The sequence below is a fragment of the Spinacia oleracea genome, chromosome 4, assembly GCF_020520425.1.
Source record: "Spinacia oleracea cultivar Varoflay chromosome 4, BTI_SOV_V1, whole genome shotgun sequence".
In the NCBI taxonomy this organism is placed as follows: domain Eukaryota; kingdom Viridiplantae; phylum Streptophyta; class Magnoliopsida; order Caryophyllales; family Amaranthaceae; genus Spinacia; species Spinacia oleracea.
Window position 1 is genome coordinate 177,498,443 of NC_079490.1, and position 125,455 is coordinate 177,623,897.

General features: G+C 35.4%; 7 protein-coding genes and 3 long non-coding RNA genes across 14 annotated transcripts in view; 4 read left to right on the forward strand and 6 right to left on the reverse strand.

Annotated features, from left to right (window-relative positions):
* Positions 1 to 1,178, reverse strand: part of LOC110788162 (pre-mRNA-splicing factor SLU7-A-like) — a 1,283-nt gene extending 105 nt beyond the window's left edge. Inside the window, exons 1-3 of the mRNA XM_021992799.2 lie at positions 792 to 1,178; positions 268 to 431; positions 1 to 161 (exon numbers count right to left, since the gene is read on the reverse strand). The exon at positions 1 to 161 is cut by the window's left edge and continues 105 nt beyond it. Coding sequence (XP_021848491.1) covers positions 1 to 161; positions 268 to 431; positions 792 to 807 — 341 coding nt within the window. The 5' untranslated portion in view covers positions 808 to 1,178. The remainder of the gene's footprint in view (positions 162 to 267; positions 432 to 791) is intronic.
* A 7,150-nt stretch (positions 1,179 to 8,328) lies between these two features.
* Positions 8,329 to 13,179, reverse strand: LOC110788206 (protein HIGH CHLOROPHYLL FLUORESCENCE PHENOTYPE 244, chloroplastic). The gene is made up of 8 exons (XM_021992840.2): positions 12,868 to 13,179; positions 11,458 to 11,693; positions 10,923 to 11,021; positions 10,175 to 10,369; positions 9,755 to 9,847; positions 9,552 to 9,647; positions 9,027 to 9,167; positions 8,329 to 8,693 (listed from the first exon to the last, which is right to left on the reverse strand). The coding sequence occupies exons 1-8, from the start codon at positions 13,022 to 13,024 to the stop codon at positions 8,517 to 8,519; spliced, it is 1,194 nt and encodes a 397-aa protein (XP_021848532.1). The 5' UTR covers positions 13,025 to 13,179; the 3' UTR covers positions 8,329 to 8,516.
* Positions 13,180 to 15,195: 2,016 nt separating this feature from the next.
* LOC110788207 (O-fucosyltransferase 16) lies at positions 15,196 to 20,665 on the reverse strand. Of its 2 annotated transcripts, XM_021992842.2 has the most exons (11): positions 20,130 to 20,665; positions 20,021 to 20,050; positions 19,813 to 19,903; positions 19,527 to 19,603; positions 18,419 to 18,507; positions 18,114 to 18,297; positions 17,318 to 17,499; positions 16,769 to 16,871; positions 16,353 to 16,684; positions 16,089 to 16,233; positions 15,196 to 15,645 (listed from the first exon to the last, which is right to left on the reverse strand). In XM_021992842.2, the coding sequence occupies exons 1-11, from the start codon at positions 20,454 to 20,456 to the stop codon at positions 15,586 to 15,588; spliced, it is 1,620 nt and encodes a 539-aa protein (XP_021848534.1). In that variant the 5' UTR covers positions 20,457 to 20,665; the 3' UTR covers positions 15,196 to 15,585. The 2 variants fall into 2 exon arrangements, with proteins under 2 accessions (XP_021848534.1, XP_021848533.1); XM_021992841.2 differs by having other exon boundaries at positions 15,196 to 16,233.
* An 8,848-nt stretch (positions 20,666 to 29,513) lies between these two features.
* LOC110788163 (uncharacterized) lies at positions 29,514 to 31,092 on the reverse strand. The gene is made up of 2 exons (XM_056843052.1): positions 30,699 to 31,092; positions 29,514 to 30,028 (listed from the first exon to the last, which is right to left on the reverse strand). The coding sequence occupies exons 1-2, from the start codon at positions 31,036 to 31,038 to the stop codon at positions 29,937 to 29,939; spliced, it is 432 nt and encodes a 143-aa protein (XP_056699030.1). The 5' UTR covers positions 31,039 to 31,092; the 3' UTR covers positions 29,514 to 29,936.
* A 7,889-nt stretch (positions 31,093 to 38,981) lies between these two features.
* On the forward strand, positions 38,982 to 47,992 carry LOC110788208 (glycerol-3-phosphate acyltransferase 9-like). Of its 2 annotated transcripts, none has more exons than XM_021992844.2 (13): positions 38,982 to 39,890; positions 40,446 to 40,633; positions 40,760 to 40,817; positions 42,916 to 43,034; positions 43,753 to 43,852; positions 44,824 to 44,919; positions 45,015 to 45,111; positions 45,525 to 45,612; positions 45,685 to 45,781; positions 45,932 to 46,017; positions 46,597 to 46,716; positions 46,813 to 46,911; positions 47,619 to 47,992. In XM_021992844.2, exons 2-13 carry the CDS (start codon positions 40,503 to 40,505, stop codon positions 47,665 to 47,667), a joined length of 1,140 nt encoding a protein of 379 aa, XP_021848536.1. In that variant the 5' UTR covers positions 38,982 to 39,890; positions 40,446 to 40,502; the 3' UTR covers positions 47,668 to 47,992. The 2 variants fall into 2 exon arrangements, with proteins under 2 accessions (XP_021848536.1, XP_021848538.1); XM_021992846.2 differs by having other exon boundaries at positions 39,023 to 39,890; positions 40,451 to 40,633.
* A 2,754-nt stretch (positions 47,993 to 50,746) lies between these two features.
* Positions 50,747 to 56,556, forward strand: LOC110788209 (lysM domain-containing GPI-anchored protein 2). The gene is made up of 4 exons (XM_021992847.2): positions 50,747 to 51,525; positions 55,640 to 55,760; positions 55,847 to 56,037; positions 56,263 to 56,556. The coding sequence occupies exons 1-4, from the start codon at positions 50,853 to 50,855 to the stop codon at positions 56,373 to 56,375; spliced, it is 1,098 nt and encodes a 365-aa protein (XP_021848539.1). The 5' UTR covers positions 50,747 to 50,852; the 3' UTR covers positions 56,376 to 56,556.
* A 4,826-nt stretch (positions 56,557 to 61,382) lies between these two features.
* LOC110788210 (protein DETOXIFICATION 45, chloroplastic) lies at positions 61,383 to 84,207 on the forward strand. Of its 3 annotated transcripts, none has more exons than XR_008932469.1 (16): positions 61,383 to 61,562; positions 62,399 to 62,812; positions 63,418 to 63,560; positions 63,657 to 63,785; positions 63,880 to 64,019; positions 64,205 to 64,340; positions 64,502 to 64,598; positions 64,680 to 64,780; positions 64,986 to 65,149; positions 65,678 to 65,749; positions 65,882 to 65,998; positions 66,095 to 66,190; positions 66,263 to 66,384; positions 66,689 to 66,746; positions 66,963 to 67,049; positions 84,091 to 84,207. XR_008932469.1 is itself a non-coding variant. In XM_021992848.2 (15 exons), exons 2-15 carry the CDS (start codon positions 62,445 to 62,447, stop codon positions 66,987 to 66,989), a joined length of 1,770 nt encoding a protein of 589 aa, XP_021848540.1. In that variant the 5' UTR covers positions 61,384 to 61,562; positions 62,399 to 62,444; the 3' UTR covers positions 66,990 to 67,268. The 3 variants fall into 3 exon arrangements, 1 of the variants encoding a protein (XP_021848540.1); XR_002533270.2 differs by lacking the exon at positions 84,091 to 84,207 and adding an exon at positions 72,641 to 74,804; XM_021992848.2 differs by lacking the exon at positions 84,091 to 84,207 and having other exon boundaries at positions 61,384 to 61,562; positions 66,963 to 67,268.
* A 197-nt stretch (positions 84,208 to 84,404) lies between these two features.
* Positions 84,405 to 86,932, reverse strand: LOC130472355 (uncharacterized). Its single transcript, XR_008932470.1, has 4 exons — positions 85,308 to 86,932; positions 85,130 to 85,190; positions 84,902 to 84,971; positions 84,405 to 84,677 (listed from the first exon to the last, which is right to left on the reverse strand). It is a non-coding gene; the product is annotated as an uncharacterized lncRNA (long non-coding RNA).
* A 3,116-nt stretch (positions 86,933 to 90,048) lies between these two features.
* Positions 90,049 to 97,191, forward strand: LOC130472357 (uncharacterized). The gene is made up of 5 exons (XR_008932471.1): positions 90,049 to 90,568; positions 91,864 to 92,235; positions 92,516 to 92,609; positions 92,698 to 92,757; positions 96,943 to 97,191. It is a non-coding gene; the product is annotated as an uncharacterized lncRNA (long non-coding RNA).
* A 1,184-nt stretch (positions 97,192 to 98,375) lies between these two features.
* LOC130472358 (uncharacterized) lies at positions 98,376 to 105,570 on the reverse strand. The gene is made up of 5 exons (XR_008932472.1): positions 104,999 to 105,570; positions 103,332 to 103,703; positions 102,958 to 103,051; positions 102,810 to 102,869; positions 98,376 to 98,624 (listed from the first exon to the last, which is right to left on the reverse strand). It is a non-coding gene; the product is annotated as an uncharacterized lncRNA (long non-coding RNA).
* Positions 105,571 to 125,455: the final 19,885 nt, after the last annotated feature.

A 125,455-nucleotide genomic window follows, 5' to 3' on the forward strand; every position in this document is an offset into this window, starting at 1 on the left:
ACCGGTCTATTTTCTTTCCACCAATAAAAGACACTTAGAACTCGGTTGTGCATAGTCTGGAACATCAATCTCTTTGATGCCTGAAAACCTTTTTCACCTCTGTTATACCACGATTTGGTGTAATTCGGATCCGATTTCCACTTCCTTTGATGCTTCAAACTCTGAAGATCCACCAAAATTTTGGATGGTCAGTTCTTAATGTTCTATCAACACCACCAAAATCAAAGAACATAAAGAAACTTGATTATAAAAGTATCGGAAACTCACCGGCTTATTCGAATTGAGATACCAAGGAGCAGAAGACATATACTGCGGAATGTGAGGATTAATCTCTTTTCCATCTTCATCAACCTCAGCTGGCGCAAGCCCAGCTTTACGAGCTTCCTCTAATTCAAACTGCTTCCTATGGTCTTCCCTAGACTTAAACGCCACTGCAAATTTTCCCATAATCAATTTAGAAACATCTCCAATAGCGCAATAATCGTTCAGTGTTTCGAAAACCTCTAATTACACGAACAATTCATATACAGCTCCAGTTTAACAAGATATTTTTTTACCGGCGAAACAAAAAATCAAATTTCGAGTAAAATTAACAAGATATCTAAACTCAACAATCTTGAATTAGGGATTACACGCAATTGAATATACGAAAAATTCAAATTAAATCAAGAAATTCATCCCATTTACACGAACAATTCGAATTAAATCAAGCAATTCATCCAATCAAATCTAAAAGCTATATACCAAAACCCTAAAAAGTGTCGAATTGCAAATTCCAGTTGAAATCATACCTGATGCAATCGCCATTATTGATTAATAGTTTAAGCTTTCGATTGGTGATTGGAGGACAAAGAAAGAGAGGGCGGTGAGGGTGGCGGAGGCCCTTCTACTCCTCCCTTCTTCTTCTCAACCGGATCTTTCTCGGCGCAGCGGCCTTCTTCTCCTCCACGGGCTTCTTAATTTTGTTTAGATTCTAGAAGATTGGAGGTTTCATTAATTCTGCAGGAGAGAGAAAGTTAGTGAATGTGAAGGTCGGAAAATGCGGTGGAAGACGCTCGTCAACTTGGCAATCCCAAGCTGCATTTCAGTTTGCCTGGAATGGTGGTGGTATGAAATCATGATTTTATTATGTGGGTTGTTGACAAACCCTCAAGCTACAGTTGCATCAATGATGCCATTGTTGCTGATGAGAGAGAAAGTGAGAGAGTTTTGGGAGGAGTTTGTTCTGTTAAAAGTAGAAGAAAGACTTGGAATAAGGGTAAAACAGTAAATTTATGTTAACGGAGACTTAACGTCCGTTAAGTGTAAGGGTAGTTTGGGAGTTATGTTAAAGGTGGAGGGCATTTGGTGAATTTCTGAAAGTCGAGGGGCATTTGGTGAATTTCGTGAAAATTGAGGGGTATTTCATGAAAAATCCGTAAAAAAAAATATATGTTGGTCATGGAAGTGTGACGTAGAAGTTTGGTGTAAAAAAGCAGATATTCTCTAAAATCTTCGATTTGGTGTAGGTAAAGTCTAAGCTGGTGGTCACCTGAGGCTGAGGTGAATCTTAGACTTTACCTTGTAATCTCTGCAATCAAATTCTCTGGTCCCCCTTGACCCTTGTCATTTAATTTACTGCCTTCCTCTTTATATTTCTCATAATTTAATACTCCGTAAATTTATACATATAAATGAAAAAGATTGCATAAAATAGAAAGCCCTATAATTTGTCTTGTTTATCTTTTTTCATATTTAAAAGAATAGGTAAGTGACAAAAGCTTATTCCATGCTCACTTTTGTACCACTTTAGTTTCTATTTTGGGGGTGAGATTTGGAGAAGTGAAGGTTTCATCTTTTGGTTGTGAGATTTGAATTATTGAATTAACTTTCTTTTTTTGTAAACCTCTTTTCTTTTTGTAGAAAACAAACAATATGCAACTTGAATTCAATTGCATGTGTAGCAATACAATTAGGAGTTATTACACTTGGAAACTTTGACATATGCTTTTGAGTTTTCGATCCTTTCTAGTTGTTCACAATTGATAATCAATTGTGAAATTTAAACTAGCTAGTAATCCGTATATTCCGTACATGTTTCCGGTTGACATTTGAGATGTAACGATGAAATCCATCTAACTGTATAAAGACTAGTGCTAAGTACGTATTTGACCATGTGTCAAAGACTTTGTTCTCCATTATATGATTTATGTAACAAAAAAGAATAAGCGAAAAATGAGAAAGTCACACACGGTAGAACACCAAACATTTCCTTTATCTATACTTCACATATTGAGGTACGTGAATACTTCTTGTTTGAGAAAGTGGAAGGGAAGATTTGGTGGACACAAACACGTACATGCCCCCGGCCGGCTGTTTCGGCCTCGGGTCTTGGGGAATGCGATTCGTGGGTGGGTTGTGGGCTAACTGTTGGAAATGATTAATCTTAATGGTACTTTAACTCATAACGTTTTTGTCCCTTGTTATTCCAAAGCTTGATTGATTAATCAATTTTTCCGTTTAACCAAATAAAATAACGAAATTCAAACACAACGCTTCCTACGTATAGTTAATGCATGTTTTGTAATTACGTAGTCGTAGCTAGCAACGAATTTCACACAATCATAGAGGTCAGGGAAGAGATTCCAGTCGCTAATGCCTAATGAGTGTGGTTAGGTTTCTGAATGCCAACTAATAGTCAGATCATCACTTTTAATTACACATAGTATTTCCAAATCCTATCCCAATGTTATGCCAAATGTTAAATTTTATAGAAATATGAAATGGGTATTGGGAATCCAATAAGAAGAGAGTTTGATACGCTTATAAGCTCAATGGAAGTTCCACACTAAAACCAATTGATAATAGTGGGAGTAACTCCTCAAATTTATAAGGGGACGTTTAGTTCGCAAACAGGTATGGAATTGGAATCAGTAATGATATCAAGGTTGTATGGGTTTGGAAATTGATTCTTCATACCATGTGTTTGGTCCGATATGGGGATGGGTTTTTTCCTTTTGTTTGATACCCGAAGTAAAGGTATGAACCATACTCTCCCCCCTTAGGTTTTTAAACCCCGTACCTTGGGGGTTTGAGGTATGAGTTTAAATCTCTTAAACATTTCAACCAAACACATGATATGGGTTTATACCATTCTAAACACATACCTCATACCTTGAATCCGCGAACCAAACACCCTCTAAGATGGTATTTTCTCTCCTCTTTCTCCAATGTGGGACAACTTACATATGAATAACATAGGGTTTCAACACTCCCCCTCACATGTGAGTGACCTTAGAATTTAGAGCACACCAGAAGGTATTTTAGCCCTCATTAGGATTTAGGAATGAACATCCAATACACGTCTCTTAACCAGTGGCTTAGAAATGCTCAGGTATGAAAGACCCAACATACTTAGGCTCTGATACCATGTTAAATTTCAGAAAAATATGTACTACTACTACTATTATTATTATTATACTCCGTATTATTATTTATTATCATTATTATTTATTAATGTTATTATTATTATACTCCGTATTATTTCAGTAATATTTATTATTATTAGTACTTATTATTATTTATTATTATTGTTTTTATTGTTAATTTTAATAATAATAAGTTCCAATAAGTTTAGATAAGTTCAATAAGTTCATATAAGTACACGTCAAATAAGTTGAATAGAATGCCCCCAAAACCAATTGGCAATAGTGGGAGTAACTCCTCAACCTTATAAAATGGTATTTTCTCTTTTCTTTCTCCAATGTGGGATAACTCTCACGTGGACAACATAGGGTTTCAACATGTCAAGCATTGAAACATGGCTAGAAGTTCACATCACTTGTATATAGGCCTTGTTTACAAAAATTGTATGCATAACTCTATTATTCTCATTTAACATCGATCTTCTATAAATCTTGCATATTTTAATCTGCACACTAATGACTTGCTTTAGAATTCTCTTTAATAATTTGTCACCCTTTTAACCCGCATCGACTTTAACTTAACCCGTTCATTAACCAAGTCTAATGGTGAGATTACAGAGATTCATGCACGGATTAAGAATATTCTTATATTCATGAAGCTATACTAAGTAAAAGGGGCTATCCTTTTTTCTTTTCCCACTACTTGGTTTGCAAGAAACAATACAATCATAGTGATCTTAAGAATATGGTGAATTCCTTTATTTTTGTATAGGAATAATATGATAAAAAGAAAAAACAGTGAATTCCATTAATATATAAATTCGTAATTATATTAAAATCATAATTAAATGAGATCGGAGAGAGGACTTAAGATGAGGTAATACTGAAATGGGTATGGGCACACTTAAAGATTAGATGGGTCACCACTTTGTAGAGGCCATAAATTGGACAAAATGGGACCCATCTAACCAAACAGAAAAGCACAGCCCATGATGTAAACAGTGCTTGTCAAATTAAAGGACAATTTAGTTTATTGGAATTTACTATTGTCATTTCTTTACTTTAATTATTGGTTGATACATATCTCAAGGTCATTAAAAGCATCCCCTCCCCTCTTTGCATGTTACATCCCGTACATTTCCATGTGAATGCTAATCCAAGCTACTCCTATCAAATTAGCCACGTTTTTCTGCGTTTTTTACCCTTTAAAGATTTAAGTTTTAAGATTAATAAGTTCAAATACGTTTGGATAAGTTACTATCATATCTTATTCGATAAATGAGTTTTATTTAGATCATATACGAAGTATATAGGTTTCAATCAGGTGAAATTTACTAAGAGTATTTTATAAGCAGGTATCATACTTCGTATTAGTTCAGTTCAGTAAATTCATAAAAGTCCAAATTGCATCTGGCTAATAAAACACATCCTTACTAGATCAAATTAACTTATCATAATGAGGGTATCCTAATACTTCTATTTTCCCTTAAAGCTAGTTCGAAATGTTAGTAGTACTTCGTATGTACTTATACGGATGGAACGTATAATTAAGTACTAGCTAGCTAGGAAGCACGGACACGTCATTGGACTGCCGTGTCCCGTGTCCGACACGTAGTGGACACCGATACGCCTTGGACACGCGAAAATATGTGTCCGACACGCGAAATCACGTGTCCGGTTCTTTTTGAAAAATTAGTACACGAGACACACGATCGGATACACGATGGACACATTTTGGACACATCTTGAACACATATTTCAATTACTTCTTTCTTTTTCACAATTCTTTCGAATGTCTCCTAATCAACAACCTTCATAAACATATGACCATATTCACAAGCCACCATGACATTAATTAAGGTCTCATTTGTGGGTTACTCCATCATCACATGAATATGATCTTACGTTTATGAAGGATTGGTGTTCATTCACAACAATCTCCGTCTACTTTCTAGAATGAGTGAAAGTTATTACAAAGGAAGAACAAAAATGTGGGGTATAGAAGGAGATGGTTATCGTGTCATTATCGTGTAGAATAGTTCTATTTTCTTATTTGAATGCCGTTAATAAATTTAATTACTTTTTGCATATTATTTTATAAATGATTGTAATTTTATCTTTTTTTATATTATATTTCATTATTTTAATATTATTATTTCCCGTGTCCCCGTGTCCGTCATTTTTAAAATGGTATATCCCCGTACCCGTATTGTGTCCGTATCCGTATTCATTTTGGTGCAACCTAGCTAGCTAGGCGTGCATCATGCAAATCAAGTCGAGACGATCACGTTATTGAGTTTATATGAAATGAAGAAGAGGAAAGGACAACATGTGAAGATGAGCAAGAAACGCATAATGCTTAGGTGACAACATTTGTACTCTTTCGAAATGTCTCATATAGGCATATGTCAATATGTCAATATGCCATAATTGCTCCATAATAGTCCTTAACGATGATACAATCAAACAAATGAACAATATATATATATATATATATATATATATATATATATATATATATATATATATATATATATATATATATATATATATATATATATATATATATATATTTAAATACGTAATAGAATTACTAGTCTTGATCCATCAGTTGGACTTGTTTTATTGTTGTATATAAAATCAAATTGCAGGAAATCATTTTTGAGATATCTGGTAGCTATGCAACATTTTTGTAAAGTTGTATGGCATTGTCGATGGTCTAATCTAAGATGCGACCGAACAATATTGTTTTCTTCTTATTATTCCTAGGAGAGGGAAAACCAGGTCATGAAAATCATATGCAAGTGAGAGTTTGCATGAAGACTCTATTCCTTGCGATCAATCAAACATTTCTATTGTTACACTACATATCCTAGGAAGTGATAGTCGTGGAAATTGCTAATTCCTAAAAAATACGGAGTACTTCATTTAACTTCTTACGTCTAAATAAACAATGATATATATCTTACTAAACCGTATAAATTATAATTTTCTTTTTATTCGGGTCCCACATTTCTGTTTTTTGATTTTTTAGAATAACGTTTACAATTTAGTTTAATAGTAGTAGTAAACTCTAAGCTAGCATGTTTTATTTGCCTTTCAAGCTTTATTTTTGTTGGCAATTAATTTCATTTTATCAAAGCATTTTTTCCTTGTAAAAATCCACTAATACTCCAATGTACTCCCTCCGTATTTATTTAAAAGATACACTTGGCTAGACACGGGTATTAAGAAGAAGAATTGAATGAAATAAAGTAATAAAATAAGTGGGGTTGGGTAGATATTTTAATAAGTAAAACAAGTGGGGACCATATTATTTTAGGAGGTAGGGGGTGAGGTGTAGTTATGAAATTATTTGCTTAATATGGTGGAGGGACATAGGATATATTAGATAGATTATTTAATTAGATTGTGGGGTTGATAAGTTACTAAAAATGAAAAGTGTATCTCTTAAATAAATAAGGCCGAAAAAGACAAGTGTATCTTTTAAATAAATACGGAGGGAGTAATTAAAAACTTACTAGTCGTACTCCAATGGGCATTAACAGCGCACAAATGTCAGTCATGCATTGGAGCAACCTAAATGGATTGGCCCTAAAGCATGTCAGACATGATCAAACTGTTATACCGATTCACCCAAAAAACCGTGTAAAATACATGGTGGGACTTCATTTCTACGAGTATAATTGTACGGACATTTGTTTTTCCTAATTAAAATAAAAACTCTTCAAAATAATCTTTAAAACAATTGAAGTTAATGTCAGCACAATAATATTATTATAAATAAATTATTGGAATTATAAACATAACACTTCGTCCTTTAATCTCAATTTTAAACCATGCATCTTTCTCTATTCTCTGTATAATAGTAATGTTTTTACGCCTATGGTGAAGTTTAGATTTTCCTTATGGTATACTCAGTATTTTTTTTATAAGGTAAGACGAATTGCTCTACTGAGTAGGAACTCCGTACAAGTTAACCCGACCAGCTTAGCGGGCTAGACAATTGATAGAGGGGAGAATGGTAAGGGAAAACCTCCCTCAAAATTCTCAAATGACATCTAGTAAGGATTGAACCCCCAAGCTTTGATTGGAATGTGAAATAATTTCTACAAACCAAGGCATTGCTTTTGGACTTTTGGTATAAGAGTCACTCAAATGAAAAATGATGTAGACGAAATTTGACATCATGTCTTGTGTACCACCTCCAAAACTAAAACGAATTTAGCCAATTCATCTTTTTTAGAGATTTATCTAGATCAATTATTGAAGGGGAAAAATAATCACTCTCCATCAACACCATAGTGATTGATCTTTTCTACCTGAGAAAATGAAGTAACATAATAATTATTACACTCATTCAAAATATTAATCATTCACATTCATGAATGATGATCCATCTACGAGTAATTTATGGTTTGTTGATGAGAATATTAGTACAAGTACTGATTACTAATCTTCAAACCTTGGGCCCAATCCAGTACTCTTTTTTTTTAACAGACCCATTGGCACATTTATTATTGTCGGTTTAGGCCTGGCCCACCATTTTTCTTCCCTAACAAACTTTATACGAATACCGACTTGTTTTCTTCAAAACCCGACATGCATCGTTGCTTGGTCATATTAGTCCTATCTTCCATCATTTACATGTACCACTCTCCGTACGGCTCAAGCTTAGGGGTTGTATGAGGTTCTAAAAGTCTAGCTTAGGGTTAGCTTGCATGATAATCTCTATGAGTTATGGTATATCACAATTCACACTACTCTCGTTTCATAAACATACTAGAACACTAGATATACCATAATTCCAACACACGGCTCCTATATTTTGAGAATTCATACATCCCTTATATCCACTATATCGAATGTATTGGTGCGAGCAAGTTATGCAGCAGTCAATGGATGCCGAAGGCAACAAACACGGTTCAGGAGAAACTTATGCTATGTATTGTAAATTGTAATTACAATTAGAACTGTTTGTATAGGTACAAAATGTATGAAAAAAGAGGGGTGAAATTCAAAGAATTTAGATTCCATTAATTAAGAATGGGATGTCTCTGCTGTACAACAAAACGAGTAGCGAAGATTGAGTCCGGCCATATTATGAATGCTTCAGAAAAAGATATCAGATTGCTTCGATTGTGCTTTGAGGACTTTCAATTTCTTCAAAATGTTGGAGAAGTAATCTTGCAAATATTTTTCCAGAGTAACCATGTCTTTCTGTTCAACACCAAGAAGTTGATAGGTCTCCTGCATTGGAGCTGAGAACACCATATCGCTCGACAGTACCTGACAAAGTTTCCATATTGCTTCAGTGTTTTCATATACAGTATACAGTATACAGATCCAACAGCATTCTGAAAATGCTAATTTAGAATATCTGACAGTTTTTATCCTCTTCTTTCCACTGAATTATAAATATGTTACAACTTCCACATATTGGTGAATGCTGATCATTCTCATTTAACAATTCTATAAAGAAATAACAATAACAAATTAAAAGGTAAAGCAAAGCGAATCTTCTACAAGTTCCCATGCATTTGATTCCAGCAGATTGAATGAATGGGAGCATGATAGTGTTGACAAACAATAAAAAAATCATCTCCAGAAAAATGTTTTTACCTCTGAAAAGGCCAATCTATCGGCAACGTCACTTGTCCACTGAAAAAACCGAGTCAGCTGGCGAGTTGTTTTCAAGACGGATACAGGAACTGTTGTCACATTGGCATCTTGTCCTGCTAGCCTCTCGCATAGTGTTATCACCTAGTAACGCAAGTTCATATCAGTGAATTTTTTAAAGGAAACTCACTAACCATGTATCATTGAGTTCAGCCCATTATGATATTCAAGTAATACTTTTAATCAATCAAGAATTTTCATCATACAGATTTTTAGGGATGATGTATCATGTATAAAAGTATTCAAGCGAAACATGAAAAGAGAAAGGGGAAAGCCAAGAATCCCTTTTTTCCCATGCTCAGAATGTTGTCCATGGTTAAAAGGAAAGCATTTCTACCACAAGCAAAGACAAGAGTGCATATAAAGAGTCACCATTAACAAAGAAACTTGTTAATGAAGAATCACTAACTAGGATTAACAATGAAAAAACTCAACAGATGCCTTAACAGAAATGATAAATGTCAGTACCTCTTGTGTTGTCCATGCACGAGGTCCAGCAAACGTGAGAAGCTTCCCTTTAAGATTCTCGTTCCGCAAGGCTATGAAAGTTAGTCTAGCTATATCCTGGAAAATAAGGTTATTCATTCAGATACAAAGACTAAAAGAACCCTGTCTAATATAATAGTCTTCAAGAGATGAGAGAATCAAGTAATCCACTTTTGTGCAAAGACCTGAGTGTCCATATAAGCTATCCTTGTCGGGGCATCTGTTCCCCAGACAGACTTCTCTTCCAATATTGGCACAGCATACTGCCCAATAAGACCCTGGTATTGGAAACAACAGTGGAAAAATTAATACTGATGGCTACACAACAGCAACCCAGTGCCAAAGGCAGGGTTTAAAAAATTGTATTAAACATCCTTATACTAGACTGTTAAAGAATAATGAAGATAATGTTACTATCACAAACACATGTTCAAGTTTTAAAGAAAAGGAAGCTTGGCGTGTCAATAGTACATATCAAACTAGATTGCACATAAACAATTACTTGAAAAACAAAGCAATCCAGTTGATTTTTAATCTTGCATTGATGAATTCAGAAGAGATAAAAGTAAATTAACTTCTTAAGCTGTAATTTTTCCTGACTTTACCTGCATGAAACCACATAATCTTATTGTAATATGGTTCAATCCGGAATCTTGAAGAAATTTCTCGGTGCAATACTTGATCTCCATCAATGGTACTTCTGGATGCTTGTCACAGTTGTGAATAGAAAAGAACACAAACTTTTGGATTCCCATTGCTTTTGCACATTGTATGAGTGCAACTTTGCCTTCCCAATCTACCTAAATTGACCAGAAAAGTCAGGTAAGGTTGAATATCCATAAAGGCAGGCAGGGCACGTAAAAGAACACCCTCCAAAAGTTGCAGAGCATGCCATTATTCAAACTTCACGACATAATAGTTCATGATGATCAGACATCAAACGATAAAAGACTCTACTACCAATTACCTATGTGATATATTATATGTCCATTTCTTCGAAGCAAGCAAAGTAGTTGAACAAGATTCTTGATCTAAGTGCTTTCTAGGTCAGAAGAAGAAGTACAAAACTATGTAGGTAGCAGAAAGATGGTAGAACTTATAAGCAAAGTATTCATATACTTGATCTAAGTGGTCTCTAATCAAAAGGCTGAGCTCATCAGCAGGAGCCAGCAGGTTTAGATAGAAAAAACCCTTTTTTTGAGATTTTGAGAAGAGTTGCTCTTTTGGGAAATAGTTTATTTATATTACTAACCCCAAAGCAGAGCAAATATATAGGTTATTTTAGGTACCTAGTAGTAGTCTAGTACTCCTATTAATCAAAATACAAGTAAAAAACCCTTTGCAGATACATACTGTTTTTATTGGCTCTTCAGGGCGTCCAGTGGCACAATCGATAATCGTGTGAACCCCGACCAGTGTTGCTGGTATTGTCTCTGGTTTGCTCAGGTCTGCCTGTGCAAACATCAATCTGTAATCAGGGTACAAAGAATAGTTGGGCAAGTTCAAAATAAGATTGTGCTAACTAAACTTCATAGGTTAAAAGGGAAGAACTCCAAAATCAGTTCGGGCACCAAAGTAGATTTTTTTGGGCAGGGGGGAGGGGAGACCATCCTACGGAGTACTCTTTGATTCTTTTGATATGCTACATAAATCATCAAATTGATTAGGAGGAAAATCTGGTCCTCCACGGGAAGAAAGTGGCCCATTCCGAAGAGGAAGATAAGTCATATCTTCTATAAAAAAAATACAAAAAAGACTTACAATCTGAGGTTAAGTTGAATTTGAGCAAGAATCTCAAGACTATGGAGGAAGGTGGATGGTGGGGTTCGTGTCAATGTAACTGTTTTGCCTTAAAAGGTAAGGAAGAAAAAAGAAGAGCAAAACTCACATTAACAACAATGGCACCCCAGTCACGAAGGAAATCAGCAGGAGCTGGTCGAGGTCTCACAAGGCAGCGTACATCATAGCCTTCATCCAGTGCCCGCCTTACAATCTGCCTTCCTAGAGTCCCAGTAGCACCAACAACCAATATACTTGTTGGCCTGACGGGTGTACCTGGAGCAAAATTAGTCGATGCAGCTGTCTGGGTGGTGCACTTTATTAAGGGCGGCGCATAAGATCTTCCTGAAATAAATGTCAATTGTATTGAGCCTAATAGTCAATAATGTACTACTCTCCTGTACTCTAAATTGAAGGTTGAAGTAAATCCAACAATAGCAATGCTAATTTATCTTGTTCATCGCTGTAAGCTAACAACGATGATGAATGTCAATAACAACTTCAATTCACATTCTTCGTCCACACCAATTAAAAAACATACCTAGACTGAATTTCAGTAGCTGACAGGTATAGCACTCAAGAGCACATCATAAAATTACCAAGATCCTATGAGAGTTAATGTCAGTAGTTCAACTAGACATGATCATGTGACACGACAAAATCATGAGTAACGTAATGATCTAACACTTATTATCTACACACCTCACGTGTGACACGACAAAATGTGTGCACGATCAACAAAAGAGTTACAGTATACAAAAACCATTTATACTCTACAGACATATCAAAACAAGATGAAGGCTTTAATAAGAATATAAGAAAGCCTAGGAACCACCAGTTAATCAAGCAACTCCAAGTTTACTCACTTCAAGAACAGTACAAAATTGGTTTCTAAAACAAGACTTGGTTATCAGTTATCACCACCAGAACCCTTGATAACCGAGCTAAATACACAATCTTATATGAGTACATAACTAATCAACAAATAGTACTAGCAACTTGTTTAGTACAAGGCCGTGATAGTAATGAATTTATATGTACTTCCTTCGGCCTTAACTACTCTAATAAACAGACCAGAGACCCAGTGCCTCAGTGGTATTAGGAGGAAGTATTTTTGCCGTGGTATTAGAGGCCATTATAACACAATCCAGTTAGAATACCATACTTATCCTACACTGATAAAATTAAGACAATGGCAAACTAATTTAGGGATGGCCTAATTGCCTAAATAGAAAATCTAGCCTACTGTAAAGTATTTAGGGACGGATGGAGTAATTCACAACTAATGTTACAAAATCCATGACTCCGTGGCAAATTGGTAATGCACTAATGCATCAACCCTATCCCAATTATCTAAAATTCGAACTCTTAATCTCGAAACATAAATATTTTCATTAGGAAATAATATGAGATCATCAGACTAGTACTCCGCAATTTAAAGAGTTCTAACAAATTCAGAATGAATACCATCCAATTAATCAAAGAAAAATAGCAAGACAATGTAAAAAAGAACAAGTACCGGAAAGAGAGGAGAGAGAAGAAGAGGAAGAAATGCGGAAATTCTGTAGAGTTAGACTGGTTTTCCAAGACAACAAACTAGGGCACCCTGTTTGACAGCGGTGGTGGTGAAGGAGTTCCGGTGGTGTGGCTACTTGTGCTGGAAGCCTTCCCGCCATTCTTTCTCTCTCTTTCTTTCAATCTATCTGCAGAGATGACTTATTTTGAGTACTCTTCACAGTTGGAAACTTGGAATGGAAAGAGAAGAAGGAAGAAAGGGTGTGGACGAAAAGTGAACTCACATACTCTGATCTTAGTCTTGCCACGTCCCTCTCCTTTCTTCCCAATTGGATTACGTTTTTCTCTCTCTTTCGAGGTCAGAGTCTCAGAGGTCACACTATGACAAAATTGATGCCCAGCCCGTACCCGATTATCATTATCCTATCCGATTTTTCGGGTTTAAATCTAAAATACTTGTCCGAGAGCATGTATATTGAGCCTCTTGGAGTGACTCCTGTAAGAGTAGTTCTATTCAACTTATTTGACATTAATTTATCTGATCTGAACTTATTGAAAACTATCTGAGCCCATCTAAACTTATTGGAACTTATTATTGATTAGTAATTCTTAATTATTACTACCTCCGTTTTATTAGATCTTTGCAGTTACTATTTGCATAAATATTAATACAAAAGTAGAAAAGTTGGTTGAATATAATGAAATATGGATAAACTATGATATATGTGGAAAAATGAGCGTGTGTGTAAGAAAAAAAATGAATAAAGTAAGAAAAAGTGAATAGAAAATTGTAAATATTGTGGGGTAAGAAGGATAAGGCAGTAAATTTTCATGTGCAAAAATGGAATAAAGCAAAGTGTAAAGAACATTATGAAACGGATTAAAACGGAAAGTGTAAAGATCATTTTGAAACGGATTAAAACGGAAAGTGTAAAGATCATTTTGAAACGGAGGTAGTATTAATTAATAATAATAATACGGAGTAATAAAATAATGTAATAAAAATAATAATAAAATAATAATAATAATAACTAATAATATAATATATTAATAAATTACAATAATAATAATAAATAATAAAAATAAATGATAAATGATAAATAATAATTACTCCGTATAATTATAATTATCAAACACAGAGTAATTATTATTGTTATTACTGAAACTTACTAGAACTTATCTTAACTTATTGGAACTTATATGAACTTATTGGAATTTATCTGAACTTATTGGACCTAAAACTTATTTTTTTAAGGTGAACAGAACGCACTCTAAGTAGCTCTCCAGGTAGTTCTCCAATAAGAATTATCTATTGGCCAATATTGGGGCTCTTCAAGACACCTCCAATAATTGATTCTAGTTGAAAAGTGAAAAATAACTTTGGTTGTGAAAATTGATTATGAACATGTGGACCACCAAATAGTAAAAAAGAGACTGAAGAACTATTTTGAAGAATCAATCAATGTTGGGTATTTTTCAGAAGGAGTTCGTGAGAGTGTCTTGTAGAGAGATGGTGGTAGAAAAGATTGGAGAGCCACTCCAAGAGCCCTTTTGAAAACCAACCAATGTAAAATGCTCCCAGGACATAACTCGACCTGAAATTATTATTTTACTTTGCAATCCGAGAAGATAAAAATTCTGACATTTTTAGTTGTTTTTTTATTTTTGAAAAGTAAGAAAAAAAATACATTAGGAAACACTATTAAGAATCGAGAGGACACCTAACTCCTAAATAATTGTTGAAGATAACATAATTGTATACTTAGTATGATATTCAATCCTCTAAGATATTCCTGTAACTATTTTATCCTCAGCAATAGTTATTATCAAGAATCGAAGGGAGTTGAGGCTATTACAAGGAATGATATAATTTTTTACATGGCGTTAACTTAATTGTCCAACATTATTTATTCAGTCTGCCGCTAGATTTTAATTCCCAGAATATATTCCGATCTTTTTGAATAATCAAGGAACAATTGGAGTTTTACCATGGTAGGCTGTAGTCCTGTAGATCTGTAGCTGTGTTACCTGTGTAGCATGGTAAAGAAGCCCAAAAGGGCCATATTCTTGTTGGGCCAACATTTGACCAACACACTGATTTTCTTTTTATACAAAGTGCCATTTTATTTTTAACTAGTGCCAATGGTAATAATCCGATCCAATCTCTTACCTGTTTGACTGTTTCATTCTTCACCAGCTTCTCATCCATGGAACTTTTAGCCACTTAGATTACGGTAGAATTTTTACTTTTTTTTTTGAAAGGAAATTTTTTACTTAGATGGCACGTGAATCGATAAACGGACATCTATTTACTATTTGTGGCACATACAAATTCTCCAAAATGTCAACATTAATTAATTAGTTAATTACAGTAGCAATTTCCACACCAAATCTACATCTGTATACTTGCACAAAACATTTACATGTATCTTTCCAAAAAAAATTATAAGAAAATAGCAAAACCGTATAAATCTTATGGAGTATGATCTTCCTTTCCTTGTTTATCATGTAATGCTACCTTGAGTATAACCTTGTCCCTTCAGGGACATCGGAGTCCTCTACTAGATGAAGAAGAAACTAAAACCAAAATTTTGGCCAAAAAAGAAATCTATATCCTAAGAATTTTCTTCACTCCATATATTCAGCTGCCTCTAATGTACAAACTTAATCTTGAGGCTCCAACACTGTCACCTACGGAAACCGGGAACTCGAAACTGGACTCTTACTTCTGTGCTAGCCAGAAGAAGGCCATTCTGTACAAGTTGTGTTCACGCGCTGCTGCCTGCCATTCAAATCAATGCAAGACGTACAAAGTACAGCTTATTAGTCGCACCAGGCAATTCCAAATGCACGAAATCAATAAATAGAGTCGGGTGAGGAACCGAGAAGCTGCAACTAAGATATAATGTATTTTTCCTAAGATATTTAATCCGAAAGGAGCTCCTCCAATTCTGGATGATCGGATGCTAACATAATACCGGGATCCTTATCAATACCACGAGGTAATTCTCTTTCTCGGAGGTTATTTTCACTATCAATATCTTCCTGATCAGCCAATTCTTGTTCATCCTCAAAGTTCTGATAATCATTTATTTCACCCAAATCAGAACCTATTGTGTTATATTGTTTCCCTTTTTGATAAATAGGTGAGTTATCCTGAATGTCAGAGGTTTCACAAATGCAAGATAAAGGATTTTCATGGAACTCTCCTCTTCCTAGCTTTACCTCATTTGGCTCACCCATGAAGCCAACCTGGTGAGTTCTTATTCCTGAGGCAAATCCTTCCCATGTCATATTGTTTTGGTTCAAGAACAGACGGGAAATCTTTTTAGCATTTGGCCGGATAGTAGGCTTATGCCCGTAGTATCTCCTGCACCAGATTGAGAAGTACATGTTTAGCTACATGCTTTTCAACAACTTATTTATCGCTTAGTGACTAACATGATCAGACTTTTGTTAGCCAAGTTAGTTGGAGGTAGAATATAATACCTTCTTCCTGCTAGAATTCTGGCCATGTTACCGTTGTTATTGGTTACAAAAACATCACTCTTGTCAGAAACGATGAAATCCAAAGCAGCCATCCGAGCAGAATATGGTGTGAATGGAGCCAGCTCCTCCAGACTGGCTAGAGTGTCTTTAGAATGGAAATTAGGGAAAAGCTCCCTAAGAGGTGCCAATGTCTCTTCTCCGCCATAAACCTCTCCAGATGCCACGTAAATATGAACATTACTGTTGTAGCCAAGCGCTCTCAGCATGAGACCAACTTCCTCTGGAGTGAGTGGACATTTTCCCTGTCTTCTCTGCTTCGCAGGGTTGCTTTTCTGTCCACATTTTCAAACAGTTTTCTTAGAATTGTTCTAATTAATTCCTGCATGTTCAAACTATTACTCTTAGTATTAACTCACATGTAAAGTTTTCCACCGTCTCCTTATAGCACCAAGTTCCCTTCTTTCTTTCTCTCCTCCCCCATAATCACAACCCGAGAATGCAAGCATGTCAGGCTCAAACCTGTGGCATAACATTCATATACATCATTACATATCTACTGAGGTTCTGAAGTCGTTTATTAAAGGACCACTAACTTCTGTTCAGGCTTAGAAAACAGTGTGTCATAGTTATGCAATAGATCAGAATGCAAACAATATAAAGAAAGTATCAAATTGTATCCTATATATGATTTATAGACTTATAGTATACAAATATGAAATTAGAAGGTGATAGCTTCACTACAAAAGGAAAATAAATAAAATAACCCGAATATGGGAATGTGCACTATGGTTGACACTTAGTGACAATTATGACTTTAGGAGAAGTATCCCTTTCATAATAAAACTAAAGCTTTATGTACTCTATAACTCTACATTTCGAAGGTCGCATTCAACATAAACACGAGCTTCAGAATGGCAACAGCTACAACATAATAATAAAGAGTTGCTACACTCTTATGGTCTTACCTCAGGTGCAGGGCAATAAAATGTTCACTTCTCAGTCTCATTCTCTCAACTAGCTTTCTTCCCATTTCAGCAATGGGATCAGTGAACCTTAAAGCGTGGTAATTCACCCTACATCTCAGCTTTTGTAAATCTGTTTCCAAGTTATTCGATAGCCTATAATCAAATTTTGTCAGCTGCACAGCCTGCACCACAAAGAAGTCATTCATCAGAACCCAATAATTCAACAGCACTGAGGAAAGAAGGACATATGTCCTAAACAGATTTTCAACAAAAACTCAGGAAAGTTCACAAAGTGTTGCACGAGCCTTCACAAACTAGTTCACTCAGAACATCCATTTACAATAGAGTTAAATGAGTCATTATTAGGAATGTTTTCAGTGTTGAACGCCAATATATGTGAAAATCATATGTCTCATCAAATTTTTATTTATTTCATGGTAGTACATATTATGAAGTAGGACAAGTCTACTGCTTCAATCAAGGTACTTACACAAACAGCATAGAAGAAGTAGGTGGGTATAAGTTTGATCCTCCTACACTACCTAACTGAGGCATCATAGAAGAAGTAATTGGCTCAATTATGTTAATTAAGGTAAAAACACGGTTGCTGTTTGCATCAAATTGTATAAGATTTGAGCCTGCATCCTGAAGGGTCTATTACTAGCACTACTAGAGTAATCAATTCCGTTTGTTGTCAAATCCCACAATTGAAATATATAGAGGGTACTTTATCTTAGAGAAGTTGACATATATCTTCCTCTAAAGCGAAATAAACTTTGCGGAATATAATACTCACATGCTTCTTTTTGATAAGGGGTAAGATCCGATTTAGGTAGTACTTAGGACTGGCCTTCCTAGGAACTCGAGTACGAACTGGAGTAACAACTTTTCCTCCTACCATTGGAAGCTGCTTTAGAATTTTCACATCATTTGATAGAAATGATGTAAACCAATCAACGTCAAAAATGTCACCAAAGTCACTGCATGCACAATGATTGAGATAGATCACGATATAAGAGATTGAGTGCAGAATTTTGTTTTCCATTCTAGACCAATGAACTAATCAAGACTTTGAAAATGCTTGGAAAATCTAAGACAAACCTTGCATCTTTCCAGTAAGATTTCTGGTCCAGATTGGGAACGATAAGTGTTGCATTTAAAATATAGGCCGCGACAACAGCATCTGTAATCTGTTCCATTATGAGCATGAAATAGTCTTAATATTTGTTAGTGAAACTGAAGTGATCAGGTGCTAAAGTATATAGAAAGCATGATTTCTGAAAAGAGCACAATGACTTTAAGGGAAAAAAGATTCAGATGGAAATTCTTTACTTAACGTTGGAGCAAATTGAGTAATTAGTGTCACATTAAGCTACATATCATGAGAGTGTTACTTCATTGAGAAGTATAAGCCTCAAGTGAGGTTGTTACTACTGGGGTAGGTGGGCATTATGAATAATGAGATTAACTACAGGTTTATTTCTAGGAAATTTAAGTTAGCTTATCTGATGAGAAGACTTGCTAAAAGTTGATCCTTTCCTCCAATGTGACAATTACTTTCTGAATTGCCAATAGCCCGAAAATAGCATGCCCTACCCATGTTTCCTAGAAAATCAAAGCATTGAAGAAGTATCCAAAATGGGATGGTCCACACATTTCTAATAGACTCATATTGAAGTATTGCTTAAACTTAGTCTTTGATGGCTTAAGCTTCGTAAACAAACAACAAAATGAACGAATCTAGAATAAGACAAACTCAAATAGACAAGAAACTTTTTGAGCCATCAAAATCAAAACTACAGTCCTAAACCTCCTGCTATGAGAATGAAATACCAAATGTACTTTCATTCACCCTTTCTTAAAAAAGCAAGTAGAATAACCACTTCCTTAAGCAAAATGAAAGCTCTTCGCACACTTTCGTGTTACACCAACCAAATGCCATATGGAGTATTAATACGGAGCATAGGAGTACTAATTTAAGACAAGGGTTGCATATGGAAAACCTTATTGTTATTGCATACATGCAATTTTTTGGAATTAGTTGACTTAGAACCACTAATTAAACAGCACTCGTCTCACTCTCACACCAGCCTAATTACATATAGTAATTAATGAGTAATTACTGATAAGATAGCTTAACAAAATGTTCATTTTTACATACAAGAACATAAATCAATTTAGAACCACAAAAGGAAAATAGAACACTCACCCCTGTTCTTTGTTGGTTTAATCCTCCACTTGTTGAAATTAACAAGTATCTTTCAGGTATAGTTTTCTCATTCGCCGCTATAATTACAAAAAAAAAAAAAAAAAAAAAATTAAAATCAATAAACAATGAAATTTTTTCAGTTTAAATAATTTTTTCAATTTTTAAATTATTAAATGATTACTAATTAGGAAATTAATTAGGTATAACTAGAACCGATGATTTTCTACCAAATTGATCAACTCTTTATTTTCGTAATAAAAAGAGGAGAGAGAAAGTGAAAATTTACAGAGAAATCTATTGCTTGCATTGCTGCAACCGTAGTAATATCCCGACGAACTCGTGCTCCAAAGATCACGCCGTAAACTTACACTTCCGCTCTGAAATTCATTTCTCCACAATAAAATTTCAAAAAAATAATTCTGACATTAAATTTTAACAGTAATAATAATGATAAATAAATAAAAGCAAATTCAAACGTGCTGTTATAATCTTACCTTGTTATGAACGTCAACAAAATCATCAGCCTAAAACCAAAAAAAATAAAATTAATAATCGATGATTGAATAAAAATATTAGGAAACTAATAGGAGAGGGAGGGAGTACCTGGATGTTATGGTGGCGGTCGGAAATAGGAAGAGAGAGAAAAGAGAAGAAGAAGAAGACAACAACAACGAGAAGACCAAACAATAGAGGTAAAAAAAGGCGGCGGTGACTATGCTGATGATAACGGTAACGATAGCTATTACGACGGATTACAAAAACACCACCAGCAGCAGCAGCGGCGGCGGCGGCTGAAGAGGAGATGCCATTCTTCTTCGGCGACTTCTCATTAGAAGAAGATAGAGAAATAGAATGACGGATTAGAGATATAAAACAGAGCAATGGTGGCTGTTTCCTATTGTTACCAACAATATTCCTCTGTAAAACCATTATATCTAGCTACAACACTTTCAAATTTTCCGACGGAAAATGGACGCCGGAGATGAATTGTTGCGGTCTTGGGTTTTGGATTTTTAATTTAATTTTTAATTAAAATTTAGGAGGTGGGATTCTCTGTCGTCGTGATGAGTGAATTTTTGTGGGTTTGGGTATTTATATATAGTGTGGAGTTAGTATGTCTTTCCGTGCTACGGGGGGTTTTGCAGAAATGAGAGTGAGTCTCATCATAAAATGACAAATTTAGATTAACATTATCCTTTTTCTTTTTTAATCTGACTTCTCCGTTACACTGTGTTGGTTGTCGTGGGATAATATTTGTTTGTTGAGGATTCTTTGCTCATCTGTGCTGGCTTCGGCTGCTACTACTAGTACTAACGTCGTTTTTTATTTAACGCCTAATCACCTGCCTCATCTTGTTTAAGGACAGCTTAGTTTTGACTAATCACAATTATAACTCATACTAGTGGTTATCAGCCTATCAGGAGAACTATTGTTAATCAAAAGTGCACGGAATTCTTATATCGAATCATCTAATAGTCAAATATGAAAACGTCATCCAAATTTTTTTAACAAAAAGTAGTCGCCATCACAATAGTACTAATTAAGGTTAACAAAATGTTAAATCTCTATGGAAATACTTTATATGGAGTATGTGTTTGTTTAATGGTTCATTCACACTCCAAGTATATATAATTTTAAGACTACTCCCAGAAAAAGGTTATAAGTGCTCGATTATCTTATTGGTTCCTCTCGAATATTTTTCTAAAATCAAATACTTTGTATGTCACTACTAATGATTTGTTCAATCTACTATCATAAACAGATCGAATTAAAAACAGATTTTTTTTATAGGATTTCACTCTAAAATCAATAACGTATGAAGTCCTTTGAAAACTATAAGATCACAAGGAAGTAACCGATTTATCATTTGTAATTATTGTTACAAGAATCATAATTGATAATGATCAACGTGATATAACTATCTATACTAATATATTAAAAAGGCGTTTAGGAAAACGTATATGTGTCACGTATACCCCTCCTTATACGCCACGTCACCACTAATAAGCATCACGGAATGTTATTGACAACCAAAAAAGCATGTAGTAAGGATCGAACATCAAACCTCATGGATTAAAGTTTCATTTCCTACCATCTCAACTAGCTACAATATTTGCTATATTTTCCAATATAAATGTAAAATACAGTCTTTTAACAATGAGCACTTTTTTACAAAAAGTAAAACCCGGAGCAAAGCCCGGGCCACACACTAGTTTTCATATATATCAATACCTAAGATTTAAAAAACATAACCATTATCATTTCAATGACACATAAGCAACACCATCTTAAAGACACGTGTCCAAACCTAATTAATCTTTCTATTTACTTTTTTGTTATAAAAAAATAATGGTCATTCATTGTTCCACTTTATTGCCATTAGTTTTCACGTAGTATACTACTAATCTCCGTCTCTTTAATTTATTATAATTGTACTCCCTTCGTCCTATGTTTATAGCCCCGTTGACTAAAAACACGGGTTTTAAGAAAAATAGAATAGTACACGGAAAATTGGAATATAGTACATTGATAATTGATTTGTATGAGAAAGTGGAATATAGTACATCGAAAAGGGAATATAATACATGAAGAATCTATACCTAGTCTATAAAAAGGAACACCATAAATTATTAGAAGTTTCTATGATTTACAACTTCTAATGCCTCTTCCACTTTATTTTTCTTATTCAACATCAAGTTATTAATAGTCTAATATACTATTAGTCTCTTCCATTCCACCCCTTTAACATCCAATATTTATTCAACATATAATTTTTATATTTTTCCAACCTTCAAATTACACATCTATTTAATTCATATATTACCAAAAACCACAAGTACTCACTAATTAAAACTTCAAAAAACATCTGAACAACTACTATACAACCGCCCGTTCTATGAACGGGCTCAAAAGCTAGTTCTACCTAAAAGGTTAACAAAGAATAAAGCAAGATAAATATCGTAATCAATTACCCGTGGATAAAATTAGTTCCTCCATTTACGTAATACTCTGTAGAAAATATATATTGGAATCGTTTAAAAAGTAAGGTTAAATTAATAAAAGTAAAGATCAAGTATAGATTTACACCCTTAACTATTCATTGTTTAAAATCACTATTTAATTGTACGTAGCTTAATAATCTTCTAAGAAGATGATCGCGTAGAAAAATTACATCTAATATAATCATGAGTTCTTTAATGTTAAGATAATGAAAAACTTTAAGTTGTTATATATTGTTATTATTACTCAATTGAATGGAATGAAATGTTGATTGAAATTCTCAAATGGTATGTTGCATGTTGTAGTACTACGTATGTTGTAAGGTGTAACGTTTTTGGTCTCTTTATGGGCTGAGGTGAGGACTGAGGTGGGGTCTAAAAAGCATTTGGTAATGTTGGCGTTTTGATTGTTTCTAATTACAACCCCCGTAACTTTTTCAACAGATTTTTTTGTTGTTTAATTTTCCCGGCAATCCAGCAGGATCTTTGTAAGCTTGTAACTGTCCTTAGCTCCCCCACGTCACGTGCATGAAACGTGCCCTCAAGCTCTCACGAGTTTTACCCTTTAAAATACTTTTTCCCACGATTACTTGCAAGTTGTTGCAAACTTGCGATGTTAGAAGGGATATTCCACATCATCCCCAACTCAAAGACCATAATACCTCTTTTTATTGCTAACAGACTCACAGAACATACACATATGATGTACCTCTATTATTACGTTAGCATAATTTCTGAGCAATTTTGTGTCTACATAAAATAACAGAAATATCTTTATAATTTTACATGAAGTTCTAATGTGTATTATTACATTTGATTTGAAAATGCATGTATTATTCCCCGTCAAAAAAAAAAAAAAAAAAAAAAAAAATGCATGTATTAAATGTATATACGCAATGAGGTTCAATTATATCACACTAGTTGAACGTTAAGGACAATAAATTAATAAATAATAATCGTTTTACTGCCATTTCTATTAGTGCAAAATGGAAATGCGAAAGTAATGCGGATGGTACCGAAAGATCTAGTTTTAGTGTACATTTTACGGGTAATGTTATATAGGTATGTTTAGTGGATAATTTACACACAAATGACTGAATAAGCCATATATATAAGAGAAATGGGTAAAATCTATATTATATTCGAGTTGGATTACACTCACTCTTTTAATTATAGGGATCAACTATATATCAATGTTTTCAATGTCAAATGGATAAACTCCTAGCTAGTAGATATATACAACATAAATGACTTTATTTTTGAGTCAATACCAATATATGAAAATATCCGTTAATTTTAGCAATGGATAAGAATGTGTTAATACAGTTTTTACAATGATACTATTTTTTTAAGGGCTCAAGATAGTATAAAGTTGGAATTTCATAATTTCATTTTCAAAATTTAGGTGTACTTTACACATACATAATCCCAAACATTAGGTTTAGCGTACTCCTCAATTCAATGGTACAATATATTACTAAACTAGTAAGCGTATAATAGGTTGTATTAAATTAAGTGTCATTCAGAATTTATTTCACATTTCACCTTTTATTTGTTCATTGCCTACCCTTTGTAGTCTACACCTCCCAAAGAAAGGTTCAGACTTATTCTATTTTGCCTTAAACTAACATCTTTGTGGGAAATTGTTTAGTTTAACTAAAATGTCTTGTGTGAAATTATCTAAACTCTTTTTTTCTTTCTAAATAAGATAAAATAAGTTACAATAAGTTACGTTAAATCGAACATGTGCTAATAATATGTGAAGGTTAATTACTTAATTCATCGTTATTCATAAAATTAAGAGGCAAAGAAAAATGTGGTGAGGAAAGTATTAGGTGGTGGGACAAAAGGAATGTTTAAACGTTAAACCTCGCACTTAGATTGGAAAAGTGATGGGAGGTGGTAGTTGAGTAAAATGAAAGGCTTGATCAGAATCTGATAAAACAGAAAAATGTGGTTCCCACTTTTGTCACTTGATTCCATGCATGAAGTCTGATTAGCAGGCCACGCCGGCAGGTAAGTTTTAGCTAAATTTAGTTGACAACGACGAATTCATCTATCCACTCCTTAATTAGTCATCCGTATTTGGGAACTTAACAAGTTGACCACACATTATGTTTCTTGTTAGTAGACTTTTATAGTTTTATAGTACTAATCTATTACAGAGTAACCCGAAATTCTAAAAAATAGGCAAGGGGGCCATTAGTAGTTTATTACGGCCTGACCCGGTTCAACATGTGGATGATTATATATAAATTTTATTTATGGAATAGAGGTACGAGTCCGACTGAACATGATTTTTTTTTGGCCCGCTTCAGGCACATATAATTAGGGTACGAGACATGCGAGCATGACACATGGGCTACGCAGTCCATCACTCTGACGCATGCCCAACTCTATCTTAAAGATTGTGTGATTGTTAGTGAATTGGAATTGGAAATCTCATATTCTTTATATTCGTCTACTACATATGAACGAATTCTATGAAGGGTTGTGTGAAGATTCTCTAGGGTAAGACTTATGTTATTATTTTTAATTTTTTTTGAAGGTAAGATATGAAGAGGACCTACCTGAGGGGAGAGATAAGGAAATCCCTTATTCTTACTGCTGCTTACACTAAAGAAGAAGTGAAGAATGCTTTGTTTTCTATTTCAGGTACTAAAGCTCCTGGTCCAGATGGCTTTGGTTCTTTTTTCTACAAGGATGCTTGGCACATTGTTGGTGATGAGGTAATTAATGCTGTCCTTGATGTTCTGAATAGTGGTAAACTATTAAAGGAGATTAATCACACAGTAATTACCTTAATTCCAAAAACAAAGTGTCCAAAAAATGTGAGTGAGTTTAGGCCTATTTCATGTTGTAATACTCTGTATAAGTGTGTTACTAAGGTGCTGTGTGGGAGGTTAAGACAAGTGTTACCAGATTTGATTTTTGAGAATCAAGGAGGGTTTGTGCATGGAAGGTACATTGTCCACAATATCATGGTAATTCAGGATCTGGTTAGGCATTATGGAAGGAAGTCAGTTAAGCCAAGCTGCTTGTTAAAAGTTGATCTACAGAAGGCTTATGATACAATTGATTGGTGTTTTCTTCAAGAGATGTTGGAGATTTTAGGTTTTCCTGATAAATTTCTGAAGCTGGTGATGACTTGTGTCACAACTCTCATGTTTTCTCTTATGATTAATGGATCCATGTATGGTTTCTTTAAATCAAAGAGAGGTTTGAGATAAGGTGACCCTATGTCACCACTGTTGTTTGTTATATGCATGGAATATCTATCCAGAATTCTGCATAAATTGACTGAGTTGCCTCAATTTCAATACCATCCCAGGTGTAAAGATCTTAAGCTCACTCATCTTTGTTTTGCTGATGACCTCATCTTGTGCTGTAAAGGAGATTACCCCTCCATTTACTCTCTTCTTCAAGCTTTTGCCCTGTTTTCAAAGTCATCTGGTCTGGTGGCTAATAAAAGTAAATCTGCTGTTTATTGCCATGGCAAGGCTGATACTGATGTAACAAGAGTGGTGGAAGCTTCTGGATTTGTTAGGAGTGCTCTACCTTTCAAGTATCTAGGGGTACCTATTTGTTCTAAAAAGATCTCTGCAGGCCAATGTGATATTTTAGTGGATAAAATGACAGCAAGGATTAAAATGTGGAGCACTAGGAATCTGTCCTACACTGCAAGAATGCAGTTGATTAATTCAGTTTTGTTGAGCGTGCATATGTATTGGGCTCAGGTTTACATTCTTCCTAAGAGTGTACTCCATGATATCACAAGAATATGTAGGGCATTTTTATGGAGTGGACAAGCATACAGTAGCAGGCCAAGTAACATAGCTTGGGAAAAGGTATGCTCTCCTAAACAGGAGGGTGGTTTGGGGTTTAGAGATGTGCTTACTTGGAACATAGCTAGCATGGGGAAGTATGTGTGGGCTATTACCAATAAGCAGGATAACATATGGATTAAGTGGATTAATTCAGTGTATATCAAAGATGGGGATTGGTGGGAGTACCAACCTAATGCATCTGCAAGTTGGTATTGGAGAAGAATTTGTGCAACAAGGGATCAGTTGAAGCAAGTGTATTCTCAGAATGATTTTAAAAACATGACATATTATTCTGTGAAGCAGGTTTATGGTAAGCTAATTGGTGATAAACCCCATATTCAGTGGGATAAGGTGGTTTGGAATAGGCTGAATGTGCCAAAACACAGGTTTATCTGTTGGTTGGCTATGCATGGTAGACTGCAGACTACATCTACTCTAGCCAAATTGGGGATTAGTACTTCTGCAGGATGTTTAATTTGCAAGCAAGGTGATGAAGTTCATGAGCATCTGTTTTTCAATTGTCCCCATAGTCTATTATGTCTGCAAGGGCTTACTGATTGGCTTGGCATTCAGATTACTGGTACAAACTTGCAGAATGTAATCTGTGGTATTAAAAGGAAGAGACTTTCTAAATTCAGAACTCAAGTATGCTATGCAGGGGTGGCAGCCTTGGTTTACCTGATCTGGAAAAGCAGAAATCAAAGCTTCTGGGAGCATTCTGTGCCAATAGTGTATTCTGTAATGGGGAGTTTGAAGCAAATTGTGAGAGCTAGGATTACAGTAGTCATGAGTCAGAAAGTGAGCAGGAGTGACAGTATTTGGTTGCTCAGTTTGTAATCTGAAGTGTAGGTGTGTGTGTGTAGCTGTGTGTAGCTTGTTTGCTTGCTACTAGGTGTGTGTTGGCTGCTGTGGCAGTTAGTAGTGTTGCCTGCTCAGTTTGAGTAGGTTAGGTTGTATTGACCTTTGTTTGGTATTAATTATATTGCTTGCTTACCAAAAAAAAAAGAAAAAGGAAATCCCTTAAATGAATCTCATGAGATTTGATTCCTAGACCAAAGAAATATGACTTGAAAAGTGATACCGCTACTCCACCACCTCAATCTCGGTAAAACTTAAGATATTCGAGCTCATTTCCTATTCCTTATTTCCCATTTAATTTTGCATAGAATCGTTGCCTCCGATTTCTAAATAGACAATCGACCCAAAAAACTTGCGTTGAGAGTCCGACTCATACAATAGTTTGTTATTACTGAATTAGGTTTGCTAAGCTAAAAAGATAACTTGATTCATACTTCTTGATTGTCCTATTTGGATATTCCTGTTTCACCTGATCACAAATGGCCATGGGTTCACATCTCTCGTTATAAAAATCAATTGGAAGTAGCCAAAATTAACACTTTATTCAAAAATACAATAAAATAAAATAAAATAAAATAAAATTCTCTTGGGCCTTGGGCCTTGGGGGGATGAATTTTTTAAGAGGGGTTAGCTAACCCAATCGCTAACCGCTGTACCTGGGTACAGCCAGCTCTGGCTGTACCCCCAAAAACGACGCGCTCATATTGTTTGTTCATTCTTGTCGGCTGTTTGTTCTTTTTTATTGTACTGTTTGTTCATTCTTATTTTACTGTTTGTTATTTCTTGTTGTACTGTTTGTTCTTTCATGTTGTTTTTTAAATTCATCATCAAATTTTCATAATTGTTGTATTTTGTGTTCTTTCTTCTGGAATTTTATGTTCTTTTTTATATTGTTTGTTCTTTCTTGTTTATTTATTTGTTTATAATAATCATATGGTTAATGTTCATAATTAAACTTTTCATTAATCTTTTATTCTTTCTTTTTGTATTGTTTGTTCTTTCTTGTTGTACTGTTTGTTCTTTCTTGTTGTTTTTTAAATTCATTCATCAAACTTATTGTTGTATTGTTTGTTTTTTTTTCTGGAATTATATGTTCTTTTTTATATTGTTTGTTAATTTTTGTTGAATTATTTGTTCTTTCTTGTTTATTTGTTTGTTCATAATAATTATCTGCTTTATTATTTGTTCTTTCTTGTTGTATTGTTTGTTCTTTCATGTTGGCTTTAAAATTCATCATAAAATTGTTCATAATTGTTGTGTTGTTTGTTCTTTTTTCTGGAATTTTATGTTCTTTTTTATATTGTTTGTTCTTTTTTGTTGAATTATTTGTTCTTTCTTGTTTATTTGTTTATTCACAATATATATGGTTAGTGTTCATAATGAAATTGTTCACTTCATTGGTCTTTTATGTTTTTACAAGCGCCTATATTGTTTATTTCCAAATAAATAAATAAATGTTCATTTCCAAAATAGTAAATGTTCATTCCAAATAAATAAATATATGTTCATTTCCGAAATAGTAAATGTTCATTTCCGAAATAGTAAATATGTTCATTTCCAAAATAGGAAATGTTCATTCCAAATAAATAAATAAATAAATGTTCATTTCCGAAATAGTAAATGTTCATTTTTGTACCAGTATTTGTTCTTTCTTGTTGTATTGTTTGTTCTTTCATGTTGGCTTTAAAATTTATCATAAAATTGTTCATAATTGTTGTATTGGTTGTTCTTTTTTCTGGAATTTTATGTTCTTTTTTATATTGTTTGTTCTTTTTTGTTGAATTATTTGTTCTTTCTTTGTTTGTTCACAATAAATATATGGTTAATGTTCATAATGAAATTGTTCACTTCATTGGTCTTTTATGTTTTTACAAGCGCCTATATTGTTTATTTCCAAATAAATAAATAAATGTTCATTTCCAAAATAGTAAATGTTCATTCCAAATAAATAAATAAATGTTCATTTTCGAAATAGTAAATGTTCATTTTTGTAGTTTATTTCCAAACAAATAAATAAATGTTCATTTCCAAAATAGTAAATGTTCATTCCAAATAAATAAATAAATGTTCATTTCCGAAATAGTAAATGTTCATTTTTGTACCAGTATATTAATGTTCATTTTAAACAACACAAAACGACATCGTTTTGGATAGGGGTACAGCCAGCTTTGACTGTACCCGAGTATAGCCAAAAATTTGCGAGCTACGAGCGTATCCATACAAATGAGCAAACACGTATTTGGGCTAATTCGTTTTTATCAAATTAACTCAATTCGAATCAAGTACTCCGTATGTTTTTGACGGATATGGTTGCAACTTGCAAGTAGCTTTATAAGACCGAATTTTAGGAAAAGTAGGCATCATTCACAGTCATACTCAGTATATCTCTATTAATTGTTTGTTGGTTTGGTGGTGATTGAGGCTGAATTTGGTAGGAAGAACTCGAGTTCGATCCCCCGCAACAACAATTGAGAGGTGACTGGAACCTATCCACCAAAAACTCGCCCTGAATCCGAATTAGCTCTAAGGGTGAATCGGGTGCTAACACCGATTCGATAGGGAGAACGCTTGATGTTTGATCTTTCACAATTTTCAAACCCTTCCTTGCATATATAACGGTAAAAAAGTTTACAAGTCTATATGATTACTTTCAAAACACAAAGTTTACAAGTCTATATGATTACTTTCAAAACACCAATTGATCCCTCATTAAGGCATTATCATCGTCAAAACAAAAAGTGAAACATGAATAATCCAATAACAAATACAATCTTGATGGCACCATTATACCGGCTTCCACCATCAGATTTGCTCACCCCTTCAAGGAAAAGACCGAAAGAACAATATATAATATCCTCAAACGACATACTCTACGTGTCAGTACTTGAAAAATAAAATTAAATGTGGAAAAAATATACTTCGTATATTATATACTTCAATTCTAGAATTCCTCTGATGAATATTTTAGGAAAATATATATATAGTTAACAAATTAATAGATGATATATTTATCAATATAGTTTGTAATTAAATTGATTGGCTATCGTGTTGTAATAATTAACCGCGCGTTTGTAGTATTGTTTTAACCTTGAAAAAAACATTACATTTTTCGGACAACTTGTTAGCGTTAGTACGTGTTGTTTGTACGATGCTTAACAATCAGACACTATTTAACTAGGTATTAAGATGTTCACGTTGAAAACCTTTTATGTTTTGAAATATTTAGGTAAAGAAGAATTGTTGTATACTCCGTAGCTAATTTACACGACCTTTTCATTTTAGCTAAAAACAAGTTCTCAAGTTATTATTCCGTCCCTTGCTGTACTTGGGACAACTAGTCTGGGCGTCCGGCGGTCTCTAACTTACATATATATATATATATATATATATAGATATATAATATTTAATTTTTAAAAATCAACGGAGACAAGCACATTTTGATAATAGATATAGTTAAAAGGAAAGTAAAGTAAAATATGGAAGCATACCCTCGCAAATATCGTCAAAAGTAGAGTTGATTTTACATCGACGAAGAAAGTGTTTAGCCGACCATTTGTAATCATCGGCCGATTTATTGGTAGTCTGCTTAAAATGATCGTTACTGATACTACAGAAACACGTTGTATTAGCTACTGCTGGTCTGATCACCTTACAGCATCCGCCGAAATACCCTAGTAAACCCATCTTGAAGGCGCATTCATGCATCTTTTGCCAGCAGATTGGTAATCCCTCCCAAGAATCATTTTTAGCTGATGAGGGCATTATTGTCATTGACAACCATACCATTCCTACCAATATTATCACCCTCATTTCAATCTTCATTTTCATTTTGTCGTTTTATTTCTCTTTAAAAACAAAGCTTCAATTAAGAGATGGAAACAAAACTATTTATAGAACTATAGTTATCCCAAATTGTATTAATCAATTGAATAAATTTTGTTTAGAATGTTTTTATTTATATTGAACCATTCGTGTATTTATAGATGCATGTAATAAGTCATCATTTGAAATGTATGATACTACTTTCTTATTTAGTTTAACATATCAAAAATAATTCCACTAGGCCACCATTTGTATATAAAACATGCAATGATTACGTATTTGATGTTTGTTGATTGGATTATGAATCAAAAACTTGTTTGTACCTCAGAATTTTTCCACTTAATTATACCTGATTGATGTATTCATTCTAGTTCTACTATACTTTGAACTAGCCAAAACAAGTTTTCTAGTGTTACATTCGGTGAGAAGAAATAGTCAAAACAAGTACTTTTAAAATTGTCTAAAAATTTGTAATCTTTATAAATCAACGCAAGCATCCAAGCATATAAGGGCTAGTAATTGTTTAATTGTAGACTTTCATTGTGTCTTCCAAGTCTGTCTCTATAATACCCTTACAATACCAGCTAAGTAAGTTCTAAGTTGGTGTATGTGGGTTTGGTATTTTGGTGTTTTATAAACTACTAACCTATATAGTATTAGGTGTAGGAACAATGACTAGTAATGAACGAATAAACTTATTTCAACCAAGTCGTGGTGTGTATGAACAATGAGCTAATTAAAGTTGAATTTGCCCCGTTACATACACACGATCTCTTGACAATCAACCTCCAGGGTTACACGACATCTATCTCGTTGGTGTAGTACAAAAAGATAGATTGAAAACGAGATTGAACGTTGCCCAAAAACGAACCAGAGAATTTGTGTTTGAGGGAAAAATTCCGAGAGCAATTATTTTTTTGTGTGTTTTTTGTGAAGAAGAAAGCCACAATAAATAACGAAAAGGCTGAAGGAATTATTTCGGAAGGAAATAAATTCGGCAATCAATTAGAATCAAACAATGACTCAATTTACGGAATAAAATCTGTAACCATTATAGAAAATATTCGGTTACCAAAATATGACAAACTAGCCGTTATGCGAGACTAAGAGGCAGCAAAAAGGGCCCCACCCACACCCGCGAACGCGTCGCGCCACTCGCCCGAGACCGGCCCGGCCCTCGCTCACGCGCGTGTGCGGTGGCCTAGAGCCTCCTCTCAAGTCTTCTAACAAACATAGTAGTAGAGTGTGGATATATAAAGTGGGTAAAACTCTTGTTTTTTGTCAATGTGGGACAGACACTCTTTTATTCTTTTGAAGAAAAATAAACTCATGGATGGATACTTCCAACAATCCTCCACATGATTCAAAAGAACAGGAAAAACTGGGAAGGAACGTTTTGGGCAACGAAGACTTTTGTTTTTGAAAGTGTCAATGTCTTTTGGACTTGAATTAACACCCAACGCATACAAAAATATCTTACAGTCGTTTTAGTTAGATTTCTCTTTGAACCTATTGAAGGAAATGTGTCCTTCACCCAAGGTGCATTAAGTCTAATACCAAGATTCAGATTAATTACGAACAATTAATTCAGTGAGATCAAGTGATCGGAACAGCTAGCTGGAGCAATGCTTCCGATCAGTGAGTTCTAATCTATATTAGGCTCACAACTTACTCTTGACTGAACCTATAAAGTCACACCAATGACATGTAACAGATCACCGGAGTAAATGAATCGGAAATTCATTTAATAGCTTTTCGGGAATTAGTTCGGAAAAACATAATATACGATACGACCTTGCATCGGAATCGTATATCGTATCGCGAATATTCGTAAGCTGGGCAAAAAGAATAATCGTATCGTACGACGGTGATTCGTCGTGTACGATACGATAAATAATAGTCGTAAGGCGTTCGTCGAGAATACGAGCCGCAACGGAGCTGTCGGCCCGTCGAGCCAAGCGCGCATGCGCGCAAGCAAGACGGCCCGCGACACAAGTTTGCGCGCACAATGGGACAGCAGCAAGTAGCGAGCAAGCAAGCGAGGCCCGCGGCCCATCGCTGTTGCTCGTGCGCTATGGGCTTCGGCCTGCAGTGCGTTGCGCATGTGTGTGGCTTGCGGTGTGTGTGTGTGTGGCCGGTCAAGGCCTTGTGTCTTGGCCGGTTACACTAATATAACTTTAGGGTTATATTCCACACACTAATTAGTTTTTCCATAACCCTAAACCTAATTCTGAAATTAAGTTGTTTTCAGTTTTGCTCTCTACTCAAAACTGTTCTTCCCGAAAAAGCAAACACTCTTGAATATTGTCTAAGCTATGATTATCAAGACGGATCTGAACGTGTCAGTGAACCAAATAGAGGAACGACAATTGGAGTTCTTTGTTCGTGTTCGTTGATACTAAACTCGGGAAAACACGCTTCAAATGTAAGTATGCTTAATCTGTGCTTTATACATGTTTCCTGACTTTGGGGATGTTCCGCACATGTTATATGTTTAACTGTATTCCCTTACAGTGGTATCATGAGCCTTATGTATTCAAAGAATTTATTAGCATGATTTTTTTTTTGTATCCTGTCGATTTTTTTTGGATTTTTGTTGAATTTTTCGAATTATTATGGATTATTTGATGAATCGTATAATAAGTTCCGAATTCAAAAGTTTCGAAATTTCGATTTTTCTGACCCAAACCTGATTGAAAACGATTTTCTAAGATCAACGCATGAGAACAGAATTGCAAAAACAAGCCTCGAAGTATGAGTTTTTGGGCGTTTTTGTTAATTAACGAATTAAAATTAACAAATTCGGAAAGTTTTTCAATTAATTGGTCAACCTAAACTACTCGGAATTGATTGAAATTTTTACTAATGCTGTTGGGTATATTTTAAAATTATGGTAAAATTTTAGGCCATAAATGTTAAGTATAAACCCTAATTTCACTTTCCCCAAATTCGTAAGTTTTAGATCGCTCATTGATTTTTAAAATAATTTAGATCTGGAAATTTGGTTAATTGGGAAAGGGAATATAATTTCATATAAAGTGGCAGTCTTTAAAAATTATTGGATTAAAATTTGATTAGATTCGTTAATTTTAATCAACACTTAAACCAAATTGGTAAAAATCTGAAATTTAAATGTTTAGAACGATTTAAGGTTTTAGATTCCATTATCAAAACGTTCAAATTTTTTGTTGACATTGTTCGATCGTTAAAATTTGAATATAGTTAGCCTAGATTTAATAAATTTTGCCAAATCGGATTGTTGTAAAAATTAATTAAATCGTAAAGTTGTTATTTTTCGAAAATAAAAATTGTTAATTTTGTGAAAAATAACTAAATGCAAATATGTTCGTGAAATTGATTTTTTTTTTTATAATTAGTTGGTTCGTAAGCACGAACCAAAGGCACGAACAAAAGGGGTGTGCGGTGTGTGTGGCTCGTCGTAGCCATGCGGGCTGCCTCCCCGGAGCCAAGGCACAGCAACGCGGGCAACAGCAAGCGAGTTGCGTGCCGCGCGCGCTGGCCGAGTGAGCGAGCAAGGCAGGCAAGCCTTGGCTTGCGAGCTGCGAGCAAGCAAGGGGCAAGGATGCCTTGCCTTGCGGGCAGCGTCGAGAATCACAACAACTAGCACAGCATGCCACGAAGCAGCGATGGGCTGCGACAGTGTGTGTGATGGCTTGCGGGGAATGGGCGACGAGCTCATGGGCCTCGTAGGCCACACAGCACATGGCAATGCTGAGCTGGGCGCAAGCCTAGCACGCATTGCACAATTTTGGCATTTTCCATTTCGTTGGGCTGTAAATTTGATATTTGCATTAAAATGGCTAACGGGATAATTAATTAATTATTTTATTTACTTGGGCCGGGCCGTGAGTTTAATTTAATATTTAAATATTTAATTATCCGGAATAAATATTGGTTTGAGTGGGAGCCGCTTAATGAAATTAAAATGAAATAATTATTTTCGTAGGTCGCTTTATTTTAATTAAATTAAATTTTAATTAGAATAAATTCTAAGGATAAATAATTTGAAGATTTTCAAAGATTTTGAAGATTTGGAGGTCAAATTCGACCATGAAAACTCTAGATCTATAATTTTTATGGTCGAATTTCACCATCTAAAGCCTTGATATAGAGTTTATTTTCAGAGGGTGATGGTGGAGGCAGCGAAGGCGGCGGAGGTGTGATGGTGGTGGTGGTTGCGGCAGAGATCTAGAGAAATGAAGAACATTGTTCTTCATAAATACTCCCTCCGTCCCGGAATACTCGCAACGGTTTGACTGGACACGCTTGCCAATGCACAACTTTGACTATCAATATCTTCAATTATATATTATAAAAACTTATACAATATTAATATTTTGAAAATATATATTAAGATGAAGACAACAATATATTATATGCTAACACTTATTTTCATGTATTATAAATAAAATAGGGTCAAAATGAATTATGTGAATAGTGCAAAAAGTCAAACCGTTGCGAGTATTCCGGGACGGAGGGAGTAAAAGGTTTTGGGAGGAGAGAGAGTGAAAAATGTGAGGGAGAAGGAGAGAAATGAAATCAGAAGAGGGACAGAGGAGAGAGAGTGAAAATATGAGGGAGGAGAGAAATGAAATTAGAAGAGGGAGGGAGGAGAAAGAGTGAAAAATGTGAGGGAGAAGGAGAGAAATGAAATCAGAAGAGGGACAGAGGAGAGAGAGTGAAAACATGAGGGAGGAGAGAAATGAAATTAGAAGAGGGGGAGGAGAAAGAGTGAAAACATGAGGGAGGAGAGAGAAATGAAGATAGAGGAGTGATAAGGATGAGTGATAAAAAAGTGAGAGGGTGGGTATATGGGGAAGGGAAATGAATTAAATAATAGGGGTTGAGAAATTTAGGCTAGAATTTGGATAGAATCTTTAGGTATTTTGGTAAATAGAATGGGATATAAAGGTGTTTTAGGGAAAAAAGTATGGCCAAAAATAGAAAAGATTCAAAATGGGTAGAATAAAAAGAAATGCCTAAAATAGAAACGGGTAGAACAAATAAAAACAGAGGGAGTAGTATACTCCGTATATAATAATATTATAAATTTGTATAATATTTATTTTATACGTAAGTCGTTTAATATTAATAAATGTAGATTTTTGTTTAAACTTGATTATAAAAAATCAGATCAGAAAAAAAATCAGATCAGAAAAAAATCAGATCAGATTAGATCAGAAAAAAATCAGATCAAATTAGAAAAAATAAGTTCAGATCAGATCAGATAAAATAAGTTCAGATCAGTGGAAATAAGGTGAACTAAACGGGCCTTTGTCGTCACCACTCGTTGCACAAAAAAAAAATAGGGGCTTACTAAACCCCGCCCCATAAATACTCACCCGCCCTATTAAATGTCACAACTACCCTCCCTATATTTACCCCTTCATTTTTTTTTACCTTTCTCCTTACTTTCACTCACCATCTACCTCCAACCATATATCCCACCTTCAACCTTACATCATTCCGGCAACCATCATTCTGGCAACCAACACTCCGGCCGGACCTCCGGCCGAAATTCCGGCGACCCAATATTCCGGTGACCCGAAATCCGGCAGCTCCGGCAATCACTTTTTTCGGCGACGCAAAATTATTAATTGAATTTAATTGTTTGTTACTACCTCCGTTTCATAAAGTTCTTTACGCTTTGGAAAATGTGTCTAAAGTATGAAAACTTTGACCGTAAATTCCCACTATTATATACATCAAAATGTTAAATGTAAGATCTTGTTAGATTGGTCTCGTTATTCATTTTGCGAATATTAACTTTTTATAATTTTTTTCATACAAAATTAGATATATTAACGGTCACACATTGCACCAGAGTCCGTACAAATAGTAAGTGTAAAGATCTTTTTAAAACGGAGGAAGTATTAATTAATATATCTAATAATTTTTATTTGTTTTTTAACAGGGAGACTTCTTCATTTTAGGCTTAAACCATGGTAAAGACTTTTTCATTTTAAGCTTCCACCATGGTAGAAGCTCAAACACCAAACACCAAAAATCTCTACCACAGTATAAGCTCAAAACGAAGAAGCTTAGGTAGGTCTCTTTAAATATCAATTAATATTTTTTTGTCAACAATTTTTTTTAAAATATATTTAACCGAATGCATCTTGTATTCTTATTAGTAATTGGTTTGTTTTTTTTTTTTTTTTTTTTTTTGACCGAGTAATTGGTTTGTTGATCTCCTCTAACACACCCCATTGAAGAAATATCTCTTCTTTCACATTTTGCACACACGGCATCATTTGTCTCACTTAAACCTTTACAATCTCAAATATTATTTCCAAACAATCACATTATATATTTGCTTCTTCTTCTACTACTACTGATGTTATTCGAATGGAACACGTACAAGAGGGGGGGTGAATTGTAATTTGGAACTTGCTTCTAACTTTTTGCGGAATTATAAAAGAAACTTAAAATCAAGTATAGAAAATAATGCAAGAGAGAATTTAGCGTGGAAATCTTCTTGAAAATTATCAAGAAGACAAAACCACGACCACGGAGGATTTTAACGACGAGCTCTCATTCATCAAGCGAACGACCCTGTTACTAACTTAATTGGAAACTCTATCAACCCAAGTTCCCCGTGAACTTAGGATCCCATACAAAGAGTATAACATTCACGCTCAGTTGTGTTTAATACTCTCTCAAGACTTCACTCAAAGCCTTTCCAAATACAATAGGAACTCACTCAAGTTCCTAACCCAAACTTGTTACAATATATGAGAAGCGTAGAAGAACTGTAAAGGAACAAGAACTTTAGTGTAGGAACTGAAGGAACTTGGAACTGAGGAACTGACTCATAAACGTGGAACAAATATATTTACTTTAATTACCTTCCACGTAAACCAGACTCTGTGGATCGGAATGACTGAGAAGTCAGACACCTTGGAATGAATGTTAAGATCCTCTTTTATAGTGTTGGAACTCCTAACTGTTTTCCCCATAATCTCTTCAACTAACAACCATATTCCCATGTTCCTAGGCATGTACCCATGACCTCTATAGTTCATGAGAACGTGGTATATGAACGTGGATATAATGTACTTGGGGAACAAGCTAATACCAAGTAATGCATCCTAGTTTCTACGCGTGATCCTAACATCAATAACTAATATGTCAGTTATATTAAACGTGATATATTAAACGTGATTTAATAACTGATTTCATAGGATGCCCAAGTTAATAGGAACCTACCTAATTAATCTACTGATGAACGTAAATTAATATTTGACTAACCTAGGATACCCAAATTAATAGGACTCTAATTAATTAGTTAATTCCAAGATACCCAACTTAATAGGACTCTAATTAATTAACTAATTAATTCCAAAATATAAAACATATTTATCTTATTAAGAATCCTAGACTTAGTCAATTACCTATTTATTTAAGGACTTTTAATCAAATTAAAACTCTTAAATAAACTATCCTAAATCATGTTTATATTCTAAACTTACTGACAATTAGATTAATGCATACTGACATTATATTTAGGATGCAGACCAAGTTCCTAGACACGAGTTCCACGAGTTCCTTTTGATACCTTGTTCCATTACCTTTCACGTTTCCACATACTCACATGAATCCTAGAAAATAAAATCTTGTTTCTTGTCTTCATGTTTCATGCTGCTCCGCATGTTGATTGTTCCCCAGGAACAAGTGCTCCGCATGTTGGCTGTTCCTCGGGAACAAGTGCTCCTCGGGAACAATGGTTGATCCTCAGGAACAAGCATCTTTAGGAACAACCATCTTTAGGAACAGCCATCTTTAGGAACAACCATCTTTAGGAACAACCGTCTTTGGGAACGGCCGTCTTTGGGAACAGACGTCTTTGGGAACAACCGTCTTCGGGAACAGCCGTCTTTGGGAACAGCCTTATTTGGGAACATCCGTCTTTGAGGATCAACCATCTCTTTCGGGATTCCTCTAGCTCATCTGGAGTTCTAGTTCTTCCGAAGGAACTTTATAACTCCCAACTTCTCTAGAGTTCATCCTTAGGAACTGCTTTGCAATTCCAGCTCTGGATACAACTTGAAAACTACGTTAGTTGATTACGTTAGTTTGTCATCATCCAAACCATATTGGCTCAACAACTGCTAATTCATTACCCAATAATTTTTCCAAAGAATCTGAAATAATTAAATCCCTTCTGTTTGGATTCTCATCAAAATTAATACTGGAGCATTCAATTTCTAGCAATTTAATTCAAAAAAGAACGGAGCTTGTCCTTCATTATCTGTCGGATCTCCCATATCGCCGGATTTTAAAAAGCCGTTATCTGGGTGGAGCGGGTTCCATCCTTGTCGCCGGAGGTGGAGCACCGTGGATCAAGCTAGTCTCATGGTGGCCGGAATTCTGGGTTGCAGGGAAGGAGAAGGAATTGAAGTTCCGGTAGTGTAATTCTGGGCTGCCGGAATTCTTGGCCGGAATCTGGGTTGAAAGTGGCCGGATTCTGGGTTGAAGGTGGCCGGATTCTGGGTTGTTGGGGTTTATTACTGATTTAATGTTTTGATGCTTGATGGAGGAAGTTGGGTAGTTGCGGTAAAAAAAGTAAAAATATGAAGGATAAATGTGGTGAGGGTAGTTGTGACATTTAATAGGGCGGGTGAGTATTAACGGTACGGGGTTTAGCGCTCCAAAAAATACAATCACACCACGGACACCCCTTCACCAATTTCTCTCTCCTCAAACACTTGCCACTCACTACTTCTCCGGCGACGCCACTACGGCAAGGCGGAGGCGACTCACAGCCATCGTATCTTCCACTATCGGCTTTCTCTCTCCTCCTCTCCAATTCAAACCATCAATGCTCATCTTCTAAGGTACTTGAACTCATCTCATATTTCCAATCCCCTCTTAATTTTACTTCTAATTGTCGCCCCCCCACCCAATTTCTAAATGGCGCAATTGATTTTTTCCCTAATTTGTAGGATCTTCTTATAATCTATAAATTCATCCCTTAGTTTTAGCATATTCTGATTTGATTGTGTACGCGATTTGTTGGATTACTGTTTTTCTTGGTACTATCGCTATTATCTTCTTGACTGCTGGATTTAGCTTAGTTTTTTTTTTTAGTTAATGGATTATTGTTTGTAATATTTATACGACATTGGATTATCAATCTATGTTTTTGTGAAATTGATGATATTATCATTGAAATTCTTATTTTTATGAAATGATTTGGTTTTGTTTTTTACTTGAAATGGCGTTTTAGTTTGAATTTGTCTTTGATAAAGTCATTTTTTCTGCTTATGGGATTATTTACATTGACAATTCGTAGAAGTTCATTCATCGGTATATTGTACAAGTATGATGCTCTTGCATTTACTTAGCCGAATTCGTGCCACATAAATAATGTTGTTCCTCTCTCTTTCTAGCCCAGCCGAGTTCGTGCAACGCTGAAAAACGAATAGGAAACAGAAGTGAAGAAAGAAATGAGTGAGAGAAAGAGTGAAGATGGGAAGTTATATACATCAGTAAGCAACACTGAAGTAGATTCGGATCGACCCAACATCGAAGATTATCTCTCTGAATCCCTCCCTGAGCCCCATGGCAAGCTTCGTTTGTACTCCTCTTTCTCTCTCCTCCTCCTTTCTTTTTCTTCCTACTGTTTGATCGCTTACTATTGTTCTTTTAAATTTTAATGAAAATATAAGTATTGTAATTTTGGATTGAATTGACTCAATTACAGGAGGGACTTGATTGATCTTTCTCCTGTTCTTACTGAGGCTGCTGGTGCCATTGTTGATGTGAGTGCTTTACTTTTATTTTCTTTTTTATTGAAAAGACAACTCGAACAAAAAGAATTAGGTTTTTTGTGCCTTCATGTTGTTGATTTGTTGCTTACTCTGTTTGTTTAGATGTTGATTAGTTTGTGAATGTTGTTTGCTTGTGATTTTCTTTATAGGAAAACTATTTATGTTTAGCTGTGGTTGGGTAAATCTTGTTTGTTGCTGGAAGATGTTTCTATAATACCGTTATTGATAGCACATTATACCACAATTGTTAGATTGGTTGGTTGTGTTAATTTTTTTTTTTGGTAAGAAAGCCAGAAAGGTAAATTTGTAATGTATTTCCAAGCCATATTTTGTAGTGTAATTACTCTACTGGGGTTAGTTTAGAAAAATGTTGTAGATCAGCTTTGTTAACATCCTTCCAAATTTTGATCTTACATAGGCTGAGAATTTTGTCCAAGAAAATTTTGTTGGTAATAACTAGCTTAACTGCATGGGGGAACCCTTTCTATTTACGTAATGAAGGAAGGAAAATGGTTTAGGAAAGGTGAAGAAGTTAAGCTCTCTTTCCCCTCCACGTGCTGAAGTGGATTATTCCAGTACATGCATTTGAGAAGAATTGGGGATTCTAAGTTTAGGTTGGTTATTGTTTTTATGCTTTAAGCGTTAACTATTACTACGATAAAGGGATGGATTTGCTTCTTTCATGTACACCTGATTATTCTAGAAAAGGGTTGATTGAGCATAGATTCAACTTGAATGTAAAAAATAAATAAAACAGCTGTCTTGATGCTGAAAGGGAGGGGTAGGAGGAGAAGGAGAAACTTGGCATATTTGAACTGGTATCATCTGTTGAGAGAGGGAGGGAGATTGAGTTCAAATAGGTGCATACTCCGTAGGTGACATAGAGTTTGAATAAATATTACATTTGTGGAGACTACGTATAAGTAGCATATAGCAAAGCATGGTAGATTCGCTGCTCGAGGGGAAGATGGTTTATGGCCTTTATGCTTTGAATGAGGGAAATACATTTCCGTATGGTGGTTGCTTGATGATGAGCCTGTGTGGTATAGGTTATAGCCTATCACTATATTGTTTCTATTTGATATAATCCATTAAAGAAGTTCCTATTGCAGTGTGCTATTATCGAACCATCTGAATCTTGTGTCCGATTTATAAAGATGGAACTATAGGAAGTAAATATTGCTTGATCAGAGGAAAGGATCGTAGTGTAAGGATAGGCATACAGATGGTAGTTTGAGTCTGCTCAAAATGGAGTTGATGAAATAAAAAATGGCTTAGTGATATAGAAGAGATATTAAAAGAACTCTAACCTGGTCAAAGTAAATGATTGTAACGACTTTACCTATTCCGTCGCTCTCAGTCAATAAAGTTTCCTTTCTATATCTTTGATCCTTTCAGCTATAATTTCAAATGATTCTTATGTCCTTGTCTTGGGCTGTAGGGAATGTGTAAAGCAAGCGCTAACAAATTGGATATGAATGTAGAATTCCGTTGGTTAACAATTCAATTGTTATGTTATGCATCTGGGACCACATCATGGTCCCGGTTTGCAGTCAATAGAACATAGTTAATTTATAAATATGCAGGTAAAATGTCTGAACATAGATTATTACTAAGTACTAACTGTATGTTCCTTATCTGTTCATGTTGATATGTTCATATGAAAATTTCTCTCTACGTGTATGTTTAAATTTTATCCGTTATAGATGTTTTAATGATGCTTCTTCTTTGTGATCAGAAGTTTATGCTGCATGTTCAAGACCGACCGATTTTTTGCTGATGTTTATTAAATATTAATATAAAATTTTATCCTGTATGCTCAGATTTATTTACTTAGATGGTAGTAAGAAGTTAAACCTACATGTTCAAAAAACCGTGATTTGGGAGCATGATGTGCATCATGCTCTGGGATGCATAAGAAAATTGCAAAGGCCTTGTGCCATGTGTGTTTTTGTATTTGTTCTTTCCTGCGTACTATATATATATAAATTTATGAGTATCATACCTGCAGGTAATACCTGACTTTCAATGTCTTGTTTTTAATTATCACATGTTTGGGTTATGACTTCTTTCAACTATCTGTGCTCAGGACTCATTTACGCGTTGCTTCAAGTCAAATCCTCCAGAGCCCTGGAACTGGAATATCTATCTATTTCCTCTGTGGTGTTGTGGAGTTGTTGCAAGATACTTGATTATTTTCCCAGTAAGGTTAGGTTTCAAAGCGATGAATTCGAACCACTTTTTTCTTGAAAGTTATGTTAATAATACATCACAATAAGATTAGAGGGTAGTGGAGTTAGTATCTTTGATCTGAGCCTCACTTATAAGGAGTCTACACAAGACATGACAGTATTCATTCTACAAAAGATGATAAATTGTTTTGCTTGTTCATACTAAAGTCATTTTTACCCCTCACAAGTCACGAGAATGTGAAACAATCGTGTTAAATACGTTGAGCGCCAGTTAATGTTAATGGTCAGACTGAAATGAGCTGCATACAGATTTGATTAGAAATGAGCTGCAGATATGTTAATGGTCAGATTGAATGAGCTGCATACAGATTTGATACACTATGATGGCGAAGTTGGTATTGGTATCTCTTGGTACACTATGGTGACTACTTAGAGTTTTCCACATTCTTTTTGTTGTGCTGATGTTTATTTATTTAATACACCCAAAAGAAGAGAAGAAAAGAGGGGTACCGGTCCCCTCTTTTCAACTTCTTCGGGATAAAAAGGAAAGTCAGATAATTCATTTTTTATCCAGATTGTAGTGGATGCTTTAAGGCTGTTTGGACACTTAATCTTTTTCTTATAGGTCTATGGGAGTTATTTACGTATAAAAGAGCTCCTAACCCTTGTAATGATGCTAAACATTTGCAGTGGTGCTACTTCCCGGCTGACACTTGTTTGCTGAATTACCACAGGGTCCTCGTTTTGACGCTTGGATGGATTATTTTCCTGTCTCTCTACATGCCAGTTCATTTCTTATTGAAAGGACATGATAAGCTGAGGAAGAAGATAGAGGTACAGTTTGTCTGAGTTCTTTTGCATGTTTTTTTTAAAATTTTTTTTCTTCCCTCTTCCAGTTTAAGCTATAATACATGTCTAGGAAATATGTAACTATTTCCCGTAAACACATGTACTCCCTCTATTTTTTTTGTTGGTTACATTTTCTTATTGTCATCCGTTTTTTTGTTGGTTACACGTTTACTATCCCACACAAACCCCACTTGCAACACTCTCTTTCCTATTTTTTCTATTACATAAACCCCACTTGTTTCACTATCTCTCCTATTGTTTCTTACACAAACACCACTAACTTTCTTCTCCCCTCCTACTCTCTTAAAATCTTGTATCTACTAACCAACAAAAAACGGAGGAGTAAGAGGAACATTTTTTTGTACTTTTGAAAAGTTACCCAAGAAAAAGAACAATTGTCTCCATGTGTTAATAGCAGCATTGTCTATACTGCATATTTTAAACAACAGCATCAGTGATCAGTCATGTTAGGGCAAGTTCACCGGCAGTTAGATATAACAGTTGGACCAATCACACACTCCCCATGTCATTTTATCTTAATAAATGATTCCTCGATATTTTATCATTGGTCCATTTAAAAAAAGGTGACAACTTTTTCAGACATCCGAGTTTAGCATGCATTACTTTCATTTCCACACAGAGGAGTACACAAGTAGCCAATCTGAAATAGCTGCATAGTATGCAGGTTTATATGATTAATGTTGAAATAATAGCCTATGAAGATGTTCTGTGATCATATGGTGTTAAACACCATCCATCATGTTAAACGTTGTCTGAATTTGGATAGCTCTGATTGTGCATTTCACTAGTTAGCAGTAAGACATATATTGTCTAGTTCCGCCGTCTGTGGATTTAGTTAAATTACACATGTTACTCAGGTTCTCTATTATTTTTGTTATGGGTAGTCCTCAAAATACCTGCTGAGACCACATTTTTTTCATTTGTTTTCCTATCAGCGTTCTCTCGTGGAGCTGATTTGCAGTTTCTTTGTTGCATCGTGGACTGGAGTAATTAAGTATCACGGGCCACGACCAAGTGTGAGATCTAAGCAGGTGATAATTTTTTTCTGTCTTGTTTTCATCAATGTCGTTCCCATGTTATACAACATTTACACTGAAAATTGCTCTTTTGTTTTTTATTTAATCAGATTTTTGTGGCCAACCACACCTCCATGATTGATTTCATTGTTTTAGAACAAATGACTGCATTTGCTGTGATCATGCAGAAGCATCCTGGTTGGGTCGGTAAGTATTTCAAAGTAATGGATATGCTATCAGTACTCTTTGCATGTTCCACATTTGAGAAGATGCTGTTTTCCGCAAGCTTTTTGCAACTTACGGATTTTCTTTCTATAGATTTTTACTAGAAATTTAATGCTCAGAGGATACAGGTTATTAAGTTTGCTGTTAAGTTTGTTGATCTGTTGAACTTTTTTATTATTTTTTTCTCCGGTTGCAAATAGAGTGTTCCAGAAGTGAAGCATTTCATGTTTACAGCTTAGGGACGTATTAATATGATAATATGGCAAAGTTGCACTCAGGCATCGAATAGGATGAGATAAATGCATTTAAATGTCTGAATATCAAACGATTCAAACATAGCATTTCTTTGTTGGTCTATTTGCAAAGGGTGATTTCATGTTGTCCTATTGGTGCAGGATTGTTACAGAGTACTATTTTAGAAAGTCTTGGATGTATTTGGTTCAACCGCGCAGAAGTAAATGATCGTGCTGTTGTACAAAGAAAGTGTGTATCTGAAAATGTGTAAATTTTGTATTTTACCTAGGCCTTTCTAAACTCTAAGCTTACATATTGCAGGTTGAGGGACCATGTGCATGGGTCTGACAATAACCCTCTTCTGATATTTCCTGAAGGAACTTGTGTTAATAATGAGTATACAGTCATGTTTAAGAAGGTAAGAGGACTTTAATATGAAGTAATTTATGAATGCCACTGTTGTTTACTTTTGAGTTTTGAATGAAATTTGTGAACAGTAACTTGGTTTTTAATGCAAAACTATCATTTTTCTGTTTTTTGTTTTTGTTTTTATTTTTATTTTGTTTAGGGTGCATTTGAACTTGACTGCCCTGTTTGTCCCGTTGCTATCAAGTACAACAAGATTTTTGTGGATGCCTTCTGGAACAGTAAAAAGTAAGTGCTGCTAAGAGCTTCTTTCTCGAATCTGCGTGTCAATAAGGAATTAAGGATATGCTGAAATACTGGTTTGGTTGAATTTTTTTGAATTTGATGTTCTCTTAGCTTCTTCAGGCATCCTTTAAATTTTCAGGAAATGTTCACAATTTCATTTAGCTTGTTTTAGTAGGATTCTTCTTGTTTTAAACCAGCAAGATGTGATATTTTTAGGTGGTTGACTGGTTGCTTCATTGTGAGTTCTTCTTGTGACTGCAAGTTGTGACTCCAGGATTTATTATCTCTATTTTCTAGTTAAGTTCTCAACTTCTCATAGCCTTGTTGAAGCAAATACCTGGAAAAAGGAAAGAAAAAAAGAATAAAGTGAAAAGATACTTGATCTCTATGCTGAGCCCTAAATGTGCATTATGCCTGTTCCATGAGCTGCAAGAAAAAAACAATTTAACTAAAAATATTCTCGATTTCTGTGTGCCAGTACTTATCCATTACTATTTCATTTTCATCTTTTTAAATCTTTGATAGCTTTGCTCTTTTGAATGTCTGGTTATCTTGGGGATATTCTGAACTATGTATATGCAGGCAGTCATTTACTACACACCTGCTTCAGCTAATGACGTCTTGGGCCGTTGTTTGTGATGTTTGGTATCTAGAGCCTCAAACAATAAAACCTGGAGAGACTCCCATTGAATTTGCCGAGAGGTGAATAAATATTTCTCTCTCTGGTACATTTTTATAGACATGTTATGTTGGATACTGGATCAATTTGTTGCCTATTGTATCTATCTCTTTTTGCAGGGTCAGAGACATGATCTCTCATAGAGCAGGCCTGAAAAAGGTTCCTTGGGATGGCTACCTGAAGTACTTACGCCCTAGCCCTAGGTTCACAGAGAGCAAGTAAGCCCCCTCCCCCCCCCCCCCCCCAATTATATCTACGGCGCCATTGGACTTAATTTGCCTAATCGTTTACTTGAGTGTACTTCTATGAGTTCTATCCATCTTGTCCTCGTCAGAAGGCCTATAAGTAATCTAACTACTGTAACATTGCTTCCTCTTTGCCCCCCCTCCCACTTATGTTTCCTGTGTTCTCATTTTTAGGGAATGCTTGGATTGGGCGTTTAGGGGTAATGTATCAAGGGGGTAGTAAAAGAAAAAACAAAGAGAATGAAGGTGGATGGAGGTGGTGGTAGTCTGGTAGATTAGATAAGGTAGTTGTTGTGTTGGGAGGAATTGGAGAATTCTTACACTCATTTTGAGAGTAATAATTACTCAGTATTCCCCCAAAGTGAAGGTAATAAGTCCTCCCTCCTTGCATCCTTTCCACCATCACCAAAACTCATTTCCGTTCTCTTATTTTGTCTTCATTATATCCTTGATGCATTGCCCCTGATCCAGCTTTTCCCCACGATTAAAATGGTTCCATTTCAAGTTTCTCTTGGGTTTGGATGGTGGGATAGCTATTTGTTAAGCATGAAATGTATGTCATTGAGGGATTGAAATTCCCCTATGCTTTAGATATAATATTGGCCTGTGTCAATGGATCGATCTCTAAATCCTCAGGGGAAAAGCTTGATTTTCAATGTTTTGTACTTTTGTTTGAGCAGGCAACAAAGCTTTGCTGAATCAATATTACGACGTTTTCAAGAGAAGTGAAGTTCTTATCCAAGATTCATGTCCATCTCTCGGTGAGCTCCTTTCGACAACTTGTTACTGTATTTAGCAATCAGCTGCTTACTTGCTGCTCTTCATCCATAAATAGAACATAAAGTTTTTTGTTACATGTGACTTTGCACGTAGCTGCCTTAGTGCCTTCCCTTTGATACGTTCCATAGGAAGTTTTTGATTTGGGAGACATGTTTGATTAGAAATTCTTTGATCATCATTTAAGTTGTAAACTTTGAATTGTTAATATGAGCGCTTGTTTACAGCACTACGAAGAAATGAAAACCAATTTAGATGCTTGTGCAGTTTATTTCGATACTATAGTTGTAATTTTGCCCTGGTCATTGAGGGATTGAAATTCCCCTATGCTTTAGATATAATATTGCCCTGTGTCATTCAGTGGTTATTTTAACTTGTGAACATAATCCCTTGGTAAGTGCTATAAGTCTACTACTTACGGGTAACACTTGATAACTAGAGTTGCTTGCAGATGGAATTTTTCTAGTTATGCAATTGATATAATTCGTTTGCAATGAATAACTCGACCAGAATCAAATTTAACGCGATCCAAAATCTGAAATGGCTTGACTTGACTGGGACCCAGATTGACCTGAGTAGACAAATAGGCCTGACTCACAACCCAAACATTCAATAGGACGTTTCTAATAAATGAGTGTGGATGTTAAGATGCAGGATCTTCTTAACTCAGACTATCACAGACTACAGAGTGAAAGAACTCCTAATTAGCCGCCTTCCAATGATTATGTGGCTATACCCTTACCTTACTGTGGCAGGGCACAAATTCATCTGAAGGGGGAGTAGGAAAAAAAAAAAACATGTGCGGGCATGAAACATGGCATGTATTTGGGGTTATTCTTAGGAATTAGTGAAGACTTAATGATTTTAGTCTTGTCTAATTTGTCCTACCTCATTAGTAAACGAATCTCCAAGCAAATGCACACAATAACATGCATTCCTGAAACACTTGGATATGGATATTTTTTTCGTGGGCTCTTGATCTGAGGTGCTTAGGTAGTAGTTTATTTCTCTTAATTTATGCTGTTATCATCTGTTGATTATAACCTCGAGGTTAGGTATTGGATTGTCAGGGAGTTGCTACTTGCGAATTAGTTATATGTGATTAAGCATTTTCCCGTTAGTAATTTCTCGGAAATCGGACGTGAGGGTAGTTTAAGACTTTAAGCCATGCAGTGATTTAGTCGATGAATTCGATCTGTAGGTCTTCCATAGTCAAGGTCGTTAAGACCCCCTTCCTGAATGATTCCATGACTTGTTTTGTATTCAGTATTTAAATTGGACACTCAGACACTTTTATATACGGAGTACGAACTACGGAATATGGAGTATGACACTTCACTTTTTCTGATTCTTTTTTCATTTTACAATGTATATTTTCTTGTTTATAAAAAATGTTGTCAGCAGGCCCAGTAGTAATAATAACCTTTGAAGAAATATTTTGGGTAATTTTTGTTCAAACATTACAGAAGATGCTTCTAGCTATTTACTCCGTAATTTTATCCAATCTTTTTACCAACGAGTACCTCAGTCTTTTTTTGTTGTCGTCACTCTGGCAATATAGCCTGATCCAGTCTTTAAAGTTCTTATCTACTGTAAACACTAACAGTCGACATCAATTGCGGTTAAATAAGTACTTGCAATTGATCATCAAAGTATATTACCTGTACCAAGCTTTATTATAAGTGTAAACAACCTAAGCATTTGACTTTTGGAAACCAGAATGAAGGAGAAAGTGTTAAAGTGGCACACGCTACATTGATAATTCTGGGTTTGACTTTTTTTGGTCATCGCCGGGAGCTTGAGACGCCATTATTGTCCAAGTATTGAAACTTCTAATTTTCTAATCCATTATTTTTCTCTGTTATCATAGCCATATGACCCTGTTTTTTGTTTTTTGACTTTTTTCGGGTGTCACCCTCAGTATCCTATTCATAAATTAGCGTATGTATATTATGTTTTGATATAGAATAGAATTATACCAAGTACTATTGATCTACCTAGCATTAGACTATGTTCAGGCCGAACTAACCCATCTTGACTGGCATTAGAATTATTAATATTATTAAGAATTTCAATGTTACAAGTTTTGTTGTAAGTCATTATTAGTATGAGTTATCATGATATAAATTAAAATGACATAATTAAGATGTTGTCATTAAGGAAAGATAAACACAGAAACACAGACTACACTAGCTTTATGCTTTCATGTGAACGAGCCAAGTTTTCCACTTACGCAACTTGGTTCCACCACGTCGACAATCGAATGGGAAAGAATTGTAAAATGGAAATTGCCCCCACCCCCCACAGCCCACAGGTCCACAATCCCCACTTGAATGATACAGTAAATACCATCCAACTAGCCATTTTCGTGCCATGGCATACTTTTCTTTGGTCTAACCATACATATCTAGTTAGTCTTGGGTTTGGTTACTCAATATATGTAAGATAAGTGAAGTATATGTGAAAGTTTTCCCTATTAGATCTTTGTAAGATAACAATTGCTTATGGATCACGTGAAGAACCATTTGCAGCAGTACGATTCCATCTAGCCACTGACTACTAATCCTCACTTGGATATTCCATCGGCACTCTGTAGTCAACAAGATATAAATCATTTCGTCGACAACAATTTCTCTTATTTTTGTCTCTGTTATTTTTGACAACTTAGATAGCAATTTGAGATAACACTGGCCTAGTTTTCATGTAAAGAATCCATGTTTTTACGCATCAAAGAACATGATTTCCATCATGTACAAAATTATGCCATAGTTTGGTTATAGCAAAGTCTTACACGTACAAAGTACCTATATAAATCCGTAATTTTCCTATATAATTGTTGCATTATGTTAGGTTTCCTATACGAAGTTGCACCGCGTTACCTATAATTGCTTCAGAATTACTCTAATACCCTCCGAAAGAAAGAACATCCTTCTCCCCAGTCCCACCCATTTGTTTAGTTGACTAGTATCCTCTGTAGTCAAAGTCCACTCAATTCTTCCACTCCTTGTTTCCTCAACCATCCATCCAATTATCCAAACCCGTAAACCCAACATTAAATATCTCTCCTCTTAAATTAAAACTTGAGAAACTAAAACAGAAAGCACTCTCCATCTTTTTTCTACTTTCCAGCTAAGAAGATGACAACTCTCTTTTCTCACCCTCAACTCCTCCTCCTTCTCCTTCTACCACTCTTTCTCATCCTTTCGCCACCATCCGCCACCGCACAAACACCACCCGTGTTCCGGTGCACCACCAGGTCTACATGTAGGGCACTAGTTGGCTACATCTCGCCCAACACCACTACACTCGGCCACATACAATCCCTCTTCGAAGTCAAAACTCTCCGTTCTATCCTAGGAGTCAACAACCTCCCTCTCAACACCCCATCAAGCTACACAGTTAGAGCTAATTCAACGGTCAGGATCCCTTTCCCTTGCCGCTGCAACAACGGTACAGGAATGTCTAACCGTGTACCTCACTACACTGTAGTACAAGATGATGGGCTCTTCCACATAGCTAATCAGGTGTTCTCGGGTCTACTGGATTACAATCAAATCGTGTCCGTTAATCGCATCAGGGATCCTAATCTTATCTACGTGGGCCAGAAGTTGTGGATCCCACTTCCTTGCAGTTGTGATGACGTGGATGAAAACCCGGCGGTTCATTATGCACACGTGGCCACGGTTGGGAGTACTGTAGGTCAGATTGCGGCAGAGTTTGGGATGAGTTCGGAAAGTTTGATGAGAGTGAATGGTATTTCTGATCCTAGGAGCCTCGTTGCTGGCCAAGTTCTTGATGTCCCAATTAGAGGTTTTTCTTCTAATCCTCTTTCTTTCCCTCCTATTTATTTTCGCCGTGTTCAACTTCATCATAGTCACGTTAATAATGTAGTTTGGCTTAACCTAACAGCTAAATACATAATTGAATCCAATTAAATATTTTACTATTTGTGTATTATGCTCACGTTACAACATAATTATATTATCAATTTTGATCGTTAAAGCGCTCCCAAAATGAACAAGTATGCAGTAAAATAACTATCCTTAGAATCTTCAATGCAACATTTAGGAAAGTGATTTTAACTCACTCGTTGTGTGAGCACTCACTTTTATGCTCTACTCAAATAAAATGGTTTTATATATATTTATGTCATGAGAAGAAAACATAGTAATTGACACATGACACATGACACAAGAAAAACAAGAATTATTAAAAATTTGGTATCCATTCATTTTTTTCACTTTTAAAACTAGTGTTACGGACAGATTCGAATTTGAGCATAAATGACAAGTAGAAAAATAGTTCCGAGTTTGGATTTTGTAGTCAGAAAAAGCCTGCTATAAATAATGCAATGCACCCATGGGTTTGCAAATTGCTTGTGCACGTGCTTTGCTCATGAGCTTTGCCTACTCTGTTCTTAATTTCAAATATCTCTACATTAAACAACAACCAAATTGGGCCATAAACAATTATTCAAGGTTTAGCAGCGGCAGTAGTTTGTATATAAATATCACTAGTAGTATTTGACTTTTATGTTTGTATGATGGCATGGTGCTAAGAAAAAGAGGACCACATATTTTTGAACATATATTTTAATATTTAGGCCATGTTCTTTAGCGGTAAACAAATTGAATAACAAATACGAAGTAGTAACTAATAATAATAAATTAATAATTATAAATTATGAATAATTAACATGATAATAATAAATAATCATAAATAAATAATTATAATGATAATAAATAAAGAAATACGGAGTAATAAATAATAATAGTTATATTAATAGACTTAAACTGACTGAACTGAATTAAATCAGAAAAGGAAAGGGCTTACACAAAAAGTACTATGTATAAAGTATGTCAAATATGAGCTTGGTAGTCGGTCTTAGACATTTTGTGTATTCTAGAGGAAATAATTATGGACCTCTAATAATAAAACCAAACCTAGTATAGTGAATTAAGATAAAGATTGGGGTCCAACCTTTTGGTTTTTTCACCTTTAAGGACCTACACCTTTTTTTTTCACCCTTTGGGACCTCAATTTAACTTTCCGGCCATTTAACCTACCTTTAACTCACCGGTGGTTAATTTCTTGTTCATAAATTTATAAATGGGGTCCAATTTTTTTTTATTTTTTTTATGAGAATTTAGTAGTACTAAAATTTGTTATATTGGTGAAATAATTTGATGTATGCAGAAAACTATGTTAAGTTAGTGTATGAATTTATTGAGATAAATAGAGCAATTGTGCGTTTGTACCTGTATTATTTTCTTGTTCTTAAAATTATAAATGGGGTCCAACTTTTTTTTTCTTTTTTGCTTTACAATTTGCATGTACGAGTACATCTGCATTATGCTATTTCAATGCCCCTAAATCTATGCAGATGCTCGTAATTATGATTGCAAAAAATTACTCCGTATATGATAACATTGATTAACCAAACCTTTATATAGGGACGCTTAATAAATAAAAAAATTCACGTTATTCTCAAAATTTAGAGTCATTGTGCTATTATATAACGAGACCCCAAAAACTCAAAGAAACAACTACAAATTTTAAAGCATATAAAAATAAGGTACTAATATATCATATGAATAAGAAACGTCACTCGTCTAATTTCAAATCTTGTTCAATTAAACTTTGTCTAATACTCCGTAATTATTTAATTTTTGCATTTAAATTTAATTCGCAGGGCAAAAAAAATATAAAATCGTTTTGTAAGAAAGGGAAAAAAACATGAAAGAAACCATAAATAAATTAAGAGATTAGAAAAAAGAAGTTAAAAAATAAAACAATTTTTATAAAGTTCATTAGATGGGATATAATGCTTCCCCACGCGAGTACTCCATAACCACTAAGCTGCTATGCATTTTATTGTTACCAGCATGATTTAATTATATACTTAATTTATTTCTTAATATATTTTTTCATTTTTTTTTTCAAAAATAACGAGATTCTCTTTGGACCCCTATAAAACCATACAGGTCTACCCCTGTCAAGGAGGAACAAAACGATTTGATAAATGTACATTAAGTAAAGGTATAATATCCCTAATGTACACAAATATAGTCATGAAAGAGATTTGTCAGTTAATCTTCAAGATTAACGAGCGAAGTATATCGGGTGGAATTTTCTTAACTAAATTGCCAAAATATACAGTCTATATATTAAATATACAGTCTCTTCTATGATCAAATTATTTTCTTTTATTTTTATTTATTTTAAAATAGCAATTATATATCTTAGATTGTATATTATTTTCAACATATTTACAAAAATGCCACCCAATATGCATATTTCCTTAATGTTGAAGAATACTCGATTAGGAATTTTTGTCGTTAAAATCCCTGTCCTTGTTAAAAAACGTTGTTCCCTGTTTTTCATCAATCACCAACACCAAGATATTTCGTTTTAGTCATCGAACACCCAGAAAAAAATATACGAAGTATATAATATTAACTTTTAAAACTTAAATTTCTTCTACTTAGACTTTTTTTAAAAAAGATGTCCTCTATATCAGCTTCCTTGACATCGCCACACTATGCGGATCCAGTGCCATAATACCCAGGCCAACATAACCGCAACTTGTGCCATTGGGGCAATTTTGCTTTTTGTATTCACCTTTTGCCGCCATTGATGTACAACTATGTACACACCATGTACAGGGTCATTCTTATTGGTTATAACGGTTTCAACATTTATTGCGAAATAAATAAAAAGTTGTCAAAATAATGTACAATTAATCAAGGGGTCAAACCTTTTTACTAAAGGGACTAAACTTTCACATTAATGTGTTAATTATGGCTCCCCCTCAAAAAAAAATTGTGTTAATTATGGCTGAAAATTGCTTTATAGGTCCTAAAGGGTGAAAGAATAAGTTTCGGGTCCCAAACGGTGAAAAAATGAAAAGGTAAGGCCCCAAAGTTGTGCTTAACTCTTTATTATACAACAATAATATGCTGACACGTGTAAGGGATTAACCTTTTAACCATGAGGACTAACCTTTTAACTAAGGGACTAACCTTTATGATTTTTTAGTTGATTTTTGGCCGGAAAATGCTTTATAGGTCCTTAACGGTGAAAAAAAAAGGTTCGGGTCCTTAACGGTGAAAAATTGCAAAGTTGAGACCCCAATGTTTAGCTTAACTACTCCTAGTATAGTTAAAAAGTTATAAAATTAAGCATGAATTCTTAACTTATGCAAACCTTGATATTATGGATTAGTGCTTTCTAACATAAAAAAAAAGTAAAAAAATAATTGAAGTTTGTGGTCCTCAAATAATTTGCTATCTCCAATTTGCTCCCGTGTTTGGGTTAGCATTAATGCCGTCAAATCATAATGGAAACAAAGTACTCCGTATAGGTATGGACTGGTTGGTGCCTTGGTGGGTATGGGTTGACGTCACATGATGACATGACTACATGAGTCAATGACATGAATCAGTCGGCATGTTGGATCTTAGCCCACTAAAACTCAAGCCTCATGGGCCCAATCCATTTACTTTTGTCATTTTATTGGCCCGCGGCTGTGGTGTGTTGCTGACCTTGCTGTTTTATCGCTGAGTGTCATCTTGTACCTAGCCAACTTGGATACATCTTGCTGTTAAGAATACGGCATTATGTGCTAAAATAATCTCTCTTAAAGTAGAAGTCCTACCTAATCAAATGATAGAATATGGCATCAGTATAATGAATATGCTTTCTAAAAGTGCAAATCCAGCATTTACAAATTACAATTGGCATCATTAATTAATTCACTAGAACTTGATAGTAATAAGGAACTCAATTCTAATTAAGCATAATCATAGGAAATGTACATGAATATAGCTGTTAAATGAACTTAATTTCTTAATATTTAATTAGCAGAAATTTAACACTGGTGGTCATATATATATGACGCATTCATTTTGTCTACATATTGCAGCTTGTAGTTCAAGTGTGAACAGCAGCTCCCCTGACTCCTCCATGCTAGTCGCCAACGGCACTTACGTATTTACTGCCAACAACTGTGTTATGTGCAGTTGTGCCGCCACAAATAACTACACGTACGATAAGTTCTTTCTTTGTATCTCATTGATTCAGCATAAGTGATTCAATTTAGCTACTTACTTAATTGTATGGTTTGTTTTAGGCTGCAATGTCAACCATCAGGACTTAGAGCAGCAAATTGGCCTACATGTCCTGCTATGCGATGTCCTAATTCAAATTTGTCACTTGGTAACTCGACTGCTCCATCTAGCTGTGGTCGCACAACTTGTGCCTATGCTGGTTACAACAGACAAACCATTCTAACAACCCTTGCTGTTGAAAACACTTGTCAGGGTAATCTTCTATTTTCTTTCATCATAATTCCATAATTCCATAATTCATAATTCATAATTCATAATTCATAATTCATAATTCATAATTCATAATTCATATGCATGCATTCTTAACCGGAATTATCATATCATTTTCTTCTTTGCAACATTATTGTAAATTTCATGCATATTTGTAGTGATTAATTTGATAAAATTTGTGTTTGTCTTAATGTTATTATATATGCAGCCCCAGGATCGACTGGTGACAGCAACCGAGCTCCGGTGTTACATTCAGGTGGTTGGAATTTGGGTATTGTTATGCTATGTCTTCAGATGATCATGCTACAGAGATTTCTGTGATTCGTTTATACTTGGAAATCTTATTGTGTGTTGTACTACATTACAACTTTCATTTTGTTTTTCTTTACTGGGTACATGTTTTCTTTTTTTAAGATTGCTAAAATTGGATTTAGTGTTGTAGGTGGTAAATTGTTTTGCTTCTATATATGGTTCAATAAAAATGTTTTGAAATTCGATTTAACAGTGAAGGAAGAAAATGGTTAAATTGTACCTTTATCAAACATACTTGTAGAGAAACCTTGCTAAACTGTTAAAATATACTCCACCTATCCCTTTTTGTTTGCTCAAATACCACATTACAATCAAAATATATCGTCAACAATTCAACACTATTCGGTACGTTAGGGCCTATCCTTCTAAAATCACTGAACATCTACGATCTACATTCCATTTGAACCAACCCAATGAATCTTAAAACTTTGCAACTCGAGGACTCTTCTTTCGTTTAGTTTTGGGTTGCCTCGTTACTTTGTCCACAAAATAAGGAAACTAATCACGCCATCTTTGAATCCACAATTACCAAGTAACATTTGACTCACTTGGTAAAATTCTTATCTTAATTAAGTCCCACTCGAATAGTCAAATCCTACTACATGAGGATGTTGGTGGTGGAGATCCTTTTATCTTTCCTAGGGCTGTAAATGAGCCGATATGTTCGCTAACAACTTGCGAACATGCTCGGTCAAAGCTCGTTTCATAATTAATGAACGAGTTTGAACAAAAATTCTAGGCTCGATAATGTTCATGAGCACTTGTTCATAAGCTCGTTTATAAGCATGTTTATAAACGACTTCACGTTCGAACGAGCACTTGTTCATAAGCTCGTTTATAAGCCAAGCTCGAACAACTTCACGTTCTGCTCGTTAATGTTCACGAGCACTTGTTTATAGCTCATTAATTACTCGTTCATAAGCTCGTTTATAAGCATGTTTATAACTCGCTCGAACTCGAAAAGTAATTTAAATGGAATAAAAATATAAGTTTTTTTTAAAATTTATGACCCTTAAATGTCAAGAAATCTATAAAATGGAAGGGAATATATTACATAGTATAATATCCCATAGAAAATTCCAGTCATACGTGTATTTTGTGATCTTTCTCCTTGATTATATGATTTAAATCAATTTGACGATTTCTCAAAACTCGATTATTAAGCTCGAATAAAACTCGTTTAGCTCGACTCGAACCCGGGTTCAAGCTCGAGCTAAACGAGCGAGCTCGAGATATCCTAATGCTTAGCGAACAAAGCTCGAACAACAATTTGCAAAGCTCGGTTAAGCTCGAGACAAGCTTGAACAGTGAAATTTCTTATTAAACTTAGCTCGAACAAGGTGAAATTCGAATCGGCTTGGCTCATTCGCAACCCTATCTTCTTTACCCCTTGCATTGAGAAAGGTTACAAGTTAAAACGACTACCTCACTCTTGCATATTTTTTCTGGGTGAGAACTGAGAAATAAGGGTCAAGCCCATTCAATTTATAAGAAAAAACACACAAACAGAAGTAAATAAAGCCACACAAACTTCTACACTACAAACAAGAAACTAAATTTAGTTTCTTGTTCTTTTTTCCTCAAAAAAAAAACAAGAAACTAAATTTAGTTTCTTGTTCTTTTTTCCTCAAAAAAAAAAAACAAGAAACTAAATTATAAAACCGCAGCCGAGCCAACTAATGCATATGAATATATCGCGACGGAATTCCGAGATCTAGTGATATCATAAATTGTTAAATTTTGGAGAATCCAATAAGGAGGAGAATAATGGGCATCCGTCCTTATATATATCTTATAACAAGTAGATATTTTTTTAGGAAAGAGTTTTTTGTCGGGAAGATTTTGCACTAGGAAATGACATGTGTCATTCCTGGTGTATGTTTTAGTATAATGTACTAGATGTGGGACAAATTCATATGCGGTAACATTGGATTTCAACAAAGACATAAAATGGCATGAAGAAGGACATGCACATATCGCATTACCGACGCAGAGCACACAGGGCAGGGCTGCACAACAGTACAAGATCGGACCAGAACGGAACCCGTTTGGACAGGAACAAAATCAAGAAAATTTGTGGACCGAAGATCGGACCGAACAAATTCTGGTCTGGACTAATTTTTCGGTTTGGTTCGGGTTTAGACCAGATTGGACCAAAATTATTGATTAGGCCTTCATATAATTTTTTGAGATTATGTATTTCCAAACAAAATATAGTTAGAAGATCTTTTAAACTTTAATTCTTCATTTTTAAGGGAGTAGAGGTGGACATAGAAGACTAAAGAGTAGGAAAACAAAAGAAATAACACATGAGGACATTAAAGAAGATTAATGATTTATTTAATATAAATCGGGTCAACCCGTTTGCACCTGCAAAAGCCGAAACCAAAATTTAAAGGACTGCAGACCGGACCGAAATCAATAGATCCGGTCCAGATGGGTTCAAAACAGATCCGGTTTTGGTCTATTCCCGGATCCGGACCTGATTTTGGACCGCAATTTGGATGGTGCAGGCGTGTGCACGTAGCTCTAGGTGCACCGGGATTAAAACGACCAACATTAAACACAAAACGCGCGTTTTCATTAAATTTCCAGAAAAAAGAACAATGCCCTTGAACAAAAGAACACCCCTGAACAAAAGAACATTAAAGGCTCTGTTCTTTTCAGTTATGTTTATCGCGTTTTTATTTGATTTTTGTTATTTTTGCGATATATATTCTTCTGGGTTTTATGTTTTGAATTCAAACTGTGAAGAGGAGAGAGAAAGTCTAGGTTTTCTAAAATGGGTTTTAGAGAGAGAAATTAATGAAAATCCCCAAAAATTCGTTGATTTTTCTGCTTCAACATCAAATTAAATTGATTCTTCTTCTTCAAATCTGAATTCTACAGCTGATAATCAGATTTTGGGAGGTAAATTTTCAATTTTGTAATAACAAATGGCATGTTTTGATGATTTTGATTTTGTAATAGTTGTGTTTTTGATGATTTTGACTATTTTGATTTTGTAATAATCGTGTTTTGATGAATTTGATGATTTTAATGAATCAAATTATGTAATAACACGCTGATTTCGTTGAAATCGATGATTTTGAAGATTTTGATTATGTAATTAAGATTTTTTCCAGAAAAGAACAGTTTTACGTATTAAAAGAACATATGCTCGAATGAAAAGAACAGTTACATTATGCTCGTATTAAAAGAACAGTTTCATTATAGTAGAAAAATAGACCATTTGCGTTTCATAATTTGTTCTTTTATTTTATTGTGTTCTTCTTTTTTATTATATTCAATTTTATTTGCATTTCATAACTTGTTCTTTTTATTTTATTGTGTTATTTTTCTTGTTACTTTTTATTTATCCTTTGTTATTTTGATTGCGTTCTTTTTCTTGTTTTTATACATATTAACCTATTATTTTTTCAGATATTATGAATAATGTGCTTGATAATTCATAACAGAATGATGAAAATGATGATTCCGAATCATATGTTATTGTGGGACAAAGTACTTGACTTGTTCTTTTAGTCTCTATATTTGTTCTTTAAGACTTTTCATTTGTTCTTTTCATAATACTCTGTTAAAAGAACAAAATAAAAACACGTGCACGATTCTCATTATGCACTCCTTTAACAATTTTTCTTTTCTCCTTCTCTGTTCTTCAATTCTTTGATTTTACTTCCTATTTGTTCATTTTCTATTTTTCAGCAACTATATATATAATAATTGTACTTATGAGTCATAACCATTAGTCATTTTAGAAATACATTTTAGAGAGAGAGAGAGAGGGGAGATGATTTATATTCTCTCAATATAAGAGAGATTTTTCGAGAGAAAAAGAGTGAGATGGTAAATGAAAGAGTAAAAAAATACATTTTCTCCTTATTCTCTCTCTAAAATTCCTTCTGAATGTTTCTCGTTTGTTGAAAATGAGTGAATTAAGAAAAACACTAGTTCAATGTTGATGCTCCTGATAAATGTTGATCAAGTGTTTAAGGTACGTTTCCTTGTTTTTTCATCTAATGTTCTTTTCGGATTGTTATGTTCTTTTTCACAACTTTATTTTTACTGTGTCATCAACATAGTTTGTTCTTTTATATCAACGTACATAGATTGTTAAAAAAGAACATATAATGGTTTGAAAAGAACAAATAACACTTAAAAAAGAACATAGTCTGATTCGTGGTAAAAGAACAAATATACTTTTTTTTAAAAATATAGATTTAGTTTTAAGTGCATCAAAAAATCGTCGTTTTGTCTTTTTAATTAGAACATAAAATCGTTTGAATAGAACAAATAACACTTAATAAAAGAACATAGATCTTATGTGTGGGATAAAAACAAAAATACATTTAAATAAAAATATAGATCTAGTTTTAAGTGCATCAAAGTATCGTCGTTTTCGTCTTTTTAATTAGAACACTAATTGGTTTGATAAGAACAAATACAACTAATAAAAGAACATAGATTTGTTGTTCTTTTCGTCCCTTTCATTCTGTTCTTTTGTTTGATAAGGAAAAAGAAAATGATGTTCTTTTTTCATGTGTTCTGTTCTTTTTTCTTTTTTTATTGTGGTTTTTTTTTTTTGAGTTTTTGTTATTTTATTTTTCTTCTAATTTTGTTCTTTGTGTTTTGTAAAAAAGTTGTTGTTCTTTTTTATAATTATTTTGTGTTCTTTTTAATTTTTTTTACAGTTTTTTAATATTTAATAATATTATCGATAATATGTATTTTTTTTTTTTGTTTTTCTATTGCATTTTTCACACGATGTTCTTTTTGAAAAATAGTTGTTCTTTTTATAGTTATCAGGAGAGAGAATATGTTATTTTTATTTTTGTACATTTTCTTTAGTTTTTTGACATTAGTGTTCTTTTCAGGTTTAGTTAATGTTCTTTTTGTTTACTCTAGTTCTTTCTGTTTAGTTTTTTATGTTCTTTTTCGTTTTTTTGTTTTTTGCGTTTTCTTTTAATGTGTTTGCGTTTTGGTGCAGGTTTTGGACACCCCTCGGGAAGTAGTGTAGGCAGCCCATTAGAATGAAGACCCACGTGTAAAATATCCAGGAACTTCTTCCCAGACGAAAAGCTTACCCTGCAAAAACAAAACGAAAATTCAATCTCTGAGAGAAACTTCGACATTAGAACCGCTTCCCCCGCAATTTCTTCATCCTTCACTCTCATCCTCCCTACAAAATCCACCAAGGTATTTTTCTTTATTCTCTGTATTTCTTAATATTATTTCTCGTTAATTCCTTAGTTTTCTTGTATATGCTCGACGAATTCGCTCGTAACATTTCCTTTGCTGGGTATTATTATCTCTTTTTTCTCAATTTTGTTTTATGACAATTTTCCATTTAAGTACTGCAAAGTGAAAGTAATTTATAATTTTATTTATTTTTAGAATATCAAAATAATTTTTTGTAGTAATTATGCAGTGCTCCATTTATTTTATCGTTCATAATTCTCTCTGTAATATGTTGCTGTTCGCTTCACTTGAAATTTTAACTGATTTTAATGGATTTTAATTGATTAAAACTGATCCTGGGTGTGTTTTTGTTACTGAAAATTGAGTATTATAATGTTCAACTCATCAATTTCTCATCTTGGGCCATTTTTTATGTCCTTTTCTTAATTTGGATTGTTTCGTTTATTTTTCTATATTCTATTACTCGTAATATATTTTGTGGGTGGGGAAGTTTCTTTGAAAATGTGGGTCTTCTTTTGTGTATTGTTGTATGGAAGTAGGGAAGGAGTTTTGTAAGAGACATGAAGGTAGAATTATGTCTTTAGGTGGTCCATACATGGGGTGTTGCTATTCCTTAATACCACAGTCTCGAATATTTCCGTGCCGTTTAACCACATTGTAGTTAGCTTCATTCTTTTTGTGGGCATTGCTTGAAATGAGTAGTAATCTTGCTATTTCTCTTTGTATCTTTGGTTTTGAAGTAATGAACGGATGAACGGAGGGATCTTTGTGAATGAATAGCTTGCAGATGTACATGTTTTCGTATATTCCATTGATTTTCTTTCATGGTTTAGGTAGAATTATATGGATTGAGGAGAGGCAATATAACAAGGTTTAAGGATGACAGCTGCACAACTTTGTGGTGGCAAATTATCAGCGGCATTTGCCAACACTAGGAGAAGATGGAGCAAGGCAGCTGGATCAAGTTCTGTGGGGCAATCATGTAGATTTAGTTATTCACTTCCATTGGCTATACGGAAGAGTTGTGAAGATGTTTCTGGAATCTGCAATTTGTCTGCTGACAGAAGAAAGTTGCCTCACAAATCTTTTATTCATTGTAGAAAACCTTTTCATAATGTGACACGCAGTTTGTTGGATTCGGATTGCACTATTGAGCCTTGTGATGTGGAGGAGGATTCTCATGATTTAGTGGAGAGTGCTGCAGAAGAGAGTACGTTAGAAAAGAATAATGGTGTTAATGGTTCAAGGTTTGAAATGATGAAACTTCATTTATTTTGATTGTTTTCTGTCTGTGTATGCATCTAATTCAACTGCATTGCTATTTTCTATTTTGTCCTCCTATGTAATTTAAATCTTCAGTTGCATAGAATTGATGCTATCTCATATTTTGATCAATAGATGATTCTTTATTAAAATCTTATGAGGCTTGTTATGTAGACGTACAATTTGGTTCTGTGGCTATCAGAGCCCTTTCTTTTGTGCTGTTTTCTGTTCACATTGCAAGGTCTTTATTGGAAGTGATTGCGTATGAGTATATACTCATGAGCAGTCAAAACCTGTCATCCTTTGAAAAGTTCTTTTGTTTTAGTTTTTTTTGGTGTATAAACGTCTGGGATAGTCTTCATGTCAATTAGTTTATTTAGTATAATTAGTTTAATTAGTTCTTACTTGATCTTTTGGTAATACCACATTACAACTATTTGAGCCACGCATCTCAAAAATATACGTAGGTAAAAATACTTCTCTGCGATAATGATTATGTTGAAACTACTGTTGATTTGAATCTTTAAGTTTTAAGCATGTGCCTTTTGTCTTCTTTTTATATGTTAGTTTATTTTTAATGACTTCGCAGTGAGTCTGTACTTCAGCCCCTGAACCAGTTGCCTCCTCCAAATGTCAAACGGGAGCTTATAATGCTTTCTTTACCGGCAATAGCTAGCCAGGCCATTGATCCTATGGCTCAGCTGATGGAGACAGCTTATATTGGTAGTTTAGGTTGAAATCTTATTCTTCATTTTGAATTTGAAAAAACTTTGTTTCTCTTATTTTGCGTGTGTCAATGATCTCACTTTGTTTTCATTATGTGTGCAGGTCCTGTACAACTGGCATCAGCTGGTGTTTCTATGTCGATCTTTAATATCATTTCGAAGCTATTCAACATACCACTTCTTAGTGTTGCTACTTCTTTCGTAGCTGAAGATTTAGCAAAGTCTTCTTCAGGTAAAATATTCTGAATGTTGTCATTCTGGTCATAATCTTTGCCATTGAACTATTGTGTTACTTGATTATCATGTATTTTGTTTGCACCTTCTAGATGGCGATGAAAAAAATGAAAGAAAACAGTTATCATCAGTTTCGACAGCGTTATTTCTCGCTCTAGGCATTGGCATCATTGAGGCGCTAGCTTTACTTTTGGGAGCTGGATCATTCCTCAGGTTAATGGGTGTCTCAGCAGTAAGTTCTAAACAGTTAAATGGTTATTGAGATTTTGTTTCCATGACGAATTCAGTAGTGAAACTCATGAAGTTGACCAACGAGCCCTTTTTATCCCTGCTGGTCATGATCAAATTTATTCTTAGAACATTGATTACGTATTGCATACTGGCGTTATTTAATGTTCAACTGCAATTGCCTTGCAGGATTCTCCTATGCGAGTACAAGCTGAGAAGTTTCTGTCGCTTAGAGCTCTTGGTGCCCCCGCTGTTGTACTTTCTTTGGCTCTTCAGGGTGTGCTGAGGGGATTTAAGGACACAAAAACCCCTGTATTCTGTCTAGGCATGTTTTCAAGCCTCAGCATTGCATTTGTACTTTTTTTTTTATCCCCTGGTTACTCTATTTTAATTGTTATAATTTATTTCTGTTTATTTTCAGTCTCTATTTCTTACTTTCCTTTTTTTTTGACTTTTTATGTCTGTACATTGATGATCTGCATGCAGGTGTCGCCAATCTTGCAGCTGTTTTTCTGTTCCCGCTTTTCATAAATTATTTTCAGATGGGTGTCACTGGAGCAGCCACTGCCACTGTTGTGTCTCAGTATGCACTTTCTTCCTGAAGTCTGTTAGTCGGCTTTTCTTTTAACTATATTGGTAATCATGCTGCTTGTTTGTGCTCCAGATACATAGGTAGCTTCTTGATGATTTGGTTTCTTAGCAAGAGAGTAATATTATTACCTCCAAAATTTGGAGATCTGAAGTTTGGGGTCTATTTAAAATCTGGTGAGTGTCAGAGAAATGTTTATGGTTATTTTCTGTTTTTGATTCTTTATCCAACACATTGATTTTAATAACGTTCTACTTAATAATCACCATTACAAACTTCTTAAATTAGTCTGCTTAAGTGGCCATTGTTTGTGCCTACTTAAAGTGTTACTCGTACATGTTTGGATTGCCGTCTGTTTCCTTATGTTTACCTTTTTTCCAGGTGGATTTCTGATTGGAAGAACTGTGGCTGTTTTGATAACTATGACGATTGGCACCTCAATGGCTGCTCGTCAAGGTCCTCTAGCTATGGCTGCTCATCAAATCTGTATGCAAGTGTGGTTGGCTGTCTCTCTTTTAACTGATGGATTGGCCGCATCTGGTCAGGTATGAGCTTTCATCTAACTAGGAGGTTCGATATCCAGGCTATAGGTTCTTCAGGCATCTATACTACCTCTATTCTACAGTGCTTGTCCATTATGATTTATGATTATCACAAAAGTTGAAGATTATGAATAATGTGTGGGTTTTAACCAAATAGGAAAAGCTTCTTGGATTAATAAGCATTTGTTGTTGTCCAAAGATCCTGATTTGTGAATAATAAACCAAATAGGAAAAGCTTCAATAAGCATTTGTTGTTGTCCAAAGATCCTGATTTGTGATGTATATGATAAAATGGGACATTCAACTAGCAAGGAGGACAAACACTTTTTGGATGGAGGGAGTAATTTGAGTCGATTTAAAGCAATCAATGTTTGCTCTTTAAACAGTATGTTAACCATTAGCATTGATGTTTACATTAAGCTTTACATGGAGTAACTCTCGTCTCTCGATATAGCAGTAAAAGCAAGACAATAAAAGGCTCAGCTACATCTATGCTAAGATTGAGTTCAGACACATAACTTTTCATTTCAGGCTCTGGTTGCTAGTTCTTTGTCAAGAGGTGACTACAATGCAGTGAAAGAGTTGACTAACTTTGTTTTGAAGGTTTGTACATCTTCTTTTACTCCTTTCAGTGAATGTTTGACATCTACATTTCATGTGTATATATGCATCATGTCATCATGTGTAAGTGGCAATTAACACGGCTTACTCTCTCTTTTTTCTAACTCCTCCCAGATTGGGATAGTTACTGGTGGCGCTTTAGCCGTGATTTTGGGATCATCTTTTGGGTCTTTAGCGAACTTGTTCACGAAGGATCCTGCTGTACTGCAGATTGTAAAATCCGGTACTTGGGTAAGCGTCAATTTTTCATGCATGCTTGTATTTATATGCTAAGTGTTCATTTGGTAGCAGCAATTTAGCAACTCATAAGCGGCCAATTTTAAACAGTTTGTCAGTGCAAGCCAGCCACTCAACTCTTTAGCTTTTATCTTTGATGGTCTTCATTTTGGTGTGTCCGATTTTTCATACGCTGCTTATTCCATGGTAAGTTGGTACGACTTTGTTGTTTTGAAGCATGTAATTGCAGTTTAGTCTACTGACTTTTCTGAATGTCAGATGTTCGCAGGGGCAATTTCGTCGGCTGTCCTTCTCTATGCTCCCTCAGTAATGGATCTTCCTGGTGTTTGGCTCGGGTTGACCCTTTTTATGGGCTTGCGCATGGCTGCAGGATATTTTAGGTGCTTTTTGTCATTATTATCTACTTTTTCATGGTCTGGTGGTATCAAGTGATTCACGATTACCTGAAGTTTGAGAGTTTTGGCTGCCATGGTCTGCAAAAATGGATGATAAACAACTAGTTTTTGAAGCTTGTTTTGGACTTGATAGTATCATTTTTCAACATTTTCTTCAGTTTTAGCAAGCTCTTATTTTTCTAACGTCCATGGCAGTTGCCTTGTTTTAATCTCTATGTTTGTTACTCACCATTATTTTTATTATTATTTCTGCTCTCTGATAACATAGTATTTTGCCTCACTTCCACAGAATTCTGTCAAAGAATGGTCCATGGTGGTTCTTGCACGGGGACTCGCAGAAACTTCCGGTATGTGGTTGATCATAGACCTTGTGTTATCTTTTAATTTTCTAGTCTCATATTTGCTCACATCGCCCAAGTTGGCAAAGTATTCGTGCTTCTTTTTTTTCTGATAAACAATACTTCGTACAAAGTATGTAGGTATATCGAGTTTTGTTGTAATGTTGAAAGTAACTCTTATTACTTCTTGTATCCTTTTTTGTGACTGGTGCTGTATTCTTTCAGGCCATCAATCAATTTGGATCCAACTGAAACGGTCAGCGACAGCGATTCAAATGGTGCCGAACTTTGATTCTTCAAAATTTTCCTTAGGTAATTACTGTACAGTCCTTTCTGTAAATTAGTTCCTTTTTCGTGGGTAGGCACTGGTATTTCAAATTAGTCAAGTTATTAAACATTTACATTATATAAGCCAGCTCTCGAGTAGTTTGGTGTCCACCTAAAATATCTAAATGCTCATAATTGTCTATGTTAACATATTATTAGTTATTATTTGAAACATGAAGTACGCATCGAGTGCGTTTAAATCCAGTCATAAAACTCATATTAGAGCAAAGAAGGGTTTTAATTTTGTGCAACAGCGTTAACAAAATTTAGCATATCTATTACGAAGTCCATTTAGAAAGATTAGTTGGTTTCATGGTCTCAGTAGATCAGTTATCTGTCTAATATCTGGGAGTTGATTGCTTTTGCTTTATACTACATAATTATACTAAGGATGATTTAATTAACTTGTGCTTGCATAACTGCTAGCTTCTATTATGTTGTGATTCAGTGTTATTCTGCCACTTATTATTGATAAAATCTTCCCCAAAACAGACAAAAGGAGAAGGTATATGCATCTTCTGTGAGACCAGTCACACCATCAACTTGATGGTGTGACGAACGTGAAACCAATAGCGCACCTCTCCTAAAACTATATAAAAAAAGTAACAGATCTAAACTATAGAAGTAACATACCTAAACTAAAAAAGTACCTCCTCTAAAATTATATATAAAAAAAGTAACATGTCTAAACTATAGAAGTAACATACCTAAACTAAAAATGTACCTCCTCTAAAACTATTCCGTATGAAAAAAAAAGTAATATGTCTAAACTATAGAAGTAACATACCTAAACTAAAAAAGTATCTGATCTAAAATTATAAAAAATAAGTAACATGTCTAAACTATAGAAGTAACATACCTAAACTAAAAAAAATACCTCCTCTAAAATTATTAAAGAAAAAGGTAACATGTCTAAACTATAGAAGTAACATACCTAAACTAAGAAGGTATCTCCCCTAAAACTACTCCGTATAAAAAAAGTAACATGTATAAACTATAGAAGTAACATACCTAAACTAAAAAAGTACTTCCTCTAAAATTATATATAAAAAAAAAAAGTAACATCTCTAAACTATAGAAGTAACATGCCTAAACTAAGAAGGTATCTCTCCTAAAACTACTCCGTATAAAAAAAAAAGTAACATGTATAAACTATAGAAGTAACATACTTAAACTAAAAAAAGTACCTCCTCTAAAATTATAAAAAAAAAAGTAACATGTCTAAACTATAGAAGTAACATACCTAAATTCGCAAGTGTGAATTGGTCTCACCATCAGTTGATGGTGAGGACAGTCTCATATAAGAATTTGGGCTATTAAAACCGCATACCCCAAAATAAAAATGGGGCATAGTTTAAAATATAGTGGAATTTCTTTGTATTAAAATTACATTTTGTGAGATCGTAGAGCTCAAGTTGCATGGATGTATTACACTTCAGTTTTGATTTTCTGAATAAACATTGCCGACTAAACATAATAAAACGAATAACAAACTTGGTGGACAATAATATACCATTTGAATAATATATGTATATATGCATATATCTTCTCCTTTTGTTTGTTTGTTTAGTGGGAGATTTTATTAATAAATAAGTGTATAGGAGGCTAAATCACAACATAGGAGTTAACACCTATTCAAGCTCAAAGTTAATTAGAGCATTCTGTAATCTATTTTTTTTTTAAAATAAAATAATCAACTACAAGTAAGTTTGTATACTTCATAGATATGTATAAGTATCATAATATAATCCATCGGTTTAACATGCGAAAATTACCTTCACTACAAAAGTTGCTTTAACACGTTCGGATAATAAGAAATGGTAGTGGCAAATCCTAATGGGGTCTGTATTTAAAAATTAATGAACAATTAAATATTTATTTTAAAAAAAACCGATGAAAAATTAACTAAAAATAGGCAGTTTTATTTTGGAGTGGAATCACGTGACCCCATTCAACACACACTCTCCCCGCCACTGGGAAATGGAGAGAAAGGGAGGAGACATGCTCCCTTATTAGGATAAGGGGGAAGGATCCACTATTCCCGTTTAATAACACCATCCCTGCAAAGCTGGATAGAATTGAAGGGAAAATGGAGCTAGCTTTCCCTCCCCCCTTCCTTTCCCTTCTATTTGGCTATCCTAACACACTGTTAGTTGAGTTGGCTCTCTCATAATCATCAACTTTTCATTGTGTGTTTAAATATTGTATTAATTTTGAAAGGAAAATGCACCTCATTCTTCCCTCTTCCCCTGCCTCCCATTATGATCTCTTCTCCAACTCCCTTCTCTTCCCTCTCTCATCGGTCATATCCAAACAAGGGAAGATGGATCTCTCACTCCCACTTCCACTTCCTCTTCATCTTCCCTCCATATTTATCTATCCTCATGAGAATTTGACCATAGAAGATACTACAAAGTAGTATGTATATATCAAGGAAAAATGAAAAAAAATAAAAAATATGACAATTGTGCGCAACACGTGCCTAAGAAAATCAAGTGACAAATTAATTAGGGTAGATTGTTTTCTTGCCTTGTATTTCATAGTAATTTGTGTTATATAGTACAACTCTAAGCTACATGCTTTTAGGTTATATACAATTATATCTTTAAAGCCCAATTACAATGTATAAGCCTTAATACCTCCCCTCAAGTTGGAGCATGGGGATCACAAATGCCTACCTTGCGAAGTAAGGAAAGAAACCGACCGCTTGTCCAATGCCTTTGTGAAAATGTCGGCAAGCTGAATATCTGTAGATACGTGGCTAGGAGAGATGATGCCTTCTTGAATAGCATTCCGTACATAATGACAATCGATCTCAATATGCTTAGTGCATTAATAGAAGACTTGATTCTGAGCAATGTGAACAGCAGACTTACTATCACAAAATAAGGGCATGGCGCGGGGATGTGCTACGCCAAGACTAAAGAGCAACAACTTAAGTCATTTCAACTCCGATGTAATGGTCGCCATAACACGATATTCGGCCTCTGCAGATGAGCGATAAACGGTTTGTTGTTTATTGGTTTTCCAAGACACAAGGGAACAACCAAGAAAAACGAGCCAACCTGTTAAAAAACGTCTAGTCAATGGGCAGCTTGCCCAATCAGAATCGCACTGCCCGAATAGAAGAATACCTTGGCCCGAACAACCCTTCAAGTAACGCACTGCCTGAATAGCGGTATCCCAATGATCCTGGCGCGGGGCTTGCATGAATTGAGCTAGAATATGAACAGTGTAAGCTAGATCAGGCAGGGTAAAGGATAGATAAATGAGACGCCCTATAAGCCGTCTGTAAGGTTCTGGATCCTCTAGCAGATCACCAGTTGCTTGTGATTTTGTTCAATAGGAAATCCCGCGGGCTTTGAGCCTAAGAGTCCTGCTTCGGCGATAATGTCAAGAGTATACTTTCGTTGGCATAGAAATATCCCTTCCGGACTACGGACTACCTCAATGCCAATAAAATATTTCGGGACGCCCATGTCCTTCATATGCAAACATTCGCCCAAGTACTGTTTAAGAGAAGAAATAGCGGAAGAGTTATTACCAGATATAATCAAGTCGTTAACATACACAAGCACATTGAGTTGAGTCGTTCCTTTGACATAGGTGAACAGTGAGTAATCCGAATAAGATTGAAGAAAACCATAATTCCACAATGATGCAACTAACTTAGCAACCAACATCTTGGTGCTTGTTTCAACCCATATAGAGATTTCTTCAGATGACAAACCATTCTTGGTTTACCTACATTGAATCCGGGGACAATTTCATGTACATTTCCTCATCAAGGTCACCGTGCAAGAATGAATTGTGAACATTCATCTGATGCAATTCCCAGTTATTGGCTGCCACAACTGCAAGAAAGGCACGAACAATAACTATTTTGGCCAGCGGTGCAAATGTCTCATTGTAGTCAATACCTTCGACTTGATGATTTCCAAAAATAACTAAACGCGTTTTAGGCGCTCAATAGTGCCATTTGCATGAAATTTGATCTTATAAACCCATTTACAACCAAGAGCCTTCTTCCCGGATGGTAATTCTTCCATTACCATGTCTCATTATTCTCCAGTGCCCCAATTTCTTTTTGCATAGCTTCCCTCCAGCCAACGTCTTTCATTGCTTCATTAAAAGTACGAGGCTCAAAGGCCTGCAATTACAACTGCAAGAAATATACGATGTCGCAAAGAAATTTATCACAATTCACAAAATGTGCTCTAGGATAGGGAGTGCTTGAGGAGCTAGTGGAGGGTGATGAACGGGTGGACGAACTCTTAGCTTGTACAGTGTGTGTGACAAAATTCTTGAGTAGAACGGAAGGTCGTTTGAGACGACACCCTTTGCCCAATCCAAGAGGACCATCAACGCCCACCTCTTGAGAAGAGGTTTGGGCTTGCTGATCCTGTTGCATAGGTGCACTAAGGGACGCGGACGGCTGGCAGGCGGGAGAGGAGAGACCAAGTTGGTGGGATAGAGGAGAAGTTGGGCCCACTGGAGTGAGCAACTCATGAGGCTGGTCCAGTTGGTGCAATTCATCTCCTGGGCCACAATGTTGGAGATGGGAATGTTGGACTTGACTGAATGGAAGAGGCAACAAGGTCCACTGCCAAGTTGTAGCTAGGTACCACACCCCGCTCCCTTGCCGTGGACTCCTCTGGTCCAACATCATCAACCAAAATATTTTCCAAATCATCCAAAAATGCAGCATTATTATCACCAATATGTATGTTCTCATTCCTCACCACATTATCATAACCAATTAACTCACCATTTGAAGTTGCAAAAGGAAATTCAATTTCATGAAATATGACATCCTGAGACACAAAAATTTCAGAAGTTTCCATGTCATACATTTTCCATCCCTTTTTCAATTAGGAAACCCAACAAATGCACATTTCCGACTCCGAGATGCAAATTTATGACCCTTAGACTTTTGATTATACGCTTAGCAAAGACAACCAAAGATACGCAGATGATCCAAATCGGGTTCTTTGCCAAATAAAACCTCAAACGACACAAGCCTGACGGTGCACGATTAATTAAATAAATCGCACCCAAAATACATTCACCCCAAAGACAAATCGGAAGATTACCCTCAAACATCAAGGCACGACCGACATTTAAAATGTGTTGATGCTTATGTTCAACCCGACCATTTTGTTGAGGAGTACCAACACAAGATGTTTGAAATATGATCCTGTGTTCATGAAAATAATCCAACATACATTTGAATTCTGTGCCATTATCACCACGAATAAATTTTACATTCGTTTCAAATTGTCGTTCAATCATAGCAAAGAAAGAACGGAAAGCTTTATAAACTTCTGTTTTCGAATGCAATAAATACACTCACACTGCTCTTGAAAAATCATCTACCAAAGTCAAAAAGTAATGCGCACTACTAGTTGAAGAAATTGAATTGCGACCCCATAAATCACAATGAATTAATTCAAAAATTCCACTAGCTTTGCTATCACTAACATGAAAACTTGCACGATGTTGCTTAGCTTGGGGACAAATTCCGCAAGCTTCATTTAATTTCTTTGTAACATTACTAGGACAATTCTTAATTGCAGGTACTAACTTGAGAACTCTATCAGACGGATGCCCCAGCCGACGATGCCATAACTCAAATGTAGAAACTTCAGGAACGGTCACCGCACACACTGTAGGTATTTTCCGAAAATAATATATTCCATCCCTTCGTTCACCGGCTCCAATCAGGCTCCCCGCACGTTTGTCCTGTATAGCACAAAGAGAGTCACAAAGAAAGTCGGTGAATTGGACAAAACATTTAGAATCATTAATCAATTGCGACACCGATATTAAATTGCAATGCAAAGTAGGAACATAAAAAAATTGTGAAGAATTAATGTGCTTGATAGTACTGCTTGACCCTCCATGGTAGCAATAACATTATTTCCGTCCGGTAAACCAACTGGAGAGGCAATAATAGACTCCATATTTGTCAACCGAGAAGAGTCACCAGTGACATGGCGTGACGCGCCGGTGTCAATTATCCAAGGTAACGAGGAACACGCACCTATCATCTTGTCTAACTGAGAACTATTACTGTTTAGCATACAGTCTGGCTGATGGGAGGACTGGGGCCTACTATACTCCACGTGGCTCGCTGGAGTACCACCATTAGAGGAACCCACGAGACTGCTCTCTCCTATAACCTCCACGGTGTTGGCTCGTGTAGGTACCCCACGACCGCGACCTGCTGCAGCACCCCGCGAAGCACCCCCCGCCCCTTAGAACGTTCTGCTTCATCTCTTCGTACCATTTCGGGCAGCCATGGAGTTTAAAGCAGGTGCTATTGTCATGTCTGTCACACTTGCAGTGGGTGCAAGTAAGGTGTGACTTATCAGGCCGCTCAAAATGAGGCTTTACACATTCAGTTTGTAGAAAATGGACTTAATTTGCACCCCTTCCTTCACAGCCTTGGTATTAGCAATGTCACGGGAGCGTTCTTCTTGGATGTTGCATATAAGTCATCATCAACACTGATCGGGAATTGGTGCAGAATCTCCTCATCCTCTCATCCTGGTCCGCGGCTATTTTCCCAGTCATATCACACGTGTAGGTACCATTGGACCAGATCATCGTACAATCCCGTGAGCATGGTATAATAATCTTCCATGAACATTCTCTTACCTTGCTTACAAGCCGTAATTTGACGTCTTGATTGTTGAAGACGAGGCCCATTTACAACACCATACTTCTTCGCCAAGAAATCCCCCAGTTTCTTTGCATTGTCATGAAAGGGAATAGGAGCAGCAATCCCGGGTTCCATGCTCCTAAACATCCAACAGACTAGCATTGAATTAACAGTCACCCAATCAAGTTGTTTCTTTTCCTTAGTAGGTTGTGTAAATGTTCCATTTACAAACATAAATTTTCGGCGAGATTGTAGAGCCAATTGCATTGCCATAGCCCACGCCATATAGTTTTCACCCCGTAGCAATACGTGAGTGATTATGGTCCCCGGTTGATCCACAAAACTTAAGTTAGTAATAGGAGATGCGGGATCGATCTTGCCATCACCTTCCATGGTTATTCAAGAAATCAGGCTGGTGAAAGTGTGAAACCTTGAAGGAAGAAACGGACGAGTATAGAAAACGGAAGAATGGAAAAGAAAAAAAAAATTGTAGGTTAAGGTTTGCTAGGATGCTAGCTCCGATACCATGACAAATTAATTAGGGTAAATTCTTTTTTAGCCTTGTATTTCATAGTAATTTGTGTTATATAGTACAACTCTAAGCTATGGGGTTTTAGGTTAAATACATTAAATACAATTATATCCTTAAAGCCCAATTACAATGTATAAGCCCTAATATCAAGGCTTATATGAACCTATTTTCACAAAATGGCATTTGTACGACTACCATTTTGGCGGGAAAGCTGCCACTTTTTCACTACTTTATTGATCGAACAAGCGTGGTCTGGTCCCCCCTGAGCCGGGGGGTGCTTGCGGGGAGGGCGACAAAAGCTTCACTTAAGCAAGTAAATCAAGTTTGGGATGTCACTTAAGTGATGTTTTATCTATACTAATATATTAAAAGGCGTTGATAAACAAGCCTATGTGCCACGTGGCACTCGCACTAATCTCATTTCAATTTTCCATGTCATACACAATTATTTAAAAATGATAAATATGTGTGGTACAAGTCTTGAACCCCTGACCTCTAATTGTAAACCGAACAATTAACCACTACTCCAAATCAATTATATGTCATTTTTTCATAACAAAATATAATAAATGACAATTTAATAATACAGAATATTGAATTTATTTAAATTTTTTATATGTGTATCAACCCGGGGTATCACCTGGGCCCAAATACTAGTTTGTTTCATAATTCATGCGGTGCAATTACTTGATTCTCTCATCAAGTAATGGAGAATTCTCTAAGTTGATACGGAGTATTTCATGAAAATCATGTGTACTTATCACTCTTTTTTTCTTCTAATCAACTCTGCTTTATCAAACCCTTAACAAATATCAATATGTATAAATAATACTGTATATTATTGATTCCTGATCTATATGAGTGAACTTGTTAATCCCCTCGATTTGTCTTAATAATACGTGTTGAAGGGAAAATGTAAATTACACCTTTAAGTTGTACTCCGTAGAAAAATAATAAAATATCGGCAAAAAAAGACGAGTGCTGCTAAAAGTTCAACGCCATTTCCCACCCCCAACAGCCTCAAATCTGTCCCATACACCTATTCAACAACACTCACATATTCATCCAAAAGGGTGGTTATCTAAGATGGAGCTTTTTATGTAAGATCTTCCTAATATTAAAACAATAATTAGAATGATCAATCTATTACTCCCTCTGTCCCATTTTTGTTACATTTACCTTTGTACAAAGTTTTAGTTGATAAGTGGTTGTTTGGTTATCAATTGTTATTTTATTAAAAAAGTAGATGTGATAGGAGTTAGCGGGGTATTTTTTTAATTGAATGAGAGAGGGTGTGGGGATCAAAAAAGTTTTAGTAGGAAGAGAGAGACAATATAATAATTGTGGGGTCATGGGGTCATTCCTAATTTAAAAGTGTAACAACTAATCTGGGACGGACGAAAAAGGAAAGTGTAATAACTAATCTGTGAAGGAGGGAGTATTTTTTGTAAGAAAACATGTTATTGAGGTGTTATGCTTAATGTCTTCCACATATTTTTAGCTAAATGTCTGATTATGTTTAGTAAATTTTGGTATTTACGGAGTACTTTCTTAAAAATACACCAATTTTGTATTAACTAACTTATGAAAGTTTTTTTTTTTGTAATTTACTACCTTAAAGAATGTTTTTGTTTGGAATCACTACCACTGTACGGTTTTAAAAGTTTAAGATATATCTTTCGTTTCTGAATCGTTTTAAGTGATTCAAAGATTATTTTTAACTTTCTCTGTAAGGATTTCATAGAGAATGGTATACCTAAACCACTCGTTTGATACTTCACAAATATTTTTAAAGCTCGCATATATTTTTTTTAATTCGTTTTATACAACAACAAAGCCTTAGTCCCAAAATATTTTGGGTCGTCTAACATGAATCATCGTAGAAGATCGTCATTGTCACCAATCAAACCAGAAAAGAGCGGGATGTTAAAAAATAAAAAGCAAGGAAGAGAAAGTGGAATTAATTAATGAAAGTAAGATAAGAGGAAAAATGTATATATATACAAAAAAAATATTATAAGAGATAATAAAAATAATTAAAGTTTAAAATAACTGAATAAGTAAAATAAGTACATTTCAAAATAGCATGTTAAAATAAAAAAATTAAAAATCAAAAAATTAAAAAGAAAAAAAGAAAAAGGAAAAGGAAAAATGGAAGTTGTATAAGTTAAATGAAGTCATCTTTGCATATTCGCTCCCTCCACTCTATCGTGTCCAACGTCAAATTTTCCTCAATCCCAAGAAAGCTCATATCGTGCTCAATAAACTTCCTCCAAGTTTTCTTAGGTCTTCCCATACCCCTTGCAATTCTATCACTTTGCCACTCTTATATCCTCCTAACCGGGGCATCACTTGATCCTCTGCTTACATGTCCAACTCATCTTAAACGATTTTCCATCATCTTAAACTCAATATTTTTCCTAATAATCTCATTCCTCAAACGATCATTTCTTGTACGCCCACACATCCAACGTAACATGTGCATCTCCGCCACATTCATTTTATGCACGTGACAATCTTTCACTGCTCAGCATTATGTGCCGTGTAATAAAGTCGGTCGAATCATCTTGCGGTAAAATTTTTCCTTCAATCTTTGGGGCATGCCTTGATCATATAGGAACTCCGTAGCACATTTTCACTTCAACCAACCTGCTTTGATTCTACGGGCCACATCGCCATCCAATTCTCCATCCTTTTGGATAATAGATCCTAAATAACGGAACATTTTAGAGCCTTGGACAATTTTCCCATCTTAGGTAATCGCCTCTGTCTCTTTGTCTTGGACTCCACTAAACTTACACTCCATATATTCCGTCTTGTTTCTACTCAACCTAAAACCAAGAGATTCCAAAGTTTGTCTTCATAATTCCAACTTACTTTCCACTCCTTCTTTTGTTTCATCAATCGACACAATATCATCTGCAAACATCATGCACCATGGTATACCAACTTGAATTGACCTCGTCAATTCGTCCATGACTATAGCATAAAGATATTGGCTATGTGCGGAACCTTGATGCAATCGCAATGGAGAATTCTTCGGTCTTACCAACACTAGTTCTCACACTCGTGCTAACTCCCTCACACATGACCTTGATGATATCAATATACTTTCTCGTAATTCCTTTTCCTACTTAATGCCCACCAAAGAATTTCCTTTGGTACCTTATCATACGCCTTCTCCAAATCAATGAAAACCATGTGTAAATCCTTCTTCTTATCCCGATAATTCTCCATTAGTTGCCATATAAGATGAATGGCCTCCATAGTCGATCTCCCAGGCATAAATTCAAATTGGTTCTCCGAAATTTTCACAGTTCTCCTCAATCTTTGCTCAATAATCCGCTCCCAAAGTTTCATACTATGACTCATTAGTTTGATTCCTCGATAGTAGGCACAATCCTAGGCATCACCCTTATTCTTGTACAAGAGGATGATAGTACTTTTCCTTCACTTTAATGGCATCCTATTAATTCCCCAAATCTTGTTGAAAAGAGTTGATAACCATACAACCCCTCTCTCTCCCAAGCATCTTCAGACTTCGATATGTATACCATCGGGCCCCACTGTCCTCTTGCGTCCCATCTTTTTCAGTGCCATTTTGACTTCTCTCTTTTGAATTCTTCGCATAAAGTATGTTAACCATATCTCGAGGGATATTTGTATCCCCAATATAGCGCCCTTGATCCCCGTTGAACAAATTATCAAAGTAGAACCCCATCTATCCTTGATTTCCTTATCTCCCACCAAAACTTTTTGATCCACATCTTTCACACATTTAATCCTCCTGATGTCTCGCGTCTTTCTATCTCTCATTCGAGCAAGTCTATATTTGTCATTTTCCCCTTCTTTTTTATCCAATGTTGCATAAAGATCCTGATTCACCTTTGCTCTAGCCTCTCTTACGGCCTTCTTTTCTTCCCTTTTAGCCTCATTGTACTTCTCGTAGTTCTCATAACTTCTATATTTTCCCAACTCTATAGCATTCTCGTTTCCTCTTTATAGCTTGTTGCACAACTTCGTTCCACCAATATGTGTCCTTACTTGGTGGCATGATTCATTTAGATTGCCCTAGAACCTCTTTCGCCACTCCCTTTATGGAGTGCTCCCTTCTTGTCCATAATGAGTCTATATCCAAATTCATATCACCAGACCAAATACCTTCACTTGCCATGTTTTCCACGAATTTTAGTTGTTGTTCCCCTTGAAGTTTCCACCACTTGATCCTAGGCTCCACTAGTGGTATTCTCCTTCTTATATAACTTCTACCTCGAAAATCAAGTACCACAAGTCTATGCTGGGTTGATGTCCTCTCACCCGGAATCACCTTACAATTGGTGTAGCACTGTCTCAAAGCAATCCTTACTGAAAATAAGTCAATCTGACTCGTATTACCTCCCCTCCTATAGGTTACTAGGTGAGAGTCTCTTTTCTCAAACCAAGTGTTCATTATACCCAAATCATATGCCAATGCAAAATCCAAAATTGTATTTTCCGTTTCATTACGATCCCCATACCAAAAACCACCATGAATACTTTCAAATCCATCGCGACTCGAGCCTACATGTCCGTTGAGATCCCCACCAATGATAAGTTTCTCACTTCTACACATTGCACCACTTCTTCTAAATCCTCCCAGAATTCTTGTCTAGTTAAGCATTTAGTCCTTCTTTTGGTGTATAGGCACTCACAATAGTTACAACTTCATCCCCTATCACAAGCTTAATACACATAATTCGATCACTCTTGGGACACGTCCAATACATCATCAATATATTCTCGGTCAATAAGGATACCTACCCCATTTCTACCCCTAGTTTATCCCGAATACCAAATCTTATAACCCAATGGAACTATTTCTCTTGTCTTGTTTCCAACCCACTTGGTCTCTTGCAAACATAATATGTTAATTCTCCTCCTCCTCATAACCTCTACTAATTCGACTTATCTCCCTGTCAAAGAGCTAATGTTCCAAGTCCTAAAACGCATCCTACTCTTACTCTTACCCCTGCCCTTACCATGAAACCTTGGATAGTTAACACCACCCTCACGTGGCGCGCCGCTTCCAGGCGACGACCTAGCAACCCTTGGATATTTTCCACTACACCTTGGACTAGGAAGCGTAGCGCACCCTTGCATATTTGACACCATCCTCAGGTGTAGGGGTGGCGTGTTGCTGCTGGTTGACGACCTGGCAACCCTCACATATTTTTCACTACACCCAAGCTTAAGAGGTGTAGCGCGTCGCTGAGAAGGGGACACCCCCACGATATTCTATTGTCGATTCATGTCATGATATGTGACTTGGTTTTACTGCTGGCCGCCACCAACCTACCGCAACCCTCCTCCTCTATCCGGGGTTAGGACCGGCAGTGAATGCCGCATACGCGACACTCACAGGCGGATACAAAATTTCAAAAACACGACCTCTATGAAATCCTTAATCTTTACACTTAAATGAGGGGAATGGATTTTAAATCACTTAAAATTATTAAGAAACAAAAGAGATATTTAAATTTTAAAATGCAAAAACCGTAAATAATAGTGATTCTAGAACAAAAACATAATATTTTCATAATGTAATTAACACAAAAGTAGCGTTTAAGGTAGTAAATACCAAAAAAAAATTCTTTTATTTATATTATCAAGTATATAATCGAACATAGATCATTGGCTCTGATATTACTAAACTAGTCTTATATGCACTCGATGCGTGCGAAAATCAATATAAACGATTAGTGACTTTAATTGTTGAATTGCTTATTAATTAACATTATTCATGGGTGATTGCACACTAACATACAATTTTAAAGTCATTGAATAACATAGAAAAGAAACCGGTTAACCCAAAAAAGAAATCAACAAATTCTTGCACATAACGGAGTACCTTTTGTTTAATGGTTGATAGAAAGCATATCTTATGAAAATTATATTATATGCATCCGATGCGTGCAGGAGTATTAAAAAACTAAAAATTGTGCTATTATATATATCACCACGAATTGTAGGCAATAAAAATTGTTCACAAAGTTCGCCTTAAAAAAGTATGCATCATATTGTTCACAAAGTTCATTGGATCCAATCAAATAGATAGCCCATTCCAAAGCAGGACTTTCATACAAAAATGAAAAATCTATTACAATCCACAACAGCAAGAAATTGAAGTTGCTTCTTTGCTGTTTCGAGAAGATCAACACTCACTACTATAGTATGTGCTTATGTCCATTCTCTCTCTTGCTCCTTTTCCATGATTCAACCTATGAAAAATTTCATGTCACACTTCATTAGAAAATGTAACCTGACAAAAGTAAACATAAAAAGTACAGAAATTTCCCCTTGTCAACATTATCAGTATGAGCTGACGAAAATCACAATTGAAAATTGTAAAAACTTGTTAATCATTGACTAATTTAAACCACTTACACTAATTTCCCCCAAAAATCCTTCAAATTTCTTCCTGAAAAAACACTAATTTCAATATTTTACCTCTAATTAAATCAATTCAAAGTGGCAGTTATAAAACCAAAACGATGGTAATTTATCAAACTTGGATCAAAATATTCAAGAAATCACTAAAAACAACCCAATTAACACAAAAGGATAAGTGGTGCATATAAGAGGAGTCGGTGTAAGAGGAGTCACCCAAGTGCAAAACTTATTCTAACAAAAACAAATTAAAGAACTGTTTTGCAGAAATATTTTTGCACTTTGGTCAATAAAGACTGATTACAGAATAAGATATACTTATTTTACTTATTTTTGCGAACGATTCAGAAGTTTTGCACATATTGTCCGTATAAAAGTTAAAAAGCAAATAATTTATGGAGATTGATACTCCGTAATTCCATATCAAAGTTTTTGTTTGAATCTCCAATCAATCTGAAAACTTTCATCTTCTCATTATTTTCAATTGCCCAATTCAACCATGAAATATAGTTTCTAAAAAGGAAAATTCTCACTCCCTATTTTCAATATTTCACAACTACAAAAAAGGCAAAGAGTAAAGGTTGTATAGAATGCCTTCAACTCAACTCATATGAGACTCAAAAACTTTAAAACCTAAAGTACATGGTCAATCATTTTCAACAAACTAAACGAACTTAAGCACAAATTAAGGGCAAAAGACACACAAATTAAAACCAAAATTGAAATTTCCAGAAATTCAGAAACACCCATTAATAAGCAAAATGAAGTTCGACCCAGATGATAATGCTGGGAATTTCAAATTCTTAAACAAAATCCACCCAAAAAATAAACGGTTTTTTCATGAAATGCCCCCGAGGTTTCACGAAATTCACCAAATACCCCTGTGCGTTTCAAAATACATAATATACCCCTATTTTTTTTCGTATTGTTCACCAAATACCCCTATTTTGACTTTCCGTTAGTCCTCCGTTAAGTCATGTTTATAATTCACCAAATGCACATGTTTATAAACTTTTTGCACAATATACACCTATTTGTAAACTTGTTTGCACCAAATACCCAAACTGCTTTTAAACTGCATAATTTAAATCTAACGGCTAATTTGCAGTTCTAAATTTCCTAGCAATGAAGTAGAGCAGTTTGTAACAAATTTCCAGCAATAAACAGGGATTATATTCCATAAAAAGCTGATTAATTTGCATAGTAGCTTTACAAATACTCTGAATAATAATACCCTTGCAATGAACATTTACAATCACTCTTGTACTACAAGGCATTGCCCTGCTTACATAAGATATGACCTTCGTGGGCTTCGTCACAATAAAAATAATCATTCTTACAAATTTAGTGTTCTCGTTGAACCAACTATGTATGCTATCAGTAATTTTGTGTTTACACTTTACATCAAAATCTAAAAATGCATGAAAAATGTCAGTTGCTTAGCTTGCCTTAGGCCCAAGAGACAAAGAGCAGCAAATTGAACTTGTGTGACATGAGCTTGTGGAGACAGCAGTTGGTTGGCACCAAGAAGTTCATTAGCAGCACCAAGATCAGATGGCCATAATAAAATGACAAAACCAGAGATCATCAGATTGGGTGCTGCCCTGCCAACTGCAAACAATATCTTGGAACTCAGATACAATGGCAAACCAATGACTATTAAAGAGAATAGGCAAGAAGCTTTTGAGACATGATTTTGGAGGTACCAACCCCAACACTTAATCAAACAGACAAGATTCTCCTTAGATATACTTGAAAGCAAAATACACAATAGGTGAAAATTTGAGGTTGAGCAGAATTCTGTTTGGACCATAACTAAATGTTTTTATCACAAACCATGATATCTTATCATCATTCTCAGGAGTGTTTAACTTTAAAGTAGGACCCTTAATGGTAATGCTCTCCGTAGTCATCATTTATCAAAGGTTTATCAAAAGTTTAAGACCTTCAATACTCATGAAGTCATGAAGCATATACAATCATACACATTTACACCATTCACCTGTTTCACAACAATGATTATCTCTCTAATTTCACAAAGGCCCGCTTTGTTCAAGTGAAACTTTTTTCCAAATTAACCAAGACTACAATCATAATGCACCACAATCAAAATCTATCATGCCAGATGCCATCAAATTCCACAAATTAAATTTCACAAATTCCACAAATTTTACATAATAAACAGGAGGGGGGTTGTAGTTCCAAATTGATTAGAGTTGAACACGAGATTAGGTTTTCCGTGATCGTCAACCCAATCTTCGCAAGCTTGCCAATCGTCCATTAAACAAGCTTCCTCGCTGAAAGCATTCGGGTCAGGGTCCATATATTGCGGGTCAATCACAAAAATTGGGTACACAAAATTCGATTCTGTAGCAGCTTGTTCAAGAGTCGGGTTACCGTGGATTCAGAATCCCTTTCGGAACCACATTAGAGAAGAATTGGATGAAGCCGCCATTTTTGTGATAATTGAAGAAGTTTTAGCGTCTGGAGTTTGGTAGGGAGAAGGAGGTGGTTCGAGGAGAGAGAATTGAGAAGGCGCCGTCGTCTTCTCCTTCCTTAGCTGCCGCCGCGCCGTCTTCTCCTTCCTTCCTCGATCTCCTCTCGCCGCCAGCCTTCAACCTTCGTCGGCGGCAATGGTGGATTCTTCGGACTTCCTACCACCTGCACTACCAAATCACCGGAAGAAGAGACTTGTATTTCTGGGTAATTTGAGGTGAATTAATGGCTATTGATGAATTGGGGGTGAGATTGAAGATGGGTAAGAAAGAACAGAGGAGATGAGAGGAGAGAGAAGAAAAGAGTTTTTTTTTAAAAGTTAAAATGTAGAATATAGGTAAATAAGGGTATAAACGTAAATAAATACTAACGGAGCACTAACGGCCGTTAAATCCAAGGGTATTTGATGCACTTTATGTTTACATAGGGGTATATTATGTATTTTGAAACACGCAGGGGTATTTGGTGAATTTCGTGAAACCTCGGGGGCATTTCATGAAAAAACCGAAAAATAAATTTTATCACTACAATTTTAAAACCATAATTGTCAAATAAGGCAAAAACACTATAAAAACAAAAGGACACATTTTTAGTCAAGCGAAAACTTCTGTGAACCAATTTCTTTTACAAAAAAATAAATTAACGGATTTGTATAAAAATAATAGGGCCATTCACAAATCTCTGGAAATAAAGCAGCAAAAGCCACCATTTTCAGTACATTTAACTACAAATGGTATTAAAAAAAGAGGAAAATAGGGAAATTGAAGCTTACCCAGGTGAGAAATTTGTCGAGAATTAATAGCAAAGTTGGCTGAAAAAGCATAAAAAAAACACATTATTGATTTTGGCATCTTTATGGGTTTCCAATGGCAATGTCTTATTCAAACTCCCTTCAACTGTTTGTGTAGGTTTGAAACCAGTCTTTGGATTTTCAACTCCTGTATTTTTAAGCCTAGGAGGTCCAAGAGGTCTGTAATGAACAAAAAATTAATCTAAGAAATTCAAAAAAGCAAACAAATTTTGAGGCATTTCTCAATGTTGTCATTTGATCAGACACCTTACATACAAAGCCAGACATAGCCAAACAACAGAACTGAGAGTCAATGAAGGAGAAAACTGGCTTACAACAGCATTGAAAAGAGTGGATTTGCCATCATTAGGGAGACCAACAATTAAAACAGCTTTGCATTCTCAATTAGTAGATGTTCAGCTGTTACCCATCTCGAAAACAGCTGAGCTACACCCAATTACCAAATTCAAACTTATAATTTCTATCATTGCCAAACACAATTAAAATAAAATTGGAAAAAAATCTAGGAAATTACCCGTCAGCTTTAGAGACGGTGCCAATTTCAGCGCGAAGTTGTCTCATCTCCAAGGGACGACAAGCGGCAATAATGACACGCTGGCAATTTCAGTTCATCGATAATGACCATTAAGCTTCAAATGAGAGAAGTGGCCACAAATCCTAAGCTTCACCAAAACTTCTGTAATTCTACGAATAACAGCAGAAATTGATTAGAGTCACAACAAATATTTACAAATTTCAGCAAACATCATTGGAAAACCTAAAATTACTTCATACAAAAAAAACCACCACAAAACTTTAATTGTATGTTACTGCTTACTACTTACCACCGAAATCAATAATCCAACATCATAATACAATAGATATAATTAAAATAAGCTCAAAATCAAAGATTTTTCTGAAGAAATCACCTGTTTGAACGGAAGAAAGAAGAGAAGACTTATAATGCTTTTGCCACCATCTCATGATATATCTCAGAACCTGCATTATTAGCCATGAACTTTGGTAAAGAGCTTTCACATGAGATAAATAAACAAAAAAGCTGAGAGCCAACAAACATTTCAAATTAAAATAATTTACAAACAAAATTGATTGAAAAATGAAGGAAACTAAAACCAAAATCGGATCAAACAACTAACCTAACACACGCCGCAATTCTCCAGAAGAAGTTTAGTAACTTCAGCTGGCATAACTACATGCCTGAAAATAATCACAAAACGAAAAATAAATTATCAACACCTAATTAAAAATCCTAATAATTATCATTCAATAAAAAAAATCCTCAAATATTTTATTATTCGAATTCAAAATCCATACCTGTATTCGTATCATCAAAGTACTTCTCAGAGTACTGGATCTGACCCATTTTCTTCTTCAATCGCACAAATTAATAAAATTTCTCGAACAAAGCCTAGAGATTCCTCTGTTAGGGTTTTGAGCACCTTATTAAAAACGGTTTTTTCATGAAATGCCCCTGAGGTTTGCAATAATGCACCAAATACACCTGCGCGTTTCAAAATTCATAAAATACCCCTATTTACTCAAAACTGTTCACCAAATACACCTATTATGACTTTCCGTTAGTCCTCCGTTAAGTCATGTTTAAAATTCATAAAATGCACCTAAATATAAAGGTTTTGCATAGTATACACCTATTTGTAAAGTTCTTTGCACCAAATACCCAAACTTCATAATTTGAATCCAACGGCTAGTTTTAATTCAATATAGCCGTTATGTTCATGCTGCCTATAAGTAAGGCTGTTGTTCACTTGACTTGCTCCATGTTTAGCCCTCTATTTCCTAAATAGCCATGAGTTCTAATTCAAAAACCGGATCCTCTTCCATCCCAAATTTGTCATACCTAAGAGTTCCAAATAAAAATTGCAATTGTGGGAGAAGATTTGCAATTAGGAGCTCGGAAACGGCTAAAAATCCGCAAAAGCTTTACTACAAGTGTGATCCTTGTGATAATTTCAAGTGGTGCAAAGGTTTTGTTGAGCAGACATTTGATGAAGCTCAAAGCAAGGGAAACAGAGCTGATGAAAACAGGGGAATGCAAGAAGAAAACAGGGGAATGCAAGAAGGAAGCAGGGGATCGGAATGCATGAAGAGTTGAAGCTATTGAAGAAGAAACTGAAACAACAGAAACAACAATTCAAGTTTGCAATAAAAATTGGTGTAATAATGTTTGCATTTCTAATTTGGATAGCAATGAAGTAGAGTTGTAACAAATTTCAAGCAATAACATCACTTGTTTAAGCATATGAGCTTTACAAAAACTGATTTCTAAGTGGACAAATGCCACTGAAACTGCACAAAAACATCTTGTCTAAGCAATTGTGTTCTTTCCAAAAAGTGATACTAACTGTAAATTGCCTAAGCTATTTTAACTTTGTGCACCTACAATTCACCAAAAACTAACTAACTTTTAACTTTGTGCATGGTTAAGTTGCTGTGTTTGCTCTTTTCCTCCCCCTTGGACCCCCTTGTGATGTACTTGCTCCTGCTGCTGCTGAAGTGCTTGGTCCAGTGCTTGGTCCTCCATTCTTACATGTCCTTGAGTTATGACCAAACTCCCTGCACTTTCCACATTTCACATTGCTGTTCCTCTTCCCCTTCCTGGGTTCATTTGGTCCTCTCTTTCTCTTCTTAGCAGGTCTGCCAGCTTGTCTTTTGATGACTGGAGGCTGAATGGTAGGGAGAGAAAAGTTAGGCCACTGTGTTGGGTCTGACATGGGGTGAATGTGGTCTGCATATGTAAGCTTGTATGCAGCAGACTTGAAGAATGGGGAGACAAAATCAATGGGGTTCAGCCTTTGGTCATAAATCACCCTGAGTGCATGCTTGCAGGGGATTCCAGAAATTTGCCACTTCCCACACCCACAGCTTCTAGTTGATAACCTGATGGGGAAGTTCACATGTGCATCTCTGACCTCAAATTCCCCCCCCCCACCACAGGCTGTAGCATAGCAGAACCTAGACTCTCCTGTTATTTCATCCACCTCTTTCTTGGCATACTCAGTCAACTGACCATCCTCCATATCAATTGCCATGTCAAATCTTGCCCCAACCCTCTCCATACACCACTTTCTGATTGCTGTACAACAACACAACAACATACAACATACAACATTATACACAGAACATCACAAACATCACAAAATAAAGGAACAGAACATGAAGTGGTGAGCTATACCTTCCAACAATGAGAATACAGGCATGTCTCTGTATGGTTTTGTGCATGCATTGAATGACTCCACAAAGTTTGTTGTGTTGTGATCACAACAAACAGCAGGGTCAAACATATGCCTGGACCACTGCTCCTGGCATGTGTCCAAGTATGCAGCAGCATTTGGATCATGAGCAGTGATCTTCTCTAATGCTTTACCATACACATACTCATTGTGTGCATTTGCAGCTATCCAAAACAGTTTGAAGAAAGCAGATCCACTAAATCCATTGTTTTTGCAATTCATGTACAAGTGTTGGCAGCAAACTCTCCTAGTAGCTCTAGGAAAAGTATCTCTCACTGCCAAGTCAACTCCCTACACAGAATATGTTCATTTTAGGCCAATCATATCTGTTGCAATATTATAAAATTGAAACAAAAAAGGAGCAAAATAAACATATACCTTCATCCTGTCACTGATGAAGGTCCATTCATCTTTGTTGCAACCCTCTTGCTCAAACATCTGCCTCAAGCATCTCATGAAATGTGTCCAACTATCACAGCTCTCAGTGTCCACTATCCCATAAGCCAGAACAAATATTTCATTGTTCCCATCAATGCCAACAGCTGTGAGTAGGATTCCCTTGTAAAACCCACTTAGATGAGCCCCATCTATTCCAATTATAGGCCTGCACCCCCTCAAAAACCCCTTGACTTGAGCAGCAAAGGAGAAGAAACAAGCTCTGAACTTGGGGTTCACATCCCCACTTGTAGCACCCCATGAAATCAGTGCATAACTTCCTGGGTTTGTCTGTTTAATCATCTCAGCATACCTAGGAAGCAACTCATAAGCCTCAGCCCAACCACCATGTATCTTCTCTACTGCCATACTCCTTACTTTGTACAACAATCTCTTTTTAACCCTCAATTGAAATGTCTCCTGTGCATACCTTCTCAATGTCTCAACAGGAATTTCAGTGTTGGCCTCAATTAGACTCATCATGTTCTTACATAGCCACTCAGAGGTCACCACAGGGTTCTCCTCCAATCTCCCACAAGTTTTGTGGCACCCACTGATCCCCTTAATAGCCCAACTGACACTGTCAAACATCTTACTTGCATGTATCCTCCAGTCACAAGTTTCTATTGCACACACTGCAGTGTACCTCTTACTGTCAGCCCTCTCAACACTAAGTCCAAACCCCTCTTGCATGCAAAAACTCCTCAAAACATCTAGGAAAGTGGACTTGTCTGGAAAGATCAACCAAGGTTCTAATTTGATGGACCCATATGGTTGATGAGTCCATATCTTTCCATTCTTGTAGGCCTTATCCATCTTACTAGAACCATCCAAACATTCCTCAAACAATAAGTCAGGCACATCATCTGTTATCACCTCAGCCTCCACATCAGAGTCAACCCAATCATCAAGTTTATCCTCCTCTAGTTCAGAGTCTGGTTCAGATTCCTCCCAATCTGAATCCTCACTCTCCTCTTCTGAACCTATATCCTCAACATCAGTGAACACCCTTGCACTCTTTGACCTCCCTGTACCCTTCCTACCTATGCCCTTCCCTTTGGATACCCAAGTTCTAGCTTTCTTGGCAGTCACTTTGTTCACCCTGAACCCTGTAGGTCTAGTTCTGCCCCCCTTCCTTTTAACAGCTTCAGACTGATTCTGTGTTGGTGTTGAATGGGGTGGCTGATCATTTTGGGTGTTCTGTGGTGGTGGGGAATGGGGTGGTTGATCATTTTGGGTGTTCTGTGGTGGTGGGGAATGGGTGGGGTGTGTTTGTGGTGATGGGTTGGGTTGGGTTGCTGTGGTGGTGGGATGGGCTGCTGTGTTGTTGGGGTGGGTTGCTGTGCTGGTGGGATTGATTGTTCTGGAGTTGGGGTGGGTTGCTGTGGTGTTGAGGTGGGCTTTTTTGTTGTTGGGGTGGGTTTTTTTGCCTTTGGTGTGGCCTGTTTTTGAGTTGGGGTGGGTCTCCTCTTAGGGGTCAGTTTCTTGGCTTTAGGAACCTTAGGAGTTTTTGGAGTAGTTGGCTTGACTTTGGCCTTTTGTTTTGGTTTAGGAGAAGTAGGTTTTTTGGAGGGTGAAGATTCTTGTGTGGGTTGTGGTTGAGAGGCTCCTGGAAACACCTCATCAGCACCATCCTTGCTTATAATCCTCACATACTCAGTGCTTAAGTCCTCACAATCAACCACAGGCACCTCCACAGCTACTGTGTACTCCATTTGTTCTTGAAGTTCCCTTAAAATGTCCTCTCTCTCCTGTTTTTTCCTCATTTCCTCTTCCTCCTTTCTTTGAGCCCTAAGAAGTTCATCTTGTCTCTCTTTGAGCTTTCTCTCATTCTCCTTCCTATGATGCTCAATTGTGGCAACAACATTTCTAAACACCACTCCTGGTTTGTCTGTACCCTCAACCCATATTTCAGCAGTGTCCTTACCCCAATTCCATCCCCACATTAGCTTCATTGTCTTATCATCTACCAACTCAACTCTACCACAGGGAGACTCAATAAACAGGGCAAATGTACTAGGTAAAAACACATCCTGCCTAACAGATTCCTCAAAAATATCCAAAAACAACCTCAAAAGACGATACTTTTCCATGTCTGTAACTCTCACATCAAAGCTATGTGATCCATGATGCAATAACAACCACATTGCAGTCATCCTAAAGGGAAAATTCAAGAAAAAAAAACATGAATTTCGATTCAACCAACAACAATTCATCAATAAACAACCACAATCATGATCACAATGAAATTCAACAGGTCACAATCACAACTTACAACTAACACTAGTAGAAAAAACCCCTGTTGCAGCCCCCTTGTTGCAGCGTACATGTATAAATACGCTTCAACAACCAGTCGGTCAACGCGGGTCAAACCCTTTAAAGGGTTATCGCAGCGTACATTTTAGTTGTTCGCAGCAAATGTGTTTGTTGCAGCGTACAAAATAAAAGCCCGCAGCAACAACCCGACTTTGTTGCAGCGTACATGTTATTGCCCGCTGCAACAAGTCCGCGTTTCAAAAAAATTTACTTTCCTATGCAACAAACCGCGCTCAAACGAGCGGGCTCAAACGTACGTTGTTCTTTCTCTGCTCCAAGATTTTTCCCTTAAACAAATATCCAAACAAACCGTCGAACTCAGCCGTCGAACTCAGCCCTGCGTCGCCGTCGAACTCAGCCCTACGTCGCCGTCGAACCCAAGCGTTGCTCAGCCCTGCGTCGCTGTCTTCGCCGGTGTGTGGTGTTCTAGCCTCATCTCCCCCATCCCGTTCAATTCTCGCGCGGCCTGTCACTGAAAGGTTATATTCTTGGTCGGCCGGGGGTTCAGCATTTCCCCGTCGCGTCGTGGTTCCGGTGGTTGCTCGGCGTCGTGGTTCCGGTGGTTTTGCTATGGTGTGTTCAATTTTTATTTTCGTTTTTTATTTTCGTTTTCAGATTAGGGTTCAATTTTAGTTTTTGATTTTCGTTTTGATTATTGTTTTTGATTTTCGTTTTTGATTTTCGTTTTGATTTTCGTTTTGATTTTCGTTTTTGATTTTTGTTTTGATTTTCGTTTTGATTTTCGTTTTGATTTTCGTTTAAGGGAAAAAGCTCTGAGCTTCTTAGTGTAATCCTTTTCTCTATCCTTCAATTTAATTACCATTATGTTTTATTATTAGGTTTAATTTAGGGTATTCCTAATATGATCGATTTCTGCTTCTATTTTTATAAATTTGCTTCAATTCATCATGTTGAATCGCATGTTTGACGCTCTAATTAAGCTAAAATCCATCTTGCTAATAATTTATGGTCTGTAAATATGACTATATTGGTTATTTGGGGATTACCCTTGAACATTTGTTTGCAATAGATGTTAGATGACCCTTTTTCTTGTTTTTTTTTTTTGGGATTAACCTAGAATTTTGTTTGTTTTGTCATAAACTATGCTCATTATGCAACATTAATCTGGAGACAAATGGGTTTTGTGAATACCAATTAGCTCACATTAGCTTTCGTTGTGTTTTCAATTGCATTCCGTTACTCTGTAGATTAATTGGTGTCAAGCTTCAAGCTTATGAAGTGATTTTTTAGCAGAAAACCTAAGGAATGTCATTGTGTAATTTTACGGTGTTGGTTGGTTGATTTCTTGTGGGTTTTTTGTACTTGTTCTACAATTGATTTGACGTTTTTAGGTTCCAAAGGCTCAGGTTTTTGAGAGGTTTGAGCTTGGGAATGGATATTTGGAGAATAATTTATGAGAGATTAAGAAAACAACAATCACCCTTCTAGCACGGTTCTGTGGTGAATAATAGGGTGAAAGGAGGCAGGTGCCATGTGTTATTTTATTCTTCTAGCCTTTGTTTTCAGGAAATAAACCACCAGGAGTTCAGGTCTAATCTCAGGCCTTAAGGAACATTTTGATATGTCGGTGATCAATGTATTTTACTCCGTACTTGTTACCTTTTTGTAATGTTCTTCGTAGGATATCTGTGTTTTTCTGTAATGTTCTTCGTGATAGCAGTTGTTCTCATAGAGTGATAAATACTGATAAAGATGCGAGTGTCCAGTTTCTTGCTTTATTCAGCATATCAGCTTCCTCTCCAACTTTTTTTCTTGTTCATACAAAAAGGGATAGCAGAAGTGAAATTGTATATGCATGCTCATTTGGCTGGTTTCTTGAATCAACACATTGCTGTATGTTGATGCAGGTCCAAGACGAGCTTGTTTCTTCCATTAAAGATGCAGCGGAAGGACTTTTTCACCTAAAACGTGCCCGGCTGTTACGTGAAGTTGATTCAGCTGTGCAGGACTCTATATATTCCCATAAAGACGCTGCGGTCGAGCTTATAAATCCAGCAAAGTTGGGTGGTTCCCAACTTCCGTGCGAAGACTTAGAGGTAGAACCATTAGATTCTACTAATGTTGAGGCAGAAATATTGGGAGACCCAAGTTATTTTATTGGATCAAAATGTAGATTCCGCCACACCGATGGGCGTTGGTATAATGGTCAAATTGTTCAGTTGGATGGTTCTTCTTCCGCCAGAGTTTCTTTCCTCAATCCAACGTCAGAGAAGATGATGGTGAGTTCCTTGTAATCTAAAGCTGGCCCCTGTTGTTATACTCCCCACCACCACAACATTATAGTTACTCAATACTTTGTAGGTCTGTATTTGTTGTTTTGTACTTGCTTGTCTTATTATAGCTATATATAGGTAATGGCAGAGTATTTAAATAAGATGCCTTGTAGGAGGTGCTGTCATTCTTTGGCAAGATGGTTTTTATCTGTTTGTTCTTCCTCGAAGTGGAAGGAAACCCTATCTGTGGTTTGAAACTTAAAGTAGTATTATTGTTCTGCTTTAGCAAAATGTAGACCCCTGAGTTCAAGCTAGTGGGGATAGGGCAGAAGCAATGTCATTATCATTCGAGTGACAGATCGAAGGAGACTGATCATAAGGTTAGAAGTTGTTCACTCTTCTCTTTTCATGCTATTTGACATCTTGTAGCTTCATTTTTGTAACATCTTTAAAGATTTATTATTATAGACTCTACGAAGGCTTGCTCAGAACTGTGAGGCAGCAAGGAAAAGCCGGTTGAGGAAAAAAGTAAGACATCTAATTTTGTTTCTTGCATGTACTTTGGTGTTGGTTAATTATTTAATTTGTTTTCTCATTTAATTAATTAATGGAATTAGCTGAAGAAGGATTCCATGTGGGGAAAAAATAAGTCATAAAGCTAATATGAAAATCGGCTAAGTTTCTACTTGTTTTTATTTTTTGGTCTTTAACATGCTCTTGTATTATCTTTCTTTTTCTTTCCCTCCCTTTTTCTTTTTTGGAAATAGGCATAGGTTGTTCTTGGATTTGGGTGGAAATAGGCATATGATTAGTTGTAACTTTCCAAGACTCAATCCAATCTATTTATGTACATTTGAGACTTGTTTGGCTATATAGGTCATATTTAGGCTAAAATGACATTTTCGCTCCCAACTTTGAACTAATGAACCTAAGAACTCATTTCAAACTTACTACATGATTTATATGATTAGCTTTAACTTTCCAAGACTCAATCCAATCTATTTATGCACATTTGAGACTTGTTTGGCCATTATAGGTCATAATTAGGCTAAAATGACATTTTTCGCTCCCAACTTTGAACTAACGAACCTAATGACTCATTTTATTCTTATTACATGATTAATATGCATAATATTAACTTTATAAAACTCATTCTAATCTATGTATGCACATTTGAGACTTTGGTCGTTATAGGTCATAGTTAGGCTAAAATAAGTCATTTTCGCTCCCAATTCATAACTAGATAACCTAAGGATTCATTTCAAACTTATTACATGATTAATATGATTAGTTTTAAATTTCCAACACTCGTTCCAATCTATCTCTGCACATTCGAGACTTCTTTTTCCGTTATAGGTCATATATAGGCTAAAATGTCACTAACGAACCTAAGGACTCATTTTAAACTTACTAAATGTTTTATATGCTTAGTTTTGACTTTCTAGAACTCATTCCAATCCATTTACGCATATTTAAGGCTCATTGTGTCGTTATAGGTCATATTTAGGCTAAAGTGCCATTTTCGCTCCCAACTTTGAACTTAAGAACCTAATGACTCATTTTAAACTTATTATATGATTAATATGTTTAGTTTTAAGTTTCTAAGACTTATTCTAATCTGTTTATGCACATTTAATGCTTGTTTGATAGTTATAGGTCATATTTAGGCTAAAATGAGGCATTTTCGCTCCTAACTTTAAAATAAAGAACCTAAGCACTCATTTTAAACTTAATACATGTTTAATATGCATAATTTTAACTTTATAAGACTCGTTCCAATCTATTTATGCACCTTTAAGGCTCATTAGGTCGTTGTAGGTCATATTTAGGCTAAAATGACATTTTCGCTCCCAACTTTGAACTTAAGAACCTAATGACTCATTTTAAACTTATTATATGATTAATATGCTTAGTTTTAAGTTTCTAAGACTTATTCTAATTTGTTTATGCACATTTAATGCTTGTTTGATAGTTATAGGTCATATTTAGGCTAAAATGAGGCATTTTCGCTCCTAACTTTGAACTAAAGAACCTAAGGACTCATTTTAAACTTATTACATGATTAATATGCTTAGTTTTAAGTTTCTAAGACTTATTCTAATCTATTTATGCACATTTAATGTTTGTTTTATCGTTATAGGTCATATTTAGGCTAAAATGAGGCATTTGCGCTCCTAACTTTGAACTAAAGAACCTAAGGACTCATTTTAAACTTATTACATGATTAATATGCTTAGTTTTAAGTTTCTAAGACTTATTCTAACTACTTATACACATTTAAGGCTTGTTTGGTCGTTATCGGACATATTTAGGCTAAAATAACATTTTCGCTCCAAACTTTGAACTAAAGAACCTAAGGACTCATTTTAAACTTACTAAATGTTTTATATTCTTAGTTTTGACTTTCTAGAACTCATTCCAATCCATTTATGCATATTTAAGGCTCATTGTGTAGTTATAGGTCATATTTAGGCTAAAGTGCCATTTTCGCTCCCAACTTTGAACTTAAGAACCTAATGACTCATTTTAAACTTATTATATGATTAATATGCTTAGTTTTAAGTTTCTAAGACTTATTCTAATCTGTTTATGCACATTTAATGCTTGTTTGATAGTTATAGGTCATATTTAGGCTAAAATGAGGCATTTTCGCTCCTAACTTTAAAATAAAGAACCTAAGCACTCATTTTAAACTTAATACATGTTTAATATGCATAATTATAACTTTATAAGACTCGTTCCAATCTATTTATGCACCTTTAAGGCTCATTAGGTCGTTGTAGGTCATATTTAGGCTAAAATGACATTTTCGCTCCCAACTATGAACCAAAGAACCTAAGGACTCATTTTAAACTTACTAAATGTTTTATATGCTTATTTTTAACTTTCTAGTACTCATTCCAATCCATTTATGCACATTTAAGGCTCATTGTGTCGTTATAGGTCATATTTAGGCTAAAATGACATTTTCGCTACAAATTTGAACTTAAGAACCTAATGACTCATTTTAAACTTATTATATGATAAATATGCTTAGTTTTAAGTTTCTAAGACTTATTCTAATCTGTTTATGCACATTTAATGCTTGTTTGATAGTTATAGGTCATATTTAGGCTAAAATGAGGCATTTTCGCTCCTAACTTTAAAATAAAGAACCTAAGCACTCATTTTAAACTTAATACATGTTTAATATGCATAATTATAACTTTATAAGACTCGTTCCAATCTATTTATGCACCTTTAAGGCTCATTAGGTCGTTGTAGGTCATATTTAGGCTAAAATGACATTTTCGCTCCCAACTATGAACCAAAGAACCTAAGGACTCATTTTAAACTTACTAAATGTTTTATATGCTTATTTTTAACTTTCTAGTACTCATTCCAATCCATTTATGCACATTTAAGGCTCATTGTGTCGTTATAGGTCATATTTAGGCTAAAATGACATTTTCGCTACAAATTTGAACTTAAGAACCTAATGACTCATTTTAAACTTATTATATGATAAATATGCTTAGTTTTAAGTTTCTAAGACTTATTCTAATCTGTTTATGCACATTTAATGCTTGTTTGATAGTTATAGGTCATATTTAGGCTAAAATGAGGCATTTTCGCTCATAACTTTAAAATAAAGAACATAAGCACTCATTTTTAACTTAATACATGTTTAATATGCATAATTATAACTTTATAAGACTCGTTCCAATCTATTTATGCACCTTTAAGGCTCATTAGGTCGTTGTAGGTCATATTTAGGCTAAAATGACATTTTCGCTCCCAACTATGAACCAAAGAACCTAAGGACTCATTTTAAACTTACTAAATGTTTTATATGCTTATTTTTAACTTTCTAGTACTCATTCCAATCCATTTATGCACATTTAAGGCTCATTGTGTCGTTATAGGTCATATTTAGGCTAAAATGACATTTTCGCTCCCAACTTTGAACTTAAGAACCTAATGACTCATTTTAAACTTATTATATGATAAATATGCTTAGTTTAAGTTTCTAAGACTTATTCTAATATGTTTATGCACATTTAATGCTTGTTTGATAGTTATAGGTCATATTTAGGCTAAAATGAGGCATTTTCGCTCCTAACTTTAAAATAAAGAACCTAAGCACGCATTTTAAACTTAATACATGTTTAATATGCATAATTTTAACTTTATAAGACTCGTTCCATTCCATTTATGCATATTTAAGGCTCATTGTGTCGTTTTAGGTCATATTTAGGCTAAAATGACATTTTCGCTCCCAACTTTGAACTTAAGAACCTAAGGACTCATTTTTAAATTATTATATGATTAATAAGCTTAGTTTTGAGTTTCTAGCACTTATTCTAATCTACTTATACCCATTTAATGCTTGTTTGATCGTTATAGGTCATATCTAGGCTAAAATAAGGCATTTTCGCTCCCAACTTTAAAATAAAGAACCTAAGGACTCATTTAAAACTTATTACATGTTTAATATGCATAATTTTAACGATCTAAGACTCGTTCCAATCTATTTATGCACCTATAGACTCATTGGGTCGTTATAGGTCATATTTAGGCTAAAATGACATTTTCGCTCCCAACTTTGAACTAAAGAACCTAAGGACTCATTTTAGACTATTAGGACATTGTCATTAGTTTCTTGAATGTTAAAATGTGATATTTAATTTGTATTTAATCTAATGTTTAATTTAAATTTCTGTTTTTGTAAAGGTCTACACTCCGAGGATTGCGCCTTATGCGAGGAATTTGATGTGGTTCGTGAGCAATGGGCTAAGTTTTTTACCAACAAGTATTTATTATTGGCTTTAGCGCGCTTGATCGAGTTGGTTTAGTTGTTATAGAATAAATTTTATATTAAAATGTATGTTTATGTTGAAATTGGAACATATATTTAAATGTAATATGTGCACTTTGGTTTTGGGATATATAGTATACAAAACTCCAGTTGTTGTTTTTATATTTGTTATACAGGTTGCGTTATTCTATTATTGTTTTGACAGGTTTCTATATTTAGTGCAAGGCACTCTAGGTATCCCTAAACAAAATTAGAATTTTCCCGCCAAAAGTGCTTTTTTGCAGCGTACATATATGTTGTACGCTGCAACAAGGGAAAAAAATTTCGCAAAAATTCAGACTTGTTGCAGCGTACAAATAAATGTACGCTGCAAAAAATTGAGTAATTCAGACTTGTTGCAGCGTACAAATAAATGTACGCTGCAAAAAGTTGGGTCTGTTGCAGCGGGCTTTTATATGTACGCTGCAACAAGTCCAAAATTTTGCCAATTTTTTGGCACTTGTTGCAGCGTACATCTAAAAGCCCGCTGCAACAAATCACTTTTTGCAGCGAACATGTACGCTGCAACAAGTTCAGACTTGTTGCAGGCCCCCCAGTTGCAGCATACGATGTACGCTGCAACAGGGGTCTAAAAGCCCGCTGCAATAAGGGTTTTTTCTACTAGTGTAACCAAACAATTATTCACAACAAATCCAAGGAATAACTAACTTCTAACCAATCAATTAATCTCAACTGACAATTTCAAAAAATCACTGACAATTTCGCAAAACCCTAACCCTAATCAATTTCGCGAAAAAAATTGTACTTTACAGGCAAAATAAATCAGCGAAGAAGGGATTATTACCTCACTAGTAGAAAAAACCCTTATTGCAGCGGGCTTTTAGACCCCTGTTGCAGCGTACATCGTATGCTGCAACTGGGGGGCCTGCAACAAGTCTGAACTTGTTGCAGCGTACATGTTCGCTGCAAAAAGTGATTTGTTGCAGCGGGCTTTTAGATGTACGCTGCAACAAGTGCCAAAAAATTGGCAAAATTTTGGACTTGTTGCAGCGTACATATAAAAGCCCGCTGCAACAGACCCAACTTTTTGCAGCGTACATTTATTTGTACGCTGCAACAAGTCTGAATTACTCAATTTTTTGCAGCGTACATTTATTTGTACGCTGCAACAAGTCTGAATTTTTGCGAAATTTTTTTCCCTTGTTGCAGCGTACAACATATATGTACGCTGCAAAAAAGCACTTTTGGCGGGAAAATTCTAATTTTGTTTAGGGATACCTAGAGTGCCTTGCACTAAATATAGAAACCTGTCAAAACAATAATAGAATAACGCAACCTGTATAACAAATATAAAAACAACAACTGGAGTTTTGTATACTATATATCCCAAAACCAAAGTGCACATATTACATTTAAATATATGTTCCAATTTCAACATAAACATACATTTTAATATAAAATTTATTCTATAACAACTAAACCAACTCGATCAAGCGCGCTAAAGCCAATAATAAATACTTGTTGGTAAAAAACTTAGCCCATTGCTCACGAACCACATCAAATTCCTCGCATAAGGCGCAATCCTCGGAGTGTAGACCTTTACAAAAACAGAAATTTAAATTAAACATTAGATTAAATACAAATTAAATATCACATTTTAACATTCAAGAAACTAATGACAATGTCCTAATAGTCTAAAATGAGTCCTTAGGTTCTTTAGTTCAAAGTTGGGAGCGAAAATGTCATTTTAGCCTAAATATGACCTATAACGACCCAATGAGTCTATAGGTGCATAAATAGATTGGAACGAGTCTTAGATCGTTAAAATTATGCATATTAAACATGTAATAAGTTTTAAATGAGTCCTTAGGTTCTTTATTTTAAAGTTGGGAGCGAAAATGCCTTATTTTAGCCTAGATATGACCTATAACGATCAAACAAGCATTAAATGGGTATAAGTAGATTAGAATAAGTGCTAGAAACTCAAAACTAAGCTTATTAATCATATAATAATTTAAAAATGAGTCCTTAGGTTCTTAAGTTCAAAGTTGGGAGCGAAAATGTCATTTTAGCCTAAATATGACCTAAAACGACACAATGAGCCTTAAATATGCATAAATGGAATGGAACGAGTCTTATAAAGTTAAAATTATGCATATTAAACATGTATTAAGTTTAAAATGCGTGCTTAGGTTCTTTATTTTAAAGTTAGGAGCGAAAATGCCTCATTTTAGCCTAAATATGACCTATAACTATCAAACAAGCATTAAATGTGCATAAACATATTAGAATAAGTCTTAGAAACTTAAACTAAGCATATTTATCATATAATAAGTTTAAAATGAGTCATTAGGTTCTTAAGTTCAAAGTTGGGAGCGAAAATGTCATTTTAGCCTAAATATGACCTATAACGACACAATGAGCCTTAAATGTGCATAAATGGATTGGAATGAGTACTAGAAAGTTAAAAATAAGCATATAAAACATTTAGTAAGTTTAAAATGAGTCCTTAGGTTCTTTGGTTCATAGTTGGGAGCGAAAATGTCATTTTAGCCTAAATATGACCTACAACGACCTAATGAGCCTTAAAGGTGCATAAATAGATTGGAACGAGTCTTATAAAGTTATAATTATGCATATTAAACATGTATTAAGTTAAAAATGAGTGCTTATGTTCTTTATTTTAAAGTTATGAGCGAAAATGCCTCATTTTAGCCTAAATATGACCTATAACTATCAAACAAGCATTAAATGTGCATAAACAGATTAGAATAAGTCTTAGAAACTTAAAACTAAGCATATTTATCATATAATAAGTTTAAAATGAGTCATTAGGTTCTTAAGTTCAAATTTGTAGCGAAAATGTCATTTTAGCCTAAATATGACCTATAACGACACAATGAGCCTTAAATGTGCATAAATGGATTGGAATGAGTACTAGAAAGTTAAAAATAAGCATATAAAACATTTAGTAAGTTTAAAATGAGTCCTTAGGTTCTTTGGTTCATAGTTGGGAGCGAAAATGTCATTTTAGCCTAAATATGACCTACAACGACCTAATGAGCCTTAAAGGTGCATAAATAGATTGGAACGAGTCTTATAAAGTTATAATTATGCATATTAAACATGTATTAAGTTTAAAATGAGTGCTTAGGTTCTTTATTTTAAAGTTAGGAGCGAAAATGCCTCATTTTAGCCTAAATATGACCTATAACTATCAAACAAGCATTAAATGTGCATAAACAGATTAGAATAAGTCTTAGAAACTTAAAACTAAGCATATTTATCATATAATAAGTTTAAAATGAGTCATTAGGTTCTTAAGTTCAAATTTGTAGCGAAAATGTCATTTTAGCCTAAATATGACCTATAACGACACAATGAGCCTTAAATGTGCATAAATGGATTGGAATGAGTACTAGAAAGTTAAAAATAAGCATATAAAACATTTAGTAAGTTTAAAATGAGTCCTTAGGTTCTTTGGTTCATAGTTGGGAGCGAAAATGTCATTTTAGCCTAAATATGACCTACAACGACCTAATGAGCCTTAAAGGTGCATAAATAGATTGGAACGAGTCTTATAAAGTTATAATTATGCATATTAAACATGTATTAAGTTTAAAATGAGTGCTTAGGTTCTTTATTTTAAAGTTAGGAGCGAAAATGCCTCATTTTAGCCTAAATATGACCTATAACTATCAAACAAGCATTAAATGTGCATAAACAGATTAGAATAAGTCTTAGAAACTTAAAACTAAGCATATTAATCATATAATAAGTTTAAAATGAGTCATTAGGTTCTTAAGTTCAAAGTTGGGAGCGAAAATGGCACTTTAGCCTAAATATGACCTATAACTACACAATGAGCCTTAAATATGCATAAATGGATTGGAATGAGTTCTAGAAAGTCAAAACTAAGAATATAAAACATTTAGTAAGTTTAAAATGAGTCCTTAGGTTCTTTAGTTCAAAGTTTGGAGCGAAAATGTTATTTTAGCCTAAATATGTCCGATAACGACCAAACAAGCCTTAAATGTGTATAAGTAGTTAGAATAAGTCTTAGAAACTTAAAACTAAGCATATTAATCATGTAATAAGTTTAAAATGAGTCCTTAGGTTCTTTAGTTCAAAGTTAGGAGCGCAAATGCCTCATTTTAGCCTAAATATGACCTATAACGATAAAACAAACATTAAATGTGCATAAATAGATTAGAATAAGTCTTAGAAACTTAAAACTAAGCATATTAATCATGTAATAAGTTTAAAATGAGTCCTTAGGTTCTTTAGTTCAAAGTTAGGAGCGAAAATGCCTCATTTTAGCCTAAATATGACCTATAACTATCAAACAAGCATTAAATGTGCATAAACAAATTAGAATAAGTCTTAGAAACTTAAAACTAAGCATATTAATCATATAATAAGTTTAAAATGAGTCATTAGGTTCTTAAGTTCAAAGTTGGGAGCGAAAATGTCATTTTAGCCTAAATATGACCTACAACGACCTAATGAGCCTTAAAGGTGCATAAATAGATTGGAACGAGTCTTATAAAGTTAAAATTATGCATATTAAACATGTATTAAGTTTAAAATGAGTGCTTAGGTTCTTTATTTTAAAGTTAGGAGCGAAAATGCCTCATTTTAGCCTAAATATGACCTATAACTATCAAACAAGCATTAAATGTGCATAAACAGATTAGAATAAGTCTTAGAAACTTAAAACTAAACATATTAATCATATAATAAGTTTAAAATGAGTCATTAGGTTCTTAAGTTCAAAGTTGGGAGCGAAAATGGCACTTTAGCCTAAATATGACCTATAACGACACAATGAGCCTTAAATATGCGTAAATGGATTGGAATGAGTTCTAGAAAGTCAAAACTAAGCATATAAAACATTTAGTAAGTTTAAAATGAGTCCTTAGGTTCGTTAGTGACATTTTAGCCTATATATGACCTATAACGGAAAAAGAAGTCTCGAATGTGCAGAGATAGATTGGAACGAGTGTTGGAAATTTAAAACTAATCATATTAATCATGTAATAAGTTTGAAATGAATCCTTAGGTTATCTAGTTATGAATTGGGAGCGAAAATGACTTATTTTAGCCTAACTATGACCTATAACGACCAAAGTCTCAAATGTGCATACATAGATTAGAATGAGTTTTATAAAGTTAATATTATGCATATTAATCATGTAATAAGAATAAAATGAGTCATTAGGTTCGTTAGTTCAAAGTTGGGAGCGAAAAATGTCATTTTAGCCTAATTATGACCTATAATGGCCAAACAAGTCTCAAATGTGCATAAATAGATTGGATTGAGTCTTGGAAAGTTAAAGCTAATCATATAAATCATGTAGTAAGTTTGAAATGAGTTCTTAGGTTCATTAGTTCAAAGTTGGGAGCGAAAATGTCATTTTAGCCTAAATATGACCTATATAGCCAAACAAGTCTCAAATGTACATAAATAGATTGGATTGAGTCTTGGAAAGTTACAACTAATCATATGCCTATTTCCACCCAAATCCAAGAACAACCTATGCCTATTTCCAAAAAAGAAAAAGGGAGGGAAAGAAAAAGAAAGATAATACAAGAGCATGTTAAAGACCAAAAAATAAAAACAAGTAGAAACTTAGCCGATTTTCATATTAGCTTTATGACTTATTTTTTCCCCACATGGAATCCTTCTTCAGCTAATTCCATTAATTAATTAAATGAGAAAACAAATTAAATAATTAACCAACACCAAAGTACATGCAAGAAACAAAATTAGATGTCTTACTTTTTTCCTCAACCGGCTTTTCCTTGCTGCCTCACAGTTCTGAGCAAGCCTTCGTAGAGTCTATAATAATAAATCTTTAAAGATGTTACAAAAATGAAGCTACAAGATGTCAAATAGCATGAAAAGAGAAGAGTGAACAACTTCTAACCTTATGATCAGTCTCCTTCGATCTGTCACTCGAATGATAATGACATTGCTTCTGCCCTATCCCCACTAGCTTGAACTCAGGGGTCTACATTTTGCTAAAGCAGAACAATAATACTACTTTAAGTTTCAAACCACAGATAGGGTTTCCTTCCACTTCGAGGAAGAACAAACAGATAAAAACCATCTTGCCAAAGAATGACAGCACCTCCTACAAGGCATCTTATTTAAATACTCTGCCATTACCTATATATAGCTATAATAAGACAAGCAAGTACAAAACAACAAATACAGACCTACAAAGTATTGAGTAACTATAATGTTGTGGTGGTGGGGAGTATAACAACAGGGGCCAGCTTTAGATTACAAGGAACTCACCATCATCTTCTCTGACGTTGGATTGAGGAAAGAAACTCTGGCGGAAGAAGAACCATCCAACTGAACAATTTGACCATTATACCAACGCCCATCGGTGTGGCGGAATCTACATTTTGATCCAATAAAATAACTTGGGTCTCCCAATATTTCTGCCTCAACATTAGTAGAATCTAATGGTTCTACCTCTAAGTCTTCGCACGGAAGTTGGGAACCACCCAACTTTGCTGGATTTATAAGCTCGACCGCAGCGTCTTTATGGGAATATATAGAGTCCTGCACAGCTGAATCAACTTCACGTAACAGCCGGGCACGTTTTAGGTGAAAAAGTCCTTCCGCTGCATCTTTAATGGAAGAAACAAGCTCGTCTTGGACCTGCATCAACATACAGCAATGTGTTGATTCAAGAAACCAGCCAAATGAGCATGCATATACAATTTCACTTCTGCTATCCCTTTTTGTATGAACAAGAAAAAAAGTTGGAGAGGAAGCTGATATGCTGAATAAAGCAAGAAACTGGACACTCGCATCTTTATCAGTATTTATCACTCTATGAGAACAACTGCTATCACGAAGAACATTACAGAAAAACACAGATATCCTACGAAGAACATTACAAAAAGGTAACAAGTACGGAGTAAAATACATTGATCACCGACATATCAAAATGTTCCTTAAGGCCTGAGATTAGACCTGAACTCCTGGTGGTTTATTTCCTGAAAACAAAGGCTAGAAGAATAAAATAACACATGGCACCTGCCTCCTTTCACCCTATTATTCACCACAGAACCGTGCTAGAAGGGTGATTGTTGTTTTCTTAATCTCTCATAAATTATTCTCCAAATATCCATTCCCAAGCTCAAACCTCTCAAAAACCTGAGCCTTTGGAACCTAAAAACGTCAAATCAATTGTAGAACAAGTACAAAAAACCCACAAGAAATCAACCAACCAACACCGTAAAATTACACAATGACATTCCTTAGGTTTTCTGCTAAAAAATCACTTCATAAGCTTGAAGCTTGACACCAATTAATCTACAGAGTAACGGAATGCAATTGAAAACACAACGAAAGCTAATGTGAGCTAATTGGTATTCACAAAACCCATTTGTCTCCAGATTAATGTTGCATAATGAGCATAGTTTATGACAAAACAAACAAAATTCTAGGTTAATCCCAAAAAAAAAAAACAAGAAAAAGGGTCATCTAACATCTATTGCAAACAAATGTTCAAGGGTAATCCCCAAATAACCAATATAGTCATATTTACAGACCATAAATTATTAGCAAGATGGATTTTAGCTTAATTAGAGCGTCAAACATGCGATTCAACATGATGAATTGAAGCAAATTTATAAAAATAGAAGCAGAAATCGATCATATTAGGAATACCCTAAATTAAACCTAATAATAAAACATAATGGTAATTAAATTGAAGGATAGAGAAAAGGATTACACTAAGAAGCTCAGAGCTTTTTCCCTTAAACGAAAATCAAAACGAAAATCAAAACGAAAATCAAAACAAAAATCAAAAACGAAAATCAAAACGAAAATCAAAACGAAAATCAAAAACGAAAATCAAAAACAATAATCAAAACGAAAATCAAAAACTAAAATTGAACCCTAATCTGAAAACGAAAATAAAAAACGAAAATAAAAATTGAACACACCATAGCAAAACCACCGGAACCACGACGCCGAGCAACCACCGGAACCACGACGCGACGGGGAAATGCTGAACCCCCGGCCGACCAAGAATATAACCTTTCAGTGACAGGCCGCGCGAGAATTGAACGGGATGGGGGAGATGAGGCTAGAACACCACACACCGGCGAAGACAGCGACGCAGGGCTGAGCAACGCTTGGGTTCGACGGCGACGTAGGGCTGAGTTCGACGGCGACGCAGGGCTGAGTTCGACGGCTGAGTTCGACGGTTTGTTTGGATATTTGTTTAAGGGAAAAATCTTGGAGCAGAGAAAGAACAACGTACGTTTGAGCCCGCTCGTTTGAGCGCGGTTTGTTGCATAGGAAAGTAAATTTTTTTGAAACGCGGACTTGTTGCAGCGGGCAATAACATGTACGCTGCAACAAAGTCGGGTTGTTGCTGCGGGCTTTTATTTTGTACGCTGCAACAAACACATTTGCTGCGAACAACTAAAATGTACGCTGCGATAACCCTTTAAAGGGTTTGACCCGCGTTGACCGACTGGTTGTTGAAGCGTATTTATACATGTACGCTGCAACAAGGGGGCTGCAACAGGGGTTTTTTCTACTAGTGCCTTGAAGTAGATAATCCAACTAGGAAAAGGGCCCTTGTTCGTCCACTGCACCCGAAGCTCTAAATCGCCTCCAAGTTGCCCCCTTTTTGTCGCGAATTCACCAAACGAACACCCACGAACTCGCCAAAAGAGAACGCAACAAATTTCACTAAATTCTTGAAGATCTACCCAGAATTTTGTCAGTTACAGTAGAATTGATGAGGGTTGAAGAACAGGGGAAAGGAGAGAGAAAGAAGAGAAGTTGAGAAGTTTTTTTTTTTTTGGAATTTCAGTCACAATTGTTACCTAAATCGCGCCAAACAACAATTAAGGGCAAATTGGTAAAACGTCACTAACGGCAAGCTAACGTCCGTTAAATCCAGGAGCATTTAATGAACAGTACGGAACTTTAGGGGTATTTTATGAATTTTGAAACACGCAGGTGTATTTGGTGCATTATTGCAAACCTCAGGGGTATTTCATGAAAAAACCGTATTAAAAACACAAATCAAATACCAATTATCAACAAAAATTAAATGCCAAAACGCGTGCAGATTTAAATAAATTCAAACTCGTGATTCTTCAGCTAAAGAGAGAGAGAAAACGCAGAAATTTACCTTAACGCTGCTTTGGGACGCGATTTGGTGAGCGGCGACGGCGAGGTGTAACCCTAGAAACGACGGCGATTGGGACGCGAATTGGTGAGGGACGACGGCGAGGTATAACCCTAGAAACGACGACGATTTGGACGCGATTTGGTGAGGGAGTCGCGACTGAATGTGAGGAGAGAGGATACAAATCTACATTGAATGTGAGGAGAGAGGATACAAAGAGGGGGAGAGAGTCTCAGCAAGCTGCGTTAGTCAACGAAATAAGGGGTATTTTTGTCTTTTTATTGGGGGACACGAAAAGCATGATTACCAAATTAACCTCAGCTGTTCCTTTATATAATAGAGATGCAAGTGTACAACGAAAAAGTAGTCACACCCTTTCTCCTCTTTCCTTCTCGTGCCACTATAAGTTTGGAAGATTAGAGTGGCATGTATGTGAGGATGCACAATCCTGCATGCCCATTTGTAACTTAAATTTAAGAAGTCTTTTTGCATATATAATAGAGATATAGGGCTCTCTGATAAGTTTATACTTGAGGGAGTGCTTAATTTATGTAATATCTCTCTCTCTTTAGGTTGTTGGTAGATGGTAGGGATCAACTACGACATCCACGCACTGTAAAGAAAGAGGACAAAATTTAGCGCACCATACTTAATTAGTAAACGTAGATTTTGAATTACTACCTTTAATAGGGATTAATATATCTACTTATTGGGCTACTTGCTTGATTTTCCCACTTTAATGTGCAAGTTGACTACTAAACGATAATTAGTTTATGCATGCTATCGTTTTCTCAACTTTGTTCTATGAGTTGAAAACCTAAATTAGAATGGAGAAAAACTACCAATTAAGTACTCGTATAGTCGTATCCCATTAAGGAAAACTGCTAAACAAATACGAAGTACGTTATATTATCACTAATTATGTGGAGGAGTTCTACTGATGTCTTGAACTGCATATGCTATTGTCGCCATTCAGTGAGGCCGTGCATGTGCAATTGTGCATGCGTTAGTGGTATGACATACGGAGTAAGATTATATGGACGGTGTACTTGGCCTGGCGGTACGTAATTGAGATTTTATGTAAACGTATGTTCTCTTAACCTGAATTAAGCGAGTACTAAAACTACCAAGAATGGAGAAAACCAACCAAGTAGCTCAATTAGTAAAACTACTAAACAAATACGTTATGTTACTTATGTCTTCAACTTGTTTAATTATACATAGAATTAGGCTTGGGTAAACATGCAGATGTATGCATGTGGACGAGATGCGTGCGTGGTACCTTAACTATTTAATTAAAGGCGGTACGCAATTGAGATTTTATATAAATGGATTTAATTATTGCTTTGGACTTTGTTTTCTTAACATGAAATAAGTTGAACTATTTATTCGTACTAACGAAATACGGACTACTACGTAGTACTTCGGACTACTACGTAGTACTTCATACCGTAGTACATAGTTTTTGAATTACGGAGTATGACAATACGGCGCCGTCACAGCATCAAAGGGAGTATGAATAACAATAACGTATAGACACTATAAGAATATGTGTTTTTAATGACAACCTAATAACGACGGATCTAAAATCCCTTCACAAAAGTCTTTTGCGACGGGGCTAACAATCAAATAAGACGTAAACAACCGCTGCAAGTGTTTTTTACGATGGGTTAACGACGAGATTTTTCATTAATGACGGTCCCCTTTTATGACAGTTTTCCGATAAAAAATTGCGTTGCTAATCAACGATTATTGGCCTTTAACGACGAGATTTTCCGTCGTTAATGATACAACTTTTTGTTGTAAGATTTCCAAATTGAAGAACATGATAAGATTGAAATTACAAAATTGAAGTGGTTGTTGAACCATGCAAAATATAAAACATAACATGCTGCATTATTTAGAGCTTACAGCAAAAATATTCTCCAATCGTAGGTCCTCCCATTTTATGTGGGTATACCGTACATTTAAAGGGCCACTTAAAAAAGGAAGGGGAGTAGCCAATAAACTTGGTGCTATTATTATTATTATTATTATTATTATTATTATTTCACTTTAATGTTGACACCACCACGTCAATGTCTTTGTCTAGTCTAGCCTCCCCTCCCCACCCCCACCCTTACCCCAACTAACATGAGAGCATGATCAACCATAAATTTTAAAACATGAATTGTGCTGACATGGTATATGACTTATCACTTTTAAAATCAGATAAAAAAAGTTATAGCTAAGGGCGGATCTACTTGGCCCCGAAGAGGTCCAAAGGGACCCCTGTTATTTTCCAGAAAAAATTGTTAAACTGATATTGAGGTAATAAATTGAACTTGACGATGCGTGTGAAAGTATATAAAAAAACTTAAAATTATTTTGTTACAATTAACATATCCAATCGAAAATACAAAATCTCAGTACTGAAGTAAATTATTAAACATATAAAATAGTGGGTATCACTTTCTTCTTTTGCTTGCACTATACTTGCTTAATCACATGCACTCCTCCGCCCAATCGATGTGAAACACATAACCAACAATATAAGAATGTTCAAGATTAAAATCTCCAGTTGGTGGAGGTAACACCCATGAAAAAAGTTTTATTTCCGAAGCATGAGAATACGTTTTCCAAGACTCGATTGCGTCAGGCCGCATGAACGTTAAAAAATATATTCAGATGTAAAAACAATATTAGGTAATTAATTCAGAAGTTTATGTAGTCAGAATATTAAATTGGAATCTATTGAAGTAGTGACTTTATTTCAGTAGCTAAGAACCTTAGAAGGTGTTGTGCAATGTTGTGTAATATTGTTACTGTTAGGTTATGATACATATGACATTTACATAGATCATGCGGAAACAACCATTAACCCAGGAAACATATTATTTACACATAATCATATAGCATAATTAGATGCATACTCTTTGTTGCGTGCCTTCCCTAGCTGCGCCCGAACCGAACAAGAACAAGTCTTTTAGGACTCCAAGTGTCGTCCCTCCGTAGAAAGTCCACAGCACGTCCGGATCCGCCTTAAGATTGACCAACTAGAATCGCCCTTAAGGTACTCAGAAAATTCGGCACTTTTGGGGCAAGATGGGTGTTTGAATTTTCTCTCAAAAACCTCACTTTTGAATACTTTGAAACTTATGTATAAATTATGACCCCTAGGCCTTTATTTATAGAGTTATGGAAAAGGAATCGTAATCCTAGTAGGATGCGAATTAATTGGAATTAGAATTCTACATGAATTCTACTTAATCAATTTATCCAATAGGAATAGACATTTAATCATACACTGACTCTTGCAGATTCAGGAATCTCGCATGAGCTCAAACTCACACACACACGGCAGCCACAAGGGCTGCCCACGCATGCGAGCAGCAGCCCACGCAGCGCGGCCCACGCATGCGCGGCCTTGTGCGCGCTGGGCTGTGGCGTGCGTGCTTGCTGGGCGATGGCCTGGCTTCGTGCTGGGCCTTCGTCCGGCAGGCCTCGTCCGATGCTAATTCGTACGATACGCTTCCGATTAAATTTCCATTTCCGGAATCTATTTCCGATACGAACAATATTTAATATTTCCGATTCCGGAATTAATTTCCGTTTCGAACAAATATTTAATATTTCCGTTTTCGGAATTATTTTCCGATTCCAGCAATATTTCCGATTCTGACAATATTTCCGTTTCCGGCAATATTTCCGATTCTGGTAATATTTCCATTTCCAATAATATTTTCCGATACGTACCATGTTTCCGTTTCCGGTAACATCTACGACTTGGATAATATTCATATTTCCGATACGATCCATATTTCCGTTTCCGGCAATATCATCGTTTCCGGAGTATTCATTTCTTGCCTGTGACGATCTTAGCTCCCACTGAAACCAAGATCCGTCGGTTCCGAATATTCATAGATGGAGTATTTAATGCCATTAAATACTTGATCCGTTTACGTACTATTTGTGTGACCCTACGGGTTCAGTCAAGAGTAAGCTGTGGATTAATATCATTAATTCCACTTGAACTGAAGCGGCCTCTAGCTAGGCATTCAGCTCACTTGATCTCACTGAATTATTAACTTGTTAATTAATACTGAACCGCATTTATTAGACTTAATATAGAATGCATACTTGGACCAAGGGCATTATTTCCTTCAGTCTCCCACTTGTCCTTAGGGACAAGTGTGCATTTCCTAATTCCTTTGTCGCTCGATGCTTGCTCTTGAACATAAGGTAAGAGTTGTCATCCTTATTATGTCCAGAGGTGTTCCTCGGTTTCAGAGTTCAACTGATCAAATAAACAGATAATCATAGCCTATGATTCATCCGAGCACGGCCATGCATTTCACAGTTTCTAGCTCTCCGAGTGGCCTTGTACAACTTTTAAGCATCTCATCCCGATTTATGGGAGGACAATCCCAATCTTGCGATCTTGAGATTAGACTTCGTTTGATAGGTGATTACCTGAGCGTTGCCTTTATAGCCTCCTTTTACGGTGCGACGGTTGGTCAACGTCAAAGCAACCAGTTCTCAAACAAGTAATCTCAAATCACTCAGGTATTGAGGATTTAGTGTCTAATAATTTAATGAAATTTACTTATGACAGACTTTCATCTCTTACAGTAAAGTTTCATAGGTCTTGTCCGATACTAGTCTTCCCAAAGTAAGTATCTATGCAAATGATTATGACATTGCCATGTCCACATAGTTCAAGAAACAGAACTACTAGTCATCTTGCATTCTAATCGTCTAACGTTTTCTATGCGTCCAATTTTATAGAAAACTCCGACTAGGGACCATTTTCAACCTTTGACATTCAAGTTCACTTGATAGACATTTCTTAGTCACAGGACTGGTCCTGACAGTCTATCTTGAATATATCGTCAAGTTGAAGGGACTCATCATTTAATAAACCACAAATTAAATGGAAAAATGAATTCCTTTCATTTATTGTGAATGATTAACCAATAATGTTTTACAAAGATTTAAACTCTAAAACTTTAAAACATTAAACAGAGACATCAAAGCCATTCTCCAATATGCTTGATTCCCATAGCTGCAGTGTGCGAGTTGTGCTTCGCTTGCGGCAGAGGTTTAGTTAATGGATCTGATATGTTGTCATCAGTTCCAATTTTGCTTATCTCGACTTCTTTTCTTTCAACGAACTCTCGTAGAAGGTGAAATCTACGAAGTACATGCTTGACTCTCTGGTGGTGTCTAGGCTCTTTTGCCTGTGCAATAGCTCCGTTATTATCACAATACAGGGCTATTGGTCCTTTAATGGAGGGGACTACACCAAGTTCTCCTATGAACTTCCTTAGCCATATAGCTTCCTTTGCTGCTTCATGTGCAGCAATGTACTCCGCTTCAGTTGTAGAATCCGCAATGGTGCTTTGCTTAGCACTTTTCCAGCTTACTGCTCCTCCGTTGAGGCAGAAGACAAACCCAGACTGTGATCTGAAATCATCTTTGTCGGTTTGGAAACTTGCGTCCGTATAGCCTTTAACAATTAATTCATCATCTCCACCATAGACCAGGAAGTCATCTTTGTGCCTTTTCAGGTACTTCAGAATGTTCTTGGCAGCAGTCCAATGCGCCTCTCCTGGGTCTGACTGGTATCTGCTCGTAGCACTGAGTGCGTACGCAACATCCGGGCGTGTACATATCATAGCATACATTATTGAACCAATCAATGATGCATATGGAATCCCATTCATTCGTCTACGCTCATCAAGTGTTTTTGGGCACTGAGTCTTGCTTAGAGTCATTCCATGAGACATGGGTAGGTAGCCTCGCTTGGAGTCCGCCATCTTGAACCTATCAAGCACCTTATTGATATAAGTGCTTTGACTAAGTCCAATCATCTTTTTAGATCTATCTCTGTAAATCTTGATGCCCAATATGTACTGTGCTTCTCCTAGATCCTTCATCGAAAAACATTTCCCAAGCCAAATCTTGACAGAGTTCAACATAGGAATGTCATTTCCGATAAGCAATATGTCGTCGACATATAATACTAGGAAAGCAATTTTGCTCCCACTGACCTTCTTGTATACACAAGATTCGTCCGCGTTCTTGATGAAACCAAAGTCACTGACTGCTTCATCAAAACGTATATTCCAGCTCCTGGATGCCTGCTTCAATCCGTAGATTGACTTCTTTAGCTTGCATACCTTTTTAGCATTCTTTGGATCCTCAAAACCTTCAGGCTGTGTCATAAACACAGTTTCTGTTAAAACGCCGTTTAAGAAAGCAGTTTTGACATCCATCTGCCATATTTCGTAATCGTAATATGCAGCGATTGCTAACATTATTCGAATAGACTTTAGCATTGCAACTGGTGAAAAGGTTTCATCGTAATCCACACCGTGGACTTGCCTGTAACCTTTCGCAACCAATCTAGCTTTGAAAACTTCAAGTTTCCCATCCTTGTCCTTTTTCAGTTTGAAAACCCATTTGCTTCCAATGGCTTGGTAGCCATCTGGCAAATCGACCAAATCCCATACTTGGTTTTCAGACATGGAGTCTAATTCAGATTGCATGGCTTCTTGCCATTGCTTGGAGCTAGGGCTCGTCATAGCTTGCTTGTAAGTCGCAGGTTCATCACTTTCAAGTAATAGAACGTCATAGCTCTCGTTCGTCAAAATACCTAAGTACCTTTCCGGTTGAGATCTATATCTTTGCGATCTACGCGGGGTAACATTTCTAGATTGACCATGATTCTCACCAGATTCTTCTAAAGGTCTCTGAGTTTCATCCTGAATGTCATCTTGAGCATTCTCTAGAGTTTGTTGTTCGACTCGAATTTCTTCGAGGTCTACTTTTCTCCCACTTGTCATTTTGGAAATGTGATCTTTCTCCAAAAAGACACCATCTCGAGCAACAAACACTTTGTTCTCAGATGTATTGTAGAAGTAATACCCCTTTGTTTCCTTTGGATAGCCCACAAGGATACATTTGTCAGATTTTGGATGAAGTTTGTCTGAAATTAATCGTTTGACGTATACTTCACATCCCCAAATCTTAAGAAAAGACACATTTGGAGGCTTTCCAAACCATAATTCGTATGGAGTCTTTTCGACAGCTTTAGACGGAGCTCTATTTATAGTGAGTGCAGCTGTATTTAGTGCATGTCCCCAAAATTCTAATGGAAGTTCGGCCTGACCCATCATTGACCTGACCATGTCTAGCAAGGTTCTGTTCCTCCGTTCTGACACACCGTTCCATTGTGGTGTTCCAGGAGGAGTCAATTCTGATAGAATTCCACATTCTTTCAGATGGTCATCAAATTCATGGCTCAGATATTCACCGCCTCTATCAGACCGCAGTGCCTTGATCTTCTTGCCTAATTGATTCTCTACTTCACTCTGAAATTCCTTGAATTTGTCAAAGGATTCAGACTTATGCTTCATTAGGTAGACATAACCATACCTACTGAAGTCATCAGTGAAAGTGATAAAGTAGCTGAAACCACCTCTAGCATTTGTACTCATTGGTCCACATACATCTGTATGGATTAAACCCAATAGTTCATTTGCTCTTTCTCCAACTTTAGAGAAAGGTTGCTTTGTCATTTTGCCAAGTAAATATGATTCGCATTTACCATAATCCTCTAAGTCAAATGGTTCTAGAATTCCTTCCCTTTGAAGTCTTTCTAAGCGTTTCAAGTTTATATGGCCTAATCGACAATGCCACAGATAGGTGAGATCTGAATCATCCTTTTTGGCCTTTTTGGTATTTATGTTATATACTTGTTTGTCGTGATCTAATAAATAAAGTCCATTGACTAATCTAGCAGATCCATAAAACATCTCTTTAAAATAAAACGAACAACTATTGTCTTTTATTATAAAGGAAAATCCCTTAGCATCTAAGCAAGAAACTGAAATGATGTTTTTAGTAAGACTTGGAACATGGAAACATTCTTCCAGTTCCAAAACTAGCCCGGAGGGCAACGACAAATAGTATGTTCCTACAGCTAATGCAGCAATCCGTGCTCCATTTCCCACTCGTAGGTCGACTTCACCCTTGCTTAACTTTCTACTTCTTCTTAGTCCCTGTGGATTGGAACATAAGTGTGAGCCACAACCTGTATCTAATACCCAAGAAGTTGAATTAGCAAGTATACAGTCTATAACGAAAATACCTGAAGATGGAACGACTGTTCCGTTCTTCTGATCTTCCTTTAGCTTTGGACATTCTCTTTTGTAATGGCCTATTCCATCACAATAAAGACAGCTTGATGTGGACTTGTCCTGCTTTGATTTAGCATTGCCCTTGGACTTTCCACCTTTCTTGAATGGTCTCTTTCTAGCCTTGAGTAAATCTTTGGCTTCACAGTCCAGTACTATTTCAGCCTTTCTGACAAGGTGAATAAATTCTGCAACTGTTTCTTCTCTTGGTTCACTTAGGTATTGTTGCTTGAAGCGACCAAACCCACTGTGTAGTGAATTGAGCAAGACAGAGACTGCCATCCTTTCGCTTATTGGTGTTCCTAGTAGACTTAGGCGATCAAAATATGAACACATAAGATCCACATGGAACCTCAGTGGGACGCCTACCCTCTGTTTAGTGCGAAGGAGCTGAACATGTGTTTCTTGGACCTCCATCCTATAACACCTGTTGGGAGAACTAACCTTTAGCCCAGACATTGATTCAATCAACTCATGGACGTTCAGGTCCCTGTCCTCCGTACTTCCACGACAGATATCCCTCAGATTCTTGATGAGCGTAAAAGGTTCATAGGCTACAAACCTTCTAGCCCAATCATCAGGGATATTGTTCAGCATGAGACTCATAACCTTTTTGAGATCCGCATCCCAGGCGTAAAATCTCTCAGGGGTCATGTCTCTGGCATAGTAGCTTGGCATGGGATGTGATAGTACATACTCAAGTCCATTGAGTTTGACTATTTCAACTAGCTTAGCTTCCCATTCAAGAAAATTTGTCAGGTTCAGCTTGACCATAAGCTCAGAACCCATGATGATGTTTTGATTGTTGTTTGCCATATTAAAACTACAATTGAAAAGAATAAACAAATAAATAACCATTCACAGTTTCTCTTAATAAACTTAAATTCTAGCATTCATGCATAATTCAATGTTTATTAAGCATTTTATTCAAGTTATGTGTTCCGGCAGGTGTGAATAAAATGATTCCAAGATCCTAAAATCATTGAAGAACTAAGCACAGTTTGTCGACTTAATCCTAGAACATCTTAGGTAAGCAAAAGCCTTTTGCTAATAGTCTAGAAACTATTCTTGGTTGATAGGTACGTCTAAGAACTTATTAGGTAAACCTATCGAATTTGCCACGACATAAAAGGACTCCTTACTTATATCGTTGAGTTTCACCAAAACTAACATGTACTCACAATTATTTGTGTACCTTGCCCCTTTAGGACCAATAAGTAACACCTCGCTGAGCGAAAACTATTACTAGATTGATGTAAAGGATATCCAAGCAAGTGTATATTTTGGCATGGCACCTTTTAACTCAATTTTTAAGTTTGGAACTTAAGGCTCTTACTATGTTGGTTAGATTTTAAGTGAACTAAAATCCTTAATCATGCAACATAATCAAGCTTTTGATCTCATGCATTTTAAGACATATTTAAAGCAATAAATAACTTAAAACATGCATAAGATATTTGTGATCTAGTATGGCCCGACTTCATCTTGAAGCTTTGACTTCAAAGTCCGTCTTGAAAATCTCCGTGGGAGGCACCATTTTCTTCAAATAGGATAAGTTATAACTAATTACAACTATTTGATGGTACGCAGACCATATTTGAATTGAAAAACAACTTTGGTACTTTAGACCAATTACATTCAAATTAATGGTACGCAGACCATATTTTCTATCCTATTTGGGCCATACTAGTCACTTCATAACCTGCAAAACAGTACATATACAATATATACCATTCACCCATTCATTATCATGAATGGCCCACATAGCTGGTTAGTTAAACACATTATGCATCACGTAAACATTTGCAGCAATTAATCAAGGGCACCAATAATCTACCAATTATTCAGTCCTTATTAATTCTAATCGAGTTGTTTTAACCTTAAGGATTTGTAGACCTAATCAAGAGTTTATGACTAAAAAGCGCTCCCACTCAAACCAATAAATTCATATGCTTTACTAATTTTAAACATAAAAATGTATTTCTAGTCTAACCGGAAACATACAAATTTAATTAAAATTTAAAGCTCATATCAATTTATAATTGAATCCAAAAATTTAATTTAATTTCAGTCGTATTTAAATTAATTCATGATTTTAATTTTAGTAAAATAATTAGAATAAATAATATTTATTATAATTATAATATTCAAAATTAAAATCCAAGAAATTAATTCAAATTATTAATTTTAAAATTAATTAAAATTACGTGAACTGAAATTTTCAAATTAAACATTCAAAACGATCTAATCGTAACGCAAACACCCTACGCGTTGCACGCACATGGGCCGTACGCACACAGCCATTGCTGGCCATGTGCGCGCAGCCCATGCGCTCGTTGCATAGCTGCTGCTGTCCCATACGCAAGCCTCCGCACAGCGCCCCATCGCACGCGAGCTATCGCTCGCAGTGCGCGCGCGAGATCGCTCGCTGGGCGCGCTGGTTCGCTCGCTGGCGCGCGAGATCGCTCGCTGGCGCGCGAGATCGCTCGCTGGTGCGCGCGAGCCATCGCTCGCTGGTGCGCGACATCGCTCGCTGGGCGGGCGACGTCGCGCGCTGTGCGCGCGAGTGATGCTGTGCGCAGCGCTCGTGGCACGCGAGCTTGCGCTCGCTGCGCACGAGGCTGCGCGCTGTTGTGCGAGGCAGCGCGCGCTGTGGCGCAGCTCGCTTGCTGCCCACACGCGACTGCCTTGGCTCGCCCCTCGCCCATGCCCATCCGTTCATTGCTCGTGGCACACGACACAAGGCAGGGCTGCTGCCTTGTGCTCGTGCACTACGCCCTTGCTCATTGCATTCGTGCCGCACGGGCGACGAGCTCCCGTCGTCGCATGCCCGCATTATACAACACCCCTTAAGGGTAACACGAAGCGTCCATTGCTTCGTGCGTGCAAGTTATTTGAACGAATCGCATAAAAATTTAAAATTTATATTTAAAATTAATGACAAATTAATAAATATTATTAATTTCATAATTTTAGGGCGAAAAAATCGAAAATTTATTATCCAATTGATTTCCGATTGATATGGATTCAAGTCTAGGTCATAAAAATTTAAAATTTATCGTAAATTTACAATTTTTTATGGTGGTTTTTAATCATAGGTTTCTAATTAAATTACAATTAATTATGAAAATCAAATTAATTCTAAATTATTCTAATTTTCAACAAATTAATCATAATTACAAATTAGATTGCATAATTAACAAGACTAGGCATTCAAACTTGTTAAACATATGCAGTAGGTCAATCAAAAATTCAAGATTTATCAACAGGAATCGCAAATATTTAATTTAACATCTTAAATTTACGAAATTTTGCATCCGAAAAACTAAAACCTTCGAAAAGTCATAGTTAGGCTTCGAATTTGAGAATTCTGGGTTCGGCAGAAAAATACTATTTTTGTCAAAATTTTAGAATGCCTTTTACATACGGAATTGACACAAAAATCACTCAATTCGGATGAGTAATGAAGAAACTGCCGAAAAACTGCGTACATATATTTAAATAAACGCAATTTGCAATTAATTAACAATTACGAAAATTAATCACCCCTTTTAATTTTGCAAATTTGTAATATTTAACCATGTTCATGCAATTTAGATTATGAAAATAATAAGGGGCTCGTGATACCACTGTTAGGTTATGATACATATGACATTTACATAGATCATGCGGAAACAACCATTAACCCAGGAAACATATTATTTACACATAATCATATAGCATAATTAGATGCATACTCTTTGTTGCGTGCCTTCCCTAGCTGCGCCCGAACCGAACAAGAACAAGTCTTTTAGGACTCCAAGTGTCGTCCCTCCGTAGAAAGTCCACAGCACGTCCGGATCCGCCTTAAGATTGACCAACTAGAATCGCCCTTAAGGTACTCAGAAAATTCGGCACTTTTGGGGCAAGATGGGTGTTTGAATTTTCTCTCAAAAACCTCACTTTTGAATACTTTGAAACTTATGTATAAATTATGACCCCTAGGCCTTTATTTATAGAGTTATGGAAAAGGAATCGTAATCCTAGTAGGATGCGAATTAATTGGAATTAGAATTCTACATGAATTCTACTTAATCAATTTATCCAATAGGAATAGACATTTAATCATACACTGACTCTTGCAGATTCAGGAATCTCGCATGAGCTCAAACTCACACACACACGGCAGCCACAAGGGCTGCCCACGCATGCGAGCAGCAGCCCACGCAGCGCGGCCCACGCATGCGCGGCCTTGTGCGCGCTGGGCTGTGGCGTGCGTGCTTGCTGGGCGATGGCCTGGCTTCGTGCTGGGCCTTCGTCCGGCAGGCCTCGTCCGATGCTAATTCGTACGATACGCTTCCGATTAAATTTCCATTTCCGGAATCTATTTCCGATACGAACAATATTTAATATTTCCGATTCCGGAATTAATTTCCGTTTCGAACAAATATTTAATATTTCCGTTTTCGGAATTATTTTCCGATTCCGGCAATATTTCCGATTCTGACAATATTTCCGTTTCCGGCAATATTTCCGATTCTGGTAATATTTCCATTTCCAATAATATTTTCCGATACGTACCATGTTTCCGTTTCCGGTAACATCTACGACTTGGATAATATTCATATTTCCGATACGATCCATATTTCCGTTTCCGGCAATATCATCGTTTCCGGAGTATTCATTTCTTGCCTGTGACGATCTTAGCTCCCACTGAAACCAAGATCCGTCGGTTCCGAATATTCATAGATGGAGTATTTAATGCCATTAAATACTTGATCCGTTTACGTACTATTTGTGTGACCCTACGGGTTCAGTCAAGAGTAAGCTGTGGATTAATATCATTAATTCCACTTGAACTGAAGCGGCCTCTAGCTAGGCATTCAGCTCACTTGATCTCACTGAATTATTAACTTGTTAATTAATACTGAACCGCATTTATTAGACTTAATATAGAATGCATACTTGGACCAAGGGCATTATTTCCTTCAGTTACTGTCAAATTACTACTTTTATCAAATATGGTAAGTCGAAGCAGTAACCTATAAAATGAAATAAAAGAAATTAATTTAGATCTTTTCCAATATATAATGTGAGTAGCATAAAAGATTTAGATAGATAGCTTGGAATAGTTAAATCATTGATGAGATTGCAAGATTGACACATTTGAAGTCCTTGAAAAATGATAACCTTCTTGAGGCAACGATTGCAAGCTTCATATATATATGAGGTTATCAACATGAATAACACGACATACATATGCAGCAACTCGACAATATTGTACCTACAAAAGAAGCAAAGTTAGACAATCATGTACGTAATATTGTATATTTAATTTGTTGACAACACTCAAACTTAAAGGTTAGAAACGATACCTTTCTCACGATAGTAAATTGAGAACCGGATCCGGAGAGCATTAGAAATATCAATAGATGCCTTCAACGAAAATTTCGACGAACGAAATCAAGTTCTCCTTATATTTGCCAATTTTTCCGATTTATACATATGCGTGAAAAAACTTTTGAGCATAATACTTAAGGTTATACGTACTGCACATGAATTTAGCAAACTTGTGCATACCATGTAGGTAAGGATGAAGTTTTTTCATTACCTGGGTTCATCCGTTCATTACTTGGAAGCATGATAGCTAGTAGAAGTAAATACTTGCAATCTGGGTTTGAATCCTCATAAGAGGACATTAATTATGATTTTTTTATTATTATTTGTCATTCATTGATCCTCTAAATTCTTCATGTTTTTTTCCCTTTGTAATTCGTTTTTTCTTCATCACTTTTTATTTTTTTTATCTTTTTTGTTTCTATAATGATTCATGATTTTTCTTTATAAAAACACAAATAATAGTAGTGTTAATTTTTCTTCAAAAAGTTTTTGGAATTTTCATAAGATATACTTCTAGTAATGTATGTAATACCTCACTTTAATAGATTTTTGTTGCATGTACTTTAAAAATTTTAGAGGTCTAATTAATTACTTCGTATATAGATTTATAATGCCCCACAAGTGTCTTTGTGTGTTATTTGTTCAGTGACAATTATTGTAATAAAGTAAATCTTCTTCAAAGTATGAAAAACTCGTTTTTTCCATTTTAAATTGAAATCGCGCCAAGTTGTTGATGTAACTTGGACTAGACTTGGACTAGGTATTGTGTTTTAATGTTATGAAAACTTAAAATTAAAGTTCTTAATTCTCCACGTATTTTATTATGGCGTTTATAATATTTCGACTATTACCTTTCAACTTTATCACACTAAAAGAAAAGAAAAGAAAAGAAAATCATATTTTTTGGATCTCCATATATAAATTCCTGGATCCGCCACTTGTATCATTGAAGTGGATGAGTCTTAACAAACTCTTAAGTTGAGTCTTGAAAAACTACGACTCAACTTAAAACTTGTTGTATGAGTTGAATTTAATTATAAAAATAACATTGTATATAAATTTACAAGTCTTAAATGAATTTGATGGAGTCAAGAACTAAATTTAATTGAATTTTAATAAGCCTTGACTACAATTTAATTATTTGACTACAATTTAATTATTGAATATTAGTGAAATGTTAACATGACATTTGATGAAAGTATTAAGACAAAACCCCCTTGATCTTGCTCCGAGAAAGTAAAAGAGCATAATTAATTGATAACCATTTCTCAAAATATACGTAGTACTTGGTAGGAAACTGTAGCTTACTACCAAGTGTTTCTTATAACTAGCTACTCCCTCTGTCCCTTAATACTCGCACCGTTTTGACTTTTTGCACTATTCACATAATTTACTTTGACCCTATTTTATTTCTAGTATGTGAAAACAAATGTTAGTATATAATATATTGTTGGCTTCATCTTAATATATATTTTCATAATATTAATATTTTTATAAATTTTATTAATATGTAGTTAAAGATATTGGTGGTCAAAGATGTGCATTGGCAAGCGTGTCCAGTCGAAACGGTGCGAGTATTAAGGGACGGAGGGAGTAGTATTAGTCGATTGTAAATTAGGCATACGTCATTTTCAGGCCGGACTAGATGGTGAAACTGGTATTTAAATTACCGAAAACATAAGTAAGATGAACCAAAAGATTAAGCTGATTGTTAAAGTTTCGAGATTAGGTTTATACGCTATCACGCCCCCTTACATGACAAAATATCCACTTTGAAAGGAGGGCTGTATGAGATTTAAACCCGTGACTTGCGTCACACTGGCTCTGATATTATTTCAAGACCAACTCAACCAAAAGTTTAATCTGGTGGTTGAAGCCCCAATATTATTTTTATACTATATTAAATCACCCCTGGATACGAGTTGGAGAGTGGTGATGGACAACTTGCACGAATGGTGACAACGGAGGAGAGTCACCGGAGAACAAGGTTTGAGGTATGGTTGGAGGGGAAGAGGGGATCAAGAGGGAGAGAGTTTGAATGTCTTTTGTTTCCATAAAATAAATAAATACTCCCTCCGTTTCTAAATAAGTGTCACTTTTGGAGAGTGGTGCAGTAATTAATAAAAATGAGAAGTGTGTAAGAGTTAATGATTGAGAATGTTTTTCTTTTGGGAAAGGAAAAAGTAGATAATTGTTTATTGATAAAGTACAAAAATAGAAAAGTGACACTTATAAGGGAACGACAAAAATAGAAAAGTGACACTTATTTAGGAACGGAGGGAGTATAAGGCTATAATTAAATATATATACATACCAGTATCAGCCCATGGTGCCTTTCTTGGCTGATAGATACTTTGCCCAATAATTAATTCCGAAAACTTTGGAACATTGTAAAGTTAAGTACTACTCCCTCTGTTTCAAAATATTTGTTACGTATTTCTTTAATAGTGTTTCAAAATGTTTGTTACATAAAGAATCTTTCTATTTATAAACTTGTTACTATTATTATTTTTTGAGCCAACTTTTATTTTTAATTGGTCCAACTTTTCAACTCAATAAATCTCATGCAACCAAAAGTCACATTATGACAAGTTAGCAATTTGTGTGATTTTTAATTATTGGTTCATTTTGATAATAAAACAATCTTATTGGTTGTTTCAATGATTAGTGGATTGAGGAATTTTTTTTTTAATAAAAGATGAAAGCATATTTGCACTATATTCAAAGAGAGTAATATATAAATGTCAGAATTTGGAAAGATGGAATGAGATTTATGATAGAATCTAGAACATTTAAAATTTTAAAAAAAAAAAAAAATCTTAATTATACGTGCCAAAATCCAAACGTAACAAACATTTTGAAACGGAGGGAGTACTCCGTATTATTATAAATTAATTATCTCTCCTCAACAAAATAAAAAATGTAAATTGTTACTTTGGTACTTTTTATTTTTGTAAAACTGATAAATACCTTTATTTAACAAAAACTTGAGTACCACTACCTTTTAACCGCAAAATTATTAGTTTTCTTCGTTTGTAAGCTGCACTTAAACTGCAACCTTTAAATTATTAGCTCCGTTATAATTTAAGATGCCTTGTTACACTCTTATGGCTATTTCTCATAAAAATATAAAGTTATGACAATCGAAGAAGGTGATTTGAAGAACATTTAGAGAAAAGGAGGAAAGATAAATAGGGTAAGCAACTAAGCATTGATAAAGATGTAAACAAAGCTTAAAAGATCATTTCGAGCGGTAAAAGTGGAAATAAATGGAATAAGTGGGTTCAACAAACGGAAAAATGTTACCATGTATCATCAAAAGCTAGTTGTATTCAAACATTACGGATTATTCAGTGTAAAAGTAGTTGTTCAGGGTATGAAATAATGAGCTTCGGATTAAAGGCCCTTTCGTGGTGTGGAAGATCTAGCTTGTTTTTTAGTGTTGCTCGCCCACGAATACCTGCACACTAGTAATGTCACTGACCTCTGGGGTGGTTCCGAGGAAATCCCTTCCGATGACTAAGTAAGTACTAGGTTCGGATCTAGAAAAGTTCTCTATAGATAATTATGTGTGAAGTCAATAAATGAACGTACATTGATATGTGCACTAGAGCAACATATTTATAGTGTTTTTGTAGTAAATGCAGCTGAACTTTACTAATAATGGGTCGTAGGCCGCTTCATAAGAGGCATGGAGCCTTTAAATGGTGAGCTGATTATGTTGTGTTTAGTCAAGTGGGTTTTTTGAGCAGCAGACTCAATTGATAGCCAATTGACATCCAAACAAATAGTGTGTTTTTTTTTTTAAAATATCAATTTACAAAAGTAACAAAGTAAAAGATAAGAGTTTTACAAAATTTTCTAATTTAATTAGGTTGGATAAAATCTGTCAAGATTAATGGTGATTGAAGTACATGTTATGTACGTGTATGATGTACCTACTCGTTTACCAATTACCACAATCTTATTAGGCCACTACTAGTTCCGGTCTATCCTGGGAAGTGCAAGTGCAAGTGCTAGTGGGGTTGGATGGAACACTTTCTAGTTTCTACGGAAGGAGTATAATTCTACCGTCTGGCGTCTGCGTACCTTGTGTCAGTTCTTGTCTTTCAAAGTTTCGACCAAATATATACTTCCTTTGTTCTTATTTACATACTTTCATTTACTTTATTTTGTAATTTATACATAAGAAAAAGCATAGCCGTGTGGAGTCTTGTTAGATTCGTCTCAATAAATATTTTTAAAATATCAATTTTTTATAATTTTTTCTTATCTATAATGGAAGATATTAATGTTTGAAATCATACATTGACAAACGTGCCTAAATAATTGCGGCAACTTTTGTGTAAGACCGCCTTACAGGAAAGACCACTTTGATTTCTTAACTAATTGGTTCTATTTCTTAACTAATTGGTTACAATTGATTAATTAATTGATTCAATTGCTTAACTAATTGGTTTCAGTGCTTAACTAATTGGTTATATTGCTTAACTTATATGATAACAAGGTGGTCTTTTGTGTAAGACCGTCTTATAAAAAAGTTTGTAAAATAATTGTGTCATTTAATAAAGAACAGAGATAATATATAAATGACATTACCTTCTTTTCATTAAGTTCCTTACGCTTTGAAAAATGTCTTACAATCAAAATTTTGACCATAAATTTCACTATTATATCTATCAAAAATTATTATGAGATATCTTGTTAGATTTGTCTCGGAATGTATTTTATAAATATCAACTTTTTATAACTTTCTGCCATACAAAATTAGATATATTAACGGTCAAACATTGCACCGGAATCCGTGCAAATAGTAAGTGTAAAAATATTTTTGAAGTGGAGGTAGTAGGTCTTTTATTAGATCGGCATACACATAAGACCATCATGTTACTCCGTATAAATTTCTGTAAAATATACTCCGTATTAATAAGATATTTCCTCCCTTTTATTATAAATGTGTAGTAGGCCGAAACAAACAAGGAAACAAAACAAAGAAACAAAATAACAGAATTAAACAAAACAAGCCAGATGTATATAATACCTCCGTTTCATAAAGATATTTATAGTTATTATTTATATAAATATTAAGATAAAAATAGAAAAGTTGGTTGAATATAATAAAATATGACTAAAGTAGGAGAAATGTGCAAAAAAGTGGATAAGTGTAAGAAAAATAATTAATAAAGTAAGAGAAAGTGAGAGGATAATTATAAATATTATGGGGTAAGAATGGTAAGAAAGTAAATTTTCGTATTCTAAAATAGAATAAAGCAAAGTGTAAAGAACATTATGAAATAGATTAAAACGAAAAATGTAAAGATCATTTTGAAATGAAAATAGTACAACATTATTTCACAATAACTAGGACAGTAAGAGATCGAGAAATGTTGTTAAAATTTTGTAAGTTAAAAAAAGTACAGACTACTTCGTAGTAAAGTAGAGGGTTGCAAGTCAAGTGCGGTACAAGCGGGAGGATTTTCACCATAAAACCGTACTATTAAGTATTCTGCACATTTGCTCACATAGTCGCATGTAAATAAACAAAATTGGTTATATATACCTTTGCAAGACATAACATTTAGTTGTACCGTGTATAAGGTACAACCGGTTATACATTAAACAAAATTGTACTTCGTATAAAATTAAGTTGAAAATGAATATAATCAGGTAGGACATACATTATGTATGAAAGACAA

Coding starts and splice junctions, on each gene's coding strand:
- LOC110788206 (XM_021992840.2), bottom strand. CDS start 13,024: ATGGCGGGAAGGCTTCCAGCACAAGTAGCCACACCACCGGAACTCCTT. Junction 9,168..9,551: donor GTGCATGGACAACACAAGAG/GTACTGACATTT, acceptor TTGCGTTACTAG/GTGATAACACTATGCGAGAG. Junction 8,694..9,026: donor ATAGATTGGCCTTTTCAGAG/GTAAAAACATTT, acceptor AAACTTTGTCAG/GTACTGTCGAGCGATATGGT.
- LOC110788207 (XM_021992841.2), bottom strand. CDS start 20,456: ATGGTTTTACAGAGGAATATTGTTGGTAACAATAGGAAACAGCCACCA. Junction 19,604..19,812: donor TGCAAGCAATAGATTTCTCT/GTAAATTTTCAC, acceptor TTGTAATTATAG/CGGCGAATGAGAAAACTATA. Junction 16,234..16,352: donor AGAATTCTAGCAGGAAGAAG/GTATTATATTCT, acceptor AATCTGGTGCAG/GAGATACTACGGGCATAAGC.
- LOC110788163 (XM_056843052.1), bottom strand. CDS start 31,038: ATGAAAATGAAGATTGAAATGAGGGTGATAATATTGGTAGGAATGGTA. Junction 30,029..30,698: donor TTTTGACGATATTTGCGAGG/GTATGCTTCCAT, acceptor TTTTCCTTGAAG/GGGTGAGCAAATCTGATGGT.
- LOC110788208 (XM_021992844.2), top strand. CDS start 40,503: ATGAGTGAGAGAAAGAGTGAAGATGGGAAGTTATATACATCAGTAAGC. Junction 43,853..44,823: donor AGCTGAGGAAGAAGATAGAG/GTACAGTTTGTC, acceptor TTTTCCTATCAG/CGTTCTCTCGTGGAGCTGAT. Junction 46,912..47,618: donor CCTAGGTTCACAGAGAGCAA/GTAAGCCCCCTC, acceptor TTGTTTGAGCAG/GCAACAAAGCTTTGCTGAAT.
- LOC110788209 (XM_021992847.2), top strand. CDS start 50,853: ATGACAACTCTCTTTTCTCACCCTCAACTCCTCCTCCTTCTCCTTCTA. Junction 51,526..55,639: donor TCTTGATGTCCCAATTAGAG/GTTTTTCTTCTA, acceptor TACATATTGCAG/CTTGTAGTTCAAGTGTGAAC. Junction 55,761..55,846: donor GCCGCCACAAATAACTACAC/GTACGATAAGTT, acceptor GGTTTGTTTTAG/GCTGCAATGTCAACCATCAG.
- LOC110788210 (XM_021992848.2), top strand. CDS start 62,445: ATGACAGCTGCACAACTTTGTGGTGGCAAATTATCAGCGGCATTTGCC. Junction 62,813..63,417: donor AATGGTGTTAATGGTTCAAG/GTTTGAAATGAT, acceptor ATGACTTCGCAG/TGAGTCTGTACTTCAGCCCC. Junction 66,747..66,962: donor GGGACTCGCAGAAACTTCCG/GTATGTGGTTGA, acceptor GTATTCTTTCAG/GCCATCAATCAATTTGGATC.